Source organism: Mus musculus, chromosome 4 (genome assembly GCF_000001635.26).
Source record: "Mus musculus strain C57BL/6J chromosome 4, GRCm38.p6 C57BL/6J".
In the NCBI taxonomy this organism is placed as follows: Eukaryota; Metazoa; Chordata; class Mammalia; order Rodentia; family Muridae; genus Mus; species Mus musculus.
The window spans coordinates 88,722,193-88,856,211 of NC_000070.6; the positions used below are offsets into that span (position 1 = coordinate 88,722,193).

General features: G+C 45.7%; 22 protein-coding genes, 1 long non-coding RNA gene and 1 pseudogene across 23 annotated transcripts in view; 22 read left to right on the plus strand and 2 right to left on the minus strand.

Annotated features, from left to right (window-relative positions):
• Klhl9 (kelch-like 9) overlaps nucleotides 1-316 on the minus strand; it is a 4,217-nt gene extending 3,901 nt beyond the window's left edge. The window contains exon 1 of the mRNA NM_172871.2: nucleotides 1-316. This exon is cut by the window's left edge and continues 3,901 nt beyond it. The gene's annotated coding sequence lies outside the window, so the exon portion shown is untranslated.
• A 15,801-nt stretch (nucleotides 317-16,117) lies between these two features.
• Nucleotides 16,118-22,525, minus strand: Gm13274. The gene is made up of 3 exons (XR_390699.4): nucleotides 22,057-22,525; nucleotides 20,672-20,770; nucleotides 16,118-16,865 (listed from the first exon to the last, which is right to left on the minus strand). It is a non-coding gene; the product is annotated as a predicted gene 13274 (long non-coding RNA).
• Nucleotides 22,526-32,675: 10,150 nt separating this feature from the next.
• Gm13271 (predicted gene 13271) lies at nucleotides 32,676-33,224 on the plus strand. Its single transcript, NM_001085528.1, has one exon. It carries the CDS (start codon nucleotides 32,676-32,678, stop codon nucleotides 33,222-33,224), a length of 549 nt encoding a protein of 182 aa, NP_001078997.1.
• Nucleotides 33,225-35,651: 2,427 nt separating this feature from the next.
• On the plus strand, nucleotides 35,652-36,200 carry Gm13286 (predicted gene 13286). The gene has a single exon (NM_001243150.1). It carries the CDS (start codon nucleotides 35,652-35,654, stop codon nucleotides 36,186-36,188), a length of 537 nt encoding a protein of 178 aa, NP_001230079.1. The 3' UTR covers nucleotides 36,189-36,200.
• Nucleotides 36,201-38,581: 2,381 nt separating this feature from the next.
• Gm13283 (predicted gene 13283) lies at nucleotides 38,582-39,392 on the plus strand. Its single transcript, NM_001085531.2, has one exon. It carries the CDS (start codon nucleotides 38,582-38,584, stop codon nucleotides 39,128-39,130), a length of 549 nt encoding a protein of 182 aa, NP_001079000.1. The 3' UTR covers nucleotides 39,131-39,392.
• Nucleotides 40,862-49,672, plus strand: Gm13284 (predicted gene 13284; annotated as a pseudogene).
• On the plus strand, nucleotides 51,642-52,609 carry Gm13290 (predicted gene 13290). Its single transcript, NM_001243155.1, has one exon. The coding sequence runs from the start codon at nucleotides 51,802-51,804 to the stop codon at nucleotides 52,348-52,350; it is 549 nt and encodes a 182-aa protein (NP_001230084.1). The 5' UTR covers nucleotides 51,642-51,801; the 3' UTR covers nucleotides 52,351-52,609.
• Nucleotides 52,610-54,569: 1,960 nt separating this feature from the next.
• On the plus strand, nucleotides 54,570-55,537 carry Gm13289 (predicted gene 13289). The gene has a single exon (NM_001243165.1). It carries the CDS (start codon nucleotides 54,730-54,732, stop codon nucleotides 55,276-55,278), a length of 549 nt encoding a protein of 182 aa, NP_001230094.1. The 5' UTR covers nucleotides 54,570-54,729; the 3' UTR covers nucleotides 55,279-55,537.
• A 2,120-nt stretch (nucleotides 55,538-57,657) lies between these two features.
• Gm13272 (predicted gene 13272) lies at nucleotides 57,658-58,468 on the plus strand. The gene has a single exon (NM_001161608.1). The coding sequence runs from the start codon at nucleotides 57,658-57,660 to the stop codon at nucleotides 58,204-58,206; it is 549 nt and encodes a 182-aa protein (NP_001155080.1). The 3' UTR covers nucleotides 58,207-58,468.
• A 1,470-nt stretch (nucleotides 58,469-59,938) lies between these two features.
• Nucleotides 59,939-61,400, plus strand: Ifnz (interferon zeta). The gene has a single exon (NM_197889.2). It carries the CDS (start codon nucleotides 60,594-60,596, stop codon nucleotides 61,140-61,142), a length of 549 nt encoding a protein of 182 aa, NP_922871.1. The 5' UTR covers nucleotides 59,939-60,593; the 3' UTR covers nucleotides 61,143-61,400.
• A 1,461-nt stretch (nucleotides 61,401-62,861) lies between these two features.
• Gm13276 (predicted gene 13276) lies at nucleotides 62,862-64,323 on the plus strand. The gene has a single exon (NM_001085532.3). It carries the CDS (start codon nucleotides 63,517-63,519, stop codon nucleotides 64,063-64,065), a length of 549 nt encoding a protein of 182 aa, NP_001079001.1. The 5' UTR covers nucleotides 62,862-63,516; the 3' UTR covers nucleotides 64,066-64,323.
• A 1,461-nt stretch (nucleotides 64,324-65,784) lies between these two features.
• Nucleotides 65,785-67,246, plus strand: Gm13277 (predicted gene 13277). The gene has a single exon (NM_001098840.3). The coding sequence runs from the start codon at nucleotides 66,440-66,442 to the stop codon at nucleotides 66,986-66,988; it is 549 nt and encodes a 182-aa protein (NP_001092310.1). The 5' UTR covers nucleotides 65,785-66,439; the 3' UTR covers nucleotides 66,989-67,246.
• A 1,456-nt stretch (nucleotides 67,247-68,702) lies between these two features.
• On the plus strand, nucleotides 68,703-70,164 carry Gm13278 (predicted gene 13278). The gene has a single exon (NM_001098841.3). It carries the CDS (start codon nucleotides 69,358-69,360, stop codon nucleotides 69,904-69,906), a length of 549 nt encoding a protein of 182 aa, NP_001092311.1. The 5' UTR covers nucleotides 68,703-69,357; the 3' UTR covers nucleotides 69,907-70,164.
• Nucleotides 70,165-71,549: 1,385 nt separating this feature from the next.
• Gm13275 (predicted gene 13275) lies at nucleotides 71,550-73,105 on the plus strand. The gene has a single exon (NM_001085533.2). The coding sequence runs from the start codon at nucleotides 72,295-72,297 to the stop codon at nucleotides 72,841-72,843; it is 549 nt and encodes a 182-aa protein (NP_001079002.1). The 5' UTR covers nucleotides 71,550-72,294; the 3' UTR covers nucleotides 72,844-73,105.
• Nucleotides 73,106-75,044: 1,939 nt separating this feature from the next.
• On the plus strand, nucleotides 75,045-76,012 carry Gm13279 (predicted gene 13279). Its single transcript, NM_001243166.1, has one exon. The coding sequence runs from the start codon at nucleotides 75,205-75,207 to the stop codon at nucleotides 75,751-75,753; it is 549 nt and encodes a 182-aa protein (NP_001230095.1). The 5' UTR covers nucleotides 75,045-75,204; the 3' UTR covers nucleotides 75,754-76,012.
• A 2,115-nt stretch (nucleotides 76,013-78,127) lies between these two features.
• On the plus strand, nucleotides 78,128-78,676 carry Gm13285 (predicted gene 13285). Its single transcript, NM_001161609.1, has one exon. The coding sequence runs from the start codon at nucleotides 78,128-78,130 to the stop codon at nucleotides 78,674-78,676; it is 549 nt and encodes a 182-aa protein (NP_001155081.1).
• Nucleotides 78,677-81,061: 2,385 nt separating this feature from the next.
• Gm13287 (predicted gene 13287) lies at nucleotides 81,062-81,610 on the plus strand. The gene has a single exon (NM_001161610.1). The coding sequence runs from the start codon at nucleotides 81,062-81,064 to the stop codon at nucleotides 81,608-81,610; it is 549 nt and encodes a 182-aa protein (NP_001155082.1).
• Nucleotides 81,611-83,338: 1,728 nt separating this feature from the next.
• On the plus strand, nucleotides 83,339-86,188 carry Gm13288 (predicted gene 13288). Its single transcript, NM_001243167.1, has one exon. The coding sequence runs from the start codon at nucleotides 83,994-83,996 to the stop codon at nucleotides 84,540-84,542; it is 549 nt and encodes a 182-aa protein (NP_001230096.1). The 5' UTR covers nucleotides 83,339-83,993; the 3' UTR covers nucleotides 84,543-86,188.
• A 7,844-nt stretch (nucleotides 86,189-94,032) lies between these two features.
• Ifna7 (interferon alpha 7) lies at nucleotides 94,033-94,608 on the plus strand. The gene has a single exon (NM_008334.3). It carries the CDS (start codon nucleotides 94,036-94,038, stop codon nucleotides 94,606-94,608), a length of 573 nt encoding a protein of 190 aa, NP_032360.2. The 5' UTR covers nucleotides 94,033-94,035.
• Nucleotides 94,609-97,726: 3,118 nt separating this feature from the next.
• On the plus strand, nucleotides 97,727-98,373 carry Ifna11 (interferon alpha 11). Its single transcript, NM_008333.2, has one exon. The coding sequence runs from the start codon at nucleotides 97,767-97,769 to the stop codon at nucleotides 98,337-98,339; it is 573 nt and encodes a 190-aa protein (NP_032359.2). The 5' UTR covers nucleotides 97,727-97,766; the 3' UTR covers nucleotides 98,340-98,373.
• A 6,710-nt stretch (nucleotides 98,374-105,083) lies between these two features.
• Ifna6 (interferon alpha 6) lies at nucleotides 105,084-105,840 on the plus strand. The gene has a single exon (NM_206871.2). It carries the CDS (start codon nucleotides 105,224-105,226, stop codon nucleotides 105,791-105,793), a length of 570 nt encoding a protein of 189 aa, NP_996754.1. The 5' UTR covers nucleotides 105,084-105,223; the 3' UTR covers nucleotides 105,794-105,840.
• A 7,492-nt stretch (nucleotides 105,841-113,332) lies between these two features.
• On the plus strand, nucleotides 113,333-113,902 carry Ifna5 (interferon alpha 5). The gene has a single exon (NM_010505.2). It carries the CDS (start codon nucleotides 113,333-113,335, stop codon nucleotides 113,900-113,902), a length of 570 nt encoding a protein of 189 aa, NP_034635.2.
• A 5,721-nt stretch (nucleotides 113,903-119,623) lies between these two features.
• Ifna4 (interferon alpha 4) lies at nucleotides 119,624-120,267 on the plus strand. The gene has a single exon (NM_010504.2). It carries the CDS (start codon nucleotides 119,669-119,671, stop codon nucleotides 120,227-120,229), a length of 561 nt encoding a protein of 186 aa, NP_034634.1. The 5' UTR covers nucleotides 119,624-119,668; the 3' UTR covers nucleotides 120,230-120,267.
• Nucleotides 120,268-127,894: 7,627 nt separating this feature from the next.
• On the plus strand, nucleotides 127,895-128,464 carry Ifna1 (interferon alpha 1). Its single transcript, NM_010502.2, has one exon. It carries the CDS (start codon nucleotides 127,895-127,897, stop codon nucleotides 128,462-128,464), a length of 570 nt encoding a protein of 189 aa, NP_034632.2.
• The last annotated feature ends 5,555 nt before the right edge of the window (nucleotides 128,465-134,019 follow it).

Below are 134,019 nucleotides of genomic sequence, written 5' to 3' on the forward strand. Positions count from 1 at the left end.
CACCCGGGGCAGTTACGTGACCGCTTCACCTCCTCCGGTCCCGGGCTGTCGTCCTTCGCCGCTGCGCTCAGGGCGGGGGAGGGGCCGTCACGGCCTGCGCACCCCGGCTGCCGCCCTCCAAGGCTCAGCCACCCCAACGAGCTGCGGCCGCGTCCTCTGCGATCCCCGCTGTGTCGTCGCGGCTACGGACTTGGCTTGGAGCAGGGCCTGGAATCCCGACTTGGGCCTAGAACGGCGGCCTAGCACCGAGAGCCAGCCCGACCTTCCGGAAAGGCAGAATCCCAGGATCCCCCGGGCTAGGAGCGGCTGCACAGCTAGTGCGCTTGCGCGGCTGAGCTGGCAAGGGGGCGGTGGATGGGGGCAGGGCGCGGGCGGGACTGGGGGCGGGGTTCCGGCCGGCCAGCGAGGCCGGTGCAGGGTCCATTATGTAAGCTTGTAGGAATGCGCGTGCGTGTGCTTAAGCTTGCTTTTCAAGAGCGCGTTCTTTTCAAGATTTACGCTTAAGGTCTTTGCCAGAGCAGCAACGAAAGGCAACCTTTGTTCAAACACAAGAAGCCTGGCAGAAGAAATCATTGTATCGTTTTATTTATTTATTTTCTTCAAGAACAGTTTTACAGTTTGCGTCACACTCAATTAAAAATGTTGATTGTAAAAGGTTTTTTGTTTGTTTGTTTAACATTTAAGACACATGAGATTTAACTTGCCACTAAATTTTGGTCCTAATGATACATTTTTTTAATATTTGGCAGGAGAGATAATGCCTTCATAAATACGGTTTTCAGGGTTTTGTTTTCCAAACACTATTTTTAACTGGCTACAGTTTTCCAGTAGTTGAGCATGTTATAGTTTACTTTGTCCACTGTTTTCATCAGTGTACAAATGTCCTCCATTATCTTATGGACTCTGTAATAAGCGCAGATGATTTGAACACAAAACGTTATCCTGATTTGGATAATGATAATATTTGGTAGAATATTCAAGTCAATGTTTCCAAAATAGTTACCCTTTGCGTTTCCCTTGTGTTGAACTTTGCTTTTATAAGTATTTTTTATTAACATGCAGTTCTCTAGCTACTGGCAAATTTTAACTTTGATTTGAGAATAAGTATATAATTTGCCGTAGTTCTCTGTTCTCGAAGTTCCAAATCCTTCTAGCGTTTACTTGTATGCAGACTAAGAATATACTTACATTCTTATGCTCCACTTCCTGGCTCTTTTCTAAATGGCATGTATCCTACTGGATTTTTTTTTTCCAGTTCAAGATTTTCCAAAATTGGTATATAGAGAGCTTACTTACAACCTGTTGATGACCCCAAAAAAATGTATGTAATTTACTTAACTATAGGTGATTAATCTTCCTTTATTTCTCCTTCCTTCTTCTCCCGGTGGTTTCCGGCCAATTGCAGCAATCCCGGGAAACTAGTAGAACAACATTCTTTTCCCCAAACTAGTAGAACAACCTGTGGTCGTCGTTCCTTCCCCCCCCCCCCCCCAGGTGCCCTGTTATACCAGAGCTTTGTTGAAATGAGAATGGTCTTGAGAAGTTCTTCCCAGGAGCTAAGTTCTGGGAGGCTGCTTGGTTCAGGAGTTGGGGTAAGCCTTTCCTGAGTGGCTCTGACATGTCACCTGGCTGTGAAGAGGCACTTCCGAGAGATTAATTTCTACCTGTAGGGAAAGAAAGAACAAGATCACTTCCTGAGAAGGTGCCAGAGCAAACTTCAAGACATCGGTCCTTTCCCTACTAAGCTAGCAAGGTTAATGAGAAACCAGGCATGAACATTTATGGTTATTAGGGACACATGCTCCTCATATTTCAATGGTTTATTTTACATTTATTTTTATGTTCATTGGTGTTTTGTCTGCATGTATGGCTATGCGAGGATGTCAACTGGAGTAACAGGCAGGTGTGATCTATCCTCTAGATGCTTGGAACTGAACCCTGGGTCCTCTGGAAGAGCACCCAGTGCTCTTTACCTCTGAGCCATCTCTCCAGCCACCAACATTTAACTATTTTAAAAGATTATTTTGGGGGCTGGTGAGATGGCTCAGTGGGTAAGAGCACCCGACTACTCTTCCGAAGGTCCAGAGTTCAAATCCCAGCAACCACATGGTGGCTCACAACCATCCGTAACAAGATCTGACTCCCTCTTCTGGTGTGTCTGAAGACAGCTACAGTGTACTTACATATAATAAATAAATCTTAAAAAAAAAAGATTATTTTGTTCTGCTTTCACCAATATTTGGTAGTCATGTTAAACAGGTATGTGTTAAAAGCATCGACTTAGGGTCATCGGCCCACTAGACATAGCATTTACTCGTGTGCTTTATTATATCAATTCCAATATATTTTTTTTTAATTTCATTTATTATATCTTAGTATTTAGCACATATGAGATCATGTTCACCTTCACATTTAACTTAAAAAGAAGTATTTACTTTCTTTTTTAAAGGATTCGTTTCTTTTATTTATTTGAGTACACAGTTGCTGTCTTCAGACACACTAGAAGAGGGCAACAGATCCCATTACAGATGGTTGTGAGCTACTATGTGGTTGCTGGGAATTGAACTCAGGACCTCTGAAAGAGCAGTCAGTGCTCTTAATCTCTGAGCCATCTCTCCAGCCCAGTATTTACTTTCATATTTTAATTAATATTTTTATTATTTAAAGTTTCACTTTTAGACATTTCACGTGTTTGTAATTTCAGATGAAGAATGGATGTCCAGTTTATTCAAGCTACAAGTAACATCTAAGGCTCAGGAGTGATGGCACACGCCTTTAATCTCAGCACCCAGGAGGCAGAGGCAGGCAGGTCTCTGAGAGTTTAGGATCAGGTTGATCTACAGAGTGAGTTCCAGGACACCTAGGTTGACACAGAGAAACCCTGTCTTGAAAAAAACCCGAAAACAAACAGACAAAAAGAAATACCTGATCATGCTAGTCTTCAAAATAAAGTAGAACATGGTTTAAACAGTTGGGACTTAGTTTTTCCTCACAGAAATTTTCATTTTTCAGTAGGAAGCATAAAATTATTAATAGTTTTGATTGAAAGAGAGTCTCAATGTGTGATGCAGGCTGGCCTCCTCAAGACTGGTGTTAGAGATATACATTGTCCCTGCAGGATCAGATCATCAATTTTAGTTACAGTAATCTTCACTGTTGGCAAAAGGAAGGCATCTTCACAACAAGAAACTGGAGGATTCCGAGGTTTGATCTTGACACCTGGATACGTGGTTCTGGGATTAGAGGGTCCATTTCCGAAGGGCTGTGGTTAGAGGTTCTAAGTTAGGGACTAGACAGCAGCTACTTAGCCAAGGATGAATGAAGTCTTAGAGTGATCCAGTCGAGAGGAAAATATCCAAAGCTAAATCGTGGAAACCCACATTGCAGGGTAGGGAAGTAAAATGAGGAAGAGTGGCCCCCACACCCAGTGCTTTTTAACTCTTTCATGAGACTCTTTAGGATCAACTGCAAAGAATGGTTCTAGGTGTGCAAACTATATAAAAGCATCATTTTATCTGTTTCATATAATAGGCTAAAACATCCAAATAACTTTTTAATCACCAAACACTATTTAATAATTCTTAGAATACTAGTGAATGAAGGGTTTTATTTTTAGATTGTTCCCTATTTTTTGATTCCCTTTGGTTTTCATTTTATAACATTAACTACTTTCATGTTTACAAATTATACCTTTATACGTCTGCCATGGTTTGAATATGCTTGGCCCATAGGGAGTGGTGCTATTTGGAGGTATGGCCTTGATGGAGGAAGTGTGTCACTGTGGGGGTGGGCTTTGGAGGTCTCCTCCTATGCTCAGGCTCTACCCATTTAGAGGAGAGCTTCCTCCTAGCTGCTCAAGGACTGCAGTCTCTCCTGATTGCCTTTCAATCAAGATGCAAAACTATCAGCTCCTTCTCCAGCACCATGTTTGCCTGCATGCTGCCATGCTTCCTGCTATGATGATAATGGACTAAGCCTCTGTAACTGTAAGACAGCCTCAATTAAATGTTTGCCTTTATTAGAGTTGTCTTGGTCATGGTGTATCTTCATAGCAATGGAACCTCTAACTAAGACAAGCTCCTGGGTGTACAAAAGCCATTTATGCAGGTGATAGCCATGTTCCTGTGAAATGCTCTTTGTTAATTCTACACTTACAAATCTCTGTTCAATTTTCAAATTTTACCTTAGTGCCAGGATATTGAGCATGTAGAAATACTTTTTCCCATCTCATATTTGCTGACTAAGAATTATCAGGTCTTTCTCATGTTTTTTTTTTTTTAATTTTCTCATCCTTATTATCATTGATAGGATTTCCTTAATTCCAAACTTAATTACTACTGATAATACATAATTTTATGAATATTTTCCTCATTTCACTGTCTTAGTTACTTATCCATTGCTATGGTAAAACACCATAAGTAAGGCAGCTTATAATAGAAATTGTTTAATTAACAGTTTCAGAGAATTATGGCAGGACAGAGGCATGGAGACAACAACAGCTCAGAGCTTGTCTCTTGTTCCTCAAGTTGGAGACAGAGTCAATTTGAAATGGCCCGAGTCTTTTGAAACCTCAGAGACTACTCTACCATGATAGACTTCCTCCAACAAAGCCATAACTTCTTATTGTGCGCAAACAGTTCTCTGGACTGGAGACAGTTTGCGTTCTTTGCTTACTCTGATGAATAGAAGATTCTAAGCCCCATGCTTCCTGCTCTGACCACTGTGCCTGCCTCTTCCTGCCATGTGTCCCTTTCGTGATAGTCTCGTCCCCATGGAACTGTGAGATTAGGTAAACTTCCTTCTATACGTTGCCATACCATGATATTTTATCACCTCAGCAGTCAGTCATTAATACAAGAGAGGAATCAAAAGGCTAGATGATAAGTATCCAACACACTTTAGGTGTTCAGTGAACACAGGGGCTTAGTCAAGATGCTGAAACTGGGGGGGGGGGGGCTGCTCAGTCTGGCAAGGGAAAAGCAGTTTGTATTTTCTTGCTGATTCTGAAACTTGACACACTTCTGCCATGTCTCCTTTGTGGATCTGACCCCCTCCGTATCCCTATGTTTCCCTCCTTCTCTGTAGCAGCCCCCATAGCTTTCTCTTTGATCAGTGCATTGTTTATCTATCTGCTTGCCCTCATTCACAGAGATGCTTCCTGCTCTGCTCTAGCTTCTGACTTCACAAAGAGACAAAAACAGGAAGTAGAAATTGAATGAAATAATTCACCATATGTAAGTCTTCCCTTTTTTATGGTAAATATTTTTTTTTTGGAATATGAGGGCAACCCACATAGATCAAAGGAAACAGCAGAGTCGTTTGGGTTAGTGAAGCCTGCACTGAAGAGACCCCTGCTGGTCATGTGTAGTAGGTAGGTCCAGAGGCTAAGTCTGGGAGGACAACCTAGTCTGTGGCAAGATGACATGTACTCCTTTGGGAGTACTTCATGCAAAGTGAAGATTCTCTTTCCTGCTGGAAATTAACCTCAGTCCTTTGATTCTTGTCATAGTCTTTCTTACAAAAAAAGCAAACCCGGTATAAGGCAGAGTACATGCCTATACACCAGAAGCAGATATAAGGGTCCAAAATGTGTTTCTTTCTTGCAATCTACTCTGCTGAACCAAGAACCCAGATGAATGACTATCTACACTAAACTAGGACAGAGGTAGAATCTGAAATTCTGATGGTAAAGTTGTAAGGAGTTTTCAATAAGCCTCAAGTTTGATGGTCAAGTTTGATATCTTTTAACAGTAACTTCTCAGCATCAAAGATTGTGTGTAAGAGATCTTTTGATATTATAACTTGAAAAGTGTCTTCAGCATATCTTTGGGTTAGGATTGCAACATCATTCTCTACTTATGACACAATAGCAAAAGACAGGTTTTATTCAACATTTGTTTAGATTCTAGAGCTTTCCTAATCATCCCTTGAGGAAATCAAGATAATTATTACATTTTTTATGAGTCCTAATTGTTTGGCAGTGCAGAATAGTTGAAGCCTGCTTTTCACCTGTCTTTAGAACATGGATTGCCTAATGCTGGAATTAGTGGCATATCCTTCTTCAATCCTGTCCCTAGAAGATGGAAGTCACTTGAAAGAGAGAACTTGTAAGCCTTCAGTTTCCCTCTGCACCCAGAGCTGATCCTGTGACACAGCGATCCATACAGAAATACTGCTGGGAGAGAGCTGATTCCCCAGGAGTGCAGAGAAGCCTGGGAGCACAGAAAAGATCGCTGCTTCTGCTCAGAGGGATGCGCACAGAATCCTCAGGACACAAAAACTGAGGAGCAGCCTGGGACAGGAGCCTTCCGTTTTCCCTCTGCTCTCAGAGCTGACCCTGTGCCACAGCACCCAGAGCTGATCCTGTGCTACAGTGCTCCATACCCAAATACAGCCAGGAGAGAGCTGGTCTACCAGGAGTGCCTACACACCTGTGAGCACAGGTAAGACCACCACTTCTGTTCAAATTCCTGGCCCAAGAGGGACTCTCCCAAAGCCATCAGGACACAGGAACCCAGGAATAGCCAGGAACAGGATCCTTCTAGTTTATATCTGTAACCCAGAGCTGACCCTGTGCCACAGCTAACCACACCCAAATTCCTCCCTGAGAGAACTGGTCTCCAAGGAGTAATGGCACAGAGGCTTGCAGGAGGGACAGGCCACAGTCAGAGACAGCAAGACCAGCTAACACCAGAAATAACCAGGTGACTAGAGGCAAGCCTAATAACATAACTAACAGAAACCAAGGCTACTTGGTATTATCAGAAGCCAGTTCTCCCACCATAGAGAGTCCCAAGTACACCATCACACTGGAAAAGCAAGATTCAGATTTAAAAATCACTTCTCATAATGATGATAGAGGATTTTATGAGGGACATAAATAACTCCTAAAGAAATACAGGAGAACACAGGTAAATAGGTAGAAGCCCTTAAATAAGAAATACAAAAATCCCTTGAAGAATTACAGGAAAACATAACTAAACAGGTAAAGGAATTGAACAAAACCATCTAGAATCTAAAAATGGAAATAGAAACAATAAGGAAATCACAAAGGGAGACAACCCTGGAGATAGAAAACCTAGGAAAGAGATCAGGAGTCATAGATGCAAGCATCACCACCAGAGATACAAGAGATAGAAGAGAGAATCTCAGGGGCAGAAGATACCATAGAAAACATTGACACAACAGTCAAAGAAAATGGAAAATGGAAAAAGCTCCTAACCCAAAACATCCAGGATATCCAGGACACATTAAGAAGACCAAACAAAAGGATAATAAGTATAAGAACAGAGTAAGATTCCCAACTTAAAGGGCCAGTAAATATCTTCAACAAAATTATAGAACACTTCCATAACCTAAAGAAAGAGATGCCCATAAACATACAAAACAGACCTCAACAGATAAAAGAAGATTGAAATAATCCCATGCATCCTGTTAGATCACTACGGATTAAGACTGGTCTTCCTTGGGAGTAAAAACACCAGAAAACCCACATACACATAGAAGCTGAACAATGCTCTACTCAATGATAACTTGATCAAGGGAGAAATAAAGACAGAAATTAAAAACTTTCCAGAATTTAATGAAAATGAAGGCACAACATACCCAAACTTATGGGATACAATGAAAGCAGTCCTTAGAGTAAAACTCAGGCTCTGAGGGCCTCCAAAAAGAAACTTGAGAGAGCATACATTAGCAGCTTAACAACACACCTGAAAGCTCTAGAACAAAAAAAAGCAAATACATCCAAGAGGGGTAGACAGCAGGAAATAATCAAACTCAGGGCTGAAATCAACCAAGTAGAAAAAAAAAACTATACTAAGAATCAACAAAACTCTTACACGCGTTCACGACCGGCCAGGAAGGACGCAACAAACCAGAATCTTCTGCGGCAAAACTTTATTGCTTACATCTTCAGGAGCAAGAGCGCAAGAGAGAGAGCAAGAGCAAGAGAGAGCAAGAAAGCAAGAAAAAGAACAAGAACAAGAAAGCAAGAGAAAGAACAAGAACAAGAAAGCAAGAGAAGAGAGAGAAAAAGCAAGAACAAGAGAGAGAGAAAGAATGGCAAAACCCCGTCCCTTTTAAGGAGAATTATCCTCCGCCTAGGACGTATTACTCCCTGATTGGCTGCAGCCCATCGGTCCAGTTGTCATCACGAGAAAGGCAGAACACATGGCGGGAAAACTGCCCCTGCACGTGTGCAGATTATGTTTACTACTTAGAACACAGCTGTCAGCGCCATCTTGTAATGGCAAATGTGAGGGCGGCTCCCAACATCTCCCCCTTTTCTTTTAATAAGAGCAATAGGCCACCCATATTAATGAGAGTGGAGATAGAGGTCAAATCCCCAGTGTGCAGGTAAAGGAGCCATGTACAGAATTAGCTCTTAGGCTCACAGGCTTTTACCCAGAGCAACCCTGACCTGCTCCCGTGTCGTTTTTCCTGGGGAGAAGGACACTTGGACACTCAACCTTCTTGAAAGATGACATGTCTCCCTAGAATAGGCTCATATGTGCCGCAGAGCCCTTCTACTGCAGTGCTTAGCCGTGCAACTCTCTCGGGCTGCTGAAGCACACTCACTCTATCCCGTGCAATGAGACTAGCCTCATGGGGTGCAAGAGCTGAGTGGCCAGCGACCTATTGCTTAAGCATAGATATATCAGGGGAAGCACCATGTTCTAGAGCTGCAAGTGCCTGGGCAATAACCACCTTGTCTCTCCTAGTTTGGGCCTTAAGCTTACAGACCAACCAAAGAAGCAACACTAATCCACAGCAAAGTATATCTCCAAATAATCCCACCCATACCCATTCTTTAAAGAAGGAAAATGCTGAGGAGATCCAATTGAGTAATCCTTTGGTCAGGGACAGGTCCAAGCGCGTGGAGTTGACCTGAATGATGGCAAGTCTCAATTCCTGAAGGGTCTGTTCAAATTCAGCCGTCCAATTCTGTAACATATACTGAGAAAGACCTTTTGACAAATTAGCTACCCTAGTAAATTTCTCATACTGAATGGAAGTAACGCATAATGAGAGGTCCCCCAAGCTCCCGACAAACCCTGAGCCAGTCTTGTAAACCTTTGTTCTTTCTTGGGGCTATGGCCGCTCTGCATTCCTGCGTGGCTTGCTCATAAATGAGCTATTCTACCAGAGGTGCGGCTTGCTCTGAATCTCCAAAAATACTCTCTGCTGCCTCTGTCATTCTGGCCACAAAATCTGAGAATGACTCCTGAGGTCCCTGGATGATCTTTGTTAGTTGTCCAGTGGCTTCACCTGCTCGGGAGAGCACCTTCCAGGCCCTAATAGCCTTTTCATCTGATTCAGAACTATTAAGAACTGGCTCCTTGAGCTCATCTAGTGATGAGTATAGGCTCCTTCTCCTAGAGACCTCCGCTAATTGATCTTTTTTCTTTTCTTTTTCCTTCTCCTTCCTTCTAATCTCTCCCCAGGTATTCTTACCTGACCTAAACTTTTCCTCAGGTTCAAGACCCGTGGAAAGGCCTGTATACTTATTTTGTGTACCATATTTCCTCTTTGCTCCTACTCTCTCTCCCCGCTTTACTTCTGATAGATTGCCCTGAATTTCATCCAGAATTTTCAGCCCTACCTTAACCGCTTGATAACATGTGAAAAGGAACAAAAAGGCTCCTAACACTAGAGAAAGTTCAAGGCCAAACATACCTTGTAAAGCTATTTCCCACTTTACTTCTGATAGACTGTCTTGAATTTCGTTAGAAAGTTCAAGGCCAGACGTACCTTGTAAAGCTATTTCCCACTTTACTTCTGATAGACTGTCTTGAATTTCGTTAGAAAGTTCAAGGCCAGGCTTACCTTGTAAAGCTATACTTACGGGTACCCTGTTCCCCAGCTGAAGAGTTCTGAATTCACGCAGTTGAATCCTTCTCAACAGTCTGTGTTGTGGGAACACTTTATTACCACCGTTCCCCAGCTGAAGAGTTCTGAATCCAGGCTGGATCCTTCTCAACAGTCTGTGTTACGGGAACACTTCATTACCACCGTTCCCCAGCTGAAGAGTTCTGAATCCAGGCTGGATCCTTCTCAACAGTCTGTTTTACGGGAACACTTCATTACTATGACCCGCAGTTCTGGTTCCGGAATGAGGGATCTTCCTTGCGCCGGTGATGGTAACCGTCCTGGGTTTTCTCGTCCCAGGATTTCTCGTCCCAGGTCTTCTTGTCCCGGGATTTCTCGTCCCAGGGCTTCTCGTCCCAGGTCTTCTCGTCCCAGGTTTTCTCGTCCCAGGTTTTCTCGTCCCAGGTCTTCTCGTCCCGTCCCGAGTCTCAGCACCAACTCTTACACGCGTTCTCGCGACCGGCCAGGAAGGACGCAACAAACCAGAATCTTCTGCGGCAAAACTTTATTGCTTACATCTTCAGGAGCAAGAGCGCAAGAGAGAGAGCAAGAGCAAGAGAGAGCAAGAAAGCAAGAAAAAGAACAAGAACAAGAAAGCAAGAGAAAGAACAAGAACAAGAAAGCAAGAGAAGAGAGAGAAAAAGCAAGAACAAGAGAGAGAGAAAGAATGGCAAAACCCCGTCCCTTTTAAGGAGAATTATCCTCCGCCTAGGACGTATTACTCCCTGATTGGCTGCAGCCCATCGGCCCAGTTGTCATCACGAGAAAGGCAGAACACATGGCGGGAAAACTGCCCCTGCACGTGTGCAGATTATGTTTACTACTTAGAACACAGCTGTCAGCGCCATCTTGTAATGGCAAATGTGAGGGCGGCTCCCAACACAAAACCAGGGGTTCTTTGAGAAGATCAACAAGATAGATAAACCATTAGCCAGACTAGCCATAGGGCACAGAGAAAAAATGCAAATTAACAAAATCAGTAATAAAAAGGGAGATATAACAACGGAAACTGAGGAAATTCAAAAAATTATCAGATCCTACCACAAAAGTCTATACTCAGCAAAACTGGAAATTCTGGATGAAATGGACAATTTTCTAGACAGATACCAAATACCAAAGTTAAATCAGGATCAGATAAACCACCTCAATAATCCCATAACCCCTGAAGAAATAGAAGCAGTCATTAAACGTCTCCCAACCAAAAAAAGAAAAAAAAAGAAAAAAAAATCCAGGACCAGATGGGTCTAGTGCAAAATTCTATCAGACCTTCAAAGAAGACTTAATACTTCAAACTATTTCACAAAATAAAAACAGAAGGAACACAATCCAATTTGTTATATGAAGACACAGTTACACTGATACCAAAAACCTCACAAAATACCAACAAAGAAAGAGACTTCAGACCAATTTCTCTTATGAGTATTGATGCAAAAATAATAAAATATCAATAAAATTCTTGCAAATCGAATCCAAGAACAGATTAAAATGATCATTCACCACATTCAAGTAGTCTTCATCACAGAGATGCAGGGATGGTTCAATATACAGTAGTCCATCAACATAATCCACCACATAAACAAACTGAAAGAAAAAAAACATGATCATTTCATTACATGCTGAAAAGGCATTTGACAAAATTCAACATCCCTTCATGTTAAAAATCTTGGAAAGATCAGGAATTCAAGGCCCATACCTAAACATAATAAAAGTAATATCCAGCAAACCAGGAGCCAACATCAACATGAATGGAGAGAAACTTGAAGCAATCCCATTAAAATAGGGACTAGACAAGGCTGCCCACTCTCTCCCTACCTATTCAGTATAGCACTTGAAGTCCTAGCCAGAGCAATTAAACAACAAAAGGAGGTGAAAGGAACACATATTGGAAAGGAAGAAGTCAAAATATCAGTATTTGTAGATGATATGATAGTATACTTAAGTGACCCCAAAAACTCCACCAGAGAACTCCTAAACCTGATAAACAACTTAAGCATAGTGGCCAGATATAAAATTAACTCAAACTAATCAGTAGCCTTCCTATACTAAAAGATAAACAGGCTTAAAAAGAAATTAGGAAAACGACACCCTTCACAATAGTTACAAACAATATAAAATATATTAGTGTGACTTTAACCAAATAAGTGAAAGATTTGTACGACAAGAACTTCAAGTCTCTGAAGAAAGAAATTGAAGCAGATCTCAGAAGATGGAAAGATCTCCCATGCTCATGGATTGGCAGGATTAATATAGTAAAAATTACCATCTTGCTGAAAGTAATCTACAGACTCAATGCAATCCCCATCAAAATTCCAACTCAATTCTTCATAGAGTTAGAATGAACAATTTGCAAATTCATTTGGATTAACAAAAAAGCAGGATTGTGAAAACTATTCTCAACAATAACAGAACTTCTGGTGGAATCACCATCCCTGACCTCAAGCTGTACTACAGAGCAATAGTGTTAAAAATTGCATGGGACTGGTACAATGACAGACAAGTAGACCAATGGAATAGAATTGAAGACCCAGAAATGAACCCACACACCTATGGTCACTTGATCTTTGACAAAGGAGCTAAAACCATCCAGTGGGAAAAAGACAGCATTTTCAACAAATGGTGCTGGTTTAACTGGTGGCCAACATGTAGAAGAATGCAAATTGATGCATTCTTATCTCCTTGTACAAAGCTCAAGTCCAAGGGGATCAAGGACCTCCACATAAAACCAAAGACACTGAAACTTATAGAGGAGAAAGAGGGGAACGTCTCAAACATATGGGCGCAGGACAAAACTTCCTGAACAGAACACCAATGGCTTATGCTCCAAGATCAAGAATTGATAAATGGGACCTCATAAAATTGCAAAGCTTCTGTAAGGCAAAGGACACTGTCAATAGGACAAAACAACAACCAACAGATTGGGAAAAGATCTTTACCAATCTGACATCCGATAAAGAGCTAATAGTCAATATAAACAAATAACTCAAGAAGTTGCACTCCAGAGAACCAAATAACCCTACTAAAAAGTGGGGAACAGAGCTAAACAGAGAATTCTCAACTGAGGAAAACCGAATGGCTGACCAGTGCCTAAAGAAATGTTCCACATCCTTAGTCATCAGGGAAATGCAAATCAAAACAACCCTGAGATTCTACCTTACACCAGTCAGAATGGCTAAGATCAAAAACTAAGGTGACAGCAGATGTTGGAAAGAATGTGGAGAAAGAGGAACACTCCTCCATTGCTGGTGGGATTGCAAGCTGGTACAACCACTCTGGAAATCAGTCTGGTGGTTCCTCAAGAAAATTGGACATAGTACTACCTGAGGAACCAGCTATACCACCCCTGGACATATACCCAGAAGATGTCCCAATGTGTAATAAGGACACATGATCCACTATGTTCATAGCAGCCTTATTTATAATAGCCAAAAGCTGGAAATAACCCAGATGTCCTTCATTCCAGAGGAATGGATAGGAAAATGTGGTACATTTACACAATGGACACATTTTACTCAGCTATTGAAAACAATGACTTCATGAAATTTGTAGACAAATGAATGTAACTTGAAAATTTCATGATGAATGAGATAACTCAATTACAAAAGAACACACACGGTATGTACTCACTAAGTGGATATTAGCCCAAAAGTTCAGAATACCCAAGATTCAAGTCACAGATCATAAAGAGTTAATATCCACCAAAATGTGGATGCTTCCGTGCTTCTTAGAAGGTGAACAAAATACTCATAGGTGGAAATACTAAGACAAAGTGTGGAACAGAGACTGAGGGAAAGGCCAACCAGAGATTGCCTGACCTGGGGATCCATCCCTTATATAGCCACCAAACCTGGATACTATTGTGGATGTCGGGAAGTGCTTGCTGATGGAAGCCTGATATGGCTGTGTCTTGAGAGACACTGTCAGAGCCTGACAAATACAGAGGAGGATGCTTGCAGCCAACCATAGGATTGAGCAAAGGATCCCTGATGGGAGGAGTTGGAGAAGGGACTGAAAGAGCTGAGGGGGTTTGCAGTCCCATGGAGGGAGCAACAGTGTCAACAGGCCAGATTCCCAGAGCTCCGATGGACTGGACCACCAACCAAAGAGTATGGAGGAGGGAACCTACAGCTCCGGCCGTGTATGTGGCAGAGGATGGCCTTGTTGGACATCAGTGGGAGGAGCGACCCATGGGCCTGAGGGAGTTCGATGCCCCAGTTTAGGGGAATGCCAGGGTGGGAGGATGGGAGTGGGTGGGAGGGTTGGGGAGCATCCTCATAGAGGCAGGGGGAGGTGGGATGGGATAGGGGTTTTCCGAAGGGGAGACCTGGAAGGGGGAAAATATTTGAAATGTAAATAAAGAAAATATCCAATAAGAAGAAGCGTCCTTACATCCAACATCCTTTCTTCAAAAGAAGAACATGTTAGTGTGATCAAGTGCATTCCTGAGTAAACCGCAGACTCTCCCACTTAGAAATGGAACATCTGCAGCCTGTGTGTATTGGTGGCTGAAGAATATACTAAAGAAAACAAGAGCAGCTCAGGCAGAACATGCCAAAATGTATGGAAAATGAGTCTCGGATCCCATTCCCTGCAGCTGTGCGTTGGAGCTGTCTTCACCAGGGTGGACTTTAGTGCACCCTGATGAGATGGTGTGTTAGCCTCCATTGCTGGTCATTGAGATCTTCGCCAGTTGCAGAAATCTGTTCCGGGTGCTCTGTCAAATCTCTCCTCTTTTTCATAGATGATACCTCAATCAAAAATGCTGTATGTTTTGTTATTCCATTTTAAAAGTTAAACTTCTCTGTCTTTCCTTTCTTTACACAGGTATAATCATACTTGTATTTTCAAGGTGGTCCCTACATTGCAAAAATAATATTAACAGAATTATGATGGACAAAGTATACTCCAGGAATCAGAGACCCTCGAGATTAGTGCTGCCTGGAGTTTGAAAACCCCAGTATAGTCCTCAGAAGAAGTTCACGTTGGAATATCAGATTTTCTTTACATTTAACTTAAAATCTAGAATTTCATATATCTCAAATATTTACCCTTTGGTAGGCATGTAATTAAAGCCACAGGAGATCGCTTACAGGAAATATTATTTATTAAGTAAATTATTAAGTTAGCCTTGTGCTGAATGTCGTGCTACGTTCTTGACATGCTGGCCACACTTACAGAATCTTTGTGGGTTTCAGACTTCCCAGAGCTGAGCACAGGAGAGTCTATGAACAGCTAAAACACCAGTGTGTTTTTTAGGGATTGTCAGTCTTATGGCACACAAGTCTTATTTTCCAAACTTTTGTTCTTCCCCAAAAGATGTTACCAGATCATCTTGTCATCATTTAGTCTGTAACCCAGTCTTGGTTTCTTGGTATTCATAACATTATTCTCTCATCATCTGTTATAATGGCAGCTTTAATTCCCACTATTCACATGACACGAACATCATAAACATTTCAGGGGAAAGTTGTTTTGGGTCCTTAATACAGAGTTATTGTCGTGTAGACAGAGAGCATGTGGGGTCTTATTAGCCTTTAAAAAGTCTCTGTTTGCAGCATATTTAATATTCATGAAGAAATGGCCTTTAATCTGTAATGTTCATTAAAAGGCAGAGATTGGAAAAAAAAACCCAGCATTTTTCACACCATTATTAAATTCTACTCCCATAGCTGTAATAAAATTCCCTGACATATGAAACTTAAAGAGGAAAGGGACTATTTTGTTACATAGTTCAAGGATACGAATCCCTCATAACAGAGAGCTTCAGGCAGCAGGAACTTGAAGCACTCTATCATATTGCAGCCGGAGTCAAGAAGAAAAGAATCACTCACTTCTTTTTACTTGGTCTGGGATCCAAGCCCAGGAAACAGTGACACTCGCAGATAACCCCTAGAGGCGTGTCCAAGGCCTGTTTCACAGGTGCTTCTAGATCTTGTCAGTAGGAGTGATTAGTATGTCATCACCTATGAGGGGTGCTCACTACATCTTCCAGGAATCAAGGAGTCCTGTGAGATTAGCAACCTCAAGGAGACTGTCACCTCTGTTAAGCCCCACCAATTATACCAGTTGATTACAAAGAACCATTTCAGAATCTGTCAGTACTGCTGGCTCTAGAGCCATTTAACAAATTTATTGAATCAGAATAAAGTGTGTACAAGCAACACAGTCCGTGTTACCTTGCTCTGTGGGTGGCTCTGGTATATAACTGCAGTTAAGATGTATTGGTGGGAATTAGAGACTTCATGTAGAGTAAGAAAAACGCATTCCGGAACACAAATGCCCCCAGCTAATCATGTTTTATTTTTTAATTTCAAAATAAAAATTTTCCTGTGTCCTGGTGCTAGGTGTACAAGAAAAAGGTACATTTTCCATCTATATAATTTATACAAAGAATATTTAATCCAAATTTGGAATTAAAAATACCTTGAAAGAAAATGGAAATACTTTTTCATCCTCATAGTGTTGAAACATTAGTGCTGATTTTTTTATAACACTTAAGTATGTATTTTTAGATTTATTTATTTTATACAGATGTTTTGCTTCATGTATGCTTGGGCACGGCATGGGTGCAATACCCACAGAGGTCAGAAGAGGGCGCCAGAACCCCTGGGGCTTGAGTTAACAGATGGTTGGATTCTGGGAGTCTAACCCTCATCTCCTGAAAAACCAACCACTGCTCTGAACTCCTGAGCTCCATCTCCAGCACAGCATCAGTATATTTGTATTGGCAAATTATTAGTGTAATTACAAGAGGTTTAAGAACAGATTTACTTATTTGTTTAGAAGTTTCTAATACAGATGTTTATTTCTAGCATCATGTTTTAGGTGCTATACATATGTGTGCTACAAATAAAAGCAAATACAATGGAGGTTCAGTCACAACATTTTTTTTCTAGAAAAAGCCCCTGGACACTGTGAAGCTGCTGGGCGAGCTCCTGCATCTCAGCAACCCAGGGTGGTCTGACTTCTAGGTGTGAAGACATATTCCCGGGAATTACCTGTATAACAATATCATTTTGTTTTGGTCAAAAAGAATAGCATGATATTTACATACAAACATGGATTTTTAAATGTTAAATAGATCCAGAATAGCAGTGTCCCTGAATGTGTGTTGACAGCATCTGAGTGCATGTCGCAATTTCCTTTACGCATCATGGCTGCTCTTCACTGTCAATCTGAATGGGTTTAGAATCACGTGGATTAACGAGACACACCTCTGGGTATGTCTGTAAGGCATTTCAAGGAAGATGAAATGAAAACAGTAAGACTCCCCAAGTGTAGGTGGCACCATCCCATAGGCTGGGAACTGAGATGAGATTGGGGGTTGGAAAAATAAGTCTTAGTACCGGAATTCTGCTCTTTGCTTCTTGTCCACCACGAGGTGAACCAGTCCTGCACTACATGTGTTTGTCACTCACACGTTCTGCCCAAGTGACCATGCACTGAGTCCTTTGAAACCATGAGCCTCAATAAATCTTGCTCCTTTAAATTGTTTACATCAGGTATCTGGTCACAGTGATGCACAAGTATCCTTGCTAGAACATGAGTTTACAAAGAACCTCTGCGCTAACTCTGAGCCTCACTCCTAATCTCCTCTCATTTTCTTACATCTGCCCAGGTCACTACTAAACTAGCTACAACCAACACTGTGGAGTCGAGTTCCTGGGCTTCCTCAAGGAGTTGGAAGGTAGCATCTAAATCATCAGTATAGAGACAAGACCAATCTGGGATACTGAAAGTTTACTATCAACCACTAGCGCTATCTCCACTTGTGGGTCACATATAAGAAATACTACTGAATATCAGTTATTTACATTATGATTCACAACAGTGGCAAAGTTACAGTTATGAAGGAGCAATGAAATAGTTTTATGGATGGGGTCACCACAACACGAGGGACTGTATTAAAGGGTCACAGCCTTAGGAAGTTGAGAACGTCTGCATGAGAGCGAAGGGATTATGTAATTCACCAGACCCAGCTGGCCTCAGCATTCGATCTCAGCAATTGATCGCCATCATTTGTAAAATAGAGAAGACAGTGACCCCCAGACTGTTTTGTGCCTAAATCTCCCTCTGGTTTCCCAACCCCTTCAGTGGCCCTGGCAACAATAAGAAAACAGATAACTATAAAAATGTATGAAAGCATATGACTATCAGCTATTACCTCCAACTCCTCTGATTTCACTGAATGGCATTTTAATGTCCCCCGAGGGATCTCTATCCCCTCTGCCAGGCCCCACCAGGTGGCCTTGGGTACCAGGCCCATCAGGTTGCCCTGTGAGCTGCTAGAGCTTGACCTTTCTCTGAGTCAGGAGGCCCTCTTCAGTAATCTGTTGAGGGAATCTCTCACAATCATTTTTGCCACAGTTAGAGGCACTGATATTCCTCAATATTCCATCCTCCAGAGAAACGAACTCTGATTTTCATAATAATGTTATTTGCTATCCCATCACACATATATCCATATTTCCTAAAGGACTGGGGTGTTTTGTCTTTGTCGCCTGCAGGGAAAGATAAAGGATCCTCTGACTTTGAATTATGAGACTGGGTCACTTAGCTCCTTGAGAACTGGCTTTAGCTTATAGAACAAGATGCTGTTAGAAGGGCAGGGAGAGGTGACTGTGACATTTCTGACACACCACAGTCCTAGTTTGGGGGATTCATATTTGGGAAGATACCCCATATTCAAAGTGCATTAATTCTAATAATGCTATCTCCAGAGTACAATTAAATTTAGATTAGGCAAACATTTGGTGTCTTTAGAAAGAGAAATTCTAACTAAGACCTCGGTCATGCCTCTGAACCATTCAGTCTTTCCTCTGCACTCTAATTACTCTGAGCAGTACTTAGTCCTGGCATGGGATAGGCCAGGTTCTGTGAGACCCATAGAGCCAATGCTTCCCTATTGAGCATCTAGGATCATAATGGAAAATAAACCACTATCCGGAAATGAATCTTAAAAGGCTAGACTCTAATGCTTAAAGTATTAAGGCCTAGCACCCAAAGGGTGATGAAAAGTCTGCCTATCCATCTCTAGTAAGGCACATTCTATCCCCAATAAAAACTGGAAAGGTGGCTTTAGGGGGTCAGGGAGAGTAAAACAGATTGCCTCATCTCCTTTCCTATGTTCATGTGGCATGCTTCAGACCATAAGAAACATAAAACTCAAGCTGGGCGTGGTGGCGCACGCCTTTAATCCCAGCACTCGGGAGGCAGAGGCAGGCAGATTTCTGAGTTTGAGGCCAGTCTGGTCTACAGAGTGAGTTCCAGGACAGCCAGGGCTATACAGAGAAACCCTGTCTCGAAAAACCAAAAAACCAAAAAAAAAAAAAAAAAAAAAAACCAACAAAAAAACCCATAGAACTCCTGGCCACTGGACTCCAGCTTTTGTTAGTGATCCAGGTGGGATAAGAGTGGGATATTTTCCTCCCCACTGCCTGGAAGGAAGTCTGCCTCTTCTTTCCTATCACATCTCAGCGCATACGCATATGTAGAAAGTTCCAAGTGGCACCCAGCATTGCTATGTATGGAACTTCCACCTTTGACTGTTAAAAAACGGGTAGGCACAGGATGTGAGGAGTGGGTAAAAGAAGGCGACTTCTCTGTTTTCTCCCACAAAGGAGGAAGAATGACTAAATGAGCTTTTAGAAGTTAGAGGAAGCAAGGAGGGGAGAGGAGACTATATAATTTATAGATGTGAGATAAAAATCAAGTACCTTCAAGTAACACAGGCTAAGCCACAGGAAAAGATTTGGATTCAAATATAACGACACAGGGATGGATCCAAGTCACATGGGTCCATCTTCTGTGTAGGGAACTTCGAAGTCAGCTCAAATACCTCCAAAAAAGTTCTCAGCAAGCCGGGTGGTGGTGGCGCACGCCTTTAATCCCAGCACTTGGAAGGCAGAGGCAGGCGGATTTCTGAGTTCGAGGCCAGTCTGGTCTACAAAGTGAGTTCCAGGACAGCCAGAGCTATACAGAGAAACCCTGTCTTGAAAAAACAAACAAAAAAAAAAAAGTTCTCAGCAAATAGGATATTTATTTGCCTTAGAAGGACAGAGGGCAGGGATAAGGGACAAAGAGAGGAGAAGGGGAAAGGAACAAAGGAGACAGGGATCAAAGAAGAGGGGCATTTGTCCCAGAGGGGAGGGGGAACAAAGGACTGCCTCTGGATAGAGAAAGATATGGCACATAGAAAAATGGAGGGTTAGAAGGGGGGGGGTAGAAAAAGATAGAAACCCTGTATTAGGATGAGGTGTTTAATTTTAATTAGACATGTTAGTTAGGTGAGTCAAAGGAGGCCTTTGATAGCTGGGCCTTAGTAATCAGCCTAAGGAGGAGGATTGTACTTTGAAAGAAAAACTATAAACATGTTGACAGGAGCATGTGTCAGAGCTGGATCTCATATCTCCATTAAGGAACATGAGAGGCATGGCGTGTGGGGGGGGGCAGGAAAGAAAGTGGGGAAAGAAAGAGGGAGGGGAAGGGGTCTAAAGAGCAGGGGGAAGAAGAACAAGAAGACAGGAAGAAAGGGGGAGGGGGATAGGAATCCTCATCCCACAATGCCCATGGAATGAACAGCATATTCTCCAGCCATGATCTAAGAGTCTGCCACTTTTGAAGGCCCACAGCACTACACAGAACCAGCACCCAGGGCACCAAGGCCTTTGGAGTGCATTTTGCGTGCAAACTATAGCATCCACTCCATGGAAGCTGGCTCTGCTGTGTTCTTGGGTATCATTCTTCCCCTTCGATCGCAATAGCCTCTAGCCCTGTGCAGAAATCCCCACGGTTCCCTTCTCACCCGCTCCACATCAACCTGCTCTCCTCGTTAGAGCAGCTGCTTTCTTTCTCGTGGTGTTTTCTGGCTGTCATTTTCCGTTTAGATATACACAACCACCAACTGAAAGCAAAAGTTGAAAGTTGTGGCTTTTTTTTTTCTTTCAGAATTTCCATATATGAAAGACTACTCCCATTTCCTAGTCAACATTCAGTATTTTTGGAAACAAGCAATTGCCCTTGTTATGAAGTAATGCAATGGACATTGTGGCAAATAGATTTTCTAGTCACTTCACACTAGCATCCAATAAGATCCTCCTAAGGGATGAGAGACACCTGGTGGGTAAGAAGTGCAAAACCCCCAGTGATTTTCTAGTCTGTGCAGAACTCCATCTCCTGGCAGACTTTTCTCCATGGTTAAATGAGCTCTTCCTTGAGGGGAGAAAAAATAGCCCTATTATTGGGCAGAGCTGTGCCTTTGGCTTTCCCATCTTGGAGAAAGAACATTTGGATTCAAGGACAGCACACTTTCAGTGATGGGCAGCCTCATAAAGAAAGTGGCAACCCGTGCTCCTGGGTTCAAGCTTGCTCTGCCCAACTGCATAAGCACTGAGCACACACTAGGAGCAGGACAGCCTGGCAATCTAAGCATGGACCTGCATGGGAGGGTAGGAAATACAACTGATGGCACATCCATTCTTAAGTGTAAGCTGCCAATTTTAGAAATTGATTACTATTGTCAGAATGTGTTGTTTGACTTCATAGTCCAGAGAAAATTCTCGATTCGTCTTGAATAGTGACTTTGCATTCTTTCCACATCTGCCTCTTTTCACAAAAGAAGAAAATATAAACAGACAGACATAAGGAATTTCAGAGAAGGGGATGATTGCCAATTGGTGGATGTGGTAAGAGGAATGAAGGAAATAGCTGTGATACTCTAATTGAGGAATTAACCAAGAAATCTACATCTGTGAGGATAGTTTGGGTAAGGAGTGGCTGCAGTATAGGAGGCATCACTCCATCCTGGGTTACAGATGACACTTTAAAATTGCTTCTCTCCACATTCGGGAGTTAGGAAACTAAGGTCTGCATCAAATGGGTTTTGACCTTTGCATTTTCTTCTATCCCAGGGACCAGTTTAAGAAAATGGAAACAAGCATCTCATCTCTCCACTGCTTCTCTCTGTGATAACCTTCAGGTGTCTGCTTGCTATTTCCCTTTTAATGTAACTTGCTTTTAGTTATTAATTATTATTATTATTAATTATTGGCATAAAAGTTCTGGGATTTGGCCCTGTTCTGTTATCTTTTCTTGAAATTTTCCACCACCATATTCTCACTCATATTCCAAAGTTAATAACTTGCTAGAGACATAAAGTATCAGAGAACGAAATGTGAGGGTCCAACATACCAGGAGGTAGCTAAGGAAGAGATCCACTGTGTGCCAGCCAGTTCCCACAAGTCCCACAATATAGCAGAGCCACTTCATCCCTAGAGGTGTCAGAGCTCCATTAATGAAGGCAGTACAGAAGGGCAGGCTATGCACCGAGATGCCTGTGGGTGGGGCCATAAGATCATAATGCTGTACTGTCTGGGAGCAACTGAGGCTTACTAAGGTCAGTGATGACATTGTGATTGTGACCAAGCTTCTGCCCTTAACGATGCTGAGCTTCAAAACCCATCTTGTGAATATCAAGGATGTCCCAAGGAGCACAGAAATACAGTAAATTAACAGAGCTCTGCCCAAATGACTAAACCTAATGAACTGGAAAGGAATCCAGGAGCTTGCTACATCCACTCCAGTAGTGACTTGCTTGACAGGCTCAGTGACATGTAGAATTGCCTCTAGTATTGTAAGAGAGACCGTGAAAGAAATTAGGCATTACTATCTACTACATAGAGTTAGAAATCTCAGGGCAAGCTTAGCAAAGTAAGTTTAGAATTCTTATTATAGTTATCTATGGCAGACTACATTACTTATTAGTAGAAAGTTCCCCCACACTATCACTTAGAATAAAAGCCAAGTCGCTCCCATATACAGCAATTTACAATGGTTTAGGAAGTAGATCCGGCTGTGGTTTAAGGAGGAACTGGAGTATTGCATTATTCATGAGAAGGTTAGCTAGAGTGGAACTCCCTAATTAGAACTATGGCTTGGACATGAAAGTCCTTGGCCTGGGAGTGTAAAGACCTCACACCTGGCTTCTAAGAATATAGCTGACCTTAGATAGAGCTGACTTTGTCTCAGTTGTTTTATTGCCCAGTTCCTGCTAGTCTTTGTGTTTGCATTCCTCTGTTTTGTGTAAGAGTCATTAAGTATCTGGTAACCTCATTTGTACCTAACTTCCCTATTTTCTTCTGTATAAAAAGTTTGATGCTTGATTTGACATTACATTCAGATACAGCACACTCCCTCGTGTCTGTATTTATTTGTCATTTCTCGCCAACTCTTTGCCCACCTGTCCAGAACCCCGAGTTCTCCTGTGGATTGAGTGGGGCCCTACTGAGGCCAGTCTGCAGCAGGAGGTGATATGTATCTGTATACATACTTCCCTGTTCAGAGGAGACAGCATCAGAAAAAGGAAACTGAGCTGCCAGAAATTGAAGTAAATGCCATAGTAAGAGAAAAAGTATCCTAAGAGCCCAGTGCATATAGAGATGACTAACACATCAGCTGGAATTGCTTTCAGGAGACAGAATAATACCAATGAACAGCACTGAGTCATTTATTTTGGTCATCCTAATCAGAATATCAAAATGTTTGTTGACTGCACAATTTTCCATAGAGACAGGGCAGGGCCATCAGTGTCTCCACTGTGGATGACAAAAGAGTCCAAAGAATCATAGGAGAACTGGAAAGAAAGAAGGCTAAAGCACTTTGTACTGCAAATTTCTATTTCTTTCCTAAGAGCCTACCTGGGGTGGGGGTGGGGCAGTCCCCAGCGGCACTTCTTTGTTTGGTTCTTCTTGAGGCAGCAGAGGGGGAAGAGCAGTCAGTAGAGGTAAGACTGGTCTTAGGAGCTATTTAGGGTTGATGTATAATAATAAAACACTTATCCATCTTACATCTAAGTCGCTATGCTTCAGTAGCTGACCAGCCTTCTCTGAGTTCCTCTGAGGGGAGAAACTGTTTAGCACCTCATCATAAAACAGCAGGGGATGAAGTGAAAAGATTTTATTGTTGGTGCTCCTTTCTCTGGTGAGTCAGCCAGAAGCCTCTCTGGATAAGCTTGTTAACTCTTTGTGAACCAGAAAGGAAGGGAAGGAAAAGAATTAAGATGCTGTAAACAGGCAAATATGCACAGGCACATATATATTCAAACATTCATATCCCCACACTCTGGCTGGGCCTGACTGCCTGTCACAATCAACGCTACAAGTATTCATGCATGCTTACAGACATACACACATACCTACACACAAACATATACATGGACGGATGGACAGATGGACGGATGGACAGATGGACGGATGGACAGATGGACGGATGGACGGATGGACGGATGGACGGATGGATGGACGGATGGGACAAAGCTCACCAAGACAATCCATTCAACCAACAACTTTATTTCTTTTCTCTGGTCTTTTTAATACTACCTTGGACAAAAAGTTCTTTAGAAAATTACCTCAGAGATAAAATGTTGCATAAAATGGTAGTTGCAGAAGGATGCTGAAACTAAGTTCAAAGCAGTGTTTCACTATAATATAATCATTAAATGTTCAAAGCAACAGGTTTTTCATAGCCTTGCCTTATCATAGTGCACACCTGTGGCTTTATCCTTGGACTTAAATGTTTTTCCTTAAACACATTCCTTAAATTTGTCCCAAGTCTATTTCTCATTTTAGTATGATTACAAAAGCTCATTGTATTTCTTATCATGAAGCCTTTACTCACTACTCTGAGGAGTGGGCACATTCTATTTTCGATTCTAAATTTACCACATCTTTCTAGCAACATCTCTAAAAACTTTCTTCCTAAAATTATTTGAATCAAATCAGGAATTCTATAGAATTATTATATAACATCACTACCAGACAGTACATCTTCATTGTTCTACAGAGATCTGCTCAAAGGGATGATATATATATATATATATATATATATATCATATTAATAGCAGGAATCTTCTCTAAAGTGGATTTCTCCTGGGCTTGGCCTACCAGAGCAAATCTGTCATAGACTTTAATCCAAAGCAGACTCATCTCAGGAAGATCACCTGCTAGTTTTTAGTTTCTATTTTAGCTCCTGACAGGAGCCAAGTCTTCAAATGCAAGCACCACCAATTGAGAACACTTTGCAAAAGAGAGAGAGAGAGAGAGAGAGAGAGAGAGAGAGAGAGAGAGAGAGAGAGAGAGAGAGAGAGAGAGAGGAGAGAGAGAGAGGGGGGGGAACACGTTGCTTTATTTTGATGGAAAAGATAACCAAGCAAAACAAAACTCCCTTAGCATCAGGCACACCAAGCTCAGGGACTTAGGACCCTCTGCTTTCAGGCTTATAGGTCTAGAGTGCCAGTCGCTCAACACCCAGCTGCTAATGTTACAGCTCTGAGCTTGGGGTGTTGGGACCCTCAGCTCTTAGTTCTACATAACTCCTTAGGAGTTAGAAACTCTCCATCCCTGATAGCTGGGCTTCTTACTCACTGGCAATGGGCAATCTATCTTGATCCTCAACCTATCCTTGATAGGTTCATAATTAATCATTTTCTGTTCTCTTATTTTCTCTGTCTTTTGTTTCTCAAGCCTTTCTATAGACATAGCTTTTTTTTCCTTGTGCTACAGCTATTTTTTTTTCAATCTTTCTTGAGAGGAAATATGTAAAATTACTATTCAAAGTAGAGAGGGATTTACTCTGATGGTCACAGCTGCAGTAAGTACTACAGTGGCTTTTTCAAGTAATGTGCCAGGGAAATATTAGTGATCCTCCAAAACACACACAGGAGCCAATCTGATGCAACTCAGGGTCACAGCAGGGTGTTTACTCCATTCAAGCTATCTCACCATGTTTCCCCCCCCCCCAACACTTCATGAAGGACAGTTTCTGTGGTAGGGAATCCCCGAATGTCTATGGGGCAAGGCTTTATAGTAAGCAGCAAGCAGGGATTACATGTGCAAGCATCTAATTGGAAAGCTCCTGTGTCCTTTAACATAATCAGCTGGTGCTGGGAGTCACATCATAAACTTAACTTCTGCTCCCCTCTGCATTGGTGGTCATTAGGCAGCGGGGTGGGCTTATAACCTGGGGGTGCAGGTTTGTTGGGGGAATAACTTGGAGACACTGGTCTTGTTGAGGGTGTAACCTAGAAATACTGGTCTTGTTGGGAATTGGCTTAGATACTGGAGCTAGGCTCAGGTTTTGTTGGGGGGCAGCTTGGTGCCATGCTAGGTGCCAGCCTGTTAGATTACCTGAGTTCACACTTAGGTCAGGTTCTCTAAAATGGAGTCTGAACTTAAAAGCTTTGGCCTCTCATTTCTATCCCCTCAAGTCCATTCCTTGTTGTTAAGGGATCAGAAATGGAGTTTCCCATTTTTTTAGTGCACTATAGTCCTATATAACTCAAATTGTCTTTTGCGGGTGGCTTACTGTGATTCGCTGTCTCAGAGGCTCCTGCATCTTTCCTTGCTCTGGGCTGGAGGCTCTGGCTGCTTCTGAGCCTCTCCAGTCTTTCTGGACATCCAGCCAAACTTAAAGAATGGATGCTTTCTCTGATTCATCCCTTTGTCTGCCTCTCAATTAGACACCACTTTCAAACATGGGTGGTTGCATCCACAAACTAACTTTACCTTCATTATTTGGGATTAAAGGTGTGTATAAGAGCATGTCTGTATTCCAGACAGACAGATTAAAGGTATGTGTTAAGACTGAGCCACGCCACAACTAGAAACAACATTTTAAGCAAATAACGTGATCTCAGGGTTCACAGTGTAATCAAATATCCTGCAACAAATGCAGCGAAGCACTCCCTGGACTGGGTCAGAATCCCCCTGTTGTTTTAAATTGATGATTGTCTTGAGGAAAACTGGAAGAATTGTTGAAGAATCAGTTGCTTGATGGGCAGCTTCTGCCTCCCGTGAAGAATGGCAAGGCTGAGGCTGTGCTTGGGCCACCCAGATGGTGCTTAAGGAGTGACAGCAACATCATTTACATCCCTCCTTGCCTCAGAACTGTGGAAGCAATAGCAATGGTCCCAACTGCCATTTGCAGATTTGTGTCTGCTGAAGATAGAGGACTCATTCAGTTCTGCTACCTGGCATCTGCTCCTATAATGGATGGCTAGGGGAAGGGTTTGACAGCTGTCAATCAAGTAGTCAACTTATGTCTGACAGCTTCAGTCCATTTAACAGGAGACAATATTAAGGGGTACTTGCAACAAACATCTAATGTCAGTGAACTTTCATCCCACACTTAACCTCAAAGGAAAATGCACCCCACTAAGGAAATGTGGGTCCTTCTGATCTGACTTACAAGGAAAGTTATTTGTAGGATCACAGAATCTCATAAGCACAGTCAAGATGTGGCCTGATTTAAAAAAAACAAAACAAAACAAAACAAAACAGGATGAAACAAAGACTCAAACAGAAGTGTCATGAGAGATTGTCTTAAAATGTTTCTCCTGGACTGATTTGACATCTCATGCTAGTACTTGATTCTTTGGCTGTTCCTTCAGTCTTTCCTTTCCTTTCCTTATTTTCTCTTCCCTTTTTGTCTCCCCCTGACCTTCTCTTGTTCTCACAGGGAATCACACACCGCATGTTTTTCTTGAAGATACTGTACACCTGAGGCTGGCATTCAGCTCTCCTTCCTCGTGCCTCACAAAAATTTAATGCATAAAATATACATAAGAAGAAAAAATTACTGATTATCATAAGGCACCCATTGAATCACAAAATTACAGAGATATGGCTACCAATAGGGTGAATGGTTCTAGAATTATTCGCAAATGCCATGGGTAAAGATAAAGACTCAAATCTTCATTATAGACATGGTAATAAGGGCAGGAAGTAGAGTCAATAATGAGCTGGTATTATCTATATACTAAAAACTTATTTTACCCTGAACAGAAAGGATCCAGAGTTTAAGTCTCAGTGATTTGTACATGTTAAATTTATACATGTGTAATAGTTACACATAACAACTTTGGAAAGTGTCCAGACAACAGGCAAAAAGCAGGAATAGGGACACAGGAAACCTGCCAGACCAGGGGTTCGGGTCCCTTTTGGTCAGCGCCAGCTCTGGGCCACATTAGGCAAGAACTCGGCAGATGGTCCCACAGTTCTCAGAGGACTCTCCATGCCACAGGCACTCTAGCACGCCCAGGATCTTAGGATCACTGGCGAGTGAATGCAACATCTGTTCCAAATCAATCGTGAAGGGCCTGTGACAGCAGGAGCAAGGGACACAGGAGCCCTGCCTCATCAGTGGCTCAGGGTCCTTCTGGTCAGTGCTGGTATACCTTGGTTTCAAACACAGCAGACAGCCCCATGTTCCCCAGAGGAGACACCACTTCCAGGTGCTGTAACACGCCCAGGATCTTAGGATTCCAGGATCCCAGAAGGTTGGTCACACCAGGATCTCAGGATCTCAGAGGAAGCTTGACTGCCAAGAATTCTGACACACCCAGAATCTCAGGTTCACAAGATCCTGGAATCACAGTATCACAGAGAAAGCTGAACTCTCAGGAGTCCTGAATCAACCAGGATTACAGGAAGGACAGATTCAATCAGATATATTGAGGCAGGAAGCACTTGAGATAATCAGATGTCAGGAGGCAAGCATAAGAACGAAAGCAACAGAAACAAAGGATACTTGGCATCATCAGAACCAAACTCTCTCATTGTAGCAAGTCCTGGATACACCATCACACCAAAAAAGCAAGACATGGATCTAAAGTAACTTCTCACGATGATGATGTAGGACTATAAGGAAATAAATAACTCCCTTAAAGAAATACAGGAGAACACATCCAATCAGGTGAAAGAAATGAATAAAACAATCCAGGATCTAAAAATGGAAATATAAACAATAAAGAAATCACAAGGGGAGACCACTCTGAAAATAGAAAACCTAGAAAAGAAGCCAGGAGTCAATGATGCAAGCATAACCAACAGAATACAAGAGATAGAAGAGAGAATCACAGGTGCAGAAGATTCCATAGAGAACATCGGCACAACAGTGAAAGAAAATGTGAAATGCAAAAAGATCCTAACACAAAACATCCAGGAAATGCAGGACACAATGAGAAGACCAAACCTAAGGAGAATAGGTATAGAAGAGAAAGAAGATTTCCAACTTAAAGGGCCAGTAAATGTCTTCAACAAAATTATAGAAGAAAATTCCCCAACCTAAAGAAAGAGATGCCCACGAACATACAAGAAGCCTACAGAACTCCAAATAGTTTGGACCAGAAAAGTAATTCCTCCCATCACATAATATTCAAAACACCAAATGCACAAAACAAAGAAAAAATGTAAAAAGGAGCAAGGGAAAAAGGTCAAGTAACATATAAAGGCAGACCTATCAGAATTTCACCTGACTTCTCCCCCCAGACTAGGAAAGCCAGAAGATCCTAGGCAGATGTCATACAGACCCTAAGAGAACACAAATGCCAGTACAGGCTACTATACCCAGCAAAACTCTCAATTACTATAGATGGAGAAACTAAGGTATTCCATGACAAAACCAAATTTACATCATATCTTTCTACAAATCTAGCCCTTCAAAGGATAATAAAGGGAAAACTTCAACACAATGTGGGAAACTAAGCTCAAGAAAAAGCAAGAAAGTAATTTTTCAACAAACCTAAAGAAGATAGCCACATGAACAGAATTCCAACTCTAACAACAAAAATAACAGGAAGCAAGAACAACTTTTCCTTAATATCTCTTAATATCAATGGACTCAATTCCCCAATAAAAAGACAGAGACTTAAAAGACTGGTTAGGTAAACAGGACCCAACATTTTGCTGCATACATGAAACCCACCTCAGGGACAAAGACAGACAGTATCTTAGAGTAAAAGGCTGGAAAACAATTTTCCAAGTAAATGGTCCCAAGAAACAAGCTGGAATAGCCATTCTAACACCAAATAAAATCGACATTCAACCTAAAGTTCTCAAAAAAGATAAGGAGGGGCACTTCTTACTCATCAAAGGTAAAATTTACCAAGATGGATTCTATGAACATCTGAACATCTATGCTCTAAATGCAAGGACATCCAGATTCATTAAAGAAACTTTGCTAAAACTCAAAGCACACATTACACCTCACACAATAGTAGTGGGAAACTTCAACACTCTCATCAATGGACAGATCCTAAAAACAAAAACTAAACAGAGACACGGTGAAACTAACAGAAGTTATGAAACAAATGGATTTAACAGATATCATAGAATATTTCATCCAAAAATAAAAGTATATACCATTTTCTCAGCACCTCATGGTACCTTCTCCAAAATTGAACATATAATTGGTCACCAAACAGGCCTCAGCAGATACAAAAATATTTAAATAATCCCATGAATCCTATCAGATCACCAAGGAATAAGGTTGATCTTCAATAACAACATAAATAATAGACAACCCACATACATGTGGAAGCTGAACAATACTCTACTCAATGATAACTTGGTCAAGGAAGAAATAAAGAAATTAAAGACTTTTTAGAGTTTAATGAAAATGAAGCCACAGCATACCCAAACCTATGGGATACAATGAAAGCATTTCTAAGAGGAAAACTCATAGCTCTGAGTGCCTCCAAAAAGAAACTAGAGAGAGCATACACTAGCAGCTTGACAACATACCCAAAAGCTCTAGAACAAAAGGAAGCAAATTCATGCAAGAGGAGTAGATGGCAGGAAATAATCAAACTCAGGGGCGAAATCAACCAAGTGGAAACAAGAAGAACTATTCAAAGAATCAACCAAATGAGGAGCTGGTTCTTTGAGAAAATCAACAAGATAGATAAACCCTTAGCCAGACTCACTAGAGGGCACAGGGCAGCATCCTAATTGACAAAATCAGAAATGAAAAAGGAGACATAACAACAGATCCTGAAGAAATCTAAAACACCATCAGATCCTTCTACAAAAGGCTATACTCAACAAAACTGGAAAACCTGGATGAAATGGAAAAATTTCTAGACAGATACTGAAAGTATAACAAAGTAAAAACAAAATTCTAGGCCTTTAGGCCCAGGCTTGGGAATGTGGCCTTTGTGAAGGTATGCTAATCATAAAACAGATAGCGACATTCCTCCACCCACCCGCTTCCTGGGTTCAAAGAGTGCTCATTCAAAGAAAGTCACCCTGCCCATTGCAGGAACATGCTATGCAAATGTGCTATTGTTAGGGGCTCTTGGAAACTGTCTTGAGAAATAACCCTCACAATTACCAGGTATTCCTCAGGACTCTTGTAACTTTGCACTTCCTTGTGACTCTTAACTGGTATTTTTGGTATTTTCCAACAACCACCTTCCCACCTCCTTGAGTTGTGGTTTCTTCTTTTAAATACCCCCTTATCCAGCTACTCGGGGCGCAAAGGTCCTCTACCCCTGCGTGGTGTATGACCATAAGCCCGAGAGTGCTCTTGAATAAAAATCCTCTTGCAGTTTGCAGCAAGACTGTTTCTTGTGGGTGATTTGGGGTGTTGCCTCTCATGAGTCAGAACGTGGGGAAGTCCTCACGTTGTGGGTCTTTCAATACCAGGTACCAAAGTTAAATCAAGATCAGATAAATAACCTAAACACTCCTATACCCCCTAAAGAAATAGAAACAGTCATTAATAGTCTCCCAACCAAAAAAAGCCCAGAACCAGAGGGGTTTAGTGCAGAGTTCTATCAGACCTTCAGAGAAGATCTAATTCCAGTTCTTCTCAAACTATTCCACAAATTAGAAGCAGAAGGTACTCTACCCAATTCATTCTATGAAGCCACAATTACTCTGATACCTAAACCACAGAAAGAACCAGCAAAGATAGAGAACTTCAGACCATTTTCCCTTATGAATATTGATGCAAAAATCCTCAATAAAGTTCTCGCTAACCGAATCCAAGAACACATCAAAACAATCATGCATCCTGACCAAGTAGGTTTCATCCCAGGGATACAGGGATGGTTTAGTATACGGAAATCCATCAACGTAATCCACTATATAAGCAAACTCAAAGACAAAAACCACATGATCATCTGGGTAGATGCTGAGAAAGCATTTGACAAAATCCAACACCCATTCATGATAAAAGTCTTGGAAAGATCAGGAATTCAAGGCCCATACCTAAACATGATAAAAGCAATCTACAGCAAACCAGTAGTCAACATCAAAGTAAATGGTGAGAAGCTGGAAGCAATCACACTAAAATCAGGGACTAGACAAGGCTACCCACTTTCTCCTTACCTATTCAATATAGTACTTGAAGTCCAGGCCAGAGCAATTAGACAACAAAAGGAGATCAAGGGGATACAAATTGGAAAGGACGAAGTCAAAATATCACTATTTGCAGTTGATATGATAGTATATATAGGTGACCCCAAAAACTCCACCAGAGAACTCCTAAACCTGATAAACAGCTTCAGTGCAGTAGCTGTACATAAAACTATCTCAAACAAATCAGGCAAGAAAGAGAGGTTTTACATTTGATTATACTTACTGCCATTCTCTTCCTGACGGGAAGGGTGATGCTGGGCTGCAGCACAGACAGGTCAGTAGATAGGAGGACATCTCAGAGCCGGAGCCAACATTAGAGGGAAACCTTGGGCTTAGTAAGGAGAGCTTAAAAGAGTGTCTGGACACCAGTGACTGGGGGACAGAAATAATTTCCAGTGTCTCTGGAGGAAGGGGATTATCATCTAAGTGAAGCAAAAAGAGACATCCATTGCTGCACCTGGCCTCAGAAGGAACCTCCAGCTCAGAACAGTCAGTCACTCAGAGCCCAGGAGCTCTAAGTAAACTCTTTGCACCAAAACCAGGCTCAATGGGAAGGTGGCCTCCCTCTAGAGCACCATCTGCAGGCAAGCTCCTCTATGATCAGGCTTCAGCATGCTGCCTGTGCATCTATTCCTGGTGGGAGGGGTGATGCTGAGCTGCAGCCCAGCCAGCTCACTTGATTCTGGTAAATCTGGGAGCCTACACCTGGAGCATAGCGAAACCCCGCGCTTCCTAGCAGAGCTCCGAAGCGTGCCGGGTCATCAGTGCCTGCGGGACAGGACCGATTTCCCATGTCCCTGGAAGGAAGGAACTAACATCACACAGATGACTCTGGGAGAAACCACCAGTTGCTACTCCCAGACCCTCAGGCATGTCCTCCACCTCTTTGACACAGAGGCCAGCAGAGCTGCCTGGCACGAGAGGGCGCTGGACCAGCTACTATCTAGCCTGTGGCGTGAGCTGCAAGTGCTGAAGAGGCCAAGAGAGCAGGGCCAGTCCTGTCCACTGCCTTTTGCCCTGGCCATCCGCACCTACTTCCGAGTGTTCTTCCGCTATCTGAAGGCAAAGGCACACAGCGCTTGCTCCTGGGAGATCGTCAGAGTCCAATTGCAAGTGGACCTTCCAGCGTTCCCACTGTCTGCGAGAAGAGGCCCAAGATGAGGAGATGGCCCGTGCAGGAATCTCTCTGCTCCCGTGACACCAGGCTCCCTCGCTCCATTCAAAGCAGACGCACAGATTCGGATTCAGCCCCAGAAGAAATGGGTGTGCATCGGCAGAGAACATCGAGTCCTTGATGTCTTCCCTGCTCGTGCCCCGAAGCATCCTACTGTACATCGTTCACTGAGAAAGATGTTTGATGTTTGAAAGAAAACCTGTGCTCGTGCATTTGAGGTGGTTTCTGAATAAATTGACCATCTCAGGTTTTCTTGAGCATTTTCGATCACAGATGGGAGATGTCCATGGACCACGGGGGTTGGAAAACGTGCCTTGTTGCAGCAAGGCTCTTTCGGGCTGTTGGGTGTTAGAGCCATTCTCTTTCCTGTCACGGGTTCTGGGTAGCTTCTTGTAAGCTGGGAACTCCAGACTCTCAGTCTGGAGGGCGAAGGCGACCTAGGCTTTGTTTATTGAGAGGGCCTTAGGAAGGGACTGTTCGGCCCCTGGATGAGGCCCTGGATGAGTGAGCATGGCTCTCCTCCAAGTCCCGAAGCAGGATTCCACGATTCTTCTCATCTTCTGTTCTGTTTACTTTTGTTTTGTGTTTTTACCTGCTTGCCTCCAAACATGTATCACAGTCAGCACGCCACAGTCCCCGGTGCTTCACCTAAGCAGCAGGAGGCAGATGGGGAAAGTTTGAGGCCATGGAGCTAAAGGCATGAAGTGGCTGAAAATATCTCACGAAACATGGAAGCTCCTGCCCTCCCTTGATCACTCAATTCCTGGCGTGGGATGGGTGTTTTGGGAGTTGAGTGGGGAAGAGGGCAGGAGACCTTTAATTTCTCAGAAGCCTTTATCGGCACTAGAGCTGGGCAGATAGCGATGTTCTAGGGCTTATGTCTGTTTCCCATCCCATAACACCTCTCTGCAATTTCCCCACCCCCTTGCCTCTGGGCTTCATTTGACTCCTGTAGGCCAGCCAGCACCCAGGGCCTTTATTGTAGGATTCTCACCTCAAGGCATCTTCCTCCCTCTCCACCTTCCTCTCTCTCCTGGACCCCAAACCCCACCCGTGTCCCTTCTGCCCAGCTGGTGGCAGTGGGCAAGACCTTGCTATTCATTTATTTATTTATTTATTTATTTATTTTTATTTATTTATTTATTTATTTATTTTTATAACCAAGAGCATGAATTCAAGAAGTTAGGTCTTTTGGTCCATGCAAAGTCTCGTCGGGTCCTTGGGAACAAACCTGCCTTGGAAGCGAGTACTAATCACGACCGTGCACCACGAAAAGTCAAGCCCTCACCCCCCACCCCACCCCCAACCCCCTAAACAGGAGTCACATAAGACATCTTTCTCAGGATTCCAGAAGAGAATGAAGGACGTTGGATTACCTATTCTGGCTGCGGGGTGGTGTGGGAATTGTTGGCAATAAAAACAAAACCTCTCCAAACCCCTAGCTACCTGGTCAAAGTAATACATGAAGGAAGCTGCCGAAAACGTGACCGCATTCGAATTCAGAATGGGAGAGAAAACTCGTGCTGACTTACAGAGGGAGGGTTGATGTCAGAAGGAGCAGAGACGGGCACACTTGACAGAAGCCCTCCCTGTGGGGGGCTGAGCAAGAGGCCATCTACCCGAAAATGCCCTTTTGGTGAGGGTGACTTTTGAGAGATGGAAACAGGGAGGAGGGGCCTGGCCAGGAGGAGGAGCGCCAACTTCCTGGCTGAGAGGTCCAACTGCTCCCTGCTCAGCAGAGCTCCTGAGAGGAGAGGGGCAAGACCATACTGTCTGTCCCCTCTCTGGAACTGTCTGCCTGTTGGGGCCCAGCTCTCCTCTCTGCCAACTCCACTTCCTCCTTCCCCACTCGCGTTAGAGAGCTGGAAGGGTCTGGCGGGCCACGCAAACACACCAAGATGCGAACCAAACAAACGAAAGGAAACCGAACCAAAGGAGACCAAAACCAAACCCAGCCCAACCAAACCAAAACGCTGCTCTCTGGGCTTTGAAGCCTTCCCGGTTACCCTAAAACATGTCCCCTGGCCCACCAATTCCGTCTGGGTTCAATTCTCAAGCCGCGACGGGTCGCGTACAGTCCTGTACGCGAAGGGGCCCGGGAGAGAGGCAGGAGACACTCCCTGCCTGCCCGGAGTCGCGCGCTGAACGGGGCGAACGGCCTCCGCAGGCGCCCGCTGCTGCCCTCCGGTGGCCCGCGCCCTCTGCTGCTGCTCCTGGCCTCAGGAGTCGCGCCCAGCGCAGCACAGTCAGTAAGCCAGAGCTCTGAGAGCTCTGAGTGAACTATTAAAGCAGCAGCCCGAGAGCTCTGAGCGAATGAATGCACTATTAAAGCAGCAAACTCCAGGCTCAATGGGAAGGCGGCCTTGCCCTCGCGCTCCCCCTGCAGGCCAGCCCCGCAATCGTCGGGCTTCAGCATGCTGCCTGTGCATCTATTCCTGGTGGGAGGGGTGATGCTGAGCTGCAGCCCAGCCAGCTCACTTGATTCTGGTAAATCTGGGAGTCTGCACCTGGAGCGCAGCGAAACCGCGCGCTTCCTAGCAGAGCTCCGAAGCGTGCCGGGTCACCAGTGCCTGCGGGACAGGACCGATTTCCCATGTCCCTGGAAGGAAGGAACTAACATCACACCGATGACTCTGGGAGAAACCACCAGTTGCTACTCCCAGACCCTCAGGCATGTCCTCCACCTCTTTGACACAGAGGCCAGCAGATCTGCCTGGCACAAGAGGGCGCTGGACCAGCTACTATCTAGCCTGTGGCGTGAGCTGCAAGTGCTGAAGAGGCCAAGAGAGCAGGGCCAGTCCTGTCCACTGCCTTTTGCCCTGGCCATCCGCACCTACTTCCGAGGGTTCTTCCGCTATCTGAAGGCAAAGGCACACAGCGCTTGCTCCTGGGAGATCGTCAGAGTCCAATTGCAAGTGGACCTTCCAGCGTTCCCACTGTCTGCGAGATGAGGCCCAAGATGAGGAGAAGCCCCGTGCAGGAATCTCTCTGCTCTCGTGACACCACGCTCCCTCTCTCCATTCAAAGCAGACACACGGATTCGGATTCAGCACCAACAGGCGAAATGGGCGTGCATTGACCAAGAACATCGAGTTCTTTATGTCTTCCCTGCCAGAGGCCCCGAAGCATCCTACTGTACATCATACACTGCGAAAGATGTTTGAAAGAAAACCTGTGCTCTTGCATTTGAGGTGGCTTCTGAATAAACTGATGATCTCGGTTTTCCTTGGGAGGATTCGATCACAGATGGGGGATGCCCATGGGCCACGGGGGTTGGAAAACGTGCCTTGTTGCAGCAAGGCTCATTCGGGCTGTTGGGTGTTAGAGCCGTTCTCTCTCCTGTCACGGGGTTCTGGGTAGCTTCTTGTAAGCTGGGAACTCCAGACTCTCAGTCTGGATGGCGAAGGCGACCTAGGCTTTGTTTATAGAGAGGGCCTTAGGAAGGGACTGTTCAGCCCCTGGATGAGCCCCTGGATGAGTGAGCATGGCTCTCCTCCAAGTCCCGAAGCAGGATTCCACGATTCTTCTCATCTTCTGTTCTGTTTTCTTTTGTTTTGTGTTTCTACCTGCTTGCCTCCAAACACGTATCACAGTCTGCACGCCACAGTCCCGGTGTTTCACATAAACACCAGGAGGCAGATGGGGAAAGTTTGAGGCCATGGAGCTAAAGGCATGAAGTGGCTGAAAATATTTCACTCCACTTGGAAGCTCCTGCCCTCCCTTGATCACTCAATTCCTGGGGTGGGATGGGTGTGGTGGGAGTTGAGTGGGGAAGAGGGCGGGAGACCTTTAATTTCTCAGAAGCCTTTATCGGCACTAGAGCTGGGCAGATACCCATGCTCTACGGGATTATGTCCGTTTCCCAGCCCATAACACCTCTCTGCAATTTCCCCACCCCCTTGCCTCTGGGCTTCTCTTGACTCCTGTAGGCCAGCCAGTACCCAGGGCCGTTATTTTGGATTCTCACCTCAAGGCATCTTCTTCCCTCTCCACCTTCCTCACTCTTCTGGACCCCAAACCCCACCCGTGTCCCTTCTGCGCAGCGGGTGGCTGTGGGCAACAGCTTTTTTTTAATGGTTTTTATTCATATTTATTTAGTTAGTTATTTATTTTTATAACCAAGAGCGTGGAGTCAAGGACTTAGGTCTTTTGGTCCATGCAGAGTCTCGTGTCCTTGGGAACAACCCTGCCTTGGAAGCGAGTACTTATCACGACCATGCACCACGAAAGATCAAGCCCTCTCCCCCACATCCAACCCCCCACCCCCCACACCCAAAACAGGAGTCACATATGACATCATTTTCAGGATTCCAGAAGAGAATGAAGGACGTTGGATTACCTATTCTGGCTGCGGGGTGGTGTGGGAATTTTTGGCAATAAAAAACAAAACCTCTCCAAAACCCTAGCTACCTGGTCAAAGTAATACGTGAAGGAAGCTGCTGAAAACGTGACCGCATTCGAATTCAGAATGGGAGAGAAAACTCGTGCTGACTTACAGAGGGAGGGTTGATGTCAGAAGGAGCAGAGAGGGGCACACTTGACAGAAGCCCTCCCTGTGGGGGGCTGAGCAAGAGGCCATCTACCCGAAAATGCCCTTTTGGTGAGGGTGACTTTTGAGAGATGGAAACAGGGGGGAGGGGCCTGGCCAGGAGGAGGAGCGCCAACTTCCTGGCTGAGAGGTCCAACTGCTCCCTGCTCAGCAGAGCTCCTGAGAGGAGAGGGGCAAGACCATACTGTCTGTCCTCTCTCTGGAACTGTCTGCCTGTTGGGGCCCAGCTCTCCTCTCTGCCAACTCCACTTCCTTCTTCTCCACTCGCGTTAGAGAGCTGGAAGGGTCTGGCGGGCCACCCAAACGCACCAAGATGCGAAACAAACAAACGAAAGGAAACCGAACCAAAGGAGACCAAACCAAACCCAGCCCAGCCAAACCAAAACGCTGCTCTCTGGGCTTTGGAGCCTTCCCGGTTCCCCGAAAACATGTCCCCTGGCCCACCAATTCCGTCTGGGTTCAATTCTCAAGGCGCGATGGATGGGGTACAGTCCTGTACGCGAAGGGGCCCGGGAGAGAGGCAGGAGACACTCCCTGCCTGCCCGGAGTCGCGCGCTGAACGGGGCGAACGGCCTCCGCAGGCGCCCGCTGCTGCCCTCCGGTGGCCTGCGCCCTCTGCTGCTGCTCCTGGCCTCAGAAGTCGCGTCCAGCGTCCAGCGCAGCACAGGCAGTCAGCGAGCAAGAGCCCGAAGCTCCAAGTGAACTATTAAAGCAGCAAACTCCAGGCTCAATGGGAAGGCGGCCTTGCCCTCGCGCTCCCCCTGCAGGCCAGCCCCGCAATCGTCAGGCTTCAGCATGCTGCCTGTGCATCTATTCCTGGTGGGAGGGGTGATGCTGAGCTGCAGCCCAGCCAGCTCACTTGATTCTGGTAAATCTGGGAGCCTGCACCTGGAGCGCAGCGAAACCGCGCGCTTCCTAGCAGATCTCCGAAGCGTGCCGGGTCACCAGTGCCTGCGGGACAGGACCGATTTCCCATGTCCCTGGAAGGAAGGAACTAACATCACACAGATGACTCTGGGAGAAACCACCAGTTGCTACTCCCAGAGCCTCAGGCAGGTCCTCCACCGCTTTGACACAGAGGCCAGCAGAGCTGCCTGGCACGAGAGGGCGCTGGACCAGCTACTATCTAGCCTGTGGCGTGAGCTGCAAGTGCTGAAGAGGCCAAGAGAGCAGGGCCAGTCCTGTCCACTGCCTTTTGCCCTGGCCATCCGCACCTACTTCCGAGGGTTCTTCCGCTATCTGAAGGCAAAGGCACACAGCGCTTGCTCCTGGGAGATCGTCAGAGTCCAATTGCAAGTGGACCTTCCAGCGTTCCCACTGTCTGCGAGAAGAGGCCCAAGATGAGGAGAAGCCCCGTGCAGGAATCTCTCTGCTCTCGTGACACCACGCTCCCTCTCTCCATTCAAAGCAGACATACGGATTCGGATTCAGCACCAACAGGCGAAATGGGCGTGCATCGACAAAGAGCATCGAGTTCTTTATGTCTTCCCTGCCAGAGGCCCCGAAGCATCCTACTGTACATCATACACTGCGAAAGATGTTTGAAAGAAATCCTGTGCTCTTGCATTTGAGGTGGCTTCTGAATAAATTGATGGTCTCGGTTTTCCTTGGGAGGTTTTGATCACAGATGGGGGATGCCCATGGGCCACGGGGGTTGGAAAACGTGCCTTGTTGCAGCAAGGCTCATTCGGGCTGTTGGGTGTTAGAGCCGTTCTCTCTCCTGTCACGGGGTTCTGGGTAGCTTCTTGTAAGCTGGGAACTCCAGACTCTCAGTCTGGAGGGCGAAGGCGACCTAGGCTTTGTTTATAGAGAGGGCCTTACGAAGGGACTGTTCAGCCCCTGGATGAGCCCCTGGATGAGTGAGCATGGCTCTCCTCCAAGTCCCGAAGCAGGATTCCACGATTCTTCTCCTCTTCTGTTCTGTTTTCTTTTGTTTTGTGTTTCTACCTGCTTGCCTCCAAACACGTATCACAGTCAGCACGCCACAGTCCCGGTGTTTCACATAAACACCAGGGGGCAGATGGGGAAAGTTTGAGGCCATGGAGCTAAAGGCATGAAGAGGCTGAAAATATTTCACTCCACTTGGAAGCTCCTGCCCTCCCTTGATCACTCAATTCCTGGGGTGGGATGGGTGTGGTGGGAGTTGAGTGGGGAAGAGGGCGGGAGACCTTTAATTTCTCAGAAGCCTTTATCGGCACTAGAGCTGGGCAGATACCCATGCTCTACGGGATTATGTCCGTTTCCCAGCCCATAACACCTCTCTGCAATTTCCCCACCCCCTTGCCTCTGGGCTTCTCTTGACTCCTGTAGGCCAGCCAGCACCCAGGGCCGTTATTTTGGATTCTCACCTCAAGGCATCTTCTTCCCTCTCCACCTTCCTCTCTCTCCTGGACCCCAAACCCCACCCGTGTCCCTTCTGCCCAGCGGGTGGCTGTGGGCAACAGCTTTTTTTTTTTAAATGTTTTTTTATTCACATTTATTTAGTTAGTTAGTTATTTTTATAACCAAGAGCGTGGAGTCAAGGAGTTAGGTCTTTTGGTCCATGCAGAGTCTCGTGTCCTTGGGAACAACCCTGCCTTGGAAGCGAGTACTTATCACGACCATGCACCACGAAAGATCAAGCCCTCTCCCCCACACCCAACCCCCCACCCCCCACACCCAAAACAGGAGTCACATAAGACATCTTTCTCAGGATTCCAGAAGAGAATGAAGGACGTTGGATTACCTATTCTGGCTGCGGGGTGGTGTGGGAATTTTTGGCAATAGAAAACAAAACCTCTCCAAACCCCTAGCTACCTGGTCAAAGTAATACATGAAGGAAGCTGCTGAAAATGTGACCGCATTCGTATTCAGAATGGGAGAGAAAACTCGTGCTGACTTACAGAGGGAGGGTTGATGTCAGAAGGAGCAGAGACAGGCACACTTGACAGAAGCCCTCCCTGTGGGGGGCTGAGCAAGAGGCCATCTACCCGAAAGTGCCCTTTTGGTGAGGGTGACTTTTGAGAGATGGAAACAGGGAGGAGGGGCCTGGCCAGGAGGAGGAGCGCCAACTTCCTGGCTGAGAGGTCCAACTGCTCCCTGCTCAGCAGAGCTCCTGAGAGGAGAGGGGCAAGACCATACTGTCTGTCCTCTCTCTGGAACTGTCTGCCTGTTGGGGCCCAGCTCTCCTCTCTGCCAACTCCACTTCCTTCTTCTCCACTCGCGTTAGAGAGCTGGAAGGGTCTGGCGGGCCACACAAACGCACCAAGATGCGAACCAAACAAACGAAAGGAAACCGAACCAAAGGAGACCAAACCAAACCCAGCCCAGCCAAACCAAAACGCTGCTCTCTGGGCTTTGGAGCCTTCCCGGTTCCCCGAAAACATGTCCCCTGGCCCACCAATTCCGTCTGGGTTCAATTCTCGAGGCGCGATGGATGGCGTACAGTCCTGTACGCGAAGGGGCCCGGGAGAGAGGCAGGAGACACTCCCTGCCTGCCCGGAGTCGCGCGCTGAACGGGGCGAACGGCCTCCGCAGGCGCCCGCTGCTGCCCTCCGGTGGCCCGCGCCCTCTGCTGCTGCTCCTGGCCTCAGAAGTCGCGTCCAGTGTCCAGCGCAGCGCAGGCAGTCAGAGAGCAAGAGCCAGAAGCTCGGAGTGAACTATTAAAGCAGCAAACTCCAGGCTCAATGGGAAGGCGGCCTTGCCCTCGCGCTCCCCCTGCAGGCCAGCCCCGCAATCGTCAGGCTTCAGCATGCTGCCTGTGCATCTATTCCTGGTGGGAGGGGTGATGCTGAGCTGCAGCCCAGCCAGCTCACTTGATTCTGGTAAATCTGGGAGCCTGCACCTGGAGCGCTGCGAAACCGCGCGCTTCCTAGCAGAGCTCCGAAGCGTGCCGGGTCACCAGTGCCTGCGCGACAGGACCGATTTCCCATGTCCCTGGAAGGAAGGAACTAACATCACACCGATGACTCTGGGAGAAACCACCAGTTGCTACTCCCAGAGCCTCAGGCAGGTCCTCCACCTCTTTGACACAGAGGCCAGCAGAGCTGCCTGGCACGAGAGGGCGCTGGACCAGCTACTATCTAGCCTGTGGCGTGAGCTGCAAGTGCTGAAGAGGCCAAGAGAGCAGGGCCAGTCCTGTCCACTGCCTTTTGCCCTGGCCATCCGCACCTACTTCCGAGGGTTCTTCCGCTATCTGAAGGCAAAGGCACACAGCGCTTGCTCCTGGGAGATCGTCAGAGTCCAATTGTCTTGGGCGCGCTCGACTCGACCAGCAAGAACGACGCTGCAACAGGATCCTTCTGCACACGTTTATTGGGAGAGCTTGATTGCAGAGGCCAAAAGACTTCGAGCCCAGAACTTGTGCTGCTTTTATAGGCCTAGGAGAGGCGTGTCTCATACCCGGATTGGTTATCCACTAAGCCTCATTTGCATGTTCCTCATCTGATTGGCTACTCTCTCTCAGTACCTCACAGAGCCTCATTATCATATCTCATTTGCATGTCTCACATCCGATTGGCTACTCTCTTAGTACCTTACAGAACCTCATTATCATACCTCATTTGCATGTCTCACATCCGATTGGTTACTCTCTTAGTGCCTTACAGAACCTCATTATCATGCCTGGGCCAGGTTGTGTTTTTGCAAAAAACTTTCCTGCATATGTACACATTGGTTGTTTGTCCAATCTTATGAGTGGTGGCCAGCAGTAGTCAGTGCCACTCAGCAACGGCACATGTGGCTTCCCACATCTCCCCCTGTTTGTTTTAATAAAATGAGGCTGGACTAGGCCTGTGCAATTATGCCCATCCGCCGTGGCTCCTGTTTTAGGTCGTTCCTCTAATGTCACAGCCTTACCCGTCATAGGGTAACCCTATCGCCACCGGGCCCCATGTCTTAGGTTGGACTGTGCACGAGGAAAGTTGCCCGTCTCTGGATACCGCAGTGCTGTGTGACAATAACTGCTAAATGACCTAGGGCGAACTCTGCAAAAGAGGCCAGCCAAAAAATGAATTAGTGGTGAAATCATGATCACTCTATCGCTTGCAATGAGGAAACCTCAGTGATGTGCAACGGCTGATCAATGATCGTTGAGTCTCTCTCATCTCAGTGCCGTGGAGTGCAAGAGCAGAGAACTCAGATGCCAACTAATTCTTGAGCATGGATAACCAAATTTCAGGGGAGGAGCCGTTTTCAATAGCTAAAAGTGCCTGAGTTATAATCACCTTGTCACGTTTTTGTTGGGTTCTGAATTTGCATACCAACCAGAGCATGAACGCCAGTCCACAGCATATGGCAGCACCAAACAAAATCACTCCCACCCATTCCTTAAAGTAAGAAAAAGCAGAGGTAAACCAAGAGGTAAAGTCTCCGAGGGTCACTGGTTACACTCTGGTCCCATTAAGGTTCAGGATCTGCATCTGCAGTCTCGTCTGCAACCTCTCCAGCTCCTGCGACCAGTTCCCTTTCAGGTAATTTGATAGGTCTGTACTTTTAACAAAAGAATTATTAATATACTTATTGGGAGTAATGCACACATGCGATGTGGATGCCACACAACTCATTTGTATGACATCCATCATCCGTTCCATATTATGTTGTAAAATATCCACTCTCTGATTCACTAACATTAACCCTGAGGCGATATGAGAATCCACCTTTTGCAGGGTAAGCAATGCTTCAGAGGATTTTTCTGCTATCTGACTTATGGTGTCAGCAGTATCAATTTGATGGGCCATTGCAGTTCCTGCGGTAACTGCTGATGCCGCGGACACTACAATGGCTGTAACAATGGCAGCTGTGATTCCAAAACCTCTCTTTTGCCGAATAAGACTCGTTATTGGGAACTTCTCTGGATCTGCCTCAACAGGCACAGGGACAAAGATTGGTAGATGAACCACTAAGGCTAAGAATTTGGTTCCATTCCAGCATTGCGTCAAAAAACAAGGAACATTTGTACAATCTAACCATTCTGTATTATTTTGAAATTCAGCCAATATAAAGAAAAATGGAGGATTGACACAAACTTCTACTGGAGAAGTAGTCATATTTTTGATAATTCTATTAGTTGTCACATTATCTAAATGAGTAGAGGTATTGGAAAGAGTGGCAGAAACATTCAATATCTCATGAAAGGTTCCAGTCAGCAATGCAAAGGCTGACAGACTGGTACTAGCACCTGCCTCATTGCTTAAAGTCCATTGGTAATATGGCCAAATATTTTCTTTCCCTGTAGCATCTCCTTTATCGTTCATTATAGCAAAATCTAGTGGGGGTGACAAGACAAAACCCTTTGCTATTTCTTTCCGAGGAAAAATTTTTGATTGACAAGGTGAAAAAACTATAGGAAATGCGAGGTCCGGATGACACCAAGGCATGCTGCGTATAGCAGTAGCATTGCCAACAGGCCATCGTGATCTTTTAGGAATGGTCACCTTTCCCTTTATCATAATAGTGGTGATGTTTATAGGTGAAGTTATATTATTTTCAACATCACCTGAGCCTGATTGCGCTCCTTGAGCAACTTGCGTTAAAGCATTAAACAACACTCCAGAGCTCACCTTATTTTGGCTAATGGGATCTGCCCAATTAGAGATAATCTTTTTCTTTAAAAATATACAGGGTGTAAAAGGTTTATCCACATTATGCACAAAGCATAGTGTATAATTCAAATGAAAACTAGAACTATTATACACCCGTGGCTCTTGAGGAGTTTGTCGTGCACAAGGCGCATCCAAATAACATTCTGTTGCAAAAAATAAAGGCAAGGTAGAAGAATTGGAATGTACCGGTAAAGGTACTGGCCATGATCTTACTATGGCCCACAAAGGTATACTTATCCCGGTCTCAATCATCAGGAGCAGGAGAATCATCTTGGGGTTCATCTTGCTCTTTCACGGTCCTTGTCAGTCGTGTTGGGACCCAAAGTGGATTTTCTTCACCCTGTGGAAAAACACAAATAGCTCCCCGGGATCTGATTAAGATAGGATCCGGGCCATACCATTTATTATCAAGGACATTTTTCCATTTGACCATTTCATTGGGCGATTGAGGCCATTGTCCGTGCCTTTCAGCTGGTGATCTTCCAGCATCATCCAATTTTAAAAAATTAAGAGTAAATATTGTAAGGGATAGAGCCATCTTTGGCATCAAATTTTAAAAAATTAAGAGTAAATATTGTAAGGGATAGAGCCATCTTTGGCGTCATAGCCTCTATTCCCCCTTTCTGTTTTTGTAAATATTGTTTCAGAGTGCGATGGGCTCTCTCAATTATGCCTTGGCCCTGTGGATTATAGGGCAATCCAGTAATATGTTTTACTTGCATTTGTTTGCAAAATTGGCTAAATTTAGAAGAAGTATATGCAGGACCATTATCTGTCTTTAACACTAGGGGCTTGCCCCATGCAGCCCAAGCCTCTAAGCAGTGAGATATGACATGAACTGCTTTTTCCCCTGTCAAGGGAGAGGCATGTAGGACACCAGAACTGGTATCGATGGATACATGTACATATTGTAATTTCCCAAAAGATGGGATATGCGTGACGTCCATTTGCCAAACATCTAGGGGTCGCAATCCACGAGGATTAACACCCACGGAAGGTGCATTAACAAATTCTACACATTTACCACACCGTAGGACAATATCTCGGGCTTCTTTTCTTGTGAGCTTAAACTTTTGTCGTAATGTAGAGGCAGGGACATGATAAAGCTGATGAAAATTTTTTGCACTTTCTATGGAACTTTGTGATAGGAAAACCATGTCTCTGGTGGCTGAGTCAGCAATTGCATTTCCCTTAACCATAGGTCCAGGTAATGATGTATGTGCTCTAATATGTTGAATATAAAAGGGATGCTCACGCATCAAAATACAATTTTGTATTTTCATCAAAATTTCAGATACAGGACTGGACTGTTTAAAATTTCCGGCAGTCTCTAATGCTAGAACCGCGTTAACCACATAAACAGAATCAGAGATAATATTTATGGGCATAGGAAATCTTTTAAAAACTTCTAAAACCACCAAACATTCTACCAATTGAGGGGCTCCTGGTGTAAATTGCAACCTTACAGCCTTTTCATTGATTACATAACTTCCAACTCCTGTTTTGGATCCATCTGTATAAATATCAATGGCTCCCTTTATAGGGGTATTAGCCGTTACCTTTGGAAATATTACTGGATGCAATAACATAAAATGTAATAACGGATGTTTAGGATAATGATTATCAATTAAACCAGAATAACTGCATCTAAGAATGGCCCATTCATCTATAGTAGCACACAATATTTGCATTTGTGCGACAGTATACGGGACAATTATGCTATCAGGCATTTTTCCAAAGTGAGTGATTGAAGTTTTTATCCCTTTGTGGGCCATATTTGCTACCATGGTGGGATAATGCTCTATAGTCTTATTAGGGGATATATGTGGATGTATCCATACTAAAGGACCATTTTGCCATAACACAGCAGTTGGCAGATTGATGGTGCGTAATATGCCTAGGCACAAAGGTTCTTGCTCATTTATACGAGTTAACTGTGCTGTTTGGATCGCCTTTTCCACTTTCCTAAGAACATCAGAAGCCTCAGGTGTTAATTGTCTCAATGAGGTAATATGTGAGTCTCCTTCTAGAATTTGAAATAAAGGTTTTAATTCCGAAGTAGGGGTGCTTAAATAAGGTCTAATCCAATTTATATCTCCTAATAATTTTTGAAAATCATTTAGTGTCTTTAGATGGTCTTTTCTAATACTAATCTTTTGTGGGGTGACACATTGTAAAGTAATAGTGGCTCCTAGAAAATGACTAACATTAGACTGCTGTACCTTTTCTGGTGCAATACTCAAACCATTATTTTTTAAAGTTTCATTAAGCAAGCCATAAGCTTGCTGCATACTTTCTTCTTCAGGTCCACAAATTACAATGTCGTCCATATAGTGACAAATTTTTAAGGAGGGGAAACCATCCCTAACTGGTTGTAAAGCTTTTCCTACATATAACTGACATATGGTAGGGCTATTTGCCATTCCTTGGGGTAAAACCCGCCATTGGTACCTTTTATCAGGTTCCATATGATTAATAGAAGGCAAGGTGAATGCAAATCTAGGTTTATCTTTCTTATTTAATGGAATTGAAAAGAAACAATCCTTAATATCTACTACTATAATTCTCCAATCCTTAGGTAGAGCTGAGAGTAGGGGGAGTCCTTTTTGTACAGGACCCATAACTTGCATTTGTGCATTAATGGCTCTTAGGTCATGTAACAATCTCCATTTACCTGACTTTTTCTTTACAACAAAAATGGGGGTATTCTAGGGTGATTGAGTGGGTTCCACATGTCCCAGGTCTAATTGTTCTTGTACTAATTCCTTAGCTGCTTTTAACTTCTCAGAGGGTAAAGGCCATTGAGGCACCTACACCATGTCCTCCGTATGCTACGGGATGGGCAAAGGCTCTTCAGTGTCCCCTAGAAAAACCCCAGCCCTTTCTTGTCTGCCTTTACAGTGGCTTTAACTGGTGAAATTCTACCTTGCAAAATTTTTCCAAGACCTAGTCCAGGTATATATCCCATTCCTTTCATCATTTCCTTGCTTTTCTGAGAGTAATCATTAGTCAATATAAAGTTCATAGCTGATAACACATCTCTCCCCCACAAGTTTACAGGCAAAGGGAGTACATATGGTTGAAAAAGCCCTGTCCTTCCTTCTTTATCTTTCCATTGTAAGGATTTTGCACTTATAGTTGGGGTAGCCTCATATCCTAATCCTTGTAAGCTATGTGACGATTGATTAACAGGCCAAGAAGCAGGCCACCACTTACTAGATATAATGCTTTTATCTGCTCCTGTATCCATTATACCTTGAAAGGTTTTTCCTTCTATTTGTAAAGATATGTACTTTATTTTCAAACATACTCTTTCTACCCTTTGTACACTGCTTTTGCATATTACCTGTTTTCTTATGTTGTTTAGAATAACTCCAACCTTGGGTTTCCAATTTTAAGCTAACTTTCTGTTACAAGCAAAAGGCTGCCTGCCCCTTTAAAAGCTCCATTTGCAATCAGCCTTCAGCAGGGCTTTTTCAGCTGTACTTGACTCCCAGCCACTGTGCAGCTAACTTGTCAATTTTTGCTGTGCAGACTGAGACTGCTTTTTTATTTTTCAACATGAAACACAGAACAACAATCATTCAATCATCCAAGCAAAAACAAACACGAGTTGACAGACATATAGACAATTTGGTGCACCAAAAAACAGAAAATAGAACACAGATATCCTATTCCAAGCTAAAAATATTTCCATAGGAGCCAGAGAGGAAGCAGGACGTCTCCCGTTTTCTGTCTGTCCCTAGGAGGGCTCTGAAATAGCTTATTTTCATTTTTTCTCCTTCTTCTAGGAATTCTGCACAGTGGCTGCTTCTAATAGTTACTCCTCTTTCCCTGAGAGCTATCTTTAAGCCTTTGATGAAGGCTGCCTCTTTAGTCAAAGTCCTCGAGAGGAGGGTAAATTGACTTAATTTTTTGCTCTTCATTTTTTATATTATCCTTTATACCTTTATATTATCCTTTGTATCTTTACATTTTATATTATCCTTTGTGTCTTTATATTTTAGCTTCCTTTCTTTTTTTCTTTTTATATTTCTTAAGTTACTTATTTTTCTGCGCGCGTCTTCTTTTTCCTTTCTCTCTGTTTCTGATATGCCTTCCTGGTACTCCTACAAAGTCGCTGCCCTTCCTTAACAGCTGGTCCCACACAAACCCAGCAACAATTACCAGACCCACTGCGTAAGAAAGCATACCTCTCAGAGACTTACCTTAATTTCTTTATACTTACTGGTACCACCGTTCCTCAGCTGAAGAGTTCTGAATCCACGCAGTTGAATCCTTCTCAGCAGTCTGTTTTGCAGGAACCTTTATTAACACCGCTCCCCAGCTGAAGAGTTCTGAATCCACGCCGGATCCTTCTCAGCAGTCTGTTTTACGGGAACCTTTATTAACCGCTCCTTCCCTGCAATGCAGTTCTGAATCCTCCCTGTAGCAGGGGGTCTTCGCTTGTGCCTGAAGATGTTTCTTGTCCCGGGTTTTCGGCACCACTTCTTGCGCGCGCTCGACTCGACCAGAAAGAACGACGCTGCAACAGGATCCTTCTGCACACGTTTATTGGGAGAGCTTGATTGCAGAGGCCAAAAGACTTCGAGCCCAGAACTGGTGCTGCTTTTATAGGCCTAGGAGAGGCGTGTCTCATACCCGGATTGGTTATCCACTAAGCCTCATTTGCATGTTCCTCATCTGATTGGCTACTCTCTCTCAGTACCTCACAGAGCCTCATTATCATATCTCATTTGCATGTCTCACATCCGATTGGCTACTCTCTTAGTACCTTACAGAACCTCATTATCATATCTCATTTGCATGTCTCACATCCGATTGGTTACTCTCTTAGTGCCTTACAGAACCTCATTATCATGCCTGGGCCAGGCAGTGTTTTTGCAAAAAACTTTCCTGCATATGTACACATTGGTTGTTTGTCCAATCTTATGCATGGTGGCCAGCAGTAGTCAGTGCCACTCAGCAACGGCACATGTGGCTTCCCACACAATTGCAAGTGGACCTTCCAGCGTTCCCACTGTCTGCGAGATGAGGCCCAAGATGAGGAGAAGCCCCGTGCAGGAATCTCTCTGCTCTCGTGACACCACGCTCCCTCTCTCCATTCAAAGCAGACACACGGATTCGGATTCAGCACCAACAGGCGAAATGGGCGTGCATCGACCAAGAACATCGAGTTCTTTATGTCTTCCCTGCCAGAGGCCCCGAAGCATCCTACTGTACATCATACACTGCGAAAGATGTTTGAAAGAAAACCTGTGCTCTTGCATTTGAGGTGGCTTCTGAATAAATTGATGATCTCGGTTTTCCTTGGGAGGTTTCGATCACAGATGGGGGATGCCCATGGGCCACGGGGGTTGGAAAACGTGCCTTGTTGCAGCAAGGCTCATTCGGGCTGTTGGGTGTTAGAGCCGTTCTCTCTCCTGTCACAGGGTTCTGGGTAGCTTCTTGTAAGCTGGGAACTCCAGACTCTCAGTCTGGAGGGCGAAGGCGACCTAGGCTTTGTTTATAGAGAGGGCCTTAGGAAGGGACTGTTCAGGCCCTGGATGAGACCCTGGATGAGTGAGCATGGCTCTCCTCCAAGTCCCGAAGCAGGATTCCACGATTCTTCTCATCTTCTGTTCTGTTTTCTTTTGTTTTGTGTTTTTACCTGCTTGCCTCCAAACACGTATCACAGTCAGCACGCCACAGTCCCGGTGTTTCACATAAACACCAGGAGGCAGATGGGGAAAGTTAGAGGCCATGGAGCTAAAGGCATGCATGAAGAGGCTGAAAATATTTCACTCCACTTGTGACCTCCTGCCCCCCCTTGATCACTCAATTCCTGGGGTGGGATGGGTGTGGTGGGAGTTGAGTGGGGAAGAGGGCGGGAGACCTTTAATTTCTCAGAAGCCTTTATGGGCACTACAGCTGGGCAGATACCCATGCTCTACGAGATTATGTCCATTTCCCAGCCCATAACACCTCTCTGCAATTTCCCCACCCCCTTGCCTCTGGGCTTCTCTTGACTCCTGTAGGCCAGCCAGCACCCAGGGCCGTTATTTTGGATTCTCACCTCAAGGCATCTTCTTCCCTCTCCACCTTCCTCTCTCTCCTGGACCCCAAACCCCACCCGTGTCCCTTCTGCCCAGCGGGTGGCTGTGGGCAACAGCTTTTTTTTTTAATGTTTTTTATTCATATTTATTTAGTTAGTTAGTTATTTTTATAACCAAGAGCGTGGAGTCAAGGAGTTAGGTGTTTTGGTCCATGCACAGTCTCGTGTCCTTGGGAACAACCCTGCCTTGGAAGCGAGTACTTATCACGACCATGCACCACGAAAGATCAAGCCCTCTCCCCCGCATCCAACCCCCCACCCCCCACCCCCAAAACAGGAGTCACATAAGACATCTTTCTCAGGATTCCAGAAGAGAATGAAGGACGTTGGATTACCTATTCTGGCTGCGGGGTGGTGTGGGAATTTTTGGCAATAGAAAACAAAACCTCTCCAAAACCCTAGCTACCTGGTCAGAGTAATACGTGAAGGAAGCTGCTGAAAACGTGACCGCATTCGAATTCAGAATGGGAGAGAAAACTCGTGCTGACTTACAGAGGGAGGGTTGATGTCAGAAGGAGCAGAGACGGGCACACTTGACAGAAGCCCTCCCTGTGGGGGGCTGAGCAAGAGGCCATCTACCCGAAAATGCCCTTTTGGTGAGGGTGACTTTTGAGAGATGGAAACAGGGAGGAGGGGCCTGGCCAGGAGGAGGAGCGCCAACTTCCTGGCTGAGAGGTCCAACTGCTCCCTGCTCAGCAGAGCTCCTGAGAGGAGAGGGGCAAGACCATACTGTCTGTCCTCTCTCTGGAACTGTCTGCCTGTTGGGGCCCAGCTCTCCTCTCTGCCAACTCCACTTCCTTCTTCTCCACTCGCGTTAGAGAGCTGGAAGGGTCTGGCGGGCCACACAAACGCACCAAGATGCGAACCAAACAAACGAAAGGAAACCGAACCAAAGGAGACCAAACCAAACCCAGCCCAGCCAAACCAAAACGCTGCTCTCTGGGCTTTGGAGCCTTCCCGGTTCCCCGAAAACATGTCCCCTGGCCCACCAATTCCGTCTGGGTTCAATTCTCAAGGCGCGATGGATGGCGTACAGTCCTGTACGCGAAGGGGCCCGGGAGAGAGGCAGGAGACACTCCCTGCCTGCCCGGAGTCGCGCGCTGAACGGGGCGAACGGCCTCCGCAGGCGCCCGCTGCTGCCCTCCGGTGGCCCGCGCCCTCTGCTGCTGCTCCTGGCCTCAGAAGTCGCGTCCAGCGTCCAGCGCAGCGCAGGCAGTCAGCGAGCAAGAGCCCGAAGCTCCGAGTGAACTATTAAAGCAGCAAACTCCAGGCTCAATGGGAAGGCGGCCTTGCCCTCGCGCTCCCCCTGCAGGCCAGCCCCGCAATCGTCAGGCTTCAGCATGCTGCCTGTGCATCTATTCCTGGTGGGAGGGGTGATGCTGAGCTGCAGCCCAGCCAGCTCACTTGATTCTGGTAAATCTGGGAGCCTGCACCTGGAGCGCAGCGAAACCGCGCGCTTCCTAGCAGAGCTCCGAAGCGTGCCGGGTCACCAGTGCCTGCGGGACAGGACCGATTTCCCATGTCCCTGGAAGGAAGGAACTAACATCACACCGATGACTCTGGGAGAAACCACCAGTTGCTACTCCCAGACCCTCAAGCAGGTCCTCCACCTCTTTGACACAGAGGCCAGCAGAGCTGCCTGGCACGAGAGGGCGCTGGACCAGCTACTATCTAGCCTGTGGCGTGAGCTGCAAGTGCTGAAGAGGCCAAGAGAGCAGGGCCAGTCCTGTCCACTGCCTTTTGCCCTGGCCATCCGCACCTACTTCCGAGGGTTCTTCCGCTATCTGAAGGCAAAGGCACACAGCGCTTGCTCCTGGGAGATCGTCAGAGTCCAATTGCAAGTGGACCTTCCAGCGTTCCCACTGTCTGCGAGAAGAGGCCCAAGATGAGGAGAAGCCCCGTGCAGGAATCTCTCTGCTCTCGTGACACCACGCTCCCTCTCTCCATTCAAAGCAGACACACGGATTCGGATTCAGCACCAACAGGCGAAATGGGCGTGCATCGACCAAGAACATCGAGTTCTTTATGTCTTCCCTGCCAGAGGCCCCGAAGCATCCTACTGTACATCATACACTGCGAAAGATGTTTGAAAGAAAACCTGTGCTCTTGCATTTGAGGTGGCTTCTGAATAAATTGATGATCTCGGTTTTCCTTGGGAGGTTTCGATCACAGATGGGGGATGCCCATGGGCCACGGGGGTTGGAAAACGTGCCTTGTTGCAGCAAGGCTCATTCGGGCTGTTGGGTGTTAGAGCCGTTCTCTCTCCTGTCACGGGGTTCTGGGTAGCTTCTTGTAAGACTCTCAGTCTGGAGGGCGAAGGCGACCTAGGCTTTGTTTATAGAGAGGGCCTTAGGAAGGGACTGTTCAGGCCCTGGATGAGACCCTGGATGAGTGAGCATGGCTCTCCTCCAAGTCCCGAAGCAGGATTCCACGATTCTTCTCATCTTCTGTTCTGTTTTCTTTTGTTTTGTGTTTTTACCTGCTTGCCTCCAAACACGTATCACAGTCAGCACGCCACAGTCCCGGTGTTTCACATAAACACCAGGAGGCAGATGGGGAAAGTTAGAGGCCATGGAGCTAAAAGCATGCATGAAGAGGCTGAAAATATTTCACTCCACTTGTGAGCTCCTGCCCCCCCCTTGATCACTCAATTACTGGGGTGGGATGGGTGTGGTGGGAGTTGAGTGGGGGAGAGGGCGGGAGACCTTTAATTTCTCAGAAGCCTTTATGGGCACTAGAGCTAGGCAGATACCCATGCTCTACGGGATTATGTCCGTTTCCCAGCCCATAACACCTCTCTGCAATTTCCCCACCCCCTTGCCTCTGGGCTTCTCTTGACTCCTGTAGGCCAGCCAGCACCCAGGGCCTTTATTTTGGATTCTCACCTCAAGGCATCTTCTTCCCTCTCCACCTTCCTCTCTCTCCTGGACCCCAAACCCCACCCGTGTCCCTTCTGCCCAGAGGGTGGCTGTGGGCAACAACTTTTTTTTAATGGTTTTTATTCATATTTATTTATTTAGTTATTTATTTTTATAACCAAGAGCATGGAATCAAGGAGTTAGGTGTTTTGGTCCATGCACAGTCTCCTGTCCTTGGGAACAACCCTGCCTTGGAAGCGAGTACTTATCACGACCATGCACCACGAAAGATCAAGCCCTCTCCCCCACATCCAACCCCCCACCCCCCACCCCCACCCCCAAAACAGGAGTCACATAAGACATCTTTCTCAGGATTCCAGAAGAGAATGAAGGACGTTGGATTACCTATTCTGGCTGCGGGGTGGTGTGGGAATGTTTGGCAATAAAAAACAAAACCTCTCCAAAACCCTAGCTACCTGGTCAAAGTAATACGTGAAGGAAGCTGCTGAAAACGTGACCGCATTCGAATTCAGAATGGGAGAGAAAACTCGTGCTGACTTACAGAGGGAGGGTTGATGTCAGAAGGAGCAGAGACGGGCACACTTGACAGAAGCCCTCCCTGTGGGGGGCTGAGCAAGAGGCCATCTACCCGAAAATGCCCTTTTGGTGAGGGTGACTTTTGAGAGATGGAAACAGGGAGGAGGGGCCTGGCCAGGAGGAGGAGCGCCAACTTCCTGGCTGAGAGGTCCAACTGCTCCCTGCTCAGCAGAGCTCCTGAGAGGAGAGGGGCAAGACCATACTGTCTGTCCTCTCTCTGGAACTGTCTGCCTGTTGGGGCCCAGCTCTCCTCTCTGCCAACTCCACTTCCTTCTTCTCCACTCGCGTTAGAGAGCTGGAAGGGTCTGGTGGGCCACCCAAACGCACCAAGATGCGAACCAAACAAACGAAAGGAAACCGAACCAAAGGAGACCAAACCAAACCCAGCCCAGCCAAACCAAAACGCTGCTCTCTGGGCTTTGGAGCCTTCCCGGTTCCCCTAAAACATGTTCCCTGGCCCACCAATTCCGTCTGGGTTCAATTCTCAAGGCGCGATGGATGGCGTACAGTCCTGTACGCGAAGGGGCCCGGGAGAGAGGCAGGAGACACTCCCTGCCTGCCCGGAGTCGCGCGCTGAACGGGGCGAACGGCCTCCGCAGGCGCCCGCTGCTGCCCTCCGGTGGCCCGCGCCCTCTGCTGCTGCTCCTGGCCTCAGAAGTCGCGTCCAGCGTCCAGCGCAGCGCAGGCAGTCAGCGAGCAAGAGCCCGAAGCTCCGAGTGAACTATTAAAGCAGCAAACTCCAGGCTCAATGGGAAGGCGGCCTTGCCCTCGCGCTCCCCCTGCAGGCCAGCCCCGCAATCGTCAGGCTTCAGCATGCTGCCTGTGCATCTATTCCTGGTGGGAGGGGTGATGCTGAGCTGCAGCCCAGCCAGCTCACTTGATTCTGGTAAATCTGGGAGCCTGCACCTGGAGCGCAGCGAAACCGCGCGCTTCCTAGCAGAGCTCCGAAGCGTGCCGGGTCACCAGTGCCTGCGGGACAGGACCGATTTCCCATGTCCCTGGAAGGAAGGAACTAACATCACACCGATGACTCTGGGAGAAACCACCAGTTGCTACTCCCAGACCCTCAAGCAGGTCCTCCACCTCTTTGACACAGAGGCCAGCAGAGCTGCCTGGCACGAGAGGGCGCTGGACCAGCTACTATCTAGCCTGTGGCGTGAGCTGCAAGTGCTGAAGAGGCCAAGAGAGCAGGGCCAGTCCTGTCCACTGCCTTTTGCCCTGGCCATCCGCACCTACTTCCGAGGGTTCTTCCGCTATCTGAAGGCAAAGGCACACAGCGCTTGCTCCTGGGAGATCGTCAGAGTCCAATTGCAAGTGGACCTTCCAGCGTTCCCACTGTCTGCGAGAAGAGGCCCAAGATGAGGAGAAGCCCCGTGCAGGAATCTCTCTGCTCTCGTGACACCACGCTCCCTCTCTCCATTCAAAGCAGACACACGGATTCGGATTCAGCACCAACAGGCGAAATGGGCGTGCATCGACCAAGAACATCGAGTTCTTTATGTCTTCCCTGCCAGAGGCCCCGAAGCATCCTACTGTACATCATACACTGCGAAAGATGTTTGAAAGAAAACCTGTGCTCTTGCATTTGAGGTGGCTTCTGAATAAATTGATGATCTCGGTTTTCCTTGGGAGGTTTCGATCACAGATGGGGGATGCCCATGGGCCACGGGGGTTGGAAAACGTGCCTTGTTGCAGCAAGGCTCATTCGGGCTGTTGGGTGTTAGAGCCGTTCTCTCTCCTGTCACGGGGTTCTGGGTAGCTTCTTGTAAGACTCTCAGTCTGGAGGGCGAAGGCGACCTAGGCTTTGTTTATAGAGAGGGCCTTAGGAAGGGACTGTTCAGGCCCTGGATGAGACCCTGGATGAGTGAGCATGGCTCTCCTCCAAGTCCCGAAGCAGGATTCCACGATTCTTCTCATCTTCTGTTCTGTTTTCTTTTGTTTTGTGTTTTTACCTGCTTGCCTCCAAACACGTATCACAGTCAGCACGCCACAGTCCCGGTGTTTCACATAAACACCAGGAGGCAGATGGGGAAAGTTAGAGGCCATGGAGCTAAAAGCATGCATGAAGAGGCTGAAAATATTTCACTCCACTTGTGAGCTCCTGCCCCCCCCTTGATCACTCAATTACTGGGGTGGGATGGGTGTGGTGGGAGTTGAGTGGGGGAGAGGGCGGGAGACCTTTAATTTCTCAGAAGCCTTTATGGGCACTAGAGCTAGGCAGATACCCATGCTCTACGGGATTATGTCCGTTTCCCAGCCCATAACACCTCTCTGCAATTTCCCCACCCCCTTGCCTCTGGGCTTCTCTTGACTCCTGTAGGCCAGCCAGCACACAGGGCCTTTATTTTGGATTCTCACCTCAAGGCATCTTCTTCCCTCTCCACCTTCCTCTCTCTCCTGGACCCCAAACCCCACCCGTGTCCCTTCTGCCCAGAGGGTGGCTGTGGGCAACAACTTTTTTTTAATGGTTTTTATTCATATTTATTTATTTAGTTATTTATTTTTATAACCAAGAGCATGGAATCAAGGAGTTAGGTGTTTTGGTCCATGCACAGTCTCCTGTCCTTGGGAACAACCCTGCCTTGGAAGCGAGTACTTATCACGACCATGCACCACGAAAGATCAAGCCCTCTCCCCCACATCCAACCCCCCACCCCCCACCCCCACCCCCAAAACAGGAGTCACATAAGACATCTTTCTCAGGATTCCAGAAGAGAATGAAGGACGTTGGATTACCTATTCTGGCTGCGGGGTGGTGTGGGAATGTTTGGCAATAAAAAACAAAACCTCTCCAAAACCCTAGCTACCTGGTCAAAGTAATACGTGAAGGAAGCTGCTGAAAACGTGACCGCATTCGAATTCAGAATGGGAGAGAAAACTCGTGCTGACTTACAGAGGGAGGGTTGATGTCAGAAGGAGCAGAGATGGGCACACTTGACAGAAGCCCTCCCTGTGGGGGGCTGAGCAAGAGGCCATCTACCCGAAAATGCCCTTTTGGTGAGGGTGACTTTTGAGAGATGGAAACAGGGAGGAGGGGCCTGGCCAGGAGGAGGAGCGCCAACTTCCTGGCTGAGAGGTCCAACTGCTCCCTGCTCAGCAGAGCTCCTGAGAGGAGAGGGGCAAGACCATACTGTCTGTCCTCTCTCTGGAACTGTCTGCCTGTTGGGGCCCAGCTCTCCTCTCTGCCAACTCCACTTCCTTCTTCTCCACTCGCGTTAGAGAGCTGGAAGGGTCTGGTGGGCCACCCAAACGCACCAAGATGCGAACCAAACAAACGAAAGGAAACCGAACCAAAGGAGACCAAACCAAACCCAGCCCAGCCAAACCAAAACGCTGCTCTCTGGGCTTTGGAGCCTTCCCGGTTCCCCTAAAACATGTTCCCTGGCCCACCAATTCCGTCTGGGTTCAATTCTCAAGGCGCGATGGATGGCGTACAGTCCTGTACGCGAAGGGGCCCGGGAGAGAGGCAGGAGACACTCCCTGCCTGCCCGGAGTCGCGCGCTGAACGGGGCGAACGGCCTCCGCAGGCGCCCGCTGCTGCCCTCCGGTGGCCCGCGCCCTCTGCTGCTGCTCCTGGCCTCAGAAGTCGCGTCCAGCGTCCAGCGCAGCGCAGGCAGTCAGCGAGCAAGAGCCCGAAGCTCCGAGTGAACTATTAAAGCAGCAAACTCCAGGCTCAATGGGAAGGCGGCCTTGCCCTCGCGCTCCCCCTGCAGGCCAGCCCCGCAATCGTCAGGCTTCAGCATGCTGCCTGTGCATCTATTCCTGGTGGGAGGGGTGATGCTGAGCTGCAGCCCAGCCAGCTCACTTGATTCTGGTAAATCTGGGAGCCTGCACCTGGAGCGCAGCGAAACCGCGCGCTTCCTAGCAGAGCTCCGAAGCGTGCCGGGTCACCAGTGCCTGCGGGACAGGACCGATTTCCCATGTCCCTGGAAGGAAGGAACTAACATCACACCGATGACTCTGGGAGAAACCACCAGTTGCTACTCCCAGACCCTCAGGCAGGTCCTCCACCTCTTTGACACAGAGGCCAGCAGAGCTGCCTGGCACGAGAGGGCGCTGGACCAGCTACTATCTAGCCTGTGGCGTGAGCTGCAAGTGCTGAAGAGGCCAAGAGAGCAGGGCCAGTCCTGTCCACTGCCTTTTGCCCTGGCCATCCGCACCTACTTCCGAGGGTTCTTCCGCTATCTGAAGGCAAAGGCACACAGCGCTTGCTCCTGGGAGATCGTCAGAGTCCAATTGCAAGTGGACCTCCCAGCGTTCCCACTGTCTGCGAGAAGAGGCCCAAGATGAGGAGAAGCCCCGTGCAGGAATCCCTCTGCTCTCGTGACACCACGCTCCCTCTCTCCATTCAAAGCAGACACACGGATTCGGATTCAGCACCAACAGGCGAAATGGGCGTGCATCGACAAAGAACATCGAGTTCTTTATGTCTTCCCTGCCAGAGGCCCCGAAGCATCCTACTGTACATAATACACTGCGAAAGATGTTTGAAAGAAAACCTGTGCTCTTGCATTTGAGGTGGCTTCTGAATAAATTGATGATCTCGGTTTTCCTTGGGAGGTTTCGATCACAGATGGGGGATGCCCATGGGCCACGGGGGTTGGAAAACGTGCCTTGTTGCAGCAAGGCTCATTCGGGCTGTTGGGTGTTAGAGCCGTTCTCTCTCCTGTCACGGGGTTCTGGGTAGCTCCTTGTAAGCTGGGAACTCCAGACTCTCAGTCTGGAGGGCGAAGGCGACCTAGGCTTTGTTTATAGAGAGGGCCTTAGGAAGGGACTGTTCAGCCCCTGGATGAGCCCCTGGATGAGTGAGCATGGCTCTCCTCCAAGTCCCGAAGCAGGATTCCACGATTCTTCTCATCTTCTGTTCTGTTTTCTTTTGTTTTGTGTTTTTACCTGCTTGCCTCCAAACACGTATCTCAGCACGCCACAGTCCCGGTGTTTCGCATAAACACCAGGGGGCAGATGGGGAAAGTTTGAGGCCATGGAGCTAAAGGCATGAAGAGGCTGAAAATATTTCACTCCACTTGGAAGCTCCTGCCCTCCCTTGATCACTCAATTCCTGGGGTGGGATGGGTGTGGTGGGAGTTGAGTGGGGAAGAGGGCGGGAGACCTTTAATTTCTCAGAAGCCTTTATGGGCACTAGAGCTGGGCAGATACCCATGCTCTACGGGATTATGTCCGTTTCCCAGCCCATAACACCTCTCTGCAATTTCCCCACCCCCTTGCCTCTGGGCTTCTCTTGACTCCTGTAGGCCAGCCAGTACCCAGGGCCGTTATTTTGGATTCTCACCTCAAGGCATCTTCTTCCCTCTCCACCTTCCTCTCTCTCCTGGACCCCAAACCCCACCCGTGTCCCTTCTGCCCAGCGGGTGGCTGTGGGCAACAGCTTTTTTTTAAATGTTTTTTATTCATATTTATTTAGTTAGTTATTTATTTTTATAACCAAGAGCGTGGAGTCAAGGAGTTAGGTCTTTTGGTCCATGCAGAGTCTCGTCGGGTCCTTGGGAACAACCCTGCCTTGGAAGCGAGTACTTATCACGACCATGCACCACGAAAGATCAAGCCCTCTCCCCCACATCCAACCCCCCACCCCCCACCCCCACCCCCAAAACAGGAGTCACATAAGACATCTTTCTCAGGATTCCAGAAGAGAATGAAGGACGTTGGATTACCTATTCTGGCTGCGGGGTGGTGTGGGAATTTTTTGCAATAAAAAACAAAACCTCTCCAAAACCCTAGCTACCTGGTCAGAGTAATACGTGAAGGAAGCTGCTGAAAACGTGACCGCATTCGAATTCAGAATGGGAGAGAAAACTCGTGCTGACTTACAGAGGGAGGGTTGATGTCAGAAGGAGCAGAGATGGGCACACTTGACAGAAGCCCTCCCTGTGGGGGGCTGAGCAAGAGGCCATCTACCCGAAAATGCCCTTTTGGTGAGGGTGACTTTTGAGAGATGGAAACAGGGAGGAGGGGCCTGGCCAGGAGGAGGAGCGCCAACTTCCTGGCTGAGAGGTCCAACTGCTCCCTGCTCAGCAGAGCTCCTGAGAGGAGAGGGGCAAGACCATACTGTCTGTCCTCTCTCTGGAACTGTCTGCCTGTTGGGGCCCAGCTCTCCTCTCTGCCAACTCCACTTCCTTCTTCTCCACTCGCGTTAGAGAGCTGGAAGGGTCTGGCGGGCCACCCAAACGCACCAAGATGCGAAACAAACAAACGAAAGGAAACCGAACCAAAGGAGACCAAACCAAACCCAGCCTAGCCAAACCAAAACGCTGCTCTCTGGGCTTTGGAGCCTTCCCGGTTCCCCGAAAACATGTCCCCTGGCCCACCAATTCCGTCTGGGTTCAATTCTCAAGGCGCGATGGATGGCGTACAGTCCTGTACGCGAAGGGGCCCGGGAGAGAGGCAGGAGACACTCCCTGCCTGCCCGGAGTCGAGCGCTGAACGGGGCGAACGGCCTCCGCAGGCGCCCGCTGCTGCCCTCCGGTGGCCCGCGCCCTCTGCTGCTGCTCCTGGCCTCAGAAGTCGCGTCCAGCGTCCAGCGCAGCGCAGGCAGTCAGCGAGCAAGAGCCCGAAGCTCCGAGTGAACTATTAAAGCAGCAAACTCCAGGCTCAATGGGAAGGCGGCCTTGCCCTCGCGCTCCCCCTGCAGGCCAGCCCCGCAATCGTCAGGCTTCAGCATGCTGCCTGTGCATCTATTCCTGGTGGGAGGGGTGATGCTGAGCTGCAGCCCAGCCAGCTCACTTGATTCTGGTAAATCTGGGAGCCTGCACCTGGAGCGCAGCGAAACCGCGCGCTTCCTAGCAGAGCTCCGAAGCGTGCCGGGTCACCAGTGCCTGCGGGACAGGACCGATTTCCCATGTCCCTGGAAGGAAGGAACTAACATCACACCGATGACTCTGGGAGAAACCACCAGTTGCTACTCCCAGACCCTCAAGCAGGTCCTCCACCTCTTTGACACAGAGGCCAGCAGAGCTGCCTGGCACGAGAGGGCGCTGGACCAGCTACTATCTAGCCTGTGGCGTGAGCTGCAAGTGCTGAAGAGGCCAAGAGAGCAGGGCCAGTCCTGTCCACTGCCTTTTGCCCTGGCCATCCGCACCTACTTCCGAGGTTTCTTCCGCTATCTGAAGGCAAAGGCATACAGCGCTTGCTCCTGGGAGATCGTCAGAGTCCAATTGCAAGTGGACCTTCCAGCGTTCCCACTGTCTGCGAGAAGAGGCCCAAGATGAGGAGAAGCCCCGTGCAGGAATCTCTCTGCTCTCGTGACACCACGCACCCTCTCTCCATTCAAAGCAGACGCACGGATTCGGATTCAGCACCAACAGGCGAAATGGGCGTGCATCGACAAAGAACTTCGAGTTCTTTATGTCTTCCCTGCCAGAGGCCCCGAAGCATCCTACTGTACATCATACACTGCGAAAGATGTTTGTAAGAAAACCTGTGCTCTTGCATTTGAGGTGGCTTCTGAATAAATTGATGATCTCGGTTTTCCTTGGGAGGTTTCGATCACAGATGGGGGATGCCCATGGGCCACGGGGGTTGGAAAACGTGCCTTGTTGCAGCAAGGCTCATTCGGGCTGTTGGGTGTTAGAGCCGTTCTCTCTCCTGTCACGGGGTTCTGGGTAGCTCCTTGTAAGCTGGGAACTCCAGACTCTCAGTCTGGAGGGCGAAGGCGACCTAGGCTTTGTTTATAGAGAGGGCCTTAGGAAGGGACTGTTCAGCCCCTGGATGAGCCCCTGGATGAGTGAGCATGGCTCTCCTCCAAGTCCCGAAGCAGGATTCCACGATTCTTCTCATCTTCTGTTCTGTTTTCTTTTGTTTTGTGTTTTTACCTGCTTGCCTCCAAACACGTATCTCAGCACGCCACAGTCCCGGTGTTTCGCATAAACACCAGGGGGCAGATGGGGAAAGTTTGAGGCCATGGAGCTAAAGGCATGAAGAGGCTGAAAATATTTCACTCCACTTGGAAGCTCCTGCCCTCCCTTGATCACTCAATTCCTGGGGTGGGATGGGTGTGGTGGGAGTTGAGTGGGGAAGAGGGCGGGAGACCTTTAATTTCTCAGAAGCCTTTATGGGCACTAGAGCTGGGCAGATACCCATGCTCTACGGGATTATGTCCGTTTCCCAGCCCATAACACCTCTCTGCAATTTCCCCACCCCCTTGCCTCTGGGCTTCTCTTGACTCCTGTAGGCCAGCCAGTACCCAGGGCCGTTATTTTGGATTCTCACCTCAAGGCATCTTCTTCCCTCTCCACCTTCCTCTCTCTCCTGGACCCCAAACCCCACCCGTGTCCCTTCTGCCCAGCGGGTGGCTGTGGGCAACAGCTTTTTTTTTAAATGTTTTTCATTCATATTTATTTAGTTATTTATTTTTATAACCAAGAGCGTGGAGTCAAGGAGTTAGGTCTTTTGGTCCATGCACAGTCTCGTGTCCTTGGGAACAACCCTGCCTTGGAAGCAGTACTTATCACGACCATGCACCACGAAAGATCAAGCCCTCTCCCCCACATCCAACCCCCCACCCCGCACACCCAAAACAGGAGTCACATAAGACATCTTTCTCAGGATTCCAGAAGAGAATGAAGGACGTTGGATTACCTATTCTGGCTGCGGGGTGGTGTGGGAATTTTTGGCAATAGAAAACAAAACCTCTCCAAAACCCTAGCTACCTGGTCAAAGTAATACGTGAAGGAAGCTGCTGAAAACGTGACCGCATTCGAATTCAGAATGGGAGAGAAAACTCGTGCTGACTTACAGAGGGAGGGTTGATGTCAGAAGGAGCAGAGATGGGCACACTTGACAGAAGCCCTCCCTGTGGGGGGCTGAGCAAGAGGCCATCTACCCGAAAATGCCCTTTTGGTGAGGGTGACTTTTGAGAGATGGAAACAGGGAGGAGGGGCCTGGCCAGGAGGAGGAGCGCCAACTTCCTGGCTGAGAGGTCCAACTGCTCCCTGCTCAGCAGAGCTCCTGAGAGGAGAGGGGCAAGACCATACTGTCTGTCCTCTCTCTGGAACTGTCTGCCTGTTGGGGCCCAGCTCTCCTCTCTGCCAACTCCACTTCCTTCTTCTCCACTCGCGTTAGAGAGCTGGAAGGGTCTGGCGGGCCACCCAAACGCACCAAGATGCGAACCAAACAAACGAAAGGAAACCGAACCAAAGGAGACCAAACCAAACCCAGCCCAGCCAAACCAAAACGCTGCTCTCTGGGCTTTGGAGCCTTCCCGGTTCCCCGAAAACATGTCCCCTGGCCCACCAATTCCGTCTGGGTTCAATTCTCAAGGCGCGATGGATGGCGTACAGTCCTGTACGCGAAGGGGCCCGGGAGAGAGGCAGGAGACACTCCCTGCCTGCCCGGAGTCGAGCGCTGAACGGGGCGAACGGCCTCCACAGGCGCCCGCTGCTGCCCTCCGGTGGCCCGCGCCCTCTGCTGCTGCTCCTGGCCTCAGAAGTCGCGTCCAGCGTCCAGCGCAGCGCAGGCAGTCAGCGAGCAAGAGCCCGAAGCTCCGAGTGAACTATTAAAGCAGCAAACTCCAGGCTCAATGGGAAGGCGGCCTTGCCCTCGCGCTCCCCCTGCAGGCCAGCCCCGCAATCGTCAGGCTTCAGCATGCTGCCTGTGCATCTATTCCTGGTGGGAGGGGTGATGCTGAGCTGCAGCCCAGCCAGCTCACTTGATTCTGGTAAATCTGGGAGCCTGCACCTGGAGCGCAGCGAAACCGCGCGCTTCCTAGCAGAGCTCCGAAGCGTGCCGGGTCACCAGTGCCTGCGGGACAGGACCGATTTCCCATGTCCCTGGAAGGAAGGAACTAACATCACACAGATGACTCTGGGAGAAACCACCAGTTGCTACTCCCAGAGCCTCAGGCAGGTCCTCCACCTCTTTGACACAGAGGCCAGCAGAGCTGCCTGGCACGAGAGGGCGCTGGACCAGCTACTATCTAGCCTGTGGCGTGAGCTGCAAGTGCTGAAGAGGCCAAGAGAGCAGGGCCAGTCCTGTCCACTGCCTTTTGCCCTGGCCATCCGCACCTACTTCCGAGGGTTCTTCCGCTATCTGAAGGCAAAGGCACACAGCGCTTGCTCCTGGGAGATCGTCAGAGTCCAATTGCAAGTGGACCTTCCAGCGTTCCCACTGTCTGCGAGAAGAGGCCCAAGATGAGGAGAAGCCCCGTGCAGGAATCTCTCTGCTCTCGTGACACCACGCTCCCTCTCTCCATTCAAAGCAGACACACGGATTCAGATTCAGCACCAACAGGCGAAATGGGCGTGCATCGACAAAGAACATCGAGTTCTTTATGTCTTCCCTGCCAGAGGCCCGGAAGCATCCTACTGTACATCATACACTGCGAAAGATGTTTGAAAGAAAACCTGTGCTCTTGCATTTGAGGTGGCTTCTGAATAAATTGATGATCTCGGTTTTCCTTGGGAGGTTTCGATCACAGATGGGGGATGCCCATGGGCCACGGGGGTTGGAAAACGTGCCTTGTTGCAGCAAGGCTCATTCGGGCTGTTGGGTGTTAGAGCCGTTCTCTCTCCTGTCACGGGGTTCTGGGTAGCTCCTTGTAAGCTGGGAACTCCAGACTCTCAGTCTGGAGGGCGAAGGCGACCTAGGCTTTGTTTATAGAGAGGGCCTTAGGAAGGGACTGTTCAGCCCCTGGATGAGCCCCTGGATGAGTGAGCATGGCTCTCCTCCAAGTCCCGAAGCAGGATTCCACGATTCTTCTCATCTTCTGTTCTGTTTTCTTTTGTTTTGTGTTTTTACCTGCTTGCCTCCAAACACGTATCTCAGCACGCCACAGTCCCGGTGTTTCGCATAAACACCAGGGGGCAGATGGGGAAAGTTTGAGGCCATGGAGCTAAAGGCATGAAGAGGCTGAAAATATTTCACTCCACTTGGAAGCTCCTGCCCTCCCTTGATCACTCAATTCCTGGGGTGGGATGGGTGTGGTGGGAGTTGAGTGGGGAAGAGGGCGGGAGACCTTTAATTTCTCAGAAGCCTTTATGGGCACTAGAGCTGGGCAGATACCCATGCTCTACGGGATTATGTCCGTTTCCCAGCCCATAACACCTCTCTGCAATTTCCCCACCCCCTTGCCTCTGGGCTTCTCTTGACTCCTGTAGGCCAGCCAGTACCCAGGGCCGTTATTTTGGATTCTCACCTCAAGGCATCTTCTTCCCTCTCCACCTTCCTCTCTCTCCTGGACCCCAAACCCCACCCGTGTCCCTTCTGCCCAGCGGGTGGCTGTGGGCAACAGCTTTTTTTAAAAATGTTTTTCATTCATATTTATTTAGTTATTTATTTTTATAACCAAGAGCGTGGAGTCAAGGAGTTAGGTCTTTTGGTCCATGCACAGTCTCGTGTCCTTGGGAACAACCCTGCCTTGGAAGCAGTACTTATCACGACCATGCACCACGAAAGATCAAGCCCTCTCCCCCACATCCAACCCCCCACCCCGCACACCCAAAACAGGAGTCACATAAGACATCTTTCTCAGGATTCCAGAAGAGAATGAAGGACGTTGGATTACCTATTCTGGCTGCGGGGTGGTGTGGGAATTTTTGGCAATAGAAAACAAAACCTCTCCAAAACCCTAGCTACCTGGTCAAAGTAATACGTGAAGGAAGCTGCTGAAAACGTGACCGCATTCGAATTCAGAATGGGAGAGAAAACTCGTGCTGACTTACAGAGGGAGGGTTGATGTCAGAAGGAGCAGAGATGGGCACACTTGACAGAAGCCCTCCCTGTGGGGGGCTGAGCAAGAGGCCATCTACCCGAAAATGCCCTTTTGGTGAGGGTGACTTTTGAGAGATGGAAACAGGGAGGAGGGGCCTGGCCAGGAGGAGGAGCGCCAACTTCCTGGCTGAGAGGTCCAACTGCTCCCTGCTCAGCAGAGCTCCTGAGAGGAGAGGGGCAAGACCATACTGTCTGTCCTCTCTCTGGAACTGTCTGCCTGTTGGGGCCCAGCTCTCCTCTCTGCCAACTCCACTTCCTTCTTCTCCACTCGCGTTAGAGAGCTGGAAGGGTCTGGCGGGCCACCCAAACGCACCAAGATGCGAACCAAACAAACGAAAGGAAACCGAACCAAAGGAGACCAAACCAAACCCAGCCCAGCCAAACCAAAACGCTGCTCTCTGGGCTTTGGAGCCTTCCCGGTTCCCCGAAAACATGTCCCCTGGCCCACCAATTCCGTCTGGGTTCAATTCTCAAGGCGCGATGGATGGCGTACAGTCCTGTACGCGAAGGGGCCCGGGAGAGAGGCAGGAGACACTCCCTGCCTGCCCGGAGTCGAGCGCTGAACGGGGCGAACGGCCTCCACAGGCGCCCGCTGCTGCCCTCCGGTGGCCCGCGCCCTCTGCTGCTGCTCCTGGCCTCAGAAGTCGCGTCCAGCGTCCAGCGCAGCGCAGGCAGTCAGCGAGCAAGAGCCCGAAGCTCCGAGTGAACTATTAAAGCAGCAAACTCCAGGCTCAATGGGAAGGCGGCCTTGCCCTCGCGCTCCCCCTGCAGGCCAGCCCTGCAATCGTCAGGCTTCAGCATGCTGCCTGTGCATCTATTCCTGGTGGGAGGGGTGATGCTGAGCTGCAGCCCAGCCAGCTCACTTGATTCTGGTAAATCTGGGAGCCTGCACCTGGAGCGCAGCGAAACCGCGCGCTTCCTAGCAGAGCTCCGAAGCGTGCCGGGTCACCAGTGCCTGCGGGACAGGACCGATTTCCCATGTCCCTGGAAGGAAGGAACTAACATCACACCGATGACTCTGGGAGAAACCACCAGTTGCTACTCCCAGACCCTCAAGCAGGTCCTCCACCTCTTTGACACAGAGGCCAGCAGAGCTGCCTGGCACGAGAGGGCGCTGGACCAGCTACTATCTAGCCTGTGGCGTGAGCTGCAAGTGCTGAAGAGGCCAAGAGAGCAGGGCCAGTCCTGTCCACTGCCTTTTGCCCTGGCCATCCGCACCTACTTCCGAGGGTTCTTCCGCTATCTGAAGGCAAAGGCACACAGCGCTTGCTCCTGGGAGATCGTCAGAGTCCAATTGCAAGTGGACCTTCCAGCGTTCCCACTGTCTGCGAGAAGAGGCCCAAGATGAGGAGAAGCCCCGTGCAGGAATCTCTCTGCTCTCGTGACACCACGCTCCCTCTCTCCATTCAAAGCAGACACACGGATTCGGATTCAGCACCAACAGGCGAAATGGGCGTGCATCGACAAAGAACATCGAGTTCTTTATGTCTTCCCTGCCAGAGGCCCGGAAGCATCCTACTGTACATCATACACTGCGAAAGATGTTTGTAAGAAAACCTGTGCTCTTGCATTTGAGGTGGCTTCTGAATAAATTGATGATCTCGGTTTTCCTTGGGAGGTTTCGATCACAGATGGGGGATGCCCATGGGCCACGGGGGTTGGAAAACGTGCCTTGTTGCAGCAAGGCTCATTCGGGATGTTGGGTGTTAGAGCCGTTCTCTCTCCTGTCACGGGGTTCTGGGTAGCTTCTTGTAAGACTCTCAGTCTGGAGGGCGAAGGCGACCTAGGCTTTGTTTATAGAGAGGGCCTTAGGAAGGGACTGTTCAGGCCCTGGATGAGACCCTGGATGAGTGAGCATGGCTCTCCTCCAAGTCCCGAAGCAGGATTCCACGATTCTTCTCATCTTCTGTTCTGTTTTCTTTTGTTTTGTGTTTTTACCTGCTTGCCTCCAAACACGTATCACAGTCAGCACGCCACAGTCCCGGTGTTTCACATAAACACCAGGAGGCAGATGGGGAAAGTTAGAGGCCATGGAGCTAAAAGCATGCATGAAGAGGCTGAAAATATTTCACTCCACTTGTTAGCTCCTGCCCCCCCTTGATCACTCAATTCTTGGGGTGGGATGGGTGTGGTGGGAGTTGAGTGGGGAAGAGGGCGGGAGACCTTTAATTTCTCAGAAGCCTTTATGGGCACTAGAGCTGGGCAGATACCCATGCTCTACGGGATTATGTCCATTTCCCAGCCCATAACACCTCTCTGCAATTTCCCCACCCCCTTGCCTCTGGGCTTCTCTTGACTCCTGTAGGCCAGCCAGTACCCAGGGCCGTTATTTTGGATTCTCACCTCAAGGCATCTTCTTCCCTCTCCACCTTCCTCTCTCTCCTGGACCCCAAACCCCACCCGTGTCCCTTCTGCCCAGCGGGTGGCTGTGGGCAACAGCTTTTTTTAAAAATGTTTTTCATTCATATTTATTTAGTTATTTATTTTTATAACCAAGAGCGTGGAGTCAAGGAGTTAGGTCTTTTGGTCCATGCACAGTCTCGTGTCCTTGGGAACAACCCTGCCTTGGAAGCAGTACTTATCACGACCATGCACCACGAAAGATCAAGCCCTCTCCCCCACATCCAACCCCCCACCCCGCACACCCAAAACAGGAGTCACATAAGACATCTTTCTCAGGATTCCAGAAGAGAATGAAGGACGTTGGATTACCTATTCTGGCTGCGGGGTGGTGTGGGAATTTTTGGCAATAGAAAACAAAACCTCTCCAAAACCCTAGCTACCTGGTCAAAGTAATACGTGAAGGAAGCTGCTGAAAACGTGACCGCATTCGAATTCAGAATGGGAGAGAAAACTCGTGCTGACTTACAGAGGGAGGGTTGATGTCAGAAGGAGCAGAGAGGGGCACACTTGACAGAAGCCCTCCCTGTGGGGGGCTGAGCAAGAGGCCATCTACCCGAAAATGCCCTTTTGGTGAGGGTGACTTTTGAGAGATGGAAACAGGGAGGAGGGGCCTGGCCAGGAGGAGGAGCGCCAACTTCCTGGCTGAGAGGTCCAACTGCTCCCTGCTCAGCAGAGCTCCTGAGAGGAGAGGGGCAAGACCATACTGTCTGTCCTCTCTCTGGAACTGTCTGCCTGTTGGGGCCCAGCTCTCCTCTCTGCCAACTCCACTTCCTTCTTCTCCACTCGCGTTAGAGAGCTGGAAGGGTCTGGCGGGCCACCCAAACGCACCAAGATGCGAACCAAACAAACGAAAGGAAACCGAACCAAAGGAGACCAAACCAAACCCAGCCCAGCCAAACCAAAACGCTGCTCTCTGGGCTTTGGAGCCTTCCCGGTTCCCCGAAAACATGTCCCCTGGCCCACCAATTCCGTCTGGGTTCAATTCTCAAGGCGCGATGGATGGCGTACAGTCCTGTACGCGAAGGGGCCCGGGAGAGAGGCAGGAGACACTCCCTGCCTGCCCGGAGTCGCGCGCTGAACGGGGCGAACGGCCTCCGCAGGCGCCCGCTGCTGCCCTCCGGTGGCCCGCGCCCTCTGCTGCTGCTCCTGGCCTCAGAAGTCGCGTCCAGCGTCCAGCGCAGCGCAGGCAGTCAGCGAGCAAGAGCCCGAAGCTCCGAGTGAACTATTAAAGCAGCAAACTCCAGGCTCAATGGGAAGGCGGCCTTGCCCTCGTGCTCCCCCTGCAGGCCAGCCCCGCAATCGTCAGGCTTCAGCATGCTGCCTGTGCATCTATTCCTGGTGGGAGGGGTGATGCTGAGCTGCAGCCCAGCCAGCTCACTTGATTCTGGTAAATCTGGGAGCCTGCACCTGGAGCGCAGCGAAACCGCGCGCTTCCTAGCAGAGCTCCGAAGCGTGCCGGGTCACCAGTGCCTGCGGGACAGGACCGATTTCCCATGTCCCTGGAAGGAAGGAACTAACATCACACCGATGACTCTGGGAGAAACCACCAGTTGCTACTCCCAGACCCTCAAGCAGGTCCTCCACCTCTTTGACACAGAGGCCAGCAGAGCTGCCTGGCACGAGAGGGCGCTGGACCAGCTACTATCTAGCCTGTGGCGTGAGCTGCAAGTGCTGAAGAGGCCAAGAGAGCAGGGCCAGTCCTGTCCACTGCCTTTTGCCCTGGCCATCCGCACCTACTTCCGAGGGTTCTTCCGCTATCTGAAGGCAAAGGCACACAGCGCTTGCTCCTGGGAGATCGTCAGAGTCCAATTGCAAGTGGACCTTCCAGCGTTCCCACTGTCTGCGAGAAGAGGCCCAAGATGAGGAGAAGCCCCGTGCAGGAATCTCTCTGCTCTCGTGACACCACGCTCCCTCTCTCCATTCAAAGCAGACACACGGATTCGGATTCAGCACCAACAGGCGAAATGGGCGTGCATCGACAAAGAACATCGAGTTCTTTATGTCTTCCCTGCCAGAGGCCCGGAAGCATCCTACTGTACATCATACACTGCGAAAGATGTTTGAAAGAAAACCTGTGCTCTTGCATTTGAGGTGGCTTCTGAATAAATTGATGATCTCGGTTTTCCTTGGGAGGTTTCGATCACAGATGGGGGATGCCCATGGGCCACGGGGGTTGGAAAACGTGCCTTGTTGCAGCAAGGCTCATTCGGGCTGTTGGGTGTTAGAGCCGTTCTCTCTCCTGTCACGGGGTTCTGGGTAGCTCCTTGTAAGCTGGGAACTCCAGACTCTCAGTCTGGAGGGCGAAGGCGACCTAGGCTTTGTTTATAGAGAGGGCCTTAGGAAGGGACTGTTCAGCCCCTGGATGAGCCCCTGGATGAGTGAGCATGGCTCTCCTCCAAGTCCCGAAGCAGGATTCCACGATTCTTCTCATCTTCTGTTCTGTTTTCTTTTGTTTTGTGTTTTTACCTGCTTGCCTCCAAACACGTATCACAGTCAGCACGCCACAGTCCCGGTGTTTCACATAAACACCAGGAGGCAGATGGGGAAAGTTAGAGGCCATGGAGCTAAAAGCATGCATGAAGAGGCTGAAAATATTTCACTCCACTTGTGAGCTCCTGCCCCCCCTTGCTCACTCAATTCTTGGGGTGGGATGGGTGTGGTGGGAGTTGAGTGGGGAAGAGGGCGGGAGACCTTTAATTTCTCAGAAGCCTTTATGGGCACTACAGCTGGGCAGATACCCATGCTCTACGGGATTATGTCCGTTTCCCAGCCCATAACACCTCTCTGCAATTTCCCCACCCCCTTGCCTCTGGGCTTCTCTTGACTCCTGTAGGCCAGCCAGCACCCAGGGCCGTTATTTTGGATTCTCACCTCAAGGCATCTTCTTCCCTCTCCACCTTCCTCTCTCTCCTGGACCCCAAACCCCACCCGTGTCCCTTCTGCCCAGCGGGTGGCTGTGGGCAACAACTTTTTTTTAATGGTTTTTATTCATATTTATTTAGTTAGTTAGTTATTTTTATAACCAAGAGCGTGGAATCAAGGAGTTAGGTCTTTTGGTCCATGCAGAGTCTCGTCGGGTCCTTGGGAACAACCCTGCCTTGGAAGCGAGTACTTATCACGACCATGCACCACGAAAGATCAAGCCCTCTCCCCCACACCGAACCCCCCACCCCCCACACCCAAAACAGGAGTCACATAAGACATCTTTCTCAGGATTCCAGAAGAGAATGAAGGACGTTGGATTACCTATTCTGGCTGCGGGGTGGTGTGGGAATTTTTGGCAATAGAAAACAAAACCTCTCCAAAACCCTAGCTACCTGGTCAAAGTAATACGTGAAGGAAGCTGCTGAAAACGTGACCGCATTCGAATTCAGAATGGGAGAGAAAACTCGTGCTGACTTACAGAGGGAGGGTTGATGTCAGAAGGAGCAGAGACGGGCACACTTGACAGAAGCCCTCCCTGTGGGGGGCTGAGCAAGAGGCCATCTACCCGAAAATGCCCTTTTGGTGAGGGTGACTTTTGAGAGATGGAAACAGGGAGGAGGGGCCTGGCCAGGAGGAGGAGCGCCAACTTCCTGGCTGAGAGGTCCAACTGCTCCCTGCTCAGCAGAGCTCCTGAGAGGAGAGGGGCAAGACCATACTGTCTGTCCTCTCTCTGGAACTGTCTGCCTGTTGGGGCCCAGCTCTCCTCTCTGCCAACTCCACTTCCTTCTTCTCCACTCGCGTTAGAGAGCTGGAAGGGTCTGGCGGGCCACCCAAACGCACCAAGATGCGAACCAAACAAACGAAAGGAAACCGAACCAAAGGAGACCAAACCAAACCCAGCCCAGCCAAACCAAAACGCTGCTCTCTGGGCTTTGGAGCCTTCCCGGTTCCCCTAAAACATGTCCCCTGGCCCACCAATTCCGTCTGGGTTCAATTCTCAAGGCGCGATGGATGGCGTACAGTCCTGTACGCGAAGGGGCCCGGGAGAGAGGCAGGAGACACTCCCTGCCTGCCCGGAGTCGCGCGCTGAACGGGGCGAACGGCCTCCGCAGGCGCCCGCTGCTGCCCTCCGGTGGCCCGCGCCCTCTGCTGCTGCTCCTGGCCTCAGAAGTCGCGTCCAGCGTCCAGCGCAGCGCAGGCAGTCAGCGAGCAAGAGCCCGAAGCTCCGAGTGAACTATTAAAGCAGCAAACTCCAGGCTCAATGGGAAGGCGGCCTTGCCCTCGCGCTCCCCCTGCAGGCCAGCCCCGCAATCGTCAGGCTTCAGCATGCTGCCTGTGCATATATTCCTGGTGGGAGGGGTGATGCTGAGCTGCAGCCCAGCCAGCTCACTTGATTCTGGTAAATCTGGGAGCCTGCACCTGGAGCGCAGCGAAACCGCGCGCTTCCTAGCAGAGCTCCGAAGCGTGCCGGGTCACCAGTGCCTGCGGGACAGGACCGATTTCCCATGTCCCTGGAAGGAAGGAACTAACATCACACCGATGACTCTGGGAGAAACCACCAGTTGCTACTCCCAGACCCTCAGGCAGGTCCTCCACCTCTTTGACACAGAGGCCAGCAGAGCTGCCTGGCACGAGAGGGCGCTGGACCAGCTACTATCTAGCCTGTGGCGTGAGCTGCAAGTGCTGAAGAGGCCAAGAGAGCAGGGCCAGTCCTGTCCACTGCCTTTTGCCCTGGCCATCCGCACCTACTTCCGAGGGTTCTTCCGCTATCTGAAGGCAAAGGCACACAGCGCTTGCTCCTGGGAGATCGTCAGAGTCCAATTGCAAGTGGACCTTCCAGCGTTCCCACTGTCTGCGAGAAGAGGCCCAAGATGAGGAGAAGCCCCGTGCAGGAATCTCTCTGCTCTCGTGACACCACGCTCCCTCTCTCCATTCAAAGCAGACACACGGATTCGGATTCAGCACCAACAGGCGAAATGGGCGTGCATCGACCAAGAACATCGAGTTCTTTATGTCTTCCCTGCCAGAGGCCCCGAAGCATCCTACTGTACATCATACACTGCAAAAGATGTTTGTAAGAAAACCTGTGCTCTTTCATTTGAGGTGGCTTCTGAATAAATTGATGATCTCGGTTTTCCTTGGGAGGTTTCGATCACAGATGGGGGATGCCCATGGGCCACGGGGGTTGGAAAACGTGCCTTGTTGCAGCAAGGCTCATTCGGGCTGTTGGGTGTTAGAGCCGTTCTCTCTCCTGTCACGGGGTTCTTGGTAGCTTCTTGTAAGACTCTCAGTCTGGAGGGCGAAGGCGACCTAGGCTTTGTTTATAGAGAGGGCCTTAGGAAGGGACTGTTCAGCCCCTGGATGAGCCCCTGGATGAGTGAGCATGGCTCTCCTCCAAGTCCCGAAGCAGGATTCCACGATTCTTCTCATCTTCTGTTCTGTTTTCTTTTGTTTTGTGTTTTTACCTGCTTGCCTCCAAACACGTATCTCAGCACGCCACAGTCCCGGTGTTTCGCATAAACACCAGGGGGCAGATGGGGAAAGTTTGAGGCCATGGAGCTAAAGGCATGAAGAGGCTGAAAATATTTCACTCCACTTGGAAGCTCCTGCCCTCCCTTGATCACTCAATTCCTGGGGTGGGATGGGTGTGGTGGGAGTTGAGTGGGGAAGAGGGCGGGAGACCTTTAATTTCTCAGAAGCCTTTATGGGCACTAGAGCTGGGCAGATACCCATGCTCTACGGGATTATGTCCGTTTCCCAGCCCATAACACCTCTCTGCAATTTCCCCACCCCCTTGCCTCTGGGCTTCTCTTGACTCCTGTAGGCCAGCCAGTACCCAGGGCCGTTATTTTGGATTCTCACCTCAAGGCATCTTCTTCCCTCTCCACCTTCCTCTCTCTCCTGGACCCCAAACCCCACCCGTGTCCCTTCTGCCCAGCGGGTGGCTGTGGGCAACAGCTTTTTTTAAAAATGTTTTTCATTCATATTTATTTAGTTATTTATTTTTATAACCAAGAGCGTGGAGTCAAGGAGTTAGGTCTTTTGGTCCATGCACAGTCTCGTGTCCTTGGGAACAACCCTGCCTTGGAAGCAGTACTTATCACGACCATGCACCACGAAAGATCAAGCCCTCTCCCCCACATCCAACCCCCCACCCCGCACACCCAAAACAGGAGTCACATAAGACATCTTTCTCAGGATTCCAGAAGAGAATGAAGGACGTTGGATTACCTATTCTGGCTGCGGGGTGGTGTGGGAATTTTTGGCAATAGAAAACAAAACCTCTCCAAAACCCTAGCTACCTGGTCAAAGTAATACGTGAAGGAAGCTGCTGAAAACGTGACCGCATTCGAATTCAGAATGGGAGAGAAAACTCGTGCTGACTTACAGAGGGAGGGTTGATGTCAGAAGGAGCAGAGAGGGGCACACTTGACAGAAGCCCTCCCTGTGGGGGGCTGAGCAAGAGGCCATCTACCCGAAAATGCCCTTTTGGTGAGGGTGACTTTTGAGAGATGGAAACAGGGAGGAGGGGCCTGGCCAGGAGGAGGAGCGCCAACTTCCTGGCTGAGAGGTCCAACTGCTCCCTGCTCAGCAGAGCTCCTGAGAGGAGAGGGGCAAGACCATACTGTCTGTCCTCTCTCTGGAACTGTCTGCCTGTTGGGGCCCAGCTCTCCTCTCTGCCAACTCCACTTCCTTCTTCTCCACTCGCGTTAGAGAGCTGGAAGGGTCTGGCGGGCCACCCAAACGCACCAAGATGCGAACCAAACAAACGAAAGGAAACCGAACCAAAGGAGACCAAACCAAACCCAGCCCAGCCAAACCAAAACGCTGCTCTCTGGGCTTTGGAGCCTTCCCGGTTCCCCGAAAACATGTCCCCTGGCCCACCAATTCCGTCTGGGTTCAATTCTCAAGGCGCGATGGATGGCGTACAGTCCTGTACGCGAAGGGGCCCGGGAGAGAGGCAGGAGACACTCCCTGCCTGCCCGGAGTCGCGCGCTGAACGGGGCGAACGGCCTCCGCAGGCGCCCGCTGCTGCCCTCCGGTGGCCCGCGCCCTCTGCTGCTGCTCCTGGCCTCAGAAGTCGCGTCCAGCGTCCAGCGCAGCGCAGGCAGTCAGCGAGCAAGAGCCCGAAGCTCCGAGTGAACTATTAAAGCAGCAAACTCCAGGCTCAATGGGAAGGCGGCCTTGCCCTCGTGCTCCCCCTGCAGGCCAGCCCCGCAATCGTCAGGCTTCAGCATGCTGCCTGTGCATCTATTCCTGGTGGGAGGGGTGATGCTGAGCTGCAGCCCAGCCAGCTCACTTGATTCTGGTAAATCTGGGAGCCTGCACCTGGAGCGCAGCGAAACCGCGCGCTTCCTAGCAGAGCTCCGAAGCGTGCCGGGTCACCAGTGCCTGCGGGACAGGACCGATTTCCCATGTCCCTGGAAGGAAGGAACTAACATCACACCGATGACTCTGGGAGAAACCACCAGTTGCTACTCCCAGACCCTCAAGCAGGTCCTCCACCTCTTTGACACAGAGGCCAGCAGAGCTGCCTGGCACGAGAGGGCGCTGGACCAGCTACTATCTAGCCTGTGGCGTGAGCTGCAAGTGCTGAAGAGGCCAAGAGAGCAGGGCCAGTCCTGTCCACTGCCTTTTGCCCTGGCCATCCGCACCTACTTCCGAGGGTTCTTCCGCTATCTGAAGGCAAAGGCACACAGCGCTTGCTCCTGGGAGATCGTCAGAGTCCAATTGCAAGTGGACCTTCCAGCGTTCCCACTGTCTGCGAGAAGAGGCCCAAGATGAGGAGAAGCCCCGTGCAGGAATCTCTCTGCTCTCGTGACACCACGCTCCCTCTCTCCATTCAAAGCAGACACACGGATTCAGATTCAGCACCAACAGGCGAAATGGGCGTGCATCGACAAAGAACATCGAGTTCTTTATGTCTTCCCTGCCAGAGGCCCGGAAGCATCCTACTGTACATCATACACTGCGAAAGATGTTTGAAAGAAAACCTGTGCTCTTGCATTTGAGGTGGCTTCTGAATAAATTGATGATCTCGGTTTTCCTTGGGAGGTTTCGATCACAGATGGGGGATGCCCATGGGCCACGGGGGTTGGAAAACGTGCCTTGTTGCAGCAAGGCTCATTCGGGCTGTTGGGTGTTAGAGCCGTTCTCTCTCCTGTCACGGGGTTCTTGGTAGCTTCTTGTAAGACTCTCAGTCTGGAGGGCGAAGGCGACCTAGGCTTTGTTTTTAGAGAGGGCCTTAGGAAGGGACTGTTCAGGCCCTGGATGAGCCCCTGGATGAGTGAGCATGGCTCTCCTCCAAGTCCCGAAGCAGGATTCCACGATTCTTCTCATCTTCTGTTCTGTTTTCTTTTGTTTTGTGTTTTTACCTGCTTGCCTCCAAACACGTATCACAGTCAGCACGCCACAGTCCCGGTGTTTCACATAAACACCAGGAGGCAGATGGGGAAAGTTAGAGGCCATGGAGCTAAAAGCATGCATGAAGAGGCTGAAAATATTTCACTCCACTTGTGAGCTCCTGCCCCCCTTGATCACTCAATTCCTGGGGTGGGATGGGTGTGGTGGGAGTTGAGTGGGGAAGAGGGCGGGAGACCTTTAATTTCTCAGAAGCCTTTATGGGCACTACAGCTGGGCAGATACCCATGCTCTACGGGATTATGTCCGTTTCCCAGCCCATAACACCTCTCTGCAATTTCCCCACCCCCTTGCCTCTGGGCTTCTCTTGACTCCTGTAGGCCAGCCAGCACCCAGGGCCGTTATTTTGGATTCTCACCTCAAGGCATCTTCTTCCCTCTCCACCTTCCTCTCTCTCCTGGACCCCAAACCCCACCCGTGTCCCTTCTGCCCAGCGGGTGGCTGTGGGCAACAACTTTTTTTTAATGGTTTTTATTCATATTTATTTAGTTAGTTAGTTATTTTTATAACCAAGAGCGTGGAATCAAGGAGTTAGGTCTTTTGGTCCATGCAGAGTCTCGTCGGGTCCTTGGGAACAACCCTGCCTTGGAAGCGAGTACTTATCACGACCATGCACCACGAAAGATCAAGCCCTCTCCCCCACACCGAACCCCCCACCCCCCACACCCAAAACAGGAGTCACATAAGACATCTTTCTCAGGATTCCAGAAGAGAATGAAGGACGTTGGATTACCTATTCTGGCTGCGGGGTGGTGTGGGAATGTTTGGCAATAAAAAACAAAACCTCTCCAAAACCCTAGCTACCTGGTCAGAGTAATACGTGAAGGAAGCTGCTGAAAACGTGACCGCATTCGAATTCAGAATGGGAGAGAAAACTCGTGCTGACTTACAGAGGGAGGGTTGATGTCAGAAGGAGCAGAGACAGGCACACTTGACAGAAGCCCTCCCTGTGGGAGGCTGAGCAAGAGCCCATCTACCCGAAAATGCCCTTTTGGTGAGGGTGACTTTTGAGAGATGGAAACAGGGAGGAGGGGCCTGGCCAGGAGGAGGAGCGCCAACTTCCTGGCTGAGAGGTCCAACTGCTCCCTGCTCAGCAGAGCTCCTGAGAGGAGAGGGGCAAGACCATACTGTCTGTCCTCTCTCTGGAACTGTCTGCCTGTTGGGGCCCAGCTCTCCTCTCTGCCAACTCCACTTCCTTCTTCTCCACTCGCGTTAGAGAGCTGGAAGGGTCTGGCGGGCCACCCAAACGCACCAAGATGCGAACCAAACAAACGAAAGGAAACCGAACCAAAGGAGACCAAACCAAACCCAGCCCAGCCAAACCAAAACGCTGCTCTCTGGGCTTTGGAGCCTTCCCGGTTCCCCGAAAACATGTCCCCTGGCCCACCAATTCCGTCTGGGTTCAATTCTCAAGGCGCGATGGATGGCGTACAGTCCTGTACGCGAAGGGGCCCGGGAGAGAGGCAGGAGACACTCCCTGCCTGCCCGGAGTCGCGCGCTGAACGGGGCGAACGGCCTCCGCAGGCGCCCGCTGCTGCCCTCCGGTGGCCCGCGCCCTCTGCTGCTGCTCCTGGCCTCAGAAGTCGCGTCCAGCGTCCAGCGCAGCGCAGGCAGTCAGCGAGCAAGAGCCCGAAGCTCCGAGTGAACTATTAAAGCAGCAAACTCCAGGCTCAATGGGAAGGCGGCCTTGCCCTCGCGCTCCCCCTGCAGGCCAGCCCCGCAATCGTCAGGCTTCAGCATGCTGCCTGTGCATCTATTCCTGGTGGGAGGGGTGATGCTGAGCTGCAGCCCAGCCAGCTCACTTGATTCTGGTAAATCTGGGAGCCTGCACCTGGAGCGCAGCGAAACCGCGCGCTTCCTAGCAGAGCTCCGAAGCGTGCCGGGTCACCAGTGCCTGCGGGACAGGACCGATTTCCCATGTCCCTGGAAGGAAGGAACTAACATCACACCGATGACTCTGGGAGAAACCACCAGTTGCTACTCCCAGACCCTCAGGCAGGTCCTCCACCTCTTTGACACAGAGGCCAGCAGAGCTGCCTGGCACGAGAGGGCGCTGGACCAGCTACTATCTAGCCTGTGGCGTGAGCTGCAAGTGCTGAAGAGGCCAAGAGAGCAGGGCCAGTCCTGTCCACTGCCTTTTGCCCTGGCCATCCGCACCTACTTCCGAGGGTTCTTCCGCTATCTGAAGGCAAAGGCACACAGCGCTTGCTCCTGGGAGATCGTCAGAGTCCAATTGCAAGTGGACCTTCCAGCGTTCCCACTGTCTGCGAGAAGAGGCCCAAGATGAGGAGAAGCCCCGTGCAGGAATCTCTCTGCTCTCGTGACACCACGCTCCCTCTCTCCATTCAAAGCAGACACACGGATTCGGATTCAGCACCAACAGGCGAAATGGGCGTGCATCGACCAAGAACATCGAGTTCTTTATGTCTTCCCTGCCAGAGGCCCAGAAGCATCCTACTGTACATCATACACTGCAAAAGATGTTTGTAAGAAAACCTGTGCTCTTTCATTTGAGGTGGCTTCTGAATAAATTGATGATCTCGGTTTTCCTTGGGAGGTTTCGATCACAGATGGGGGATGCCCATGGGCCACGGGGGTTGGAAAACTTGCCTTGTTGCAGCAAGGCTCATTCGGGCTGTTGGGTGTTAGAGCCGTTCTCTCTCCTGTCACGGGGTTCTGGGTAGCTTCTTGTAAGCTGGGAACTCCAGACTCTCAGTCTGGAGGGCGAAGGCGACCTAGGCTTTGTTTATAGAGAGGGCCTTAGGAAGGGACTGTTCAGGCCCTGGATGAGCCCCTGGATGAGTGAGCATGGCTCTCCTCCAAGTCCCGAAGCAGGATTCCACGATTCTTCTCATCTTCTGTTCTGTTTTCTTTTGTTTTGTGTTTTTACCTGCTTGCCTCCAAACACGTATCACAGTCAGCACTCCACAGTCCCGGTGTTTCACATAAACACCAGGAGGCAGATGGGGAAAGTTAGAGGCCATGGAGCTAAAAGCATGCATGAAGAGGCTGAAAATATTTCACTCCACTTGTGAGCTCCTGCCCCCCTTGATCACTCAATTCCTGGGGTGGGATGGGTGTGGTGGGAGTTGAGTGGGGAAGAGGGCGGGAGACCTTTAATTTCTCAGAAGCCTTTATGGGCACTACAGCTGGGCAGATACCCATGCTCTACGGGATTATGTCCGTTTCCCAGCCCATAACACCTCTCTGCAATTTCCCCACCCCCTTGCCTCTGGGCTTCTCTTGACTCCTGTAGGCCAGCCAGCACCCAGGGCCATTATTTTGGATTCTCACCTCAACGCATCTTCTTCCCTCTCCACCTTCCTCTCTCTCCTGGACCCCAAACCCCACCCGTGTCCCTTCTGCCCAGCGGGTGGCTGTGGGCAACAGCTTTTTTTTAAATGTTTTTTATTCATATTTATTTATTTAGTTATTTATTTTTATAACCAAGAGCGTGGAATCAAGGAGTTAGGTGTTTTGGTCCATGCACAGTCTCGTGTCCTTGGGAACAACCCTGCCTTGGAAGCAAGTATTTATCACGACCATGCACCACGAAAGATCAAGCCCTCTCCCCCACACCCAACCCCCGACCCCCCACACCCAAAACAGGAGTCACATAAGACATCTTTCTCAGGATTCCAGAAGAGAATGAAGGACGTTGGATTACCTATTCTGGCTGCGGGGTGGTGTGGGAATTTTTGGCAATAGAAAACAAAACCTCTCCAAACCCCTAGCTACCTGGTCAAAGTAATACGTGAAGGAAGCTGCTGAAAACGTGACCGCATTCGAATTCAGAATGGGAGAGAAAACTCGTGCTGACTTACAGAGGGAGGGTTGATGTCAGAAGGAGTAGAGACAGGCACACTTGACAGAAGCCCTCCCTGTGGGAGGCTGAGCAAGAGCCCATCTACCCGAAAATGCCCTTTTGGTGAGGGTGACTTTTGAGAGATGGAAACAGGGAGGAGGGGCCTGGCCAGGAGGAGGAGCGCCAACTTCCTGGCTGAGAGGTCCAACTGCTCCCTGCTCAGCAGAGCTCCTGAGAGGAGAGGGGCAAGACCATACTGTCTGTCCTCTCTCTGGAACTGTCTGCCTGTTGGGGCCCAGCTCTCCTCTCTGCCAACTCCACTTCCTTCTTCTCCACTCGCGTTAGAGAGCTGGAAGGGTCTGGCGGGCCACCCAAACGCACCAAGATGCGAACCAAACAAACGAAAGGAAACCGAACCAAAGGAGACCAAACCAAACCCAGCCCAGCCAAACCAAAACGCTGCTCTCTGGGCTTTGGAGCCTTCCCGGTTCCCCGAAAACATGTCCCCTGGCCCACCAATTCCGTCTGGGTTCAATTCTCAAGGCGCGATGGATGGCGTACAGTCCTGTACGCGAAGGGGCCCGGGAGAGAGGCAGGAGACACTCCCTGCCTGCCCGGAGTCGCGCGCTGAACGGGGCGAACGGCCTCCGCAGGCGCCCGCTGCTGCCCTCCGGTGGCCCGCGCCCTCTGCTGCTGCTCCTGGCCTCAGAAGTCGCGTCCAGCGTCCAGCGCAGCGCAGGCAGTCAGCGAGCAAGAGCCCGAAGCTCCGAGTGAACTATTAAAGCAGCAAACTCCAGGCTCAATGGGAAGGCGGCCTTGCCCTCGCGCTCCCCCTGCAGGCCAGCCCCGCAATCGTCAGGCTTCAGCATGCTGCCTGTGCATCTATTCCTGGTGGGAGGGGTGATGCTGAGCTGCAGCCCAGCCAGCTCACTTGATTCTGGTAAATCTGGGAGCCTGCACCTGGAGCGCAGCGAAACCGCGCGCTTCCTAGCAGAGCTCCGAAGCGTGCCGGGTCACCAGTGCCTGCGGGACAGGACCGATTTCCCATGTCCCTGGAAGGAAGGAACTAACATCACACCGATGACTCTGGGAGAAACCACCAGTTGCTACTCCCAGACCCTCAGGCAGGTCCTCCACCTCTTTGACACAGAGGCCAGCAGAGCTGCCTGGCACGAGAGGGCGCTGGACCAGCTACTATCTAGCCTGTGGCGTGAGCTGCAAGTGCTGAAGAGGCCAAGAGAGCAGGGCCAGTCCTGTCCACTGCCTTTTGCCCTGGCCATCCGCACCTACTTCCGAGGGTTCTTCCGCTATCTGAAGGCAAAGGCACACAGCGCTTGCTCCTGGGAGATCGTCAGAGTCCAATTGCAAGTGGACCTTCCAGCTTTCCCACTGTCTGCGAGAAGAGGCCCAAGATGAGGAGAAGCCCCGTGCAGGAATCTCTCTGCTCTCGTGACACCACGCTCCCTCTCTCCATTCAAAGCAGACACACGGATTCGGATTCAGCACCAACAGGCGAAATGGGCGTGCATCGACCAAGAACATCGAGTTCTTTATGTCTTCCCTGCCAGAGGTCCCGAAGCATCCTACTGTACATCATACACTGCGAAAGATGTTTGAAAGAAAACCTGTGCTCTTGCATTTGAGGTGGCTTCTGAATAAATTGATGATCTCGGTTTTCCTTGGGAGGTTTCGATCACAGATGGGGGATGCCCATGGGCCACGGGGGTTGGAAAACGTGCCTTGTTGCAGCAAGGCTCATTCGGGCTGTTGGGTGTTAGAGCCGTTCTCTCTCCTATCACGGGGTTCTGGGTAGCTTCTTGTAAGTTGGGAACTCCAGACTCTCAGTCTGGAGGGCGAAGGGGACCTAGGCTTTGTTTATAGAGAGGGCCTTAGGAAGGGACTGTTCAGGCCCTGGATGAGCCCCTGGATGAGTGAGCATGGTTCTCCTCCAAGTCCCGAAGCAGGATTCCACGATTCTTCTCATCTTCTGTTCTGTTTTCTTTTGTTTTGTGTTTTTACCTGCTTGCCTCCAAACAGGTATCACAGTCAGCACGCCACAGTCCCGGTGTTTCACATAAACACCAGGAGGCAGATGGGGAAAGTTAGAGGCCATGGAGCTAAAGGCATGCATGAAGAGGCTGAAAATATTTCACTTTACTTGTGAGCTCCTGCCCCCCCTTGATCACTCAATTCCTGGGGTGGGATGGGTGTGGTGGGAGTTGAGTGGGGAAGAGGGCGGGAGACCTTTAATTTCTCAGAAGCCTTTATGGGCACTAGAGCTGGGCAGATACCCATGCTCTACGGGATTATGTCCGTTTCCCAGCCCATAACACCTCTCTGCAATTTCCCCACCCCCTTGCCTCTGGGCTTCTCTTGACTCCTGTAGGCCAGCCAGTACCCAGGGCCGTTATTTTGGATTCTCACCTCAAGGCATCTTCTTCCCTCTCCACCTTCCTCTCTCTCCTGGACCCCAAACCCCACCCGTGTCCCTTCTGCCCAGCGGGTGGCTGTGGGCAACAGCTTTTTTTTTTAAATGTTTTTCATTCATATTTATTTAGTTATTTATTTTTATAACCAAGAGCGTGGAGTCAAGGAGTTAGGTCTTTTGGTCCATGCACAGTCTCGTGTCCTTGGGAACAACCCTGCCTTGGAAGCAGTACTTATCACGACCATGCACCACGAAAGATCAAGCCCTCTCCCCCACATCCAACCCCCCACCCCGCACACCCAAAACAGGAGTCACATAAGACATCTTTCTCAGGATTCCAGAAGAGAATGAAGGACGTTGGATTACCTATTCTGGCTGCGGGGTGGTGTGGGAATTTTTGGCAATAGAAAACAAAACCTCTCCAAAACCCTAGCTACCTGGTCAAAGTAATACGTGAAGGAAGCTGCTGAAAACGTGACCGCATTCGAATTCAGAATGGGAGAGAAAACTCGTGCTGACTTACAGAGGGAGGGTTGATGTCAGAAGGAGCAGAGACGGGCACACTTGACAGAAGCCCTCCCTGTGGGGGGCTGAGCAAGAGGCCATCTACCCGAAAATGCCCTTTTGGTGAGGGTGACTTTTGAGAGATGGAAACAGGGAGGAGGGGCCTGGCCAGGAGGAGGAGCGCCAACTTCCTGGCTGAGAGGTCCAACTGCTCCCTGCTCAGCAGAGCTCCTGAGAGGAGAGGGGCAAGACCATACTGTCTGTCCTCTCTCTGGAACTGTCTGCCTGTTGGGGCCCAGCTCTCCTCTCTGCCAACTCCACTTCCTTCTTCTCCACTCGCGTTAGAGAGCTGGAAGGGTCTGGCGGGCCACCCAAACGCACCAAGATGCGAACCAAACAAACGAAAGGAAACCGAACCAAAGGAGACCAAACCAAACCCAGCCCAGCCAAACCAAAACGCTGCTCTCTGGGCTTTGGAGCCTTCCCGGTTCCCCGAAAACATGTCCCCTGGCCCACCAATTCCGTCTGGGTTCAATTCTCAAGGCGCGATGGATGGCGTACAGTCCTGTACGCGAAGGGGCCCGGGAGAGAGGCAGGAGACACTCCCTGCCTGCCCGGAGTCGCGCGCTGAGCGGGGCGAACGGCCTCCGCAGGCGCCCGCTGCTGCCCTCCGGTGGCCCGCGCCCTCTGCTGCTGCTCCTGGCCTCAGAAGTCGCGTCCAGCGTCCAGCGCAGCGCAGGCAGTCAGCGAGCAAGAGCCCGAAGCTCCGAGTGAACTATTAAAGCAGCAAACTCCAGGCTCAATGGGAAGGCGGCCTTGCCCTCGCGCTCCCCCTGCAGGCCAGCCCCGCAATCGTCAGGCTTCAGCATGCTGCCTGTGCATCTATTCCTGGTGGGAGGGGTGATGCTGAGCTGCAGCCCAGCCAGCTCACTTGATTCTGGTAAATCTGGGAGCCTGCACCTGGAGCGCAGCGAAACCGCGCGCTTCCTAGCAGAGCTCCGAAGCGTGCCGGGTCACCAGTGCCTGCGGGACAGGACCGATTTCCCATGTCCCTGGAAGGAAGGAACTAACATCACACCGATGACTCTGGGAGAAACCACCAGTTGCTACTCCCAGACCCTCAAGCAGGTCCTCCACCTCTTTGACACAGAGGCCAGCAGAGCTGCCTGGCACGAGAGGGCGCTGGACCAGCTACTATCTAGCCTGTGGCGTGAGCTGCAAGTGCTGAAGAGGCCAAGAGAGCAGGGCCAGTCCTGTCCACTGCCTTTTGCCCTGGCCATCCGCACCTACTTCCGAGGGTTCTTCCGCTATCTGAAGGCAAAGGCACACAGCGCTTGCTCCTGGGAGATCGTCAGAGTCCAATTGCAAGTGGACCTTCCAGCGTTCCCACTGTCTGCGAGAAGAGGCCCAAGATGAGGAGAAGCCCCGTGCAGGAATCTCTCTGCTCTCGTGACACCACGCTCCCTCTCTCCATTCAAAGCAGACACACGGATTCGGATTCAGCACCAACAGGCGAAATGGGCGTGCATCGACCAAGAACATCGAGTTCTTTATGTCTTCCCTGCCAGAGGCCCCGAAGCATCCTACTGTACATCATACACTGCGAAAGATGTTTGAAAGAAAACCTGTGCTCTTGCATTTGAGGTGGCTTCTGAATAAATTGATGATCTCGGTTTTCCTTGGGAGGTTTCGATCACAGATGGGGGATGCCCATGGGCCACGGGGGTTGGAAAACGTGCCTTGTTGCAGCAAGGCTCTCTTGGGCTGTTCGGTGTTAGAACCATTCTCTCTCCTGTCATGGGCTTCTGGTTAGCTTCTTGTAACCTGGGAACTCCTTAATCTCAGACTTTGCCCGGTCTCAGGTTTTCTGTTTGTTTGTTTGTGTGTGTGTGTGTTTTTTGAAAATCTCCCTTGGAAGGAAGTTACTCCAGAGGTTGATGAACCTCTTTGCTTGATCTTTGCATCTTGAAAAGAGAAAATTCTCCTTAAAAAAAAAGCTATATTCTCCTTTCGTTGAAGACAGCTTTATGTGCACAAAATTCTCAAAAGTCTCCTTTGATGCCAGTCTTTTTAGAGGGTAGGAGGTGGACCTGAAATATTAAACCCTCTGGCTCTATAGGCCTCAGGTTGGGAGAGAGGAATTTCCCATCTCATGTTTCATCAAGATGGAAGCCTTTTGTCCTAGGTTCCATACAAGCTGCTAACTATAGTGTTTGTTTCAAAAGTTCCTTCTCTCTAAAAGTCCCTTCTTTTTTACGTATTATCAGCAGAGCGTCCTACCCCTTTGGAGAAGTGATTAGCATGCATCAATATCAATCTCACTGGGCCCTTAGAGAGAACACAGACGTAGGTAAAGCATCATGAGAGATTATTAGGATAGCCCACTGACACCTGGAGACTGTGTAGCACCCACAAGCACCAAGGAGATCTGCAGCACGTTGGAACTGAGGAGTTAGTGTGGCTTCTGAGGAGGATGGGAGTTTTCACTTCAGTTGGGACCAGCCTGGTCTCTGCCTGTGGTCAGAGAACAACTTGTTCTAGCCCTGTTACTTGATCAGGACTAGGGTTTACATAGGGAAGGACTTTGTCTCTAGACTTCTCTCCTCTCCACCCTTGTAAATGGTCTAGTGAAGGCTCAGGGTGACATAGATGCATTCTAAATTGAACTTCATTTTGGCTGATGCCTTAAATTATGAAAATTGTCCATCTTTATGTAGTACTGTGTGATAATTCATACATGCGCACACACTGTCAAGTTTTATACACTTTAAACATGGATCTCCTCAAACACTATTTTCTTTTTGTAGATAAAACACTGAAAACCCTTTCTCACAATTTTAAAGCTGACTATGGCATCGTGAACGTCTTTTTGTAATCAACATGCAGCAACACCCATGATCCTCCTTCCTGAGAGGATCTCAGCCCCTAGAAACCATTTTGGAGGACTTGGTAGTGGTGTAAGCTTGGCTGACCGTGTGATTACATAAAATCTTCCCATTTGACCACTTCTATTTTTGTCGTTGCTTGTATCATCAACATTTTTCAATATAAATAATTATACCTGAAAGTTTATTATTGTTTCCATACTAACACATTGACCTGGACTTGTCTATAGCTATATTTTGTTTCATAAGGCAACATTGACTTTTTATGTAATTTCAAAATTATAGAACTGAGAAGATGAGCTGGATGTCAGTGGAATGAGTTGGAAGAGTATTATTGATCTGCCAGACATTGATCCTTTTGCTGAAGCTCTGATAAGCATTGTCTAATCCACATGACAAGGAATACAGAATGGTGGCTGCAATGACTTGGTGAACACAGTCTTTTTGGGGAAAGATCAATGTGCAGGGCCAGATAGAATTAACTACCATTTAGAGCCTCAGAACCAAGAGTATGACTGTGGCCATGATTTGAAGCTTCCCAAGTTGCAGTGGTCAAGACCCACTAATGTCCAATAATATACAGAACATGTTTAAATAAAGAGCCTTAATCACATAAGCCAACCCCCAGTGAACTGGTTAAGGATGTAGGAGCCCATCTTTCCCTTGTTCAGGTATTTCTTCATTTTTGCTCCACCAGAAGACAAAGTACAGGAAGTCTATTTGCTCAGAATGCAAATGTGTCCTGTGAGAGAACACAGAAGGGAAGCAGAGTAGAATGAAATATTTCTAGAGCATTCTGAGGGATGGAGCAAGCACTGGGCTATGTGGAGTTAACCATTTAAAAGTTTTCATTTAGAAAAGGGAGATGACTGAAGAAGCTTCTGAGAGCCCACTGCTGTTCCAGGGAGAAGGCACCAACAGCCAGTGTCCCCAGCATGGGTGACTAAGGTCACAGAGGCCCCGGGACTATTATAAAGGGGCTGTATAGGTTATTTTAGCATTCTTTGCAAACATGTGGGCATATGGGTGTGCCTGTGTGTGTATGTGTTTTCCCTAAAAATCAGCACATTATCACAGTGCAGAGATTCTTATTCATGGAACCCAGGCATTCCAGGGAAACTCTTAGATACTACCCATAATTCAGTTTCTTTAAAATACAAATATACTGCACATAATGTATGCATGTACAGAGGGTTAGAGACTTTGAGTACATTTAGTGAGAAGTGGTTCAAGGCCTGCTCAGAAGAAGAAAACAGCAACATCAGCAGCAACAACAAAAACATAGTGAACTTGAGAAATTACAGCTTGTCTTGGTAGTAAAGTCTTTTGTGAAGTTTAACTTATGGTTAACCTAGTTGAATCAAGTTGCTAGATCAGCTCCCGGTTTTCCTCCTGCTCGGCGCATTATGCTCTGAGTAGGCATATGTAAGTGTGCAATCATTCCTGGGGATTAGGATCCACACAACAAGGACCATTAGTCATTAATATGAGTGACATAAGGTCAATTTTGATTGACAACTCGAGTTGCCAAAGACAGGCCTCTGAACATCTCTCTGAACAATTACTTGTGTTCCATTAATTAAAATAAGAAGATACAACTTAAATATAGATAATCCCATAGGCTGTAGTGCTTTACTGAATAACAATGAGAAAGTGAGAGAAAAACATTCATCTCTGAAGTTACAATGTGACCAGGTACCTTAAGCTCCTGCCACCATGAGTTCCTCTAAATGGTTGGCGGTGCTACTAATCTGTAAGTCCTTCCTTCTTTGAGTTACTTTTAACAGGGGTGTGTGTGTGTGTGTGTGTGTGTGTGTGTGTGTGTGTGTGTGTATGTGTGTGAGACTGTGTCTCACGGTGACAATAGGAAACTGCTACAAGGAACTGATATCAAGAAGTAAGGCCATTGTTGTGGTCAATCTGATTATTTTGGTTGATGTGATAAATTTGACCGTTTTGTTCTGAGGCTGTTGACATTGATTTGTAGGCAGACTGTAGATCTGGGATAGACAAGTCCCTGAATACTGTGAGAGGGCTTACTGGGACATTCTGGTGGGAGATCAGAAGACAAGAATGCCAAAAGAACACAGAAAGTTGAGGCCTGACTCATAGCTTTCGGAGGGAAGAAATATTTGATCAAGTTGGTCTAAGGGCTATTCATGTGACATCCTGGTAGGATCAGATTGTGCTCTGCTCCTGTCCTGAACCTAAGGCTGAATTTCAAGGTTATGGACTAATTTTATTGGTGGTGTGGGGGGCGGGGGGCGTTAAACCATGCCAGGAAGTTTGGTACGGTAGAGCAGGTTGAGACCCAAAGGCTATATGGGTACACACTTGAGGCTTAGTTGACTCCCAGCTCTTTGCCAGGCTCCTGACTTGGTACATGTGCCGTGCTTCTCACATAAAACAGACATGACCTGTGGCCATGTAGACCCAAAACAGAGTTCTCCATGCTAATGAGGTACCGTGAGGCCCAGAGGGCTTAGCCAATACTCTTCCCTTTCCAGACATTCCTCCCTGCAAAAAAGTGTTTGAGAAGTGGGGTATGGTTTTATACAATAACCTGTTTAGAACCATGGACTGTCTCTTTTCATCAAGATCTGCAGTGGGGAACCATGAGAAGGCTTTGCCTACAGAGCAGCAGCCTATTTTCCCATAGAAGGCCTCTCTGGCCTCCCAGTCACAACAGCCACCAAGCTTGTCACCACCAAGATAAGGACAATCACCTCAATGGGACAAACCAGAGCTCCACTTGTCCCCTGGCCCCGGGCTAGACACTGTCTCCAGACCTTGCCATGCCCCTCCATTCCATTTTCTGCTCTTCTGTGACTCCCAGGGCCCCTGGATGTCCAAGAGCCAGAGAACCCCACAGCCCAGGGCCTCTTAGGCCCGGGAACCCCTGAACTAGCTCCAACATTCCCACACCAAAGACTGCTTTCCCAACTCCTAAGTGGTGTTTTCACTCCTGCCCTGCCCTGGCAAGCTCAGTCAAACTCCCCTCCTTTTGCCTCCTTAAGCGGCCATGCCCTGTGATAGAGTAGATGCAAGCCAAACTCCCCTCCTTTTGCCTCCTTAAGCGGCCATGCCCTGCGATAGAGTAGATGCAAGCCATCAACCCCACAGTGGTGGATTTTCAAAGAATAGATAATATTCAGGCTTTGACATGATTATTCCTCACTGCTATTACTGAGCTTTACAATGAGAAAGATCAAAAAGAGACTTAGAACCATGAGAAACTGAGGTTTATTAAGGAAAGAAATATGAGCAAGTTTAAAGTCTCAGACAAGGAGGTGGCAAAGCAAATATCAGTGAGACAGGCAAAGAGAAGATAGGCACTTCAAACTGGGACATAAGACATGGTGTCTGCATAGCAAAGATTCTAGCTAATAAAGTTTCCATCTTGTGAAAATCCAAATTCATTCTAAAGTAGAATCTAAACCAAGACTTCATCAGACTGAGACTTGAAAACAGCTGCTTAGGAAAGTGATTTTATATGATCAGTATAGGGGAGCTTATGCAACTGTGGTCCAGGGGGCTAGCTTCTATCCAGAGGTAGCAGTGGGGCTTAGAAATGTCTTAGAGTTTCCATTGCTGTGAAGAAATACCATGATCATGACAACTCTTAGAAAGGAAAACATTTAATTGGGCCTGGCTTGTAGTTGAGAAGTTTAGTCTATTATCATCATGGAGGGAAGCATGTTGGCACACAGGCAGACATGGTGCTGGAGAAGGAGCTGAGAGTTCTACATCTGGATTGGCAGCAGGAAGAAACGACAGATACTGCAACTGACTTGAGCATCTGAAACTTCAAGGCCCAGCCCCCAGTGACATACTTCCTCCAGCAAGGCCACACCTCCTAAGAGTGCTATGCCCTGGTGACCAAGCATTCAAATCTGTGAATCTATGGGAGCATTCTTTTTCAGAACACCACATTCGACTCCCTGGCCCCCATAGGCTTGTAGCCATATCATAAAGCAGAAATGCATTCAGTCCAACGTCAAAGATTTCCCAACACCCATAGTCTATCAGTTTTAGCCCTATTTAAAAGTCCAAAATTTTGATTTGCATTTCCCTAATGACTAAGGATGTTGAACATTTCTTTAGGTGCTTCTTGGCCATTCGATATTCCTCAGTTGAAAATTCTTTGTTTAGCTCTGTACTCCATTTTTAAAATAGAGTTATTTGGTTCTCTGAAGTCTAACTTCTTGAGTTCTTTGTATATATTGGGTATTAGCCCTCTATCTGATGTAGGATTGGTGAAGATCTTTTCCCAATCTGTTGATTGCCTTTTTGTCTTATTGTCAAAATAACCCTGAGATTCCAGCTCACACCATTCAGAATGGCTAAAATCAAAAACTCAGGTGACAGCAGATGCTGGCAAGGACATGGAGAAAGAGGAACACTCCTCCATTGCTAGTGGGAATGCAAGCTGATGCATCCTCTCTGGAAATCAGTTTAGCTGTTCCTCAGAAAACTGAACATAGTATTACCTGAGGACCCAGCTATACCACTCCTGAGCATATACCCAGAAGATGTTCCAACATGTAATAAGGACACATGCTCCACTATGTTCATACAGCCATATAGAACCCAGATGTCCTTCAACAGAGGAATGGATACAGAAAATGTGGTACATTTATACTCAGCTATTATAAATGATGAATTCATGAAATTCTCAGGCAAATGGATAGAACTAGAAAATATCATCCTGAGTGAGATAACTCAATCACAAAAGAAAACACATAGTATTCACTCAACTGATACTATGTGTTTACTAAGTGGATATTAGCCCAAAGCTCCAAATAACCAGGATACAATTCACAGACCACATGAAGCTCAATAAGAAGGAAGGCTGGGCTGGTGAGATGGCTCAGCGGTTAAGAGCGCCGACTGCTCTTCCAAAGGTCGTGAGTTCAAATCCCAGCAACCACATGGTGGCTCATAACCATCTGTAATGAAATCTGATGCCCTCTGCTGGTGTGTTTGAAGACAGCTACAGTGTACTTACATATAATAAATAAATAAATATTAAAAAAAAAATAAGGAAGGCCAAAGTGTGGGTGCTTCGGTCCTTTTTAGAAGGATAACAAAATACAGGAGCAAATATGGAGATAAAGGGTAGAGCAGAGACTGAAGGAAAGGCCACCTGTCCCACCTGGACATCCCATATACAGTTACCAAACCCAGACACTATTGTGGATGCCAAGAAGTACATGCTGAAAGGAGCCTGATATGGCTGTCTCCTGAGAGGTCCTGCCAGAGCTTTACAAATAGAGAAGCAGATATTAGCAGCTAACCATTGGACTAAGCATGGGGTCACTAATAGAGGAGTTAGAGAAGGGACTGAAGGAGTTGAAGGGGTTTGCAACCCCATAGGAAGAGCAATATCAACCAACAAGACCCCCAGAACTTCCAGGAACTATGTCAACAAAAGAGTACACATGGTTCCAGCTGCATATGTAGCAGAGGATGGCCTTGTCATGCATCAATGGAAGGAGAGGCCCTTGGTCCTATGAAGGCTCCATAGATGCCCCAGTGTAGGGGAATCGAGGGCGGGAAGGTGGAAGTGGGTAGGTGGGTGGAGGAACACTCTCAAAGAAGCAGGGGAGAGGGAGGATGTGATAGGGTGTTTCCAGGAGGGAGGGAAACCGAGAAAGAGGATAACATTTGAAATATAAAGAAAATATCCAATAAAAAAAAAAGAAAAAGAAAGAAAAAACTCCAAAGTTCAAAGTCTTCTCTGAGACTCATGGCTATCTCTTAACTGTAATCTCCTATAAAATTAAAATGGAAAAATTACATCATATACCTCCAACATACAATGGCACCACACATAAATTACCATTCCAAAAGGTAAAGACTTGACCAATGCAAGACTGAAAACCAACTGGCCAAACTGAAGGATGTAGAGTTCTTCCTCTCTGGAAAAATTGTCTGAATGTCTCTACTATGCAGTTTGGAGATGAATGGAGATGGGGATGCAAGACCCCTTCCTCCCTTACTTCAACCAAACCGGATAAACAACTTTAGTTTGTGTTTCTACTTGAACAACAACCAAATACTCAACCATTGGTGTGTATGTCTTTACAAATATTTCAAACATAACAAGTATTTGATGATTAAGTGTAGCTTATGAAAAGAGCATTTGGCAGAACAAATAGTACTTATTGCTATGAATGAAATCTAAAAAAAAAACTGAAAAATGTCTTAAAAACATAGATAAAACAGTTTTGTTGTTATAGACTGGGTATTCTTGAAACTAATTCCTGGGTGTGTGAGTCTCTACTGAAATAAAAAAGCCCTCCACATGAACACAGCAAACATAAGAACTTATAGACTTATAGACTTATAGAACATACAATTTTGAAAACCAAGGACATACCATATGCAGAATGAGTGCTGATATCATCAGGATGTAGTAAGCAAGCTCTCAGGCAGGGGCCTTCCACAGGGAGGGCTAATGATATTATACTACTCTGAAGTAGAAAGTGTGAGCAGATACAAAACCTACCAACCAAGTAGCATAGTACTTGGGAAGATGGCATATTAGTATCAGACTCTACACACACACACACACACACACAGAGAGAGAGAGAGAGAGAGAGAGAGAGAGAGAGAGAGAGAGAGAGAGAGAGACAGAGACAGAGAGAGACAGAGAGACATAGAGACAGAGAGACAGAGAGACAGACAGAGAGACAGACAGAGACAGAGAGATAGACAGAGGGGCGGGAAGGAGGTAGGAAGGGCAATACACAAAAGAGAATGAATTAGCATTTAGAGTAGGGGCTATTATTATAGGCTGAAGAACACTGTAGACATCAGTGCACAAAGGGAGGACAGAAAGGGAGATGTCTGTTTTCATCCCGACTTCGAGGGGGCAGTGAAGCACAACCTCATAGCTTGCAGGACCTGGTTCCTGAGAGAGAGAACGATCAGCAAAGCGCCATCAACTGTAACAAGTCACCAATGGGAATAACAATAACAACAAAACATCGACTTCTGTGTTCTGAAGAGTCTCTGTGCCATGATAGCTCTGCCCAGTGTCTACACAGTAAAGGACACTCATTGAACCATTAGAGTATCATTTCCAATTTCAAAGAAGCAAGGAAGACATAGGGGACAGGTTAAATAATTGTTCCTAAAAGTGTTTCATATGCACTTTGACTTTCTACCATACTGATTATTTTCACTGGAAATGAGACTTTCCGTTTATATTCGGTATATCTGAGGTTTAGTGGAAAAAGTAAAATCTGATTTCAAATTCAGTATTTGAACCTTGTGCTTTGAAGCCACAGAGAAAACACACAGATGAACCCTTCCCTATAAAAAGGAAGAAAAGTGATGGAGAAAAGATTTGAAATCTTTCTTCTGCCTGCTCACTGTCTTTGGTTACATGGAAGAAACTCCAACTCCTACTTAGATGAGATGGCATTGATTTCTAGGGTCCCGTCTGTTTCCCTTCCCAAGCTTCAGGATTAGTTATATGTAATTCTCTACTGGAATCTACATGAGTGCTGGGAAACCAATGAGATACTCATGTGTGTGCTGTAAGAATACTGATGACTTAAAAAAAAAATAAAAAAAAAAAAAAAAAAAAAAAAGAATACTGATGACTGAGCCATTCAACAGCCATTAAGAACATATTTTGGGTGAAATTCTTTTCATTCTTTATATTAGATTAGATTTTACATACATGATACACACACACATATAGTGAAATTTAATGAAAATTCAGTCCGTGGCTTTGTTGAGAAGAGCAGAGAAAGTTGACACAATAATAAAAACGAAAATGATTGATAAAAAAAATGCCCAGACACAAAACGAAAATGAGTTAAAGAAAGCATAAAAAGAATTGGAATGAGAGGGGAAGACATTCCAAAAAAAAAAAAAAAAAAGAAAAGAAAAGAAACTAGTGTTTTTCTCCTATTTAAGACACATTCACCCAGGATGGTCTTCAGAGAACCTAGAGGGGAAGGATCAGGACCAAACAGCCCAGAAGACCAGCAGCATTGGCAACATTCACCATGGCTAGGCTCTGTGCTTTCCTGATGGTCCTGGTGGTGTTGAGCTACTGGCCAACCTGCTCTCTAGGATATGACCTTCCTCAGACTCATAACCTCAGGAACAAGAGAGCCTTAACCCTCCTGGTAAAAATGAGGAGACTCTCCCCTCTCTCCTGCCTGAAGGACAGAAAGGACTTTAGATTCCCCCAGGAGAAGGTGGATGCCCAGCAGATCCAGGAGGCTCAAGCCCTCTGTGTTCTGCATGAGCTGACCCAGCAGATCCTGAACATCTTCACATCAAAGGACTCATCTGCTGCTTGGGATGGATCCCTCCTAGACTCATTCTGCAATGACCTCCACCAGCAGCTCAATGACCTGCAAGGCTGTCTGATGCAGCAGGTGGGGGTGCAGGAACCTCCTCTGACCCAGGAAGATGCCCTGCTGGCTGTGAGGACATACTTCCACAGCATCACTGTGTTCCTGAGAGAGAAGAAACACAGCCCCTGTGCCTGGGAGGTGGTCAGAGCAGAAGTCTGGAGAGCCCTGTCTTCCTCAGCCAAGTTGCTGGCAAGATTGAGTGAGAAGAAGGAGTGAGTCCTGAGACAAAGTAGAGAGGATCTCCAGGATTAGGACACTGGACCTCTCTGTCCAGATTCTACCATCTCAAAAATATCATACAATTTTGCATTAATTGAAGCGAGTTGCCTAGATGCTTCTGCAGTAATTAGCAATGCCCTGTAAATCTGTAAAGGCATTTGTTCTCCATCCATTCAGATTTATTTATTTATGTATTTATTTAATATAACTAATTTTCTATTTTAATTTGATACATATTTATATTTTCTTCAGTGTAACACATATATACCCTATGAGTTTTCTATGTTCTATAAATTATTCCTAAACAAATCTGCTTTGCCTTTTTCATTCTTTACATCTTTTCAATATTATCAATGTTTTATACTAATACTTTGCAGTATAAAAATTAGATACAAGGCCATGGTGAAAAGTATTGTGAATGAATGTATTAATGCTTAGTGTATACATGAGTAGATGTACACATCTGAAACTTCTCATTCATTGATGGTAAAATATTTACATTTCCCCAGTGCACAGTTATCTTCTGCATATGCACCCAGAACAGTGTGAAGAAAGAAGGCACAATATCTTTCTTCTGTCGAATTGTGACTTGGTCTCTTGACCAACTCATCCCCAGACTTACAAGCCTCTTACCTCCCTCACTTGGGTAACTATTATTCTATTCTCATGTACTGTTGGGAACTAAATGTGTGTTGAATTGAAAACACAAGTCCTTCACATGAACTCTACAGCTAAAAGCAGTAGTCCTGTATTATTTATGAAGCTTAAACCAAGGGGAAGTGACTTCCAGGATGAGTTCTGAAGCCATGCTCGTTACTGCACTCTCGTGGAGATAGGAACAATGGAGTTACATACAAGATGGAGGGCTGAGGATGATATTCTCTGTAGAGCAGAGTGCTAGTAAAATTGATACCTACTGAATAAGTCACACAGAGTTCCAGAAGAAGCACCATCCTGGGATCAGACTCTGTCAGGATCTATGGAGGATAAGTGAATGCTAGTGGATGACTTTCCTGGAGATGGCCCACTGTTTTGTTTTGTTTTGTTTTTGTTTTTTTGTGTATGTTTTATGATGAGTGAGCTCTGAGAGGCAAGGCCCTGAAAGACTTCATCCCCGTATTGATTCTTGCTTTTGATATGTCTGTCCTATCACTATTACACAGTCTAACAATTCCTAGGCAATAATGAGACACACAGTCTTCCAACTATGTAATGGATTCCGAAATCCATGGTGTTAATGGTCTAAGGTTATGAGACAAAATAAATAAAATGTAAGTTTTGAGATTTTAAATATCTTATTACTTTTGTGTATGTGTGTGAATGTCTGTCTGTGTGAATGTGTGTGTGTGCATGTGTTTATCTGTGTAAATATATGTGCATGTGTGTACATGTGTCTGATTGTCACTCTGTTTATGTTTAACTGCATGTGTGCCTGTATATGTGTGTGTGCTTGTTTGTTTGTATATATTTGGGTATGTATGCATGCGAGTTTGTATAAGTGTATACATGTGTATGTCTGTACATGAATATGTACATAAGTTTCTGTGTGTGTTGTGTTATAGTAGAATGTGACTGTGTGTATTCAAAGGTTTGTGAGAGTTTGTGAGAATGTGTGGGAATTTTTGCAAGTGTGTATGTGTCTGTGTGAGTGTTTGTTTGAATGATGGCATATGTTTATGGGGAAATCTGTACATGTGTCTATGTGTGTTTAAATGTTTGTCTAGTGTGTGTTCATATCTTGAAAACTGTCTTATATGAGAGAATATGTGTGAATGAATGGGGAGTTTTTATATGTGTATAAGTATTATGGGAATGTATGTATGTGTGAGTCTGGGAGTATATGTATGGATGTATGTGTGTGTTTGTATATGTGTGCATATTTGTATGTATGTCTGTGTGTGCATATACATGTGAGAATGTCTATTTGTGTGTCTCTTTATGAGTGTGTGTGCATTTGTGGGTGAGGATGCTTATCTCTGTGAGTATGTGTGTGTGTGGGTTTGGGTATGTGTGTATTGTGTGAATGTGTTTGTACATTTCTGTGCATCTTTATATAAGAGTGTGTCTGTCTGTATGCATGTGCATGATGAATGAGTGTGTGTAAATGTGTGACGTGTGTGTGTGTGAGAGAGAGAGAGAGAGAGAGAGAGAGGAACGAGAGAACAAGAGAACAAGAGGCAGACACATGCTGAGACAGAGTGGCACACAGAACGTGTGTACGAAGGCACAAGCTTGCCTAGTTATGGATGTGGCGGCCAGAGGCCACCGTACAGGTCTTGGTTGACTACTGCATCCCTGTGTTCCAGAAATCAAACACAGCTTATCAAGCTTGAACATAAGGATTTTTGCATACATAGCCCCCAGGATGCCATGACAATCATAGGATAAATAGCTAATATACAGTGATGGCATAACTAACCTTTTATGAAAATTAATATTAGAGTTAGTGAAGGTAATATTAAAAAAAACCTTAATTTTTAGCCTCTAAAAATTGAAAATTTTGAATCATTACATCAGTATGATTTTTATAGACACAGGGTTTTCTCTGTGAGGTCCTCATAGTCCTGGAACTTGCTCTGTAGACTAGGCTGGCCTTGAACTCAGACACCCATCTGCCTCTTCTGAGATTAAACTGTGAAGCATCACGTCCAGACCACAACAATACTTCTACCTTAGAAACATTTTGCATTATACTTTACTTTTTGACACAAATATTTATGTAAATGGTATAAATAAAATAAAAAATAATTGTAAAATGAATTACACTAACTTAAATACAATCATAGAGGAAATTTTGTGTTTGCCATAGATGTGTAAATTTCTCACAGAGACTCTATATCTGTGGAGTAGTGGTTAATGACCATTTAAGTCTAATTTAAAGTGAAACCCTGTAGAGTAGCTTTCTGAGGGCAGCAATGAAAGAGAAAGCAATGATGGAACCCACATGCCTGAGGGGGGGGGAACCCAGATACAAGCAGAGAGTGAAGTAAAGAAAGTGAAAAGAGAATTGGGAAGCAAGGGGAGGGTATTTACAAAGGAGAAACTTGTGTTTGTCCCTATTTAAGATAGATGCACACAGTAGGCTTGTCAGAGAACCTGGAGGAGAAGACTCAAACACACAGTCCAGAGAGCCATCAATATCTGCAAGACCCATAATGGCTAGGCTCTGTGCTTTCCTCATGATCTTGATAGTGATGAGCTACTGGTCAACCTGTTCTCTAGGATGCGATCTGCCTCACACTTATAACCTCAGGAACAAGAGGGCCTTGAAGGTCCTGGCACAAATGAGGAGGCTCACCCCTCTTTCCTGCCTAAAGGACAGGAAGGACTTTGGATTCCCCTTGGAGAAGGTGGATGCCCAGCAGATCCAGAAGGCTCAATCCATCCCTGTGCTGCGAGATCTTACCCAGCAGATCTTGAACCTCTTCGCATCAAAGGACTCATCTGCTGCTTGGAATGCAACCCTCCTAGACTCATTCTGCAATGACCTCCACCAGCAGCTCAATGACCTGCAAGGTTGTCTGATGCAGCAGGTGGGGGTGCAGGAATCTCCCCTGACCCAGGAAGACTCCCTGCTGGCTGTGAGGATATACTTCCACAGGATCACTGTGTTCCTGAGAGAGAAGAAACACAGCCCCTGTGCCTGGGAGGTGGTCAGAGCAGAAGTCTGGAGAGCCCTGTCTTCCTCTGCCAATGTGCTGGGAAGACTGAGAGAAGAGAAGGCTTGAGTCCTGAGACCAAGTGTGGAGAGTCCTCCCCTGGACTAGAACACTGCATCTCACTTTATAAGCTCTCCTTTTAAAACTCTCATTACTTTCAGTATGAATACAATCAACCTGCCTATTGTTTCAGAATATTGAGCAATTATTTTCCGTATGTAAAACTATGCCTGTATCCGCACCTATTTGTTATTTATTTGTTTGTTTATTTATTTGTTTGTTTGTTTGTTTATGCTATTAGTATAATTTAAGGTATTTATATTAAATATTTCAATCTCATATTTTTTCATAATACAAATTATCATTTCTATTAAACTTATTTTATATTCAAATAAATTTGCTTTAGAAGATACTTTGAATTAGTTAATTTGCTATCTGTAACATTATCAAATATTTTTAACATTAAAGCCTACACTATAAATATTGTACAAATGGACAGTTTCCAAATATCAGAGAAGATAGACACATACACTACACAGTATTTAGACAATCCTTAAGTATTTTTATATTTTCTTTCCAGTATGCAGTATTCTTCTGGATGTATAGACAGCATGCTGTGCAGTAGAGAGAAAAAGAATCTTGCTCCTGTCTTATTCCTTATTCCACTTTGACCAAATATTCGCTAGATCAATTCAGCATCTGATTTCCCGGATGTCATACCAATCATCCACTCTTATCATTAATGAGCTTCATTGTTTTGGGTTCTAAATATGAGTGAGATCATGTAAAGTAACGGAGAAGAGATCAAGAAAAATGAGTAGCCTGCCGATATAGCAGAGAAAAGCAAGACAAGAAGAACCTGGGAATAAACCCCACTCATAATAGCCTCATAAGCCAGCCCTGGGAAGAATTCCCACCAGAAAAGTGAAATGACTCTAAAATTACCCTTTGAAACACCACTCTTCCTTCTCTGTTTCCTGGACCTTGCTTCATCCCATTTTCTACTTCTTGGTCTGTTACTGTTCTTCACTCTCCTCCTCCTCTTCCTCCTCTTCCTGCTTCTTCTCCTCACCATCATTCTTATCCTGCTACTTTTGCTTCATCTTCTTTGAGCAGGGTACAGCACCATCTCCTGGAGCATGGGTAGCCGCTCTCAGAGCCCCTTCCTGAGGATACCTGAATCTCGTTCTCCTAACACTCATCAGTTGACATAGCTCCTCAACTGGAGGTGGAATTGCCTCTATTTTCCAAGCTGATGTTTTGTCTGGCTTGGTCTTGTTCATTCAGTCGTAGCCACTCTCAGTTCACATGAATAACTACCCTGTTGTGTCTAAGAACATAGCTTTGCTGCTGTCATCCACTGCCTCTTGCTCTTCCAATTCTTCTACTCCCTCTTCTTCAATAATCCTTGAGGAAATTAAATCAGCCCATATTTTTCTGCTCAGTGACCAGTTGTGAGTCTCCCTGTTCACTAGCTTGGACTGCAATAGGGATCTGTGGTAAGTGTTGGCCTGCGCAGGAACCCTCTCTATAATGTAAGCTCTAATTTCAAATCAGGTATTGTGACAGTTTGAACACAGCACTGCTTTCATTCTTTGTTACCTTCATGGCTCCAATGTATTTTAAATATGACACTTCTGAGATTAATTTTACTGAAAGTGATATGTGGATTGCATTGATCACCAGAAAGTACAGTCACTTTCATAACATTATCTTATTAATGGCCATAAAGCTTGCCCTTATCATCTTAGTACCTAACATAAGCTACTACTTTGTCCTTTAGATGTCACATCAGTTCCTTTTTCAGCTTTCATTTCCATCGACATCATATTTTTGGCTCAGTACCTTAAACCAGCATCAAGGATTTCTTTCTAGGAGTGTAGAGAAAAGAATTTGAGACATTGAACATGAAACCAACACCTCAGGAAAGAAGAAAGTGTAAATGGGAAAGTACAGACAGTTAAGGGACTGAACCCTTGCTGTCTATTACAAGTAACTGACATCTATGCCACATCTAGACACATTGGGCATGGAAGAAAAATCACTGAATTCAATATTCAATAAGAATTGATGGCTGGCATCAATTATATGGGCTTCAATGTGTTAGACTGAAATTAAAATGGAATTACAGATATATGTATATATCATATACGATGTCTTGTAAATATGATGCATATACCATTAATTTTATATATGTGTGTATATGTACATATGTGTGCACACACAGCTTTCTTTCTGATAGTCACCCAGTATCTCCCTGCTGTCCCAGACCCCATCATTCAATGTCACTGTCCTTGTCTCCCTTACCCTGATGCAGGAAGCCCCAGTGTGTGCTCCTCATTATCGCAATACCCAGCTCTGCTCACCATACAGCTGCTCTCTATTTCATCTTGATTCCTGAATGAAGTTTTTTTCTGAAAACACATTAGCACCGTGGAAACCAGAATGAAGGAGTTCAAAGTTTGAATGAAACTCTCATGTATAAGAATTCCCTCTTAATTTTAGACCTTAGACAATGATCTTCTAGACACCTAATGGTTTCTGTTTCAATGAAAAAGAAGAAAAACAAAAAAGGCAAAGATAGAAAAAGAAAGGAAGGAACAAAGGAAGAAAGAGGAAGGGTGAAAGGAAGGAAAAAAGAAGAAAGGAAGAAAAGAGAGAAAGGAAAAGAAAACTGAATATTCAATTATGAGACAGTTTTAGAGAAGTGCTCCACCTACTGGCTTGGCCTGCAAAGAGCAAACCTAACCCAATTCTGTCAAGTTCTTTACAGAATTGTTCCCTGGCAGAGTTTCCTCCTCATGGAAACACACTTTCCCCCAGATGAACGACTTCAGGAAGTTTGTTCCCTTCAAATTCATCTTCAGAAGGGAAAACTTCTCGGTTCCCCAGGCCGTGTTTTTTTTTTTTTTTAACAATGGACAGATACGTATGCATAACAAGGTCTTTTGTGTCCTTTCCCTCTAGCCTCCTATAAACAACGTGATCTCGAGAAGGAGGGGTCTGTGTGCAGTCCACCTAGTAGGGAATCACAGACAAACTCACACCCTTATGATCAGTAGGCAATGCACTGTGAAACTGAGACAACCAACCACAGGGCAGGAATTCTGTAAGATGGCATGTGAACCCATGGAAGAAACTCTTCACCTGCAGCTCTGCCTGCTGAGGCCAGCAGGGTGAGTTCAGTCAATGCACTGATTTATGATGTCTTTGATCTGTGACCTCAGTAGTTCAGGTAACCTACTCCACAATGGCACATGCACATAGTGCAATGTGAATCTGTGACCAGGCCGTGGTCAGTCTAAACTGAAGCAGAATAGTTAGTTCATATGTCTATTGGAGCAAGGTCTGTGATTTACAGACACATGGCTCAGCATATCAGGGGCTCTTGACCCTCAGAGTTTTTGAGTTTTGAAGGACACTGGAACAGATGAATGAAATGTGTATCTGTGTGTAGGACTACCAAGGATATGCTAGAACTTCATCAACTCCTCTTAAGACTAATCTGTCAATTACAGCAATTCCTCCTTGAGTTTTTTCCCCCTGACTCCATGGTCAGGAGATAGATGTTTCTGCCTCTTTGGGTGATGAACATGATTATATGAGTGTTGTCATGTCTGATTCTTCAGTGGGAGCAGAGACATAGTTTAAAAGATTATATGTAATAGGGACATATATTGGTGATCTGTGTATTTGCAGAAAATCAAGTGATATCAAGGTGAGCTGCAGATCTGGTAATTGAAGCAGATTGTGTTGGGGATTGTAATTATTGGATAAATGACTGTTGCTGTGACTTCTAAACATGTTTCAGACATGACTACCTGTATTGTTTGTTTGTTTGTTATTTTAGTGTAACTTTCATCATGCTCATATCATAAAAATGTTATGAAATAGCTCCACATATAAACCTGCTCAGAAAATATGTGATGTTGTATTGACTTTCACCTCGTCTTTATTAATTTAATACCTCATCTTTAATAAATAAACTGTAGAAATAAAGACAGAGAAATTGAAGGACTGAGACAGGAGAATGCAGTAGGTGAGAAACTACTGGACTATATCATTCCTGCTCCCATAAGCAGACTTGATTCAATGCACACTCAGTTTATATAAAAAGTACCTTAGAATCGATAAGCATCACACAGCATGAAGACACATCTGTGTACAGTAACACTGTGTGTGCTGGAGACTGACAAGTTGTCAAGCTTCAGGACTGAGAGTGAACATGGCCATATCCAGGTTTCTGTATCTGCTATTGCTGAGCTGCAGTGATCAGTACCCACTGATGTAAAGCAGGACAGAGAAACTAAGGGAGGAAGTCCACCCAATGATCTGGCCAACATCCTAACTAAATCAGTGAGCTTCAAGGCCAGTGTGAGGCACTGTGAGGAAGGCATCAGGAAGAGAGCAATAGAGCATACCTGACACCCATCTCTGTCTTCCATACACACATGCACATGCACATGCACAGGCCAGCACAGCTGAAAGTCTTTGCACTTGCCGAGGTGGTGAAGCCTATTCACCACTTTCTTCTTTATCAGATTATGTGTATCAAGTCATACATCTAAGACCTTGATGCTAGGCAGTTCAGTATGTTAAACAATGATTATGAATCCACTTTTATTATTTTGAGGAAACCACCTAATCATTTCAGCACCATTCATTGAAGACGATCACCTATTTCCTGTGTGAACTTTTGTATTCTTTCTTAAAAATGAAATCTCAGTAAGTGTAAAGAATTATGGCTGGATCTTCTATTGTATTCCATAGATCAAGCATGTGTTTATATTCCAAACCTATGCTCTTTTTATTATTGTAGGTCTGTAATACATTGTGAGTTCAAGGCTGGTGACACCTGTACCAGTTCTTTTATTTTCAGTATTGCTATAGAACTTGTACTCACTTTATGGAAAATAAATAGTTAATTTTAGTTAACTGCAACATATAGTTATTACATGTCTTAGATTGTAAAATCCCTATTGTACACATATGCTGCGTATTCACATTTGCAAGTGCATACAGTGGCGCCAGATGCCAATCAATGTCAGGTTTTAACCTCATTTTCTGTGACTGGATCTCTCACTTAAGCAAGGGCTCACCATTGCTGTAGCCTGACTGGCTGGTGAGCTTGTGATGGCTGTTCTTGGATGTCAACTTGACTAAATGTGGGATTAACTGAAAGCTCAAAAGATAAGGGCACATCTGAGACTTAGTTTTGCTCAACTTGCAGTGGGAAAATCCACTCTAATCAGGATCTCTAAAATGGGAAGACACAGCTTTAATTCGGATCTTTGAGGTGTGAAGACTCACCTGTGCTATGAGCCAGGCCTTCTGCTGGAAGCCTGTGTAAGTCCATGAAGGAAAGATGCTTTTGCTGTTTGCCTGTGTGCTTTCCCCTTGCCAGCAATCCATTCCTTCGCTGGCACTAGAGCCTAAAGGTGTTGGAATCTGGCACATAGTGAATGCCAGCTAAGAAATCCACCCTAGTGAACAATTACTGGATTCTTTGAAATTATGCTCATAGGCAGACATTTTCTGAATTGGTTAGACCACATCCTTAAGCCATTCTAACACCAAGCATACACATGTACCTGTGTGTGTATTTCACTGTACATATACATACACATATATACATATACACAAATACATATATATATAAAAATACATATACATATATATATATGTTTAGGAAGAGAGAAACAGAGAGAGAGACAGAGAGACAGACACAGAGAGAGACAGAGAGACAGACACAGAGAGAGAGGGACAGACAGAAAGAGAGAAACCGAGAGAGAGAGAGAGACAGAGAGACAGAGAGAGAGAGACAGACAGAGAGACAGACAGAGAGACAGAGAGAGACAGGGAGAGACAGGGAGAGAGAGAGACAGAGACAGAGAGAGACAGAGAAAGAGATAGAGAGAGAGAGACATACACAGAGAGAGACAGAGACACACACACACACACACAATAGAGAGAGACAGAGACAGAGAGAGAGACAGAGAGAGAGAGCGTGCATATGCACAGCCTGCAGTGCTGTGAATGTTGTGATGCGGGCTCCTGTGCATGCACTGGTTCTCTACTGCATCTGTGGGTTCCAGGAATCACACTCAGCTCATCAAGTTTGACAGTGAGCGTTTCTGGACCCTGCATCCTCCTGATGGTCCTAAAATCATCAGATAAATAGCTAACATACATTGAGGATTAAAATAAATTTTATATAAATTTATATTACACTTAATGAAGGCAACTCGAAGAACCCAATTTGAGGACTTTAATTTTTTGTTTGTTTGATTGTTTTATTGAGACAGGGTTTCTCTGTATAGTCATGGCTGTCCTGGAACACAGTTTGTATACCAGGCTGGCCTCGAACTCAGAATTCTGCCTGCCTCGGCCTCCCGAGTGCTGGGATTAAAGTGGTGCACCACCACTGCCCAGTGGACTTTAAATATTTTAAAGTATACCTTTACTTCAATGTTTATTAATTGAGAGACACTTGAAACAATACCTTGCATTATTATTTACATACTTTGTAAACAATACAAATAAAACAAAAATTGTCAATTCAATATAGTTAATGTTTACAAAATACATTACAGGGAATTTTGATTTACAATAAATATGTAAATTATAAACAAAGACAGTTTATTGGAGCTGAAATAGTTAATGAAAGTTCAAATTAGGAAGAAAAACCCTCAAAACCAACTTTGGGTGTGGAGCAGTAAAGAGGAAGCAATAATGAAAATCTCAATGGGTTAGAAAAATGCCCAAACACAAGTGGAGAATGAGTTAAAGAAAATGAAAAGACAAGTGGAAAGTGATGGAAGGGCATTCAGAAAGTAAAAACTAGTGTTTGCCCTATTTAAGACACATTCACCCAGGATGGTCTTCAGAGAACCTAGAGGGGAAGGATCAAGATCAAACAGCCCAGAAGACCAGAAGCATTGGCAACACTCACCATGGCTAGGCTCTGTGCTTTCCTGATGGTTTTGGTGGTGTTGAGCTACTGGTCAACCTGCTCTCTAGGATGTGACCTGCCTCAGACTCATAACCTCAGGAACAAGAAAGCCTTGACACTCCTGGTACAAATGAGGAGACTCTCCCCTCTCTCCTGCCTGAAGGACAGGAAGGACTTTGGATTCCCCTTGGAGAAGGTGGATGCCCAGCAGATCCAGGAGGCTCAAGCCATCCCTGTCCTGACTGAGCTGACCCAGCAGATCCTGACCCTCTTCACATCAAAGGACTCATCTGCTGCATGGAATGCAACCCTCCTAGACTCATTCTGCAATGACCTCCATCAGCAGCTCAATGACCTCAAAGCCTGTGTGATGCAGGAGGTGGGGGTGCAGGAATCTCCCCTGACCCAGGAAGACTCCCTGCTGGCTGTGAGGACATACTTCCACAGGATCACTGTGTACCTGAGAGAGAAGAAACACAGCCCCTGTGCCTGGGAGGTGGTCAGAGCAGAAGTCTGGAGAGCCCTGTCTTCCTCAGCCAAGTTGCTGGCAAGACTGAGTGAGGACGAGTGAGTCCTGAGACAAAGTGTGGAGAGACCTCCCCTGGACTAGAACACTGCACCTCACTTTATAAGCTCCCTTTTACAGCTCTCATTACCTTCAGTGTGAACACAATCAACCTGCCAAGACGCTGCAGCAATATTGAGCAATTATTTTCAGCATGTATAGCCATTTTTGTATCTGCACCCATTTGTCTTTATTTATTTATTTATTATTTATGTATTCTGCTATTAATATAATTTAAGGTATTTATGTTAAATCTTCAGTCTTATATTTTTAATTTCTCAAATTATCATGTGCAATTAACTTATTTTGTATTCAAATAAATTTGCATTATAAGACACTTGGGATTTGTTAATTTGGTATCTCTTTAACATTATCAAATATTTTTAACATTAGAGCATACAGCATAAGTATTGCACAAATGAACAGTTTCCAAATACCAGAGAGGGTAGACAAACACACTGCACAGTACGGAGACAAACACTAAATACATACATCTTCTTCTCAGCATTTAGTGTTCATACTGTGCAGTAGAAAACCAGAGAATCTCGCTCCTATTATAATCCCTGGTTCACTTTGACCAAATATTCCCTGGATTAATTTAGCATCTGATTTCCTTGATGTCGTATATGGATCATCTACCCTTACTGCTAATGAGTTTTATTGTTTAGGGTTCTAAGTATGAGGAAGATCATGTATAGCAATGCAAAACAGATCAAGAAAAAGGAGTAGCCTGCCTATATAGCACAGAAAAGCAGGACAAGAAGAAACTGGGAATTAACTCCACTCGTAATAAGACTCCTATACCAGTCCTGGAAATGAATCTCACGAGGAACCTGAAATGACTCTAGAATTAACCCTCTGAAACACCACTAATCCTTCACCATTTCCTGGACCCTTCCTGTTCACATTTTCTACTTCTTCTCTGTCTGTTACTCCTCCTCTTCCTTCTCTTCCTCTTCCTCCTCCTCCTCCTCCTCTTCCTACCTATCTCTATCTTCTTTGAAATACACCTTGTGCATGATACAGCACCATCTCCGGAACATGGGTAATTGATCTCTCTGGGGGCCTCAACCCTGAGGAAACCAGAATCTGTTCCTCCCAGCAGCCATCAGTGGACATCGTTCCTCTACTGGAGGTCGAATTGCCTCTGTTTTCCAAGCTGATATTTTGTCTGGCTTGGTCTTTTTCATTCAGTCATTGCCACTCTCAACCCACATGAGTAACTATTCTGCTGTGTTTAAGAACACAGCTTTGCTGCCGTCATCCACTGCCTCTGGATCTTCCAATTCTTCTGCTCCCTCTCAAAGGATCCCTGAGGCAAGGAAATCAGCCCTTTATTTCCTGCCTAGTGACCAGTTGAGAGTCTCTCTGTTCACTGAAATGGACTGCTAGAGGTTTCTGTTGTAACCATTGGCCTCTGCAGGAACCCTCTCTATAATGTAAATTCTATTTCCAAATCAGGTATTGTGACAGCATAAACACAACACTTCTCTACTCATTGTTATATTGATGGCTCCACATAGATTTTAAATATGATACTTCTGAGAAAAATATTAATGAAAGTTTTATATGGATTGCATTGACACTGAAGATCACCTGAAAGCATAGACACTTTCATAACATTATCTTATTAATGCCCATAGATCTTGTCGTCATTGTCTTAGTACCTAACATTTTTCCTACTACTCTGTCCTTTAGATGATATATCAGTTCATTTTTTCAGTTTCATTTCCAATGACATCATATTTTTTGTTCAGTGCCACAAACCAACATCAGGGTTTTCTTTCTAGGAACGTAGAGAAGAGAAATAGAAATGAGTTGGAGACGTCAACCATCAAACCAACACCTCAGAAGAGAAGAAAGAATAAATGAAAAAAGCACAGAGAGTTGAGTCACTGCAAGCCATTCTGTCTGTTACAAGTAACTCAACACCTATACCATTAGACACATTAGGCCCTGAATATTAATCACTGAATTAAATATTCAATAAGAATTGATGACTGACAAATATATTATATGGGGACCAGTGTGTTAAACTGAAACTGAAAGTGGAATTACAGATATATGTATATATTATATATGATGTCCTGTATATATGTTTTATATACTATTAATTATATATGTGTACATATGTGTGCACACACAGCTTTCTCTCTGATAGACTCCCAGTACCTCCCTGCTGTCCCAGACCCCAACGTTCAGTGTCACTGTCTTTGTCTCCCCCTCCCTGATGTAGGAAGCCCCCGTGTGTGCTCCTCATTCTCTCTGCATTACCCAGCTCTCCTCACTGTACAGCTGCTGTCTGTTTCATCTTGATTCCTGACTGGAGTTTGTTTGTTTGTTTGTTTGTTTGTTTGTTTTTTGTTTTTGTTTGTTTGTTTGTTTTTCTGAAAACACATGACCACTGTGGAAACCAGAATGAATGAGTTCAAGGCTTCAATGAAACTTTCATATATGAGAATTTCCTCTTAATTTTAGACTTTAGAAAATATTCTTCTAATGACCTAATACTGATTATTTCATCAAAGGAAAAGAAAAACAAGGGAATAAAGGAGAAAGTCAGAAAAGAAAAAGAAGATGAAGGAAAGAAAAAAAAGGAAGTAAGGAAGGGAGGGAGGGACGGAGGGAGGTAGGAGTGGGGGGAAAAGAAGAAAGTTAAAAAAAAAGAAAAAAAGAAAGGAAAAGGAAACCAAATCTTCAATCATGAGAAAAATTTAGAGACGAAGAGAGCCACCTACTGGCCAGGCCTGCAAAGAACAAACAGGAAAGTTCCTCATGAATTCTATTTCCTGGCACTTTCCTCCAAACTAAAATACACTTTCCCCAGATAAGCTGACTTCAGGAAGACTTCATTCCCTTCAAACTCATCTTCGGAAGGGAAACTCTCTCGGTTCCCCAGGTCATATCTTCTGGACAATGGACAGATAATTATGCATAACAAGGTCTTTTGTGTCCTTTCCCTCTATCCTCCTATAACCGAAGTGATCTCGAGAAGGAGGTGCCTGTGTGCGATCCCTCTAGTAAGGATTCACAGCCAAACTCACATCATTTTGATCAGTAGGTAATGCTCTGTGAAATTGAGACAACCAACTCTGAGCTAGGAATTCTGTAAGATTGCATGTGAACCCATAGAAAAGACTCTTCACCCTGCTTTGCCTGCTGAGGCCAGCAACAGTGGGTTTGGCAAATGCACTGATTTATGACTGTCTTTTGATCTGTGATCTCAATAGCTCAGGTAATTACACAATGTCACATGCACATGGAACAATGTGAATCTGTGTTCCAGGCCATAGTCAGTCTACACTGAAGCAGAATAGCTTAGTTCATATTTCTACTGGATCAAGATCTGTGATTTGCAGGTGCATGGCTCAACATATCAGGGCTCTTGAGCCCTCAGCCTCTTTGAGTTTTGAAGGACACTTGAACAGAAACACACAATGTGTATCTGTACATAGACCTGCCAAGAAAAGGCTAGAACTTCAGTTCCTTCTTAAGAAAGATTTCTCTGTCTCTTTGGAAGGAGAAAATGCCCACATGAGTATTGCCATGTCTGAGTCCTCACAGGGAACAGAGGAATAAGAAAAAAATATATATGATAGGGAAGTATGTTGGTGATTTGTATATTTGCAGAAAATCAAGTGATATCAAGGTGAGTTGCAGTGGTAAAGATCTGGTAATTGAAGTAGACTTTGTTGGGGGTTTTAATTACTGGAAAAACAGCTATTGGTGTGACTACTAAACATGTTTCAGATATGACTTCCTGTAATGTTTCTTTGGCAGTTATTTTTACTGTTAGCTTTCATGGTTAAATAATAATAAAAAATATGAACTAGGTCCAGATATGAAACTGCTCAAAAAATATGTTGTGTTTTACAGCGTTGATTTAATAACTTGTTTTTATTAAACAAAATTTGAAAAATCAAGACACAGAAATGGAAGAACTGAGACAGGAGAATGCAGTAGGGGACAAAGTACTGAGCTATCATTCCTGCGCACATAAGGAGACTAGATTCAATGCATACCCAGGCCACATAGAAAGGATATTAGAGTCAGGGAGCATCACACAGCTGTCCATGAAGACATATCTGTGTACAGTAACACCATGTAAGCTGGAGACTGCCAAGTTTGTCAAGTTTCAGGATTGAGAGTGTGAACATGGCCATATCCAGGTCTCTGTGTCTGCTATTGCTGAGCTGCAGTGACCAGTACCCACTGATGTAAAGCAGGACAGAGAAACATCTTAACTAAAGGAGGAAGTCCACCCAATGATCTGGCTAACATCCTAGCTAAATCAGTGAGGTTCAAGGCCATTGTGAGGCACTGTGAGGAAGGCATCAGGAAGAGAGCAATAGAGCATACCTGACACCCATCTCTGTCTTCCATACACACATGCACATGCACAGGCCAGCACAGCTGAAAGTCTTTGCACTTGCCGAGGTGGTGAAGCCTATTCACCACTTTCTCCTTTATCAGATTGTGTCAAGTCATACATCAAGGTACTGGCTGCTAGGCAGTTCATTATTTTACTGTATGATGAATATGGATCTATTTTGATTCTTTAGAGGCAACCATGTAATTAGATGAGCACCATTTGTTGACAATTGTCTCTCAATTCCAGCGTTTTTTTTGTTTTGTTTTGTTTTTGTTTTGTTTTTTTTTTTTTTTTTTTTTTTTTTTTTTTTTTTTTTTTTGCAAAAAATGAGATTACAGTAAGTGTTAGGAATTGTGACTGGGTCTTTAATCCTCTAAACCTATGCTCTTCTTATCATTATTGGTCTGTAATACATTGTGAGTTCAAGGCTGGTGACACCTGTACCAGTTCTTTCATTTTTCAGTATTGCTATAGAACTTGTACTCAATTTATGTAAAATAGTTGATTTTAGTTAACTGCAATATATATTTGTTACATGTTTTAGATTAAAAAAATTCTGATTGTACACCCATGCTGTGTGTTTACATTTGCATGTGTGTACAGTGGTGCCAGATGTCAATCAATGTCAGGTTTTTACCTCATTTTCTGTGACTGGATCTCTCACTTAAGCAAGGGCTCACCATTGCTGTAGCCTGACTGGCTGGTGAGCTTGTGATGGCTGTTCTTGGATGTCAACTTAACTAAATGTGGGATTAACTGAAAGCTCAAAAGATAAGGGCACATCTGAGACTTAGTTTTGCTCAACTTGGAGTGGGAAAATCCACTCTAATCAGGATCTCTAAAATGGGAAGACACAGCTTTAATTGGGATCTTTGAGGTGTGAAGACTCACCTGTGCTATGAGCCAGGCCTTCTGCCGGAAGCCTGTGTAAGTCCATGAAGAAAAGATGCTTTTGCTGTTTGCCTGTGTGCTTTCCCCTTGCCAGCAATCCATTCCTTCACTGGCACTAGAGCCTAATGGTGTTGGAATCTGGCACATAGTGAATGTCAGCTAAGAAATCCACCCTAGTGAACAATTACTGGATTCTTTGAAATTATGCTCATAGGCAGACATTTTCTGAATTGGTTAGACCACATTCTTAAGCCATTCTAACATCAGGCATACACATATATATGTGTGTTTGCATTTCACATACATACATATACATACGCATACATACACATACACATACACACACACACACACACATACACATACACATACACACACATACACATATACATATACATACATAGAAAGAGAGAGTAAAAGAGAAAAATTCTATAAATTCTAATTCTCTTGAAGATACTAACTAGTATAGTGTTTCAGGTAACTCTCTGTATCTCCTTTTCACTGTCAGGATTATAGGCATGCACTCCTCTACAGGACTTTGTGTGGGTTCTGAAACACCGATCAGCTATTTCTGCATTTTCTGCAATAACTTTCCTGACTCAGCTATCTCCGCATTGTGTAGTTTAATTATCAAGTAAGTCTCCAAAATTATACCGTATTTGTGTTTGAAAAAGTACTAGCCATAGTGACATTCAGAAAAAAAAATGTGACAAATAATGCTACTGGTATTTAACTTGTGAAAAAGGGAGACTGTGATGTTTGCTTCAGGAGATGGCATAAATAAGGCAGAGTTTCTGATTCATCAGTTTATAGAGATGGATGCAAAACATTATGACTAGTCGTTCTGGATTATCAACACAAAGGGCAAAGAAGAGAAATGATGGTCTCCAAGAAGACGCTGTTGTGTGAATACTGCTTGGTTGGGATTGTAAATCAGCCTGAATTTTTTTTGGTCCAGTGTTTTGAAGTCCAAAATGTGCAAGACCCTTGTAGATCAAGTAAAGTTTTGAGTTGCTTGAAAAAGATTTAAAAGTGATAGTCAGAGACACAGGTAGCTACAATTCATGTACAAATATATCAAATAAAATCAGAACAACATTCCATGCAATGAAAGAGAAAATCATGGAAAAGTTGCTGTAAACACAGAGAAGAAATCTCAGACTTGAACAATTCATGATGTCAAAGAAGAATCTAGACAGAGGTTCATAGCACATATGAGGCACCTGTGTCACAAATGAGTGAGTGTATGAATATGTGATTGTGTTTCTGTGCTTCTGTGTGTGTGAAAGAGAGAGAGAACATAGACACACACACACACACTAGAGAGCGACAGAGAGAGAGAGGGTGCATATGCACAGCCTGCAGTGCTGTGAATGTTGTGATGCGGGCTCCTGTGCATGCACTGGTTCTCTACTGCATCCGTGGGTTCCAGGAATCACACTCAGCTCATCAAGTTTGACAGTGAGCGTTTCTGGACCCTGCATCCTCCTGATGGTCCTAAAATCATCAGATAAATAGCTAACATACATTGAGGATTAAAATAAATTGTATATAAATTTATATTACACTTAATGAAGGCAACTCGAGAAACCCAATTTTAGGACTTTTTATTTTTTTACTTTTATCGAGACAGGGTTTCTCTGTATAGTCCTGGCTGTCCTGGAACACAGTTTGTATATCAGGCTGGCCTCAAACTCAGAATTCTGCCTGCCTATGCCTCCCGAGTGCTGGGATTAAAGTGGTGCACCACCACTGCCCAGTGGACTTTAAATATTTTAAAGTATACCTTTACTTCAATGTATATTAATTGAGAGACACTTGCAACAATACCTTGCATTATTATTTACATACTTTGTAAACAATACAAATAAAACAAAAATTGTCAATTCAATATAGTTAACGTTTACAGAATATATTACAGGAAATTTTGATTTACAATAAATATGTAAATTACAAACAAAGACAGTTTATTGGTGCTGGAACAGTTAATGAAAATTCAAATTAGGAAGAAAAACCCTCAAAACCAGCTTTGGGTATGGAGCAGTGAAAGAGGAAGCAATAATGGAAATCTCAATGGGTTAGAAAAATGCCCAAACACAAGTGGAGAATGAGTTAAAGAAAGTGAAAAGACAAGTGGAAAGTGATGGAAGGGCATTCAGAAAGTAAAAACTAGTGTTTGCCCTATTTAAGACACATCCACCCAGGATGGTCTTCAGAGAACCTAGAGGGGAAGGATCAGAACCAAACAGCCCAGAAGACCAGCAGCATTGGCAACATTCACCATGGCTAGGCTCTGTGCTTTCCTGATGGTCCTGGCGGTGCTGAGCTACTGGCCAACCTGCTCTCTAGGATGTGACCTTCCTCAGACTCATAACCTCAGGAACAAGAGAGCCTTAACCCTCCTGGTAAAAATGAGGAGACTCTCCCCTCTCTCCTGCCTGAAGGACAGAAAGGACTTTGGATTCCCACAGGAGAAGGTGGGTGCCCAGCAGATCCAGGAGGCTCAAGCCATCCCTGTCCTGAGTGAGCTGACCCAGCAGGTCCTGAACATCTTCACATCAAAGGACTCATCTGCTGCATGGAATGCAACCCTCCTAGACTCATTCTGCAATGAAGTCCATCAGCAGCTCAATGACCTCAAAGCCTGTGTGATGCAACAGGTCGGGGTGCAGGAATCTCCCCTGACCCAGGAAGACTCCCTGCTGGCTGTGAGGAAATACTTCCACAGGATCACTGTGTACCTGAGAGAGAAGAAACACAGCCCCTGTGCCTGGGAGGTGGTCAGAGCAGAAGTCTGGAGAGCCCTGTCTTCCTCAGTTAACTTGCTGGCAAGATTGAGCAAGGAGGAGTGAGTCCTGAGACAAAGTGTGGAGAGGACTTTTCTGAACCAGAACACTGCATCTCACTTTATAAGATCTCCTTTAAAAACTCTCATAACTTTCACATATGAGTATAAACAACCTGCACAGATGTTTCAGCAATCTTGAGCGATCATTTTCAATATGTAAAACCATGTTGGTATCTGAATCCACTTGTCCTTTCTTATTTGTTTGTTTATTTATTTATTTATTATTCTGCTTTTAATAATTTAAGGTAATTATGCTAAATCTTCAGTCTTATATTTTTAATTTAGCAAATTATTATGTGCAATTAACTTATTTTGTATTCAAATAAATTTGCATTATAAGACACTTGGGATTTGTTAATTTGGTATCTCTTTAACATTATCAAATATTTTTAACATTAGAGCATACTGCATAAGTACTGTACAAATGAACAGTTTCCAAATACCAGAGAGGATACACACATACACTGCACAGTATTTAGACAAACATCAAACATATTCCTCTTCTCTGCATGTAGTGTTCCTCGGAATGTGTAGACACCATGCTGTGCAGTAGAAAACCAGAGAAACCTTTTGTTTGTTTGTTTGGTTTGGGTTTTGTTTTGTTTTGTTTTTGAGTCAGGGTTTTTCTGTGTAGCCCTGGCTGTCCTGGAACTCACTTTATAGACCAGGCTGGCCTCCAACTAAGAAATCCACCTGACTCTGCCTCCCAAGTGCTGGAATTAAAGGCATGTGCCACCACTGCCTGGCTAAACCAGAGAATCTTGCTCCTATTATATTCCTTGGTTCACATTGACCAAATATTCCCTGGATTAATTTAGCATCTGATTTCCTTGATGTTGTATATGGATCATCTACCCTTATTGCTAATGAGTTTAATTGTTTAGAGTTCTAAGTATGAGGAAGATGATGTATAGCAATGCAAACCAATCAAGAAAAAGGAGTAGTCTGCCTATATAGCACAGAAAAGCAGGACAAGAAGAAACTGGGAATTAGCTCCACTCGTAATAAGACTCCTATACCAGTCCTGGTAATGAATTTCATGAGGAACCTGAAATGACTCTAGAATTAACCCTCTGAAACACCACTACTCTTTCTCCATTTCCTGGACCCTACCTCTTCACATTTTCTACTTCTCTCTCTATTCCTCCTCCTCCTCCTCCTCCTCCTCCTCCTCCTCCTCCTCCTCCTCCTCCTCCTCCTCCTCCTCCTCCTCCTCCGTTCCATCTTCTTTGAACTACTTGTTGTGCATGATACAGCACCATCTCTGGAACATGATCTCTCTGGGGGGCGCAACCCTGAGGAAACCAGAATCTGTTTCTCCAAGCAGCCATAAGTGGACATAGTTTCTTAACTGGAGATCGAATTGCCTCTATTTTCCAAGCTCATATTTTGTCTGGCTTGGTCTTTTTCATTCAGTCATTGCCACTCTCAACCCACATGAGTAACTATTCTGCTGTGTTTAAGAACACATCTTTGCTGCAGTCATCCACTGCTTCTGGCTCTTCCAATTCTTCTACTCCCTCTCAAAGGATCCCTGAGGCAAGGAAATCAGCCCTTTATTTCCTGCCTAGTGACCAGTTGAGAGTCTCTCTGTTCACTGGAATGGACGGCTAGAGGTGTCTGTTGTAACCATTGGCCTCTGCAGGAACCCTCTCTATAATGCAAGTTCTAATTTCAAATCAGGTATTGTGACAGCATAAATACAACACTTCTTTATTCATTGTTATCCTGATGGCTTCACATTTTTTAAATATGATAGTTCTGAGCAAAATATTTCTGAAAATTTTACATGGATTGCATTGACACTGAAGATCAAGTGAAAACATAGTCACTTTCATAACATTATATTGCTAATGGCCATAGATCTTGTCCTTATTATCTTAGTACCTAACATTATTGCTACTACTTTGTCTTTGTGTTAGATGACAAGTCAGTTCATTGTTCAGCTTTCACTTCCAATAACGTCATATTTTGGTTCTGTGCTTCAAACCAATATCAGGGTTTTCTTTCTCGGAAAGTAGAGGAGAGAAATAGAACAGAATTGGAGATTTTGGCGATCAAACCAACACCTCATGATAGAAGAAAAAGTAAATGGGAAAGTACAGACAGTTGAGGCACTGAAAGCCATTCTGTCTGTTACAAGTAGCTGAACGACTATACCATTAAACACATTGGGCCCTGAAGATTAATCACTGAATTCAATATTCAATAAGAATTGATGGCTGACAAATATATTATATGGGCACCAGTGTGTTACACTGATACTGAAAGTAGAATTACAGATAAATGTATATATCATATATGATATCCTGTATATATGATGTATATACCATTAATTTTATATATGCATATATATGTGTAAATGTATATGTTCCTATGTGCACACACACAGCTTCCTCTCTGATAGACCCCAGTACCTCCCTGCTGTCACAGACCCCATCTTTTAGTGTCTTCAGTTCTTGTCTCCCCCTCCCTGATGCAGAAAGCCCTACCGTGTGCTCCTCATTCTCTCCGCATTACCCAGCGCTGCTCACCGTACAGCTGCTGTCTGTTTCATCTTGATTCCTGACTGGAGCTTTTATTTTTGAAAACACATGACCACTGTGAAAACCAGAATGAAAGAGTTCAAGGTTTGAATGAATCTCTCATGTATAAGAATTTCCTCTTAATTTTAGACCTTAGACAATTACCTTCTAGAGACCTAATGCTTTCTGCTTTAACAAAAAAGAAGAAAAACAAAAAAAAGATGAAAGACAGAAAAAAGAAAGGAAGGAAGTTCTGAGCAAATGGAGTAAAGAGGAAGGATAGAAGGAAGGAAGAAAGGAGAAAGGAGGAAAGAAAGAAGAAAGGATATAAAGAGAGAAAGGAAAAGGAAACCGAATATTCAATTATTAGAAAGTTTTAGAGAAGAAGTGCTCCACCTACTGGCCTGGCCTGCAATGAACAAACCTAATCCAACTCTGTCAAGTTCTTTACAGAATTGTTTTCTGGCAGAGTTTCCTCCTCATGGAAACACACTTTTCTCAAGATGAACTGACTTCAGGAAGAGTTTGTTCCCTTCAAATTCATCTTCAGAAGGGAAACCTTCTCGGTTCCCCAGGCCGTGTCTTTTGAGCAATGCACAGATAACTATGCATAGCAAGGTCTTTTGTGTCCTTTCCCTCTATCCTCCTATAACAAAGTGATCTCAAGAATGAGGAGTCTGTGTGCAGTCAAGTAGTAGGGATTCGCAGACAAACTCACACCCTTTTGATCAGTAGGAAAAGCATTGTGAAACTGAGACAACCAACCACAGGGTAGGAATTCTGTAAGATGGCATGTGAACCCATAGAAGAAACTTCACCTGCAGCTCTGCCTCCTGAGGCCAGCAACAGTGAGTTCAGTCAATGCACTGATTTATGACTGTCTTTGATCTGTGACCTCAGTAGTTCAGGTAACCTACTCCACAATGTCACATGCACATAGTGCAATGTGAATCTGTGACCAGGCCGTGGTCAGTCTAAACTGAAGCAGAATAGCTTAGTTCATATGTCTATTGGGGAAAGTTCTGTGATTTACAGACACATGGCTCAGCATATCAGGGGCTCTTGACCCTCAGAGTTTTTGAGTTTTGAAGGACACTGGAACAGATGAATGAAATGTGTATCTGTGTGTAGGACTACCAAGGATATGCTAGAACTTCATCAACTCCTCTTAAGACTAATCTGTCAATTACAGCAATTCCTCCTTGATGTTTTAAATTTTCCTCCTGACTCCATGGTCAGGAGATAGATGTTTCTGTCTCTTTGAGCAATGCACATATTTATATGAATGTTGCCATGTCTGATTCTTCAGTGGGAGCAGCAAAATAGCTAAAAAGATTATATGTGATAGGGACATATATTGGTGATCTGTGTATTTGCAGAAAATCAAGTGATATCAAGGTGATACTTCTGAGAACAATATTAGTGAAAGTTTTATACGGATTGACACTGAAGATCACCTGAAAGCATAGTCACTTTCATCACATTATCTTATTAATGGCCGTAGATCTTGTCCTAATTATCTTAGTACCTAACATTTTTGCTACTACTTTGTCCTTTAGATGACACGTCAGTTCCTTTTTCAGCTTTCATTTCCAATGATGTCATATTTTTGGTTCAGTGCCACAAACCAACAGCAGGGTTTTCTTTCTAGGAAAGTAGAGAAGAGAAATAGCACGTCATGTGGGCTGTGAACCTCTGTCTGTTTTTTTTTTTTTTCTTTGACTGAATTCTTCAAGTACAAGATTTCTTTTCTGAGTAAACAGTTTTCCATGATCTTCTCCCTCACTGCATGAAATGTTGTTCTGATTTTATTTGTTATATTGGTACATGATCTTGTAGCTACCTTTGTCTCTGACTATCGATTTCAAATCTTTTACAAGCAATTCAGCATTTCACATATTCTTTGACTGTTGTGTCAATGTTTTCTATGGAATCTTCTGCACCTGAGATTCTCTCTTCTAACTCTTGTATTCTGTTGATTATGCTTGCATCTATGGCTCCTGCCTTCTTCCCTAGATTTTCTGTCTCCAGACTTGTCTCCCTTTGTGATTTCTTTATTGTTTCTATTTCCATTTTTAGATCCTGGATAGTTTTGTTCAATTCCATCACCTGTTTGCTTGTGTTTTCCTGTAATACTTTAAGGGCTTTTTGTGTTTCCACTTTAAGGGTTTCTACCTGTTTACCTGTGTTCTCCTCTTTCTTTAAGTGAGTTATTTGTGTCCATCTTAAAGCACTGCATCATCATCATGAAAAATGACTTTAAATACATGTATTGCTTTTCTGGTGTGATGGTGTATTCAGGACTTGTTATGGTGGGAGAATGTTCTGAGGATGACAAGTAAACTTGGTGTTTCTGTTGCTTCTGTTCTTATGCTTGCCTCCTGCCATCTGATTATCTCAAGAGCTCCCTACTCTTGCTTTATCTGATTGGAGCCTGTCCTCCCTGTAATCCCAGTTGAGTCAGAATAACTCAGAGTCCAGCTTTCTCTGTGATCCTGTGATTGCGGGATCCTGTGATCCTGAGATTCTGGGTGTGTCAGAGTTCCTGGGAGTCAAGCTTCCTCTGCAACCCTGAGATCCTGGTGTGACCAAGCTCCTGGGATCCTAACATCCTGGACATGCTAGAACACCTGGGAGTGGAGACTCCTCTGGGGACCGTGGGACTGTCCACTACGTTTGAGCCCAAGGTAGACTGGTGCTGACCAGCAAAGCTTGCCGGGCAGGTTTCCTGCATCCCTGGACCCTGCTGGTTCCAGTTACCCCCACACTTTACTTTTTTGACAGAAATATTTATGTAAATAGTATAAATAAAACAAAAAGGTTGTAAAATAAATTACAAAACTTTAAAATACAGTCATAGGGGGAAATTTTGTGTTTGCAGTAGATGTGCAGTTTTCACACAGAGACTGTATATCTGTGGAGTAGTGGTTAATGACAATTTAAGTGTAATTTAAAGAGAAACCCTGGAGAGTAGCTTTCTGAGGGCAGCAGTGAAACTGAAAACAATGATTGAACCCACATTCCCCAGGGGGGCGGGGGAGGGGAGGACAAAATCCCAGACACAAGCAGAGAGTGAAGTAAAGAAAGTGAAAAGAGAATTGGAAAGCAAGGGGAGGGTATTCCGAAAGGAGAAACTTGTATTTGTCCCTATTTAAGAGAGATGTACACAGCAGGCTCTCAGAGAACCTGTAGGAGAAGACTCAAACCCACAGCCCAGAGAGTGACCAGCATCTACAAGACCCACAATGGCTAGGCTCTGTGCTTTCCTCATGATCCTGGTAATGATGAGCTACTACTGGTCAGCCTGTTCTCTAGGATGTGACCTGCCTCACACTTATAACCTCGGGAACAAGAGGGCCTTGACAGTCCTGGAAGAAATGAGAAGACTCCCCCCTCTTTCCTGCCTGAAGGACAGGAAGGATTTTGGATTCCCCTTGGAGAAGGTGGATAACCAACAGATCCAGAAGGCTCAAGCCATCCTTGTGCTAAGAGATCTTACCCAGCAGATTTTGAACCTCTTCACATCAAAAGACTTGTCTGCTACTTGGAATGCAACTCTACTAGACTCATTCTGCAATGACCTCCATCAGCAGCTCAATGACCTCAAAGCCTGTGTGATGCAGGAACCTCCTCTGACCCAGGAAGACTCCCTGCTGGCTGTGAGGACATACTTCCACAGGATCACTGTGTACCTGAGAAAGAAGAAACACAGCCTCTGTGCCTGGGAGGTGATCAGAGCAGAAGTCTGGAGAGCCCTCTCTTCCTCAACCAACTTGCTGGCAAGACTGAGTGAGGAGAAGGAGTGAGTCCTGAGACAAAGTGTGGAGAGGACTTTTCTGGACCAGAACACTGCATCTCACTTTATAAGCTCTCCTTTAAAAACTCTCATAACTTTCATATATGAGTACAAACAACCTGCATAGATGTTTCAGCAATCTTGAGCAATTCTTTTCAATATGCAAAACCGTGTTTGTATCTGAATCCATTTGCTCTTTCTTATTTGTTTGTTTGTTTATTTATTTATTTATTTATTTATTGTGCTATTAATATAATTTAAGGTAATTATGTTAAATATTTCAGTCTCATATTTTTAATATATCATGTTATCATTTGTAATTAACTTATTTTCTATTCAAATAAATTTGATTCATAAGACACTTAGGATTAGTTAATTTGATATCTCCTTTTTTTTTTTTTTTTTTTTTTTTTTGGTTTGGTTTTTCGAGACAGGGTTTCTCTGTATAGCCTTGGCTGTCCTGGAACTCACTTTGTAGACCAGGCTGGCCTCGAACTCAGAAATCCACCTGCCTCTGCCTCCCGAGTGCTGGGATTAAAGGCATGCGCCACCACGCCTGGCTTAATTTGATATCTCTTTAACATTATCAAATATTTTTAACATTAGAGCCTACACTATAAATGAACAGTTTCTAAATTTCAGAGAAGATACATACATGCACTGCACAGTATTTAGACAAACCCTAAATCTTTTCATCTTCTTGTGTCCAGTATGTAGTATTCTTTTGGATGTATAGGCAGTATGCTGTGCAGTAGAAAACCAGAGAATCTTGCTCCTGTCATATTCCTTAGTCCAATTTGACAAAATATTCTCTGGATTAATTTAGCATCTGATTTCTGTGATGTCATATACTTATCATCTACTCTTATAATTAATAAGTTTAATTGTTTTTGGTTCTAAATATGAGTGAGATCAAGAATAAAGATCAAGAAAAATAACTAGCCTGCCTATATAGCACAGAAAGCAAGCCACAAAGAAACTGGGAATTAATCCCACTCATAATAACCTCATAAACCAGTCCCAGGAATAAATCCCACCAGAGAAGTGAAATGAGTATAAAATTAGCCCCTTGAAACACCACTGATCCTTTATCTCCTGGACCTTTCCTCTTCCCATTTTCTACTTCTTCTCTGTCTGTTACTGTTCTTCACTCTCCTCCTCCTCTTCTTCCTCCTCCTCCTCCTCCTCCTCCTCATGCGGCTACTTTTGTTTCATCTTCTTTGAACTACTGCCAGCACCATCTTGTGGAACATGGGTAGCCGCTCTTAGGGACCCTTCCCTGAGGGTACCTGAATCTGTTTCTCCTAGCAGCCATCAGGTGACATAGTTCCTCAACTGGAGGTGGAATTGTTTCCATTTTCTAAGCTGATATTTTTGTATGGCTTGGTCTTGTTCATGCAGTCATATCCACTCTCAGTTCACATGAATAACTACCCTGTTGTGTCTTAGAACACAGCTTTGCTGCCGTCATCCACTCCCTCTGGCTCTCCCAATTCTTCTGCTCCCTCTTCTTTAATGACCTCTGAGGCCAGGAAATCAGCCCTTTATTTTCTTCTAAGTGACCAGTTGTGAGTCTTTCTTTTCATTGTCAAAGACTGTAAGAGGGTTCTGTGGTAAGCATTGGCCAGTGCAGGAACCCTCTCTTAGACATAAGCTCTAATTTCAAATCAGGTTCTCTGACAGTATGAATACAGCACTGATTTTGTTCTTTGTTATCTTCATGGCCCAACATATATTTTAAATATGAAACTTCTCAGGTTAATATTACTGAAAGTTTTATGTGAATTGCATTGATGCTGAAGACCACCTGAACGTATAGTCACTTTCATAACATTATCTTATTAATAGCCATAGATCTTTTTTTTTTCTTAGTGGCTAACATTTTTGCTACTACTTTGTCATTGGCTGATGCATCAGTTCCTTCCTTAGATTTTCATTTCCAAAGACATTGTATTTTTAGTTCTGTGCCATAAACCTGCACCAGGGTTTTCTTTCTAGGAAAAGTAGAGAAGAGAAATAGAGCAGAATTGGGGATGTCGAGCATCAAATCAACACCTCAGGAAAGAAGAAAAAGTAAACGGAAAAGTACAGAAAGTTGAGGAACGGAAAGCTCTTGCTATCTGTCATAAGTAACTGAACATCTATGCCACTAGACACATTGGGCACGGAAGATTAATCACTGAATTCAATATTCAATAAGAATTAATGGCTGACAAATATATGGGCATCAGTGTGTTAGACTGAAATTGAAAGTAGAATTACAGATAAATGCATATATTGTATATGATGTCCTGTATATATGATCTATAATACCATTAACTTTATATATGCATGTATGCATGTACATATCTTTACTTTTTAAAAGTACATTAACTTTATATATGCATGTATGTATGTACATATATATATGCACACACAGCTTTCTCTCTGATAGACTCCTAGTACCTCCCTGCTGTTCCAGATCCCATCCTTCAGTGTCCTTGTCCTTGTCTCCCCCTCCCTGATGCAGAAAGCCCCAGTGTGTGTGCCTCATTCTCTCCACATTACCCAGCTTTGCTCACTGTACAGCTGCTCTCTATTACATCTTGATTCCTGACTGGAGGTTTTTTTTTTTTTTTTTTTATGAAAATACATGACTACTGTGGAAACCAGAATGAAGGAGTTCAAGGTTTGAATGAAACTCTCATGTATGAGAATTTCCTCTTAATTTTAGACCTACAACAATATTCTTCTAATGACCTAATGCTGTTTCATTAAAGAAAAAGAAAAAAGAAAGGAAGGAAGAAAGGAAGGAAGGAAGGAAGGAAGGAAGGAAGGAAGAAAGAAAGAAAGAAAGAAAGAGAGAAAGAAAGAGAGAAAGGAAGGAGAAAGACAGAAAAAAGAAAGAGAAAGAAGTTGAAAGAAGGAAGAGAAAGGAAGGAAGGAAGGAGAAAGAGAGAGAGAGAAGAAAAGAAAAGAAGAGAAGAGAAGAGAAGAGAAGAGAAGAGAAGAGAAGAGAAGAGAAGAGAAGAGAAAAGAAGGGAAATAAGAAGAAAGGAAGGAAAGAGAGAAAGGAAACGAAAACCAAATCTTTAATTACGAGAAAAATGTTCAGAAGAGAGCCACCTACTGGCCTAGTCTGCATAGAACAAACCAGCAAGTTCCTCATGAATCAGTTTCTTGGCAGAGTTTCCTCCACAATAAAATACACTTTTCCCCAGAACTGACTTCAGGAAGACTCTATTCCCTTCAAACTCATCTTAGGAAGGAAAATTCCCCTCAGGTCTGTAGATCATGTCTTCTGAACAACAGACAGATAAGTATGCATAGAAAGGTCTTTTGTGCCTCTAGTCTCCTACAACTGAAGTTCTCTGGAGAAGGAGGGGTCTGTGTGCAGCCACCCTAGTAGGGATTCACAGTCAAATTCAAATCACTTTGATCAGTAGGAAATGAATTGTGAAACTGAGACAACCAATCACAGGGTAGGAATTCTGTAAAATGGCATGTGAACCCATGGAGGCCAGCAACATTGAGTTCAGTCAATGCTGATTTATGACTGTCTTTGATCTGTGACCTCAGTAGTTCAGATAACCTACTCCACAATGGCACATGCACATGGTGCAATGTGAATCTGTGACCAGGCCATGGTCAGTCTAAATCGATGCAGATTAACTTAGTTCATATGTCTATTGGGGCAAGATCTGTAATTTACAAGGACATGGCTCACCATATCAGGGGCTCTTGACCCCTCAGCCTCTTTGAGTTTTGAAGGACATGTTAACAGAGGAATACAATGTGTATCTGTATGTAGAGCTGCCAAGAAAATGCTAGAACTTCTCTTCCTTTTCAATTTCAAAAACTTCCTCCTTGATGTTTTGTTCTGGCCCTTGACTCCATGGGCAGGAGAATGATGTCTCTGTTCTTTGGAAGGTGAAAATGCCCACATGAGTGTCTCCATGTCTGATTCCTCACAGAGAGCAGATGAATAAGTGATATATATCTATAGATATAGATATGGAAATACATTGGTGATTTGTGTATTTGCCGAAAATCAAGTGATTATCAAGGTGAGTTACAGTAGTACAGATCTTGTAATTGAAGTAGACTTTGTTGAGGATTTTAATTATTGGATAAATAGCTATTTGTGTGACTACTAAACATGTTTAAGATATGACTTCCTGTACTCTTTCTTTGGTGGTTATTTTTAATGTAACTTTCATGGTTAAATAATAAAAAAAATATGAAATAGCTCAAGATATCAACATGCTCAGCAAACATGAAGTGTTCCACACCTTTGATTCAATAACTTTTTCTTATTAACAAAATTTGGGAATCAAGAGAAGAAATGGAAGGACTGAGACAGGAGAATGCAGTAGGTGAGCTATCATTCCTACACTCATAAGCAACCTTGATTTAATGCACACCCAGGCCACGTAGAAAGGATATTAGAGTCAGGGAGCATCACACAGCTGTCCATGAAGACACATCTGTGTACAGTAACACCATGTAAGCTGGAGACTGCCAAGTTTGTCAAGCTTCAGGATTGAGAGTGTGAACATGGCCATATCCAGGTCTCTGTGTCTGCTATTGCTGAGCTGCAGTGACCAGTACCCACTGACATAGGGCAGAACACAGTAACATCTTAACTAAAGGAGGAAGTTCACCCCAATGATCTGGCCAACATCCTAGCTTAATCAGAAAGCTTCAAGGCCAGTGTGAGGCACTGTGGGGAAGGTATCCAGAAGAGAATGGTAGAGTGTACGTGACACCCATCTCTGTTTTCTACATGCGCAGTTCAGCACATCTATAGCCCTTTGCACTTGCCAATGAGTTGAAGCCTATTCACCACATTCTCCTTTATCAGATTTAGTGTATCAAGTCATATATCAAGGTTCTTGGTGCTAGGTATTTCAGTCTTTTTCATCCTGAAAATGACTATGGATCTATTTTCATTCTTGTAGAAGCAACCATCTAATTAGATGAGCACCATTCATTTGGTCTCTTATTTCCATTGTGTGCTTTTATATTCCTTCTTAAAAATAAGATTTCAGTAAGTGTAAGGAATTCTATATGGGTCTTCAATTCTATTCCATAGATCAACCATCTGTTCAGATACCAAACCTATGCTCTTTTTATCATTATAGGTCTGTAAAATATTGTGAGTTTTAGGCTGGTGTCACCTGTACCAGTTCTTTCATTTTTCAGTATTGCTGTAGACTTTGTACTCACTTTATGAATAATAAATAGTTAATTTTAATTAACTGCAACAAATGGTTGTTACATGTTTTAGATTATAAAATCCCTATTGGACACATATGTTGTACAGTATTGCCAGATGTCAATCAATGTCAGGTTTTGACTTCATTTTCTGTGACTGGATATCTTACTTAATCAAGGGCTCACCATTGCTCTCATACTGATTGGCCTGTTATCTTTTGATGGCTGTTCTTGGATGTCAACTTGAATAAAATGAAATTAACTGACAACCCAAAGTTAGGAGCACACCTGTGATTAAATTTTGCTTAACTTGGAGTGGGAAAATCCACTCTAATCAGGATCTCTAAAATGGGAAGACACAGCTTTAATTGGGATCTTTGAGGTGTGAAGACTCACCTGTGCTATGAGCCAGGCCTTCTGCTGGAAGCCTGTGTAAGTCCATGAAGGAAAGATGCTTTTGCTGTTTGCCTGTGTGCTTTCCCCTTGCCAGCAATCCATTCCTTCACTGGCACTAGAGCCTAATGGTGTTGGAATCTGGCACATAGTGAATGCCAGCTAAGAAATCCACCCTAGTGAACAATTACTGGATTCTTTGAACTTATGCTCATAGGCAGACATTTTCTGAATTGGTTAGACCCTATCCTGTAAGTCATTATAATACCACACACACAATACGCACACACGTGCGTGTTTCATATATATACATATATATAGAGAGAGTAACAGATAGAAATTCTATAAATTCAAGTGCTCTGGAAAACACTGACTAGTACAGTATTCCAGGTACAGGTCTGTTCCTCTTCCACAGAGTCAGGGTTATAGGCATGTACTCCTCCTTCGGCCTTTACATGACTTCTCAGAAACCAATCAGCTATTTCTTCATTTACTGCAAGGGCTTTCCTGATTCAGCTATCTCCCCTACTGCCTATTTTAATTATTAAATAAGTCTCCAAAATTTACAATATTTGTGTCTGAAAAATTATGAACTACAGTGAGATTCACAAAAGATAGATGACAAATAATGACACTGATATTTAACTTGTAAAAAAAGGGAGATTTTGCTGTTTGCTTCAGGAAATGAAATAAGGCAGAGTTTCTGATTCTTCAGTTTATTGAGATGGGCACAAAACATTATGACCAGTTCTGCTGGATTTTCAATCCTGTGAAATGACACCAAGAGAAATGGAAAAAAAAAATGAGGATCTCCAAGCAGACACTGTGGAGCAAATACTGGTCTGTTAGGAGTATAAATCAACTGGGATTTCTTTTGTCAGGTGCTTTAGAACCAAGAATGTGCAAGATCCTGGTAGATTTCTGAGAGAAAGAGCAAAGTTTTGAATTGCTTGAAAAAGATTTGAAAGCGATAGTCAGAGACACAGGTAGCTAAAAGACTATGTATAAATATAACAAATAAAATCAGAACAACATTCCATGCAATGAAAGAGAAAAATCAGGGAAAAGGTGCTATAACCACAGAGAAGAAATCTTAAACTGAAAGAATTCAGTGTGTCAAAGAAGAATGCAGGTAGAGGGTAACAACCCACATGAGGTGCCTTTGTCACAAATGAGTGTTTGTGTGAATGTGTAATTCTGTGTGATTGTATGTGTGTGTGAATGAGAGAGAGAGAGAAAGAGAGGGGGAAGAGAGAAAGAGTGAGAAAGGGAGAGAGAGAGAGAGAGAGAGAGAGAGAGAGAGAGAGAGAGAGAGAATGCACAAACCTGTAATGTTGTGAATGTTGTGATCACGGCTCTTGTACATGCACTGGTTCTCTAATGCAACTGTGGGTTCACACTCAGCTCATTGAGTTTAATAGCAAGCTTTGTGCACCCTGCATCCTCCTGATGGCACTAAAATTATCAGATAAATAACTAATGTACAGTGATTATTAAATCAAGCTTCATATAAATTTATGTTACTTTTAATGAAGGTAACTCAAAAAACCAATTTTAGGACTTTAAATATTGGGAACTTTTAAAGTATCCCTTTGCTTCAATGTATATTAATTGAGAGAAACATGCAACCATACCTTGTATTATGATTTAAATACTCTGTAAGCAATATAAATAAAATAATAATTAATTATAAAATCAATTTGGTTAATGTTTGTAGACTATTTTACAGAAAACTTTGATTTATACTAAATATGTAAATTTCAAGTAAGGACAGTTTATCAGTACTGTAACAGTTAATGAAAATTCAAATTAGGAAAAGAAATGTAAGAAAGCTTTTGATGAGGACCAGTGAAAGAGGAAGCAATAATGAAAACCACAATGGTTTAGAAAACACCCAGACGCAAGCAGAGAATGAGTTAAAGAAAGTGAAAAGACAAGTGGAAAGTGATGGAAGGGCATTCAGAAAGTAAAAACCAGTGTTTGCCCTATTTAAGACACATTCACCCAGGATGGTCTTCAGAGAACCTAGAGGGGAAGGATCAGGACCAAACAGTCCAGAAGACCAGAAGCTTTGGCAACACTCACCATGGCTAGGCTCTGTGCTTTCCTGATGGTCCTGGCGGTGCTGAGCTACTGGCCAACCTGCTCTCTAGGATGTGACCTTCCTCAGACTCATAACCTCAGGAACAAGAGAGCCTTGACACTCCTGGTACAAATGAGGAGACTCTCCCCTCTCTCCTGCCTGAAGGACAGGAAGGACTTTGGATTCCCGCAGGAGAAGGTGGATGCCCAGCAGATCAAGAAGGCTCAAGCCATCCCTGTCCTGAGTGAGCTGACCCAGCAGATCCTGAACATCTTCACATCAAAGGACTCATCTGCTGCATGGAATACAACCCTCCTAGACTCATTCTGCAATGACCTCCACCAGCAGCTCAATGACCTGCAAGGCTGTCTGATGCAGCAGGTGGGGGTGCAGGAATTTCCCCTGACCCAGGAAGATGCCCTGCTGGCTGTGAGGAAATACTTCCACAGGATCACTGTGTACCTGAGAGAGAAGAAACACAGCCCCTGTGCCTGGGAGGTGGTCAGAGCAGAAGTCTGGAGAGCCCTGTCTTCCTCTGCCAATGTGCTGGGAAGACTGAGAGAAGAGAAATGAGTCCTGAGCCAAAGTGTAGAGGACTCTTCCAGACTAGAACACTGTACCTCTCTGCTCATATCTCTGTCATCTCAAAACTGTCATTCATTTTGGCAGGAATTCAAACAATTTGCCTAAATATTTCTGTAAAGGCACTTGTTCTCTTTCAATTCAGTTCTATGTATACATGTATGTATGCATGTATGTATGTATGCTTGTATGTATTTATTTATTTATTTATTTGTGTTTATTTATTCACTTATTTAACTATCTGTGTGATGTAACATATATTGCAGCATAATTTGGTAAAGTTATGTTTTTTATAAATTATTACTAAATGTAACTTGTTTTATTTGTTCATTCTTTAATTATTTTAAAATTTTATGTTGTGTATACTGGTATTTTTCAGTAAAGAAATTATATACATAATCAAGCTTCCAAGTATTGTAGTTACATATGACATTGCATAGTGTTCAGGCGATTAGATTTATTTCTCATCCATTCATGGTTAATTCCTACGTCTTTTCTTTTCTCCTGTGTATTGTATTCTTCTGAATGCCCAGACAACACACTGTTCAGGGATCAGGCATAAGATCTTGCTCCTGTCAAACTGTGTAAAGGGATCGGTATTTCTACAAGACACTCCACAACCATGTTCTTAGCACAAAGGTCATTTACCTGACCTGGAAAGACAAAGGACCAAGAATAAGACAAGGACAGGCGATAGAGGACTAGGGAGAAGGGGAAGGGAAGAAGGAAGAAGGGGAAGAGATACTGTCCTGGGGGTGGGAGCACAAAGGACTCCCTCTGGATAGAGAGGAAGCAAACATGGCCCATAGGCAGATGGCAATTAATAAAAGTAAAAGGAGGGAAACCTCTGTTAGGATGAGGTGTTTGATATTGTACAGCTTAATTGGGGGAACCACAAGGAGGCCTTTGTTTGCTGGTTTTCAGTACTTTAATAGCTAGACCTTGGTAGTCATGCTTAGGTGAATTAATTGGGCAAATATGTAAATAGCCCCTTGACAGCTAGCTTAACAACTCCCATCTAATGCTTAATAGCAAGGCAGAGGGATTAGGGGAGAAGGGCAAGGTCTGTCAGAACCCTGGTCATGCCAGTTTTCCATGCTCAGACTGGCTAGATTCCCTTCCTGTGACTTACTGTGCTTTGAAAGGGATTCTCCACACGTTAGCAGTGTCTCTGTTCCCTGACCCTGTTCCCCATTAGTCTACTCTCAATTCACAGCAGTGTTAAATAATTACAAGAACAAATATCAGTGAAGTCATATACAGAGTATGAAAATACAGCACACTTGTAATAACTATCTATCCTGCCTATACGGTGACAAATGACATATATCCTGAGAAGAAATCTGGAGTCAAACCAAGTCATAAGAGCTTCGAGAAATAACATTTGGGGCAAATCTAAACAAAGATTTGATTTACGTATAAAATGTATCCTTTAGGACTCCAGTGTAATCTCCCAATTTCATGTTTTGCCTTCTTTTAAAAATTATTTTATCTATTTTTTATTTATTTATATTTCAAATGTTGTCCCCCTTCCTGGTTTCCCTTCCACAACCCTCCTATCCTATCCCCCCTCCACCCTGCTTCTATGAGGGTGCCCCCCCCCAATCCTGCCTCACTGCCCTAGCATCCCCCTATGCTGAGACATTGAGTCTCCACGGGACCAAGAGCCTCTCCTCCCATTGATGCCAGACAAGACAATCCTCTGCTACATATACAGCTGAAGCCATGGGACCCTCCATATGTACTCTTTGGTAGGTGATTTAGTCCACTGGAGCTTGGGGAGGGGTCTGGTTGGTTGATATTGTTTTCTTCCTATGGGATTGCAACCCTTTCAGCTCTTTCAGTCCTTCCCTTAACTCCTCCACTGGGGTCCTTGTGCTCAGTCTGCAAGATCCACATCTGTATTGGTCAGGATCTGGCAGAGGCTATCAAGGCACAGCTATATCAGGCTCCTGTCAGCAAGCACTTCTTAGCATCAACAATAGTGTCAAGATTTGGTATCTGCAGATGAGATGGATCTCTAGGTGCGACAGTCTCTGGATGGCCTTTCCTTCAGTCTCTGCTTCACTCTTTGTCCCTGCATTTCCTTTAGACCTCTTGCTTCCCTGGCATCTGGGGTTTTCTAATGTCTACCCTCAGTTACCCCCACCTCTACTGTTATATACCTCTGTTCAATTTCCTGACCCTCTGAATTTCTCCACCTGTCTCCTCCCACACCAGATCCTGTCCCCCCTTTTCCTTCCCCTCCTCTCTCCCTCCCAGGTGCCTCCCCCCCTCTACCTCCCATGATTATTTTGCTCCCCTTCTAAGTAGGGCTGACGCATCCACACTTTCGTATTCTTTCTTCTTGAGCTTCATATGATCTGTGAGTTATATCGTGAGTATTTCAAGCTTTTTGGTTAATATCCATTTATCAGTGAGTACAAACCATGTGTGTTCTTTTGTGACTAGGTTACCTAGTTCCATCTATTGCCTGTGAGTTTCATGAAGTCATTGTTTTTAATAGTTGAGTAGTATTCCATTGTGTGAATATACCACATTTTCTGTATCCATTCCTCTGTTAAGGGACATCTGAGTTGTTTTCAACTTCTGGTTAGCCTTCTGACAAGGCTGCTATGAACATAGTGGAGCATGTGCCCTTGTTATATGTTGGAGCATCTTTTACTTTTTCTTTTTCTTTTTCTTTTTCTTTTTCTTTTTCTTTTTCTTTTTCTTTTTCTTTTTCTTTTTGTCTTTGTCTTTGTCTTTCCTTTCCTTTCCTTTCCTTTCCTTTCCTTTCCTTTCCTTTCCTTTCCTTTCCTCTCCTCTCCTCTCCTCTCCTCTCCTCTCCTCTCCTCTCCTCTCCTCTCCTCTCCTCTCCTCTCCTCTCCTCTCCTCTCCTCTCCTCTCCTTTCCTTTTCTTTTCTTTTCTTTTCTTTCCTTTTTTCGAGACAGGGTTTCTCTGTTTAGCCTTGGCTGTCCTGGAACTCACTCTGTAGACCAGGCTGGCCTCCAACTCAGAAATCTGCCTGCCTCTGCCTCCCAAGTGCTGGAATTAAAGGCGTGCACCACTACTGCCTGGCGGAGCATCTTTTGAATATATTCCCAGGAGTGGTATAGCTAGGTCCTCAGGTAGAACTATTCCCAATTTTGTGAGGAACCACCAGATTGATTTCCAGAGTGGTTGTACCAGCACAATCCCACCATCAATGGAGGAGTGTTCCTCTTTCTCCACATCCTCGCCAGTATCTGCTGTCACCTGAATGTTTGATCTTAGCCATTCTGATGGTTGTGAGGTAGAATATCAGGGTCATTTTGGTTTGCATTTCCCTGATGACTACGGATGTTGAACATTTCTTTAGATGTTTCTCGGACATTCAAGATTCGTCATTTGAGAATTCTTTGTTTAGCTCTGTACCCTATTTTTAATAGGGTTATTTGGTTCTTTGTAGTCTAACTTCTTGACTTCTTGAGTTCTTTGTATATATTGGATATTATCTCTCTATTGGATGTAGGGTTGGTAAAAATCTTTTTCCAATTTGTAGGTTGTTGTTTTGTACTTTTGACAGTGTACTTTGTATTACAGAAGCTTTTCAATTTTATGAGATCCCATTTGTGTATAGTTGATCTTAGAGCCTGAGCCATTGGTATTCTGTTCAGGAAAATGTCCTCTGTGTTCAAGGCTCTTTCCTACTTTCTCTTCTATTAGTTTCAGTATCTCTGGTTTTATGTGGAGGTCTTTGATCCACTTGAACTTGAGCTTTGTACAAGGAGATAAGAATGGATCAATTTGCATTCTTCTACATGACAACTGCCACTTCAACCAGCACCATTTGTTTACTATGATGTCTTTTTTCTACTGGATGATTTTAGTTCCTTTGTCAAAGATCAGGTGACCATAGGTGTGTGGGTTTATTTCTGGGTCTTCGATTTTATTCCATTGATCTACCTATCTGTCTCTGTACCAATACCATACAGTTTTTATTACTATTGCTCTGTAGTACAGCTTGAGGTAAGGGATGGTGATTCCCCTCAGAAGTTCTTTGTTGAGAATGGTTCTCACTATCCTGGGTTTTGTTTTGGTTTGTTTTTTGTTTTTTTTAAATTCCAGATGAATTTGAGAATTGTTCTTTGTAACTCTATGAACAATTTAGTTGGAATAATGATGGGGATTGTATTGAATCTGTAGATTGCTTTTGGTAAGATGGCAATTTTTACCATATCAATCCTGCCAATCCATGAGCATGAGAGATCTTTCAATCTTTTGACTTTCTCTTTGATATCTTTCTTCAGAGACTTGAAGTTCTTGCCATACAGATCTTTCATTTGCTTGGTTAGAGGCACACCAAGATATTTTATATTATTTGTGACTATTGTGAAGGGTGTGATTTCTCTCATTTCTTTTTCAGCCCATTTATCCTTTGAGTAGAGGAAGGCTACTGATTTGTTTGAGTTAATTTTATATATAGCCACTTTGCTGAAGTTGTTTATCAGCTGTAGGGGTTCTCTGGTGGAAGTTTTGGGGCCACTTAAATATATATCATATCACCTGCAAATAGTGATATCTTGACTTCTTCCTTTCCAATTTGTATTCCTTTGGCATCCTTTTGCTGTCTAATTGCTCTGGCTAGAACTTTGAGTACTTTACTAAATAGATAGGGAGAGAGTGGGCATCTTTGTCTAGTACCTGATATTAGTGGGATTGCTTCAAGTTTCTCACCAGTTAGTTTGATGTTGGCAATTGGTTTGCTGTATACTGCTTTTATTATGTTTGGTTATGGGCCTTGAATTCCTGATATTTCTAAGACTTTTAACATGACGGGGTATTGTATTTTATCAAAGATTTTTTCTGCATTTATTGAGATGTTCATGTGGTTTTGTTTTCCTGTGAGATTGTTTATAGTGGATTATGTTGATGGAGTTCCATATATTGAGCCATCCCTGCATCCATTACTTGATCATGATGGATGATCCTTTTGATGTGATTTGGTTTGTGAGAATTTTTGCATTGATACTCATAAAGGAAATTGGTCTGAAGTTCTCTTTCTTTGTTGTGTCTTTGTGTTGTTTAGGTATCAGCATAACTGTGGCTTTATTGAACAAATTAGGTAGTGTTCCTTTTGTTTTTATTTTGTGGAATTTTTTGAAAAGAGTTGGCATTAGGTCTTCTTTGAAGGTCTGATAGACTTCTGCACCAAACCCATCTGGTCCTGGGCTTTTTTTTTTTTTTCCCCACCTTGGTTGGTTGGGAGACTTTTAATGACTGCTTCTATTTCTTTAGGGCTTATGGGACATTTTAGATGGTTTATTTGATCCCGATTTAACTTGGTACCTGGTATCCGTCTAGAAGATCATCCATTTCCTCTCTATTTTCTTATTTTGTTGAGTATAGGCTTTTGTAGTAGAATTTGATGATTTTTTAAAATTTCTTCGGTTTCTGATGTTATGTCTTCTTTTTCATTTCTGATTTTGTTAATTCGGATACTGTCTCTGTGTGTTTCCCCATTAAGGGCTTCTACCTGTTTACTTGTGTTCTCCTGTATTTCTTTAAGGGAGTTATTTATGTC

What these genes read in the sequence shown, in the direction of transcription:
- Gm13275 (NM_001085533.2), top strand. Translation starts at nt 72,295, where the DNA reads ATGCTGCCTGTGCATATATTCCTGGTGGGAGGGGTGATGCTGAGCTGC.
- Gm13289 (NM_001243165.1), top strand. Translation starts at nt 54,730, where the DNA reads ATGCTGCCTGTGCATCTATTCCTGGTGGGAGGGGTGATGCTGAGCTGC.
- Ifnz (NM_197889.2), top strand. Translation starts at nt 60,594, where the DNA reads ATGCTGCCTGTGCATCTATTCCTGGTGGGAGGGGTGATGCTGAGCTGC.
- Gm13276 (NM_001085532.3), top strand. Translation starts at nt 63,517, where the DNA reads ATGCTGCCTGTGCATCTATTCCTGGTGGGAGGGGTGATGCTGAGCTGC.
- Gm13279 (NM_001243166.1), top strand. Translation starts at nt 75,205, where the DNA reads ATGCTGCCTGTGCATCTATTCCTGGTGGGAGGGGTGATGCTGAGCTGC.
- Gm13290 (NM_001243155.1), top strand. Translation starts at nt 51,802, where the DNA reads ATGCTGCCTGTGCATCTATTCCTGGTGGGAGGGGTGATGCTGAGCTGC.
- Gm13283 (NM_001085531.2), top strand. Translation starts at nt 38,582, where the DNA reads ATGCTGCCTGTGCATCTATTCCTGGTGGGAGGGGTGATGCTGAGCTGC.
- Ifna5 (NM_010505.2), top strand. Translation starts at nt 113,333, where the DNA reads ATGGCTAGGCTCTGTGCTTTCCTGATGGTCCTGGCGGTGCTGAGCTAC.
- Ifna1 (NM_010502.2), top strand. Translation starts at nt 127,895, where the DNA reads ATGGCTAGGCTCTGTGCTTTCCTGATGGTCCTGGCGGTGCTGAGCTAC.
- Ifna4 (NM_010504.2), top strand. Translation starts at nt 119,669, where the DNA reads ATGGCTAGGCTCTGTGCTTTCCTCATGATCCTGGTAATGATGAGCTAC.
- Ifna11 (NM_008333.2), top strand. Translation starts at nt 97,767, where the DNA reads ATGGCTAGGCTCTGTGCTTTCCTCATGATCTTGATAGTGATGAGCTAC.
- Gm13285 (NM_001161609.1), top strand. Translation starts at nt 78,128, where the DNA reads ATGCTGCCTGTGCATCTATTCCTGGTGGGAGGGGTGATGCTGAGCTGC.
- Ifna7 (NM_008334.3), top strand. Translation starts at nt 94,036, where the DNA reads ATGGCTAGGCTCTGTGCTTTCCTGATGGTCCTGGTGGTGTTGAGCTAC.
- Ifna6 (NM_206871.2), top strand. Translation starts at nt 105,224, where the DNA reads ATGGCTAGGCTCTGTGCTTTCCTGATGGTTTTGGTGGTGTTGAGCTAC.
- Gm13286 (NM_001243150.1), top strand. Translation starts at nt 35,652, where the DNA reads ATGCTGCCTGTGCATCTATTCCTGGTGGGAGGGGTGATGCTGAGCTGC.
- Gm13272 (NM_001161608.1), top strand. Translation starts at nt 57,658, where the DNA reads ATGCTGCCTGTGCATCTATTCCTGGTGGGAGGGGTGATGCTGAGCTGC.
- Gm13278 (NM_001098841.3), top strand. Translation starts at nt 69,358, where the DNA reads ATGCTGCCTGTGCATCTATTCCTGGTGGGAGGGGTGATGCTGAGCTGC.
- Gm13287 (NM_001161610.1), top strand. Translation starts at nt 81,062, where the DNA reads ATGCTGCCTGTGCATCTATTCCTGGTGGGAGGGGTGATGCTGAGCTGC.
- Gm13277 (NM_001098840.3), top strand. Translation starts at nt 66,440, where the DNA reads ATGCTGCCTGTGCATCTATTCCTGGTGGGAGGGGTGATGCTGAGCTGC.
- Gm13271 (NM_001085528.1), top strand. Translation starts at nt 32,676, where the DNA reads ATGCTGCCTGTGCATCTATTCCTGGTGGGAGGGGTGATGCTGAGCTGC.
- Gm13288 (NM_001243167.1), top strand. Translation starts at nt 83,994, where the DNA reads ATGCTGCCTGTGCATCTATTCCTGGTGGGAGGGGTGATGCTGAGCTGC.